Source organism: Chiloscyllium plagiosum, chromosome 4 (assembly GCF_004010195.1).
Source record: "Chiloscyllium plagiosum isolate BGI_BamShark_2017 chromosome 4, ASM401019v2, whole genome shotgun sequence".
NCBI lineage: Eukaryota > Metazoa > Chordata > Chondrichthyes > Orectolobiformes > Hemiscylliidae > Chiloscyllium > Chiloscyllium plagiosum.
The window spans coordinates 15,388,140-15,532,318 of NC_057713.1; the positions used below are offsets into that span (position 1 = coordinate 15,388,140).

The window sequence follows — 144,179 nt, forward strand, 5'->3', positions numbered from 1 at the left end:
GGTTTCTTACATAGGAGAGAATGGATTGACTAGGGCAATATTCACTGGCATTTAAAAGAATGAGAAGGGATCTCATTGAAACCAAGAATTCTGACAGGGTTGTACAGATGCCAGAAAGGAATGATATTTCCTCTGACCACTGGATGGGGAACCAGAACAGTGTAAACTTCTGGAATGCCCTTCCAGAATACTGTGGAGTTCTACTCATGAATATGTTTAAAGAAAACAATATAATTTCTAGAGGCCAAAAGTATCAGAGTGTATGGAGTGTATGGGCAGAGCATGGACATATGGTGTTGCAATAGAGGATCAGTTATGATTATGTTGAGCTAGGCAATTTCCTACAATTGCTCTTATTTGCTGTTTAATTATGAATGCAACGAGCAGTTCCAAATTATTACATGATGTAATTAACAGTAGAATTGGTTTGAAGTGCTGAATGGCTTTTTCCTGTTCCTATGTTATCACAAAAGAACTTTTAAGCCTGATAGGCTTTTCTTAATGAGTACAAAGATAACAGTGTCCCTTGAGAAAGGCTGTCCACAGAAAAAGGTAGCTTTATTTCTTGAAACCTGTTCTTACAGGAAACCAACAGGATCAAAACACACAACTGATGTAATATTTGACCAATTAGTTCCTTGGAAGAAATGAAAAACATAAGAGAATTTCTATGACCAGTTGGAGACTAACTCAAGTTGCTCTGGAAATTAACACAAATATTAACACAGTAACACCAACGATAAAGAATAACTGATATGCAGTTCCTCCCTTTCGGCCTTGATGTATGCAAATTGGCTACTGTGTTTCCAACATCACAAATACTTACTACGCTTTAATTAAAACAGTGTCTATAAAGTGCTTTAGGTCACATCGACATTATGTGACAGCTCAAATAAATAAGCCATATTTACTTTTCAACCTGTTTGAACATGTTCCATGGTTGGACAAATCCCTGAAGCAGGCTGACTTGAACCTGGACTTTCTGGAGGGCACTGCCAGTGTTCTACCAGAATCCAAATTCTGACAACAGTGGAACCGGAATCCATTGCAGCAGACTGACACCTAAAGCTGCACCTCTGAGCACACAAATGACACTGCAAGCCAACCATCATACAAATTCTGTACTAGATCTTATTTGGCATTGTTTTGGCAAAGGTGTAATGTTTCAAAGCAAAGATACAGCACGCTTTATGTAGTGTATCAGGTCTCTCATATTATGTGATCAAGTCAAATTTCATTTGTTAGATGGCACTTTGTGATTAAACTGTTTTTCTCTGAAAATTCAACTCATTTTATATTGTCATTTCACTGAAGCATTCCTCAATTCCTTCTCACAAAAAAGAGCGAAGGATGCTCGCATAGCAAGGTGAAATCAACACACAATTCCCTGCAGCTGACAAAAAACACTTGAACCTGAACTTTAAAAGCATATTAAGCTCTCCTATTGAGAAATGAACAAAACTTTCAAAACATAAGTCAATTTTAAAAGCAAAGTTATAAGCATTTTATCTGAAACACAATCCTTCATGCTTTTAACCTGAAGTCAGCAGCCACAAGGAGAAAAGAATTGGAAATCTGATTGATGTATCATACACAGAAGTGTACCTGACAGTCACGCCAAGAGTATAGAGCTATACATATTTATTAACAAGGATCACAAAGCATCTGCTCTACGTATTTATGACCTGCTCATGTCTAACATATGTTTGCAAGATTCTGGTTTTGATTTTTATGTTCCAGTGTTTAGCGATAGTTTCAGATTATTTGACAGCGAAGATTAAACCAAGTCAGGGTCTAAATCTGTCCAAAGTTTATTTTCTTTCTTCATGTCCAAGAACAGAGATAGCTTTAAAAAAAAGTTAAGTAAAGATGCAATAATCAAATTATTACCATGTAAGCTGGATTTAAAAATTACAATCAGGGGGTGAAGACTAATTTCAGAACAAAAGAGGCTGTCCAACCAGTCTATTTCAGTATGTGTCCTCCACTCAAAATTCTACCCAATCATATTATATCAAAACATCTACCATTCCATTCCATTGCTATCTCCTTCACATGCTTTTCAAATTTCTCTTTTTTAAAATTCATTCACAGGATGTGACGTTGCTGGCTAGGCCAACATTCATTGCCCATCCATAATTACCCAGAGGACGGATGAGTTAACCACATTGCTGTGGGTCTGGAATCAGATGTAGGCCAATCAGGTAAGCATGTCAGGTTTCCTTCCCTTTGGCGAGCCAGGTGGATTTTTAATCAATCAATAATGCCTTCAAGGTCACAGTAGGTTCTTAATTCCAGATTTTTTTATTGAATTCAAATTCCAACATCTGCCAAAGCAGAATTTGAACCCAGGTCCGCAAAATATTAGTTCAGTGTCTGGATTAATACTCTACCAATAATACCACAAGGCCACTATTTCCCCAAGGAATCTATAAATCTGTAGTATTTTCTTCAACCAATCCTGCAGCAGAGAGTTAGCAGAGTTTACGATGAGTTTAAATAAACACTGATCTTTATAATCAATTTTTGAATTTTTAAGTTATATTTCATGCAAAAACTACTTCCATAACCAAGTTTCTGGCACTTCCAGAGTATCATAATACCTCTTAATAAAAGGAACAAGTTACATTCTGTGTGACTATGACCAATCATCATATTTTACCATCTGTCTGAAGCCCTTTGATACAATTTACGACATTAAAATCCTGCAATGCTGTTCAGCTAGTTGGGTTTGCCATTCTGGCTTAAATAATTATAGTGTATTATTTATAATAGCTTCTCGTCCACATTCCATGCTATTATCTCTGGGATACCCCAAGAATCTAACCTTGGTCCTCTGCTATTCGTCATCTCTGTAAGTAACTCTTGGTAACATCATTCAAAAGTGAATGGTTTTCACATGTATACAGACAATATCCAGCTCCTCTCAACTCTCACACTGTCACTAAATTGGACAGTTTATCAAACATTCATTATTGTCTGAATTTTCTTCAATTAATATTAAGATTGAAGCGATTATTTTCAATCCCACTCTAAACTCTGCTCCCCATTCCTGACGAAGGGCTCATGCCCGAAACATTGATTCTTCTGTTCTTCGGATGCTGCCTGACCTGCTGTGGTTTTCCAGCACCACACCTTTGACCTTGATCTCCAGTCCTCACTTTCTCCTCAGCAATCAACTCAGTTGGCTGGATTTCTGGTTTAAAATGCAGAGTGATGTCATCAGAATGGAGTTCAATCTCCATACCAGGTCAAGTTAACATGAAGGATTTTTCTTCTCAACTTCTCCCCTCACCTGAAGTGTGGTGGCCCTTCTGGTTAAACGAGCACTAGTCATATCTCTCTCTCTCTAATGAGAGAGCAATTCTATGTTTGGTGGGAAGCTATTTGAATTTGGATTGAATTATACTTTGAATTCTAACACACTCCTGGCTAGTTTCCTACTTTCTAGCCTTCCACCCAGTCCACAATCCAAGATATTTGCGTTGATCTAATTCCAGCAATTCTGAAGCATCCCCACCTCGAATAGTTCTCCTCACTGCTTGTTGTGCTTTTAATTGCCTAGTACCCAAACGATGACATTTCCATGGCCCCACTTCTGAACTTATGGTAGAAAATCATTTTTTACAAGATTTAATTCATAGGATGTGGACACTGCTGGCTAGGCCAGCATTTATTGCCCATCTCTAATTGCTAAGAGGGCAGTTGAGGGCCAACCACTTCAAGTGCCCATAGTCTGATAAAGATGGCAGCTTTTCTTCCCAAAAGGATATGGTCAATCAGATGGGTCTTTACATTTTTGGATAGATGGTCACAATTAGGCTACAAAGTTAAAAATCACAACACCAGACTACAGGTTTAATTGGAAGCACTAGCTTACGGAGCACTGCCTTCAACCACCTGATGAAGGAGCAGCACTCCGAAAGCTAGCGCTTCCAAATAAACCTGTTGGACTACAACCTGGTGTTGTGTGATTTTTAACTTTGTACACCCCAGTCCAACACCGGCACCGCCAAATCACGACGATTCGGCTAGCCATTAAAATCTAGGTTTTTTTTACTGAATGTAAATGTCACCATTAGGTTGAAACCCAGCGTAACTAATATCCCAAAACATGAGCCTGAGGTTATGGATTATTCTCCAGAAGCATTTGAAAATGGTTGGACCTGGACAACACCATGTAATGTCTTTAACAATGAAGTGTCTTGAGGACTTCACCAGAGTTACAAAACAAAATGTACAACGTCACCTACATCCTTCACTATGAACATCCGGGGGGGGGGGGGGGGAGTATTTAATGACTAGAAACTGTGCTGGGAATGCAGCAATAACTGACCTCCTGACTCCCCAAAGCCTGTATACTATCTACAATAAACTAGTCAGCAGTGTGACGGAACACTCCCGACTTGCCAGATCTAACAAAACAAGCTGCTTAACACCACCCAGACAAAGTAGCCCACTTGATCATCACTACATCCACAAATATTCATTTCTTCACACAAATGCACAGTAGCATCCCTGTGTTCCAACAAAAGATGCACTGTAGAATTCAGAGATCATTCAGACAGCATCTTTGAAATCCATGATCATTATCATCTAAAAGCACAAGGTCAGCAGATACAAGGGAACACCACTTCAAAATTCCTCTCGAAGCTACTATCATCCTGAGTTGGAAATATATTGCCTTTCTTTTGTTGTCATTGGGTGAAAGTTGTTCAACTCACTCCATAATGGCATCATGGGTATATTTATATTGATTAAATCAATTACAACAGTTCAAGGCACAACTCACTGACAGCTTCTCAAGGGCAACAATGGATGGGAAATAAATCCTGGCCCTGCCAAAGTCCACATCATCTCAATGAATGTTATTAGAAATCAGCTACTTTCTGTTTGGACCATGACTACAAGGAATTTTGAAGTTGAAACACATTTGGAACAACTTAAAACTAAACACAGACAATTATATTATTGCTGGAAGTGCTTCCTGATAGGACTGTTAACAGCATCTACCATTACTTAGTTGGCAATTGAGCTAGGAAGTTATTGGCTGAGTTGAATGAGTGTGGACAGGGAATCTCAGTGCAATGAAACATTGTCAGATAAACACCAGTGCTTTAGCTGCATGGGAAAATAGTTTGGCTGGAGGACATGTCTAGCTTTGGAATGCAGGCCATCGGCACAATACTGCTAGGGTACTATATTGCCATTTCTTTATACCACTGGTTAATAACTGGAATTTTATCTTCAACAGCACCATGAGTTAACCTACATCACGGACTGCGAACATTCAAGAAAGTGGCTAATCAACATGTTCTCAAAGGTAATTAGGAAGGGGCAACAAATGCTGACCATGCCAGAAGTATTCACATCCTATGGACAAATAAAAAACAATCCATAACCTTTGTTGCACTTCATTAGTTCAACTGGTATTATAAGGAACAAATGGAATTCAACAGAAGACTAAACATGTTAAAATGGGAACGCAGGAGGACACGAAGATGGATCACCCGTTCAGCACTTCCGACTGATAATCCTTGCAAATTCTACATTCTGGTCTACTGCAACTGACATCCTAGGTTCTACCATCGATGAGGATGGGGATATTTGTGGAGCCTCTCGTATCATGTTTAACATGGTCAGAGTGCCACACAGATGATGGAAAAGATATTCAAAAACCAGAGGACTTCATTTCCACACAATGTCTGTCATTTCTCTCTGCGCTGTCAGAGACAAATGCATCGTGACAGAAACTTGTGAGGATGAGGTCTTTCTAGTCACTTGTTGGTTCCCACAGTTTGCCTATCAGAGTCTTAGCACAGCATTCATGTCCTTAAGAGCTCAGACAGTAGCAGAGCTACCAAGCTCAAATGGTCACTGAATTTGCCCACCAAGAGAACACTTGGTGCCCTTCATATCCTCAACATTACTTCCAGATAGTATTCAACATGAAGTACAGATTTTTCAGTGGAAGAAGAACAGGAGGTGGAAATTCAAAGATGCCCTTGCCTGAGCTGAACCTGATATCATCAGACTTCGCTGAGGCTACAGTCAATAGAGGACTTCCTCAAGTAGATTTTTTACTTACGAAAATTGAATTTGGTGGGAGTTGAAGTCATATCTCTAACTCATCCATTCAGTAGCATTATCACCACATTAATGTCCCTTTAGACAGACTATGATCAAAGACAGCAAGGTTTAAAATCGAAGGAATTGCCAAACTCCAATAAGAAGCTCCAATGTTAATGGTGACAAGGAGAGTTGTGAAAAAGTACCCAGTGGCTTATCATGTTCCAGAACCTAAGGTCAAATAAAAGTTAAAAATCCACACTTTTGATAGAGAGGTGCAATTCTTTTGATTTCACTCAGTGTAATAAGATATAATTGCAATTAAATTCCTTTGTTTAAAACTATTTTCTCCTCAATTTATTTAAAATCAGAAATAAAAATCCCAAACCATGGCAAGCTGAATACAACTTCAACATGATCACACAAACTCCAAAACAAATGCAATAATCCCACCAATGAAGAGGATAAAACATTTCAAAATCATTCCAGCTCTTATCAGAACATTTGGAAAGACAAATGTAAGCTTGTCACATCCCTTTTAGCCTTTACCCATCATCTTTATTGATACTGACCTTTTCTCCTTATTTAAAATTTGACACATTCAGCAATTTATTTATGACAAAATATTATCTTGCTTTCCAGCAACAGTATATTGGTCTGAAAATTAGTAATAATTTTAAAAGTTCAAACTTAAATGTCATCTGGAATCAGCAATAAGATAAAGAGCATAAATTACTTATTCGATCTGTTCTTTGGAATGAAGCCGAGCCAAAGAAAGTGCGAGATCATGTCATACTAGCGATCTTAAGAAACATAATCTACTTAGTGTCAAAGGGCAGAGATTGCAGCTCAGTCATGTCTCCAACAGCCTCGTTGGCACTTTGGGTGGAGCTAGTTAGTTCTATAAGAGACTAGTAAGGCAATATCACATTAAGTTAAACAAACAGGTCACGGCATACTGAGGTTCTTCTTAATCAGCTGTGGCACAACTTTGGCACCAGGACTTGAAACTAAATTTGAGTGAAAGTATTTTTATCTCAGCATCACAAAATCTTCAGAATCTAACACACAAGTATCTGGCTATCCTTAACTTAATTACAGTACTTAAACCTTAAGTTTTCTTTTTGTCTGAACACATTTCTTAAAACGTAAAAAAATGAGAAATAGAAATATTTAAAACTAGTATCTCAAATGTCTTGTACTTCCGCCATAATTCAGCTAACTATATCTATAAAAACACACACGAAGCAAAGCTATTCCAATGCATAGGGAAAGGATTTAATGTATCAATGTAGCAATTTAGAAGGCTAGCTCTTAGTAAAAAAATATGTATTTACTAAACCATTCGGCAATTTTTAAAGTATTACCTAATCCTTGTCAAATGTTTGTATAAGACATTTCAATAAACTGTTTTCCACTATTACAAACGGCAATTTTATGTACGTTTTTGAAATAAGGGTGGATGTCTGTGCACATAGAAATGTTGCTGAAAATAGATCACGGCTACTACACGCTTGAAGGATGCAACTTGGATGAAAAAAATAATCTTGAGTCTCTGAATCCCATGTGCTGTGGGGTGAACACAGCGTTCGTGCGGCACCTTTTCCCTACTCTAAAGAACCGGTTCCCGATTCCAGTGTGTCCCAAAGGGCCAGCAAACAAAAAGCTCTGAAAAAGACCGGGGAACGTAGGGCTCACTCTGCATAAACTGATTGATTTCCGCCCCCGCCCTCTAACAGGCCTCGGAGCAAAGCTTCGAGAAGAGTGAACCGAACCGAGCCGATCCTCCCCCGGGAATCCCGGCGCACTCAGTCACACCGAGCCCGGTAGCAGCCGCCGCCGCCACCACCACGAAGAAGCCGAGGCTTCAGGCGCGGCCTAGTCCGCGTTACCAAAATGGCGGCTGCGGCTAGCGACCTGCCGGGGGGGGGGGGGGGGATTGGAGTGGAGCCGGCCGGGGATCCCCGACACCCCCGGAGTGGGGAATCGGTGGGTGGGAGAGGAGACAGAGATGCTGAGGGGTCAGCCCACACCACCTCTAACCCCAAACCACGCAAAGCGGGGAGAGGCAAATAACGGCGGCGGGGCCACAGCCGCACACCGGTGAAGGATGTGAAGAAAACGGAAGAAGAGTGTGAACGTGTAACAGGAGCTCACCCGGTCCGTGTAATGCAGAGTAATATTAATTAATAAATAAATAAATAACATGTCGGTGCGAGCGTCAGTCACCTTTGAATTTGAGCTCGACGGGCGGATCAAGGATCAGTACTTGCTCCAGTCTGGCCATTGTCGTGGGGGAGGGGGGGAAAAGGGCTGACACTCAGAGACTTTACTGCCTGATGGCGCTTATCCGATCCTCTCCTGGAGGAGCGGGGGGGGGGAGGGGTAAAAGGGGGCTGATTTTTTTTCTCTCGCTCCCTCCGCCTCACTCGGGCTCTGCAGGACGTCGACGTGCTCGCGCCGGGTGCGTACGCGCGCTCTCTCTCTCTCTCTCTCTCAAGCAGCGACGCCGTGAGTCCGCCTGAGCCGCTCATCGGCCGCGCGCGCGTGTGCGGCGTGCCGTTGACCGCGTGGCTGCTGGAAGGTGAAAGTTCATCGACCGCTGGTGTGGCGCAGCGGTAGCGATCCTCTCCTCTGAGCCAGGAGGTTCAAGACTCATCCGCTTCAGCGCCCTCTCGTAACAATTGTGAGCAAGGCGAAGGAGGGAGCATTTCCTGCACGGTTTGCAGTCTCCGCCAGGGCTCATATACCAGCATAATCAAAACCGAGGGTTAGGCCTTGAGTTAGACAATACCCATCAGGTCAACACGGACAAACTCACCTCTGTGCTAATCCCACTTTCCACCACTTGGCCCATTGTTTTAAATGTTGTTGTATTTGACATTTCAAGTGCTCACCAACATGATCATGAGTTTACTCATTCCAGATTCCCACGACGTTTTGAGTGGAAAAAGACTATCAAATCCCCTCCGACTCTCCTGCCCTTCACCTTAAAGTTATACTTCCTCATTATTGAGCCTTTGTGAATGGGCTTTTCTCAGCTAGGAGAGTTTGGTGCTGGAAAAGCACAGCAGGCCAGGCGGCCTCCGAGGAATCATGATGACGGGCTAATCCCCAAAACGTCGATTCTCCTGCTCCTTAAATGCTGCCTGACCTGCTGTGGATTTTCAGCGTCAGACCTTTGACTCTGATCTCCAGCACCTGCAGTCCCACTTTCTCCTTTTCTCAGGTAGGCAAGATGTAACAAATATAATGCCCCCATCCTCTCCCTCAGATCAACGCTGGAGGGCCTGACTTCTATTTTTGGTCCCTATCAATGACTTGGTTGAAGGGGCCAAATGCCTTGTAGCTAAATTTGCTTAATACATAGACAGGTAGGGAAGTACGTTATGCCAAAGTCTGCAAAGGAATTTAGGTAGGTTAGCTGAATAGGCAAATGTAGTATAATGTGGGAAAGTGGACTTGTTCACTTTGGCAGGAAAAGCAGTGTATTCGTTAATGGAGAGAGAGTGCAAAGGGATCCAGGTGTCCTGGCATATAATATATTTTTGCAAAGAGACGTTTTATTTGAAAAAGATATGGTGAAACCACATCTACGGTATAGTTTTGGGCTCCTTATTTAGGAATGGACACAATTGCATCAAAAACTAGAAGGCATAGATGTGCAAAAGAGTGAGGAAAAGCTTCTCACACATTGAGTAGTTGAGATAAAGAATGCAATGCCTGGAAATGTAATGGAAGCAGGTTCCATTCAGGCATTCAAGGATATTGGATAATTATTTACATAGAAATAGTAGGCAAGGGCATGAGAAAAAAAGCAAGAGGTTGCCACTAAGTAATCAAGATTTTTGAACTTAAAGAGCATGCACATGTATGATGGGTCAAATGACCGCCTTATGATCCATAACAATTCTGTGATGAGAATAGCTGAAGGATGGGATGAGAGTATTACAAGAAAAATTCAGTCTTTAAGCATTACAGTTTAGAAGAATGAGAGGTGATCTTGCTGAAGCATCGAAGGTCCTCAGAGGACTTGATAGTGCAGACGCAGAAAGGATGTTTCCCCTTGTGGATGAGACTAAAGCTAGGGGATACAGTTTAAAAATAAAGGATTTACCATTTAAGATGAAGATTAAGAGAACTTATTTCCGTCAGAGGGTTGTGTGTCTGTCAAACTCTCCTTCCCTGATAGCTGTTGTGACAGGATCATTGAATATTTTTAAAGCAGAGGTGGATCAATCTTGACAAACAAGGGGTAGACAGGAGAATAGGGTTGAGATTACAATCAGATCTGCTTTGCTTCTTATTGAATGATAACAGAGACTCACATAGCCAAAGGCTTACTCCTGCTCTTAGTCTATAAGTTTAGTTAGTATAAGGAAGTGTCAGCTGCTTACATTAAATTAATTCCTAAATTGGTTTGACAGAGGCTAACAATAAAGATCAAAGTTAAAAATCATCCAACACCAGGTTATAGTCCAACAGGTTTAATTGGAATAAAGATCAAGTTATGCATTTTTAATCTGTTCAAATTTATCAAATGATGGAGCAGGCTCAAAAGACAAAATGGCATAATTCTAATTCAGATATTTGTATTAACCAACTGCAAGTTCTTGTATCACATCAACCTGTCATTTATTAATAGTTCCCTCTGTAAATAACTAGGGAGTACAGACTGACAATTAGGGCCAGACCATTTAAGAGAGGAATGAGGAAGCATTTGCTCACACAAAGGGTGCTAGATGTTTGGAATTCTCTTCCACAAATAGCGGTGGATGCTGGATCATTTGTTAATTTTAAATATGAGATAAATAAATTTTGTTAAGCAAAGGTATTAAGGGGAAATGGGCCAAAGGCAGGTGTATGGGGTTAGGCCAAAGATCAACCATGACCTCATTGAATGGTGGAACAGACGCAAGGGGATGAATGGCTTACTCTAGTTCCAATGTTCCTATATCAATAAAAATGAAATACAGCTAGTTTGCTGCACATTTACTTTACAATGTAGAGTGATGCTAACAGCATGGATTCAACTCCTGTGCTGGCTGAAGTTCCCATGAAAGTTCTGCTTTCCCACCTTCACTTGAGGTGTGGTGACACTCAGGTTAAACTCACTACCAGTTAACTTTCCCTAATGAGAGAGCAGACCAATACTTTGACACTCTCTGATACTTTGACAACTTTACCTATTGTGGTATAACAAATTTGGAAATGAGTAGCTCAGTAACTGGATGGTTAGTTTCCAGTACAGAGTGACACCAGCATTGTGAGTTCATTTTCTGGATCAGTTCAGGTTACTTTACCTTCTGAATCTCTCCCCTTGCCTGAGATGTGAAGAATCTCACGCAAAACCGCCATCAGTTGTCGCCTTCTTTTAAGAGAGCAGCTTATGGTCCTCTAAAACTACGGTGCTTCTACTTATTTTAATTATAAATGCTAAAGATATATAATCATGAGATTTCAGTAAATTAGATTCCTAATATCCAATAAACTCAGGAGAATTAGTTGTCATGTTTAGTTTATGGATACTGAGTGTGTGCATCTTTTATGACAATGAATGGTACCAAGAAATGAAAAAGGCTGAGTTAGGTCATCATCTCTTTCTTACCAAAGTGCTGTATATCATCATAAAAAAAATTTGGTTTTGTGTAGGACCTTTCATGAGATTCCAAAGCACTTTAATCAATTATGTACTTTTTGAAAAACTGCTGGATATAGCCAACTGGAGAGGTGACATCTGTGGAGAAGAACAGAGATAATATTTCAAGTCAGTGATAATTGGAACATATTGTATATTCATCTGCCATATATGGCTTTAGTATGTGTACTTTTTGAAATGTCAGTGTTGAAATTTTGGATACATGGCAGCCAATTTGCACACAGCTAACTCCCATAAGCAACATTGTGCTAATGACCAGGTAATCAATTTTAATGATGTTGATTGAGTATTAAATGTTTGCCAAGTTAGGACATGAGTGATGTGTTGGCTCAGCAGTTAGCATTGCTGCCTCACAGCGCCAGGGACCTCGGCTTGATTCCAGCCTCGGGTGACTGTCTGTGTGGAGTTTGCACATTCTCCCTGTGTCTGCATGGGTTTCCTCTGGGTGCTCCAGTTTCCTCCCACAATCCAAACATGTGTCGATTAGGTGAATTGGCCATGCTAAATTGCCCATAGTGTTCAGGGATGTGCAGTTTAGGTGCATTAGTCAGGGGTAAATATAGGGGAAGTAGTCTGGGTGGGTTACTCTGCGGAGGGTCGGTGTGGACTTGTTGGGCTGAAGGGCCTGTTTCCACTCTGGAAGGATTCTAATTCTGCGTCAGGGAGTCCCTCGAAATGGAAGCATGTAGTTTGTGCTTGGGGCTTTCTGTAATCAGCAGTCGCTAATGAATCTTCAATGTATTCTTGGTGAGGGGAATAAAAATGATAATTTCATAAGTTCTTTCTGTTAGTTTATTATAATGTGAAATGTTTTGTTTGCGCTTATTTAAAAGGGGACACTTGTGATTTAAACTGATGTTTAGGTAACAGAGTTTTAGCTATCACTTGGAGAACTTGAGGTGACCAGCGTTGAAGGAGTAACAAAATAATTGTCTGAGTGAGGAAGGAGAAGAAGGATGTGTGATAGAGTTAGATAAAGATATGAAACTACTTTCCATGACAACAGTGGCACAGTGATAACACCACTGAATTAATCATCCAGAAGCCTAAGATCATACTGTAGGAATCCACAGAAGCTGATGGAACTTAAATGCCACCAATAAAATCTAAAATTAAAAGCTGAGTGTAAAAACTCATTGATTCATTATTTCTTTACGGAAGTAACTCTTGTGTCCTTAATTGGTTTGGCCTAGGTGTGACTCCAGATCCGCAGGAATGCGGTTAACTCTTCACTGCCATCTGAGGTGGCTGAGGAAGTTCAATCAGCATTGATCAACAAATGCTGACCTTTCTGGAATTTTTGCCCATGTTCCATGAAAGAATATAAGATAGGGTGCTTTTTTTGCAGAGTCACTGATTCTCACCTACTCCTAAATAAAAATCAAAAGAACTGTGGATGTTGTAAATCAGAAACAAAAACAGGAAATCCTGGAAAAGTTCAGCAGATCTGGCAGCGTCTGTGGAGAGAAATCAGAGTCAACATTTTGGGTTGAGTGACCCTTCCTCAGAGCTGAGTATTTCCACAATTTTTATTTTTATTTCTCACCTACTCCTTGGCCTATTATCACATTATATGGAGTGTTTTCAGTATAGCTGACCATTCTCTCCTACTCGTAGCTCTTATTATCACTTATTCAGCCATTCTTCTGTCCAACCTGCTATCCATAATCTCCTTGTTTACCTACCCTTTTCATATCTCTCTCTCTCTGGGCTCCATCATCCAATCACATCTCGATCCATCGCTCCCACCCTAAACCCAACATTGTTTTCAGCATAACTACCAGTTTTGCCAAGCTTCTAACAATTCTGATAAAGAGTTACTGATCTCAAAACATTAACTCAGCTTTCTTCCCACAAGTCATGCCAGACAACTTCCGTTATTTTTGCTGGAATACTGTGAACAGTTTCAGGCTCCTTATCTATAAGCTAGCACTGGAGAAATTCTGGAGAAAGTTCACTAGCAAGTTTTGAGAAGATTTGTAGCTCAGGATGGGGTTCTGGATGTAGGTTTGCTCGCTGAGCTGGAAGGTTCATTTTCAGATGTTTCGTCACCATACTAGATAACATCATCACTGAGCCTCTGGATGAAGCACTGGTGGCATGGCCCAGTTTCTATTTATGTGTTTAGGTCTCCCTCGAGTTGGAGATGTCATTTCCTGTTCTTTTTCTCAGGGGATGGTAAATGGGAATCCCAGTCAGTGTGCTTGTTGATAGAATTCTGGTTGGAATGCCATGCTTCTAGGAATTCTCGTGCGTGTCTCTATTTGGCTTGTCCGAGGATGGATGTGTTGAACCAGCTGAAGTGGTATCCTTCCTCATCTGTACTAGTGAGAGTGGGTCATGTCTTTTTGTGGCTAGCTGATGTTCATGTACCTGGTGGTTAGTTTTCTGCCTATTTGTCCAATGTGGTGTTTGCTATAGTTCTTGTAAGGTACTTTGTGAATGACATTAGTTTTGTTTGTTGTCTGTGTAGGTCTTTCAAATTCATTAGCTGCTGTTTTAGTGTGTTGGTGGGTTTGTGGACTACCATGATGCCAAGAGGTCTGAGTAGTCTGGCAGTCATTTCTGAGATGTCTTTGATATAGGGAAGAGTGGCTAGGGTTTCTCGATGTGTTTTATCTGCTTGTTTGGGTTTGTTGCTGAGAAATTGGTGGACTGTGTTCATTGGGTACACGTTCCTTTTGAATACACTATATGGGTGATTTTCCTCCACTCTGTGGAGTTCCTCGGTGCTGCAGTGTGTGGTGGTTCATTGAAATAATGTTCTAATGCAGCTTAGTTTGTAGGTGTTGGGATGATTGCTTCTGTAGTTCAGTATTTGGTCAATATGTGTTGTTTTCCTGTAAACGCTGGTTTGAAGTTCCCCATTGGCTGTTCGCTCTACTGCGACATCTAGGAATGGCTTTTGTTGTTGTTTTCCTCCTCTAGTGAATTTTATGCTAGTAAGGGTATTATTGATGATCTTGAAAGTTTCCTCTAATTTATTTCACTTAGTGATCACCAAGATGTCATCTACGTAGCGGACTCAAACTTTGGTTGAGTCTCTGCATTACTGCCTCTACTAAGAACCCTGATATCAGAGATCTCATGGGTGTTCCATTGGTTTGTCTGTAGGTTTTGTTGTTGAAGGTGAAGTGGGTGGTAAGGCATAGGTCCACTAGCTTGACGATATTGTCCTTGCTGATGAAGTTGGTGGTATTTGGTGTATGTGTCTTTGGTTCTTCTAATAGTGTAGTCAGTGTTTCCTTGGCCAGGTTGACGTTGATGGATATGTACGGGGCTGTTACGTCCATTATTTCATCCTCTTCTATCTTGCTGTCTTTGATGGTCTTCAGGAGTTATTAGGTGGAGTGGATGGAGTGGTGTGAGTCTTTTACTCGGTGTTTTAGTCTTTGATGGAGCTCCTTGGCCAATCTGTAAGTTGGTGTTCCAGGTAGCGAGACTATGGGTCTGAGGGGGGCTCTTGGTTTGTGAATTTTGGGTAATCCGTAGAAGTGTGGTGCGTTGGATCAATTTGATTTCTTTTTTTGGAGTTCAGTCTTATTCAGTTCTCCAGATGTCTGAAGTTTTTTGAGTAAGGTTGTGATTCAGTTCTCCAGTTATGGGGTCCAGTCTATCGCCACTTGTTGCTAAGGTTCACTTGGCTGATATCAGGTATAGAGGAACTGTGTAATGGGGAGCGGTTGAGTAGGTTGGGTCTGAACTCACTCACTTGAATTCAGAAGAATGAGAGGAGACCTTATTGAAACATACACGATTCTTGGGGATTTAATGAACCTGCATGAGGAAAGGCTTTTCCTTTCAGTAGTGTTTAGGATCAGAGGGTATTATCTCGTAAAGAGAAGTCACCCTTTTAAGAAGGGGATGAGGAGGAATTTCTTTTCTCAGAAGGTAGTGGATCCATGGAATTCTTTACAAAAGAGGGCTGTCAAGATTAAGTTATTATGTATATCAAAGACTGAGATAGACAGGTATTTTAATCATTGAGGGAACCAAGGATTACAGTGAATGAGTAAAGGTAAGAGAATGAGTGGCAGAACATCTGATCAGCCTTGGTCTCATTAAGTTGCAGGGCAAACTCGATGGGCTGAAGAGCCTACTTCTGCTCCTCCATCTTATGATCTGATTAGATTACATTACTTACAGTGTGGAAACAGGCCCTTCAGCCACAACAAGTCCACACCGACCCTCCGAAGAGCAACCCACCCAGACCCATTTCCCTATATTTACCCCTTCACCTAACACTAGGACAATTTAGCACGGCCAATTCACCTAACCTGCACATTTTTGGACTGTGGGAGGAAACCAGAGCACCCGGAGGAAACCCACGCAGACACGGGGAGAATGTGCAAACTCCACATAGACAGTTGCATGAGGCAGGAATTGAACCTAGGTCTCTGGCGCTGTGAGGCAGCAGTGCTAATCACTCTGCTACCGTGCCTTGCCAGAGATGCTACATAACCTGCTAATTATTTGCAAACATCGTCTGTTTATGTTTGGTCCTTTTTCAACTTTATGCTGTTGTCAGATTTTACAAATTGACTCGAATAGCAATAATTTGCATTCATGTAGTGACTTTAACGTGATTAAAATGTCCCAGATTGTTCCACAGAAAATGTAATGAGGTAAAACATCAGCACAAGGAGCAAGAAGGGAGAAAGTTAACCAAAAGCTTGAAAACAGTTGGGTTTGAGGAGTGTTATAAAGGAGGAGAGACATGTCAAGAAGTAGAGAGATTCGGGAAGATTTTTCTAAAGCCAGCTGATAGTACAGTAACCAATAGTGTGGCAAATGAAATGGAAGTATAAACACCAGAATTGCAAGAACCCTGAACTCTTGGAAGATTGCTGGGCTGGAAGAGAATACAGAGATGGGGAGGTGCAAGGCCATGGAGAGATTTTAAAAAATAACATTGAGGCATTTTGAGAAATAAAGACATTTTTTAATCTGTCCTGAAATAAGACTTTAGATTGCTGTAAAGAAATTGTTATTTAAAAGGAAAATAGAAATGATGCATGAATGTAGAGATTATAAAGTGATTTGCCTTACATCCATTCTGAGGAAAATTTTCAAAACCATCATATTTTTATCTGTCTTCATCTCCCAAGATATTTATACGGATTTGCAGTCAATATCACTTTGTTTCTAATATCCCCTGATGTTGACAGCTCCGTATTTTATATATCATTAAACACTTCCTTAAATTTTCTGCAATTTCCCTTCAGAAGATCTGTTTAGGATCAGGAAGCAGGGTGTTTTGCAGATGTTGACATAGATCTATGAAATGATGTTAACTTTTTGGTTGAAAAAATATCACCAGTTGCTTTGATGTGTTTCAGTCTTGATGGTAATTTCAAATCTGTAGTTTGCCTTTTCCAGTGGTTCAAAGGAAAATTACATCACTTCAAAAATAAACTTGAACTTATATATCCCCTTATCATGCCCAAAGGATGTCCCAAAGCACACTATATCAATATATGCAATGCTGATCATGTAATTGTTCAGAGAGTACTCAATGCATTGTACCCTGATCACTCACCAACCAACATCTCTATTGACCACAGCTCTTACTGAGCATTCAAAAGATACTTGCTTCACTCCTAAGTCACACAGCCTGCCTGCACAGCCAGCTACCCAGCTATAACTGCTACATCAGGCAAATACATTACACCACCCTCACGGACACAGTTCCCCCTCTCTTGGAGCACAAGACAGCTCATAACCACAGGCAGCAGGACCTAACTTGTGGAGGTTAGGCCTGGATCCAAGTCTTTCTGTGAATAGTTTTGAGAGGAGTTCCTGCTGAAAAAGAATCAACTGCGAGGCTCTCAATTAAATGGCAAGAACTTAGGGTGATAACCACAGGATTATTTCTCAAATCGTGTCAAATTGGTGTAGGAGCAGACAATTCTCAAGAATTAACAGGGGGCAAGGAAGCTGTAGTAGGAAAGAGAGTTTCTTTTTCATGGGACACTGGCATCAGTTCTGAAATACAAAGGAAATAAAATGATGGGATGATCCACCTGAACTGGTTTAGGACTCATGACTTGGCGAGAAAGGGAAGTATACAATTGGCAAAGTTTTTTAACTTGTAAGATGAAGGAGGGAAGCAAGAAAGACAAGTAGCCAGAATGTAAACAGAGCATCCAGGCGTTTGTTCATAAGTGGCAAGTAATATTCCTATCACACAAGTGCCAGGCAATGACCATTTCCAAAAAGAGATAATCCAACCATCAACCCTTGACATTAAATGGTATTAACATCCCAGAATGCCAAAAGGATTTATCATTGACCAGAAACAGAAATGGAACCAGACATGTCAATGCTGTGGCTAAATGAGCTGGTCAGAGACTGGGAATTTTTATGACATATGACTCACCTCCTGACTCCCCAATGTCTGTCCCATATCTACAAGACACCAGCCAGGAGCATGAATATTCCTTATTTTCCTGGATAAGTGCACCTTCAAAAACACTCAGGAACTCAGCAGATCCAGTTCAAAACAGCCCACTTCATTGGCACCCCATCCCCAACCTTCAATATTGACTCCCTTCACCACCAAAATACAATGGGAGCATTGTGTACCCTCTACAAGATATACTGTAATAGCTCAGTAAGACAGCTGCAACTGCATCTTCCAAACCCATAGACACATGGGAACACCACCACCTGCAAGTTCCCCTTAATAATAATAATAATTAATATACCATCCTGACTTGAAACTGCATCACTGTTCTTCACTGTCGCTGGGTCAAAATCCTGGAACTGGCTTCCTAACAGCTACCAATACACAGGAGACTCTTAGATATCCTTCCAAAAACCAGAGAGGCACTGTTTGTCACCACCTATAGACTGTGTCTGAAATCAGTTGGATGAATGTAGTCAACATAACATAATCATTAACTCTTTCAGAACCATGACCATACACAGCAACTACTGTAGGAATTGAAGCATATAGATACATTTAAGGGGAAACTAGGCAAGCAAATGACAGCAAAGCAAATAAACTTTTAGTGATGGTATATTTCGATGGGAAAAAGTAGAAGTAGGCTCAAGTGAGGTTTAACTATTAAAATGAAGCTGAATGGCCTGTTGCTGTGTTGTACATTCTGCATTTGTAATCCTATGTATGTAATCCAATAATTGTACTTTCATCAAAAGTCTTCCACAAAGAAGAAAATGTTCATCTCTCACCATCCCAAAGCACTGAAACAGTGTCCTTTGATGTCTCATTGTTAAAGATTGCATTGTGCACAGGTGCCAGTCCTAAATAGCAAACAAAATTGAATAATGTACCTTGGCATTAGCAGATAATGAGGTTTTGTTCAATAGGTCAGAGAAACTTCTAACAGCCTTATGTTATTGAAAATTTTGGTTTTGTTCATTTATCTTTCAGAAATTCAATGAATTGTGAAGAGTCCAAGAACAGGATTAGATCTGTTGCAGAATTGAGTACAAGAAGTGTGAGATATTTAGAGTTTGAATAGCTCCCAATAAGGATTGTATTGTGGGCCATTAAATAAGTAGCTCTGCTTTGCTCCATCCATTTAATGCTCTCGCTCTCATTATATATTGCCTATCTGCCATTTGAGCACACAATTTGATATAATCAACAAACATTATTTAACAAGCAATACCATTTATGTAATATCTGAAAAAACAAGTATAAAGGAAACATTACCGCAGAACATAATCACTGACACCTAACCAGAACTTTATCCATTCAGCAAGAAACAATTTTAATGCAATTGTCATGAATGCAGCAATTTCCTTTGTAAATCACATGTGCAGATTTATCAAAATGCCCAGTTACATTGCTTTTAAATGTATAGTTACATTGAGAATTTTTTTTTATGAAAGCATATACTGAATGAAACATGCACTGTTTGACCAGTCTCCGTGTGGTATCTTTCTGGATATTAAATCTGTGTACAATTTTAAATTATTTCATTAGTTATTTTAGGAACCTTTTGACCTACCTAGGAATACAAGGGTCTTTGAGAGGATGCAGAAAATTACCAGAATGATTCTAGCAATAGGGATTTTAGGCATACATTTTGATTGAATAAGCCAGACTTTTGTCTTTGGAGGGAAGGAGACTGAACAGAGATTTAACTGTACAAAACTTTGGTGCAACATACAAGTTAGGAGCAGGAGTTGGCTATTTGGGCTTTTAATCCTCCTATGTCACTTAACAAGATCATGGCTGATCTTATTGTAAACTCACCTCCACCTTCCTACTGACACATTTACCTTTCACCCACTAATTTGCCAGGAATCTATTCACATTGATTCCTGATGAAGGGCTCCAGCCCGAAATGTCAATTTTCCTGCACCTCGGGTGCTGCCTGACCTGCTGTACTTTTCCAGCAACACACTGTCAACTCTGATCTCCAGCATTTGCCTCCTTAGAATCTATCCACCTCTAAAAAATATTCAAGGACTCTGCTTCCAGGATCTCTTCAGAAAGAGAATTCCAAACACTCGTAACTTTTCATGAGGAAACAGAATTACCTCAACTCCGTCTTAAATGAGTGATGCTCCACATTTTAAAAAGTGACCCCTATTTCTAATTCTCCCACAAGAAGGAACATCCTTTCCACAACCACCCTAACAAGTACACTCAGGGTCTTATGTTTCAATCTTATGCCTCTTAATTTCCTATTCTCCGTTAGACAGCCAGTCTTCTGTCCATGCAAATATATTACCATGAGCCTTTGTTTTCCACAATAAACTTTGATGTGGCACTTTATCAAATTCCATCTGGACTTCTAATTACAATATATTAATCAGTTCTCCTTTATTGTCAACATGTTATTTCTTTATAGAGCTTCAATAATTTGGTTAAACAAATGAAGATTAAGGTTTTTGGTTGCAATTGTCACTGAACATGTGAGGAAGAATCTTTTTCATTAACAACTGCTAATGACCTAGAACTCACTGCTTAAAAGGGTGGATATTGTCTGAAGTAAACCTGTAAGGTTACAGGGATAGAGCAGGTGCGTGAGACTGACTGGAGAGCTGGACTGCATGAGCTGAATGGTCCCTTACATGTTGTAAGTAACTCTTATGACTTCTACAAACTATATTTTCTTCCCCAGTTGTGCCATGTAAAATGTATGCATTTCTGTACATTACAGATTTTATTTTCATCCAGAATGCAATCAGAAATGATTTAATACAGATTCTTTTGTTTTAAATTTCACTACAGGATGTGCGCCATAGGATTACTACCTGCACCAGTATTCACTGCCCAATCCCAGTTGCTGTTAAGGTGGTGGTAAGCTGCCTTCTTCAACCACTGCAGTCCACTTAGTAGATAGGTAAATAGATATACCCGCATCCTCTTCGGAGGGAGTGTCAAGATTATGACCTCGTGACACTGAAGGAATGGTGATATATTTCCAAGTCAGGATGGTGAAAACATAAATTTCTGCAGTGCGTCTTGTCCATGGTACACACTGCTGATACTGTGCATCGGTAGAAGAGAAAGTGGATGTTTGTAGATGCGTTGTCAGTCAAGTGACTGTTTTAACTTGGATGGTGCGTCTTGCGTATTGTTGGAGCTTCACTCATCCAGGCAAATGGGGAGCATTCCATAAGATTCTGATGGAATACTCTCCACTTAGTTGGATGAGTGTTGCTCCAAAAGCACCAAAGATGCTTGACATGATTCATTTAACTTCCTAACATATTACTGTTATGTTTGAATTCTTTCTTTTGAGGTTGGTTGGGATTTTAGAAAGTCTCTTCCTTTCTCTCTATTCTTGAGGACAGCGAGTCTGATAATCAATTCTGAAGCTAACTGCAGCCGCATGGCCCTCTCAATGCAAACAGTTCTCTTGCCTGAATAAAACTATCACTGTCAGTGGATATTTTAACTAACAAGAGAGTGTGGCCAGAGCAAGCATAATATGATCAATCCCTCACAGTCCTTACATATTTTTTTTCAAACACAGGTCACACATCAGTCAGAGCATTGAGTACAGGAATTGAGTCATCACGTTACAGCTGTACCAAGACATTGGTAAGGCCACGTTTGGACTACTGTCTGCAATTCTGGTTGCCCTGCTATAGGATTTCCAAGGATGTTACCGAGACTGGGGGATTTTAATTATTGGGAGAGGCCGGATAGGTTGGGACGTTTTTTCACAGGAACGTAGGAGGCTGAGGGGTGACATATAGAGGTTCATAAAATCATGAGGGGCATGGATAAAGTGAACAGCCAAGATCTTTTCTCCAGGATGGGGGTGACCAAAATTAGAGGGCATAGATTTAAGATCAGAAGGGAACAATTTAAAAAAGACCTGACAGGCAATTGTTTCATGCAGAGGGTGGTGCCTATAAGGAACAAGCATATGCGGAAGTAGTAGAGGGAAGTACAATTACAACATTTGAAAGACATTTGGACAGATACATAGATAGGAAAGGTTTAGAGGGATATGGGCTAAATTCAGGCAAATGGGACCAGTTCAGTTTCGGAAACCTGGTTGGCATGGACGTTGGGCCAAAGGGTCTGTTTCAGTGTTATATGACTCCCTGACTCGAGGTCACAGGGCTAGGCACACTGAAACTTGTAGCAATCCTACTTAGGCTGCCCTAGCTTGAATCAGAAAACTTAATTACAGTCCAAGCACTGAACCTAGAATTTCCATAGGCTTAGCTTTCACATTCACACTGAGGTCACAGTTACGCACTGATATACTGACTGATTTGAGAATGTACTTCTAAACTCCTCATCTATAATGGAAACTGCGTAATGGAAATGAGAAACAAAAGATGCTTCACAGACATTATTGGACCTTTAATTTACTGTTTAAAAAGATCTGTTGCTCATTTAATCAATAGAGTTTTTAATTGGATTCTGGCAAACATGAATCCTAGAATAACTTTAGCCATTTGTAATTGATCTTGACTTGAGACATGTTTAATGGCTATATTAAGATTTTAGTAAATGTCAACGTGTGCCAACTTCCCTGGTTGAGGAAGTTTTAAAAATTTCTCGAATATTTATCAAGATCTGTATTTCATCTCTCCTAGATCATCATTAAACTTGTCCTCAGGACACTTTGCAGATATTTAACATTCAAAATATTGGAAAGAGAAGACATGGGGGGAGTTTATTGTCTCACAAGATCAAGTTTTGTGAAATGTGTTATAACACGTCCGGGTGCTCCGGCTTCCTCCCACCGACTTCCTTCCACCATGCAGGTTAGGTGAATTGGCTATGCTAAATTACCCATGCACTCAGGGTACTCAGGGGAAATATAGAGTCATAGGGTATAGGGGAATAGGTTTGGGTGAGTTGCTCTTCGGAGGGTCGGTGTGTACCTGTTGGGCCAAATGGCTTGTTTCCACACTGTAGGGATTCTATGATATTCTATAATATAAACACACCTTCAGCATAAGTGAGACTTGAACCGAAGCTTTATGGCCCAAAAGGTGTTTGGGGGGTGGGCGGGCGCGGTGGAGGGAGTTATGGGAGGTATGTGGTGCTCCCCCACTGTGCCTCAAGAGCTCCAGATGTTAAGCTGATAAGTACAGGTACTACACTTGATTTTAGCCAAATAGATGAATCATGGGAAAATGTGAATATATGTTTGGAGAGCATTTAAACTATGTTGTGAAGAATGCAAGTATTCTATATCCTCCAAAAGCTGCTCTGTGCAAAATGAAGGTTTGATTTTCTTTTAAAAATGAAATGCAAGAAAATGCTATTTGCTTTCTCAAAAAATACTTGGCCTTGGTGTTGTAGTGTAGGTTTATGGTGTTCTAATAGTGCAAAAATACTGTAAAGTCTCCATGAATACAGGAAGCATATTTATATTATTATGCCATAGTATGACTTCTAAGGTAATCCACTAACCCCATCAGGAAAGATTAGTTGTCAGAAAGCTGGAAGCACTGGTTTTCCATTCAGTTTAATGACTAAAATTTGTCATGAGCTCTGAGTACGGAAGCAGGAGAACTCAATTATCTTCACAAGAGTGATGCTAATTAGTTTGTGTTTTCTGATTTTATAGCAACACAAAGAGAAAGTATGATCACACCATCATCTTTATTTTTTGCAATTTGTTCTTGGGATATTGGTAACACTGGAAACGCAGTGTGATTGTTTATCTCTAGTTGGTCCAGGGCCTTCAGTTTCAGAATATTGTCTGGTACAGGAGCCACATGTGGACTGCTCTAGAGTACAGGAGGAAGTTTTCTTTCTGAAAGACATTATTGAACTCAGTGAATTTTGATGTCATTGTCATTTTCTGGTTACACCACGGATGTTAATTGATTGATTAAATTTAATTTCCCAGACAACCAGGCTGAGATTTAGTCTCACATAATTTAAAAATCCCAGGCTGAGACTCCAGGCCTACAGTTGTTTTGGACAAGTTGTGGAGTTTAAAAATTCCTCAACGTGTGGAGAAATCCTGAAATGTAGATTCCCCACAGTTTCTTGACATACTTCTCTGTGTGAGGTAACATGCAGGAGCAGAAGTAGGCTATTCAGCCCATCACAAATTCTACCTCATCCAGTGAGATCATGACTGATTTGACAACCAACTCGTCTGCTTTTTCCCCCACACACTTGATTTCCTCACTGCATAAAAATCTGTCTATCGCAGCCTTGAATATACTTTGCGACCTAGCCTTTGACTTGGTTGGTGAGAGATTGCAGAATGCTATGATAGAAAGAAATTTGGATGATCTCGTGCATGGATCTTAAACATCAGCTTGTAGGTTCAGCAAGTGATTAGCAAGGCACATGGAATATTGGTCTTTATTGCAAGTGGGATGGAGTATGAAAATAGGGACATCTAGCTACAACTGTACAGGTCATTGGTGAGACCACCCTTAGTGTACTGTGTATTATTTTAGTCACCTTAAATGAGGAAGCTTTTTTTAACTCAAACATGGGATGTGGGTGTCACTGGCTGGATAGGTTGGACCAATCTGTATCGCCTGTCCTTTATGGAGAAATTTATAATGAGAAACAACTTTTACCAATTTATGTTACAATTTACAGAGATGAATTGGAGTTGGAGGACCAAGTGTAGTGTGTCAAAGTCCACAGATGACACTAAGATGAATGGTAGAGTGAAGTATGCAGAAGACATTGAAAGTCTGCACAGGGATATAGATAGGTTAAGTGAGTGGGCAGGGTTTGGCAAATGGAGTACAATGTTGGTAAATATGACATCCATTTTGAGAAGAAAAACAGCAAATGGACTATTATTTAATTGATGAAAATTGCAATGTGCTGCTGTACAGAGGGACCTGCACAGTGTCCTTGTATATGAATCACAAAAAGTTGGTTTGCAGGTGCAGCAGGTAATTAAGAAGGCAAGTGGAATATTGTCCTTCGTTGTTCAAGGATTGGAGCTGCAGCTGTGTAGGGTTCTGGTGAGACCTTTGTCTCCTTACTTGAGAAAGGATGTACTGGCACTGGGGGTGGGAGGGCTGCAGTGGAGGTTCACAAGGTTGATTCCAGAATTGAGAATCTTTGCTTTTGAGGAGAGATTGAGTTGACTGGGACTATATTCATTGGAATTTTGAAGAATGAGGGGGGGAATCTTATAGAAACATATAAGGTTATAACAGGAATAGATTAGGTAGAAGCAGGGAAGTTATTTCATAGAACTAGGAATCATAGCCTCAATATAAGGGGGAGCAGATTTAGGACTGAATTGAGGAAGAACATCTTCACACAAAGAGTTATGAATCTGTGGAATTCCCTGCCCAGTGAAGCATTTGAAACTACCTCATTGGATGTTTTTAAGGCAAAGATAGATAGATTTTTGAAATTTGTTCAAAGATAGATAGTTCAAAAGCATCTAAGGGTTATGGTGAGCAGGCGAGTAATGGGAGTTGAGTCCACAAAAAGATCAATCATGATCTTAACGAATGGCAGAGCAGACTGTACGGGCCAGATGGCCTAGTCCTGCTTCTATTTCTTATGTTCTTATGAATACAAGGAAGCAGTCAGCATGTAGCACCCTCGAGACCCTGCAGGAAAAAGAAGGTGGATCCTGTTGGGTTAGAACATAGAACATAGAACATAGAACAATACAGCACAGAACAGGCCCTTCGGCCCACGATGTTGTGCCGAACATTTGTCCTAGCTTAAGCACCTATCCATGTACCTATCCAATTACCGCTTAAAGGTCACCAAAGATTCTGACTCTACCACTCCCACAGGCAGTGCATTCCATGCCCCTGGTAAATCTTCTCTGCACCCTCTCCAAAGCTTCCACATCTTTCCTAAAGTGAGGCGACCAGAACTGCACACAGTACTTCAAATGTGGCCTAACCAAAGTCCTGTACAGTTGCAACATCACTTCACGACTCTTGAATTCAATCCCTCTGCTAATGAACGCTAATACACCATAGGCCTTCTTACAAGCTCTATCCACCTGAGTGGCAACTTTCAAAGATTAAAGTTGTTAAAGTTATTTGGCAGAAGGCCTCATCATCAGAATTTTCCAACAAGCAACCAGATATAGCTTGGCTGATGGTGAGAAGGGCACTATCAATGAGATCCTTCATTTGGAAAAGGCCTCAGTGTGCCACCGTACACTGCCCTCGACGTGGCTACTGGGGGTAGAGAAGATTCTGCCTTTGCAAAGGAAATCTGAGGAGAGAGATTCAGGGTTTTTGTTGAGATTTATCCCGAACAGCTCCGACACAGGACTCTGTGCTCTACCTCTCAGGATGACAATCACAACAAACATTGACTGTGCCTGGGGGACCATCAACTCAGTGAAAGACCTTCTTTCTCAAAACTAGTTGGTCTTCCAGGGCAAAGAGTTGATCTTATCTGAGTGTTGCAGACTGGCACATTCCAATGTCCAGGTCGATCTGCTGAGGGACGCAGTAAAGCCTGGAGAAGTTGTTGCCAAGACCACTATCTAAGGGAAAAGACCACTATCTGAGGTCTTTCTGCTGAAGTTAATTGGGGGTCTGTTCACTTATTGAACTCTTTCAATGCCTCAAATATTTGTAAGTATAATCTTGTAAAAGTAAGAAATGCCTTTCATTTGTTTTCTGGTTAGAGTGGAACTCCAATATTTGTTTGTTTCTCTATATGCTTCTGTACAGAACCAAACTGCTTTAGTGACTATAAAAAGATATTTTTATGAGCAAATTATATTTTTGAAATGAAAAATTGCCTCTCGTCACTTGCTCTTGAGAAAGTGGTGAGCTGCCTTCTTGGACTGCTATAACCCTTATCCCACAATGCAATTAGGGAGAGAATTGATTTGGAAGCAAGTCAGAGTAGATTCACAAAGCTGATTCCTGGGATGAGAGATTTGCTGCATAAGGACAGGCTGAGCAGGTGGAACTTAACCCATTGGAGTTTGAGAAAAATGAATTCATTTCTTTTTGTAATTTGTAAGATTCTGATAGCACTTAAGAAGGTAGATGCTGAGAGGATGTTTCACCTCACAGAGGGAGCTGGAACTATAAGGTTCAGTTTCAAAATAAAGGTTAAGTTCCACTTAAGGTAGAGCTGAGGAGATTATTGGGGGCACAGGGGGATGGATAGGGATTTGGAGATCCGGCCACAATCAGATCAGCTATGATGGTATTGAGTAGTGGAGCATACTTGGGAAGCCAAATGGCCTACTCTTCTTAATTATTATGTTATGATGATGACAAAGATGTTTAAGGCAGGTAAGAAAAACAATAACATTGCAGTTGATCTTTTTGATTTTGTTGTTTGGACTTTGTTCAGATTATATGATTAAATTCTTTGGTCTGTGAGTTGTCTCCACCTTAAAGAAAGTGCATTTTGGTAGTTCCAATGTCACTCTGAGTATATTAGTGCCACGGTAAAAAGCTGTTGATAATTTCACAGCAAACACATTAAATGAACAGAATAGTTTTCAGAAAAGTACCAAACTGATATGGAAAGTGGTATTGAATACTTAGTTTGCATAGAATGTACTCTTTGCCTGAGGGTTTAATTTTCTTTGTTGGAGTACAGGTTGTGTTATTTTAGAACCGTTGCAAATCTAGTTAAATTAAATTAGCTCATTCATTACAAATAGGAAAATATTAGTCAATGCACTTTAAAGTAAATTACATCTGATGAACACAAATTGCTTGGTAAAATTATGAAATCTAGTCATGGATCATTGATTTATTGAAATTCTAAGCCACTAAAATATAAAGGACTAAAAAATCTCTAACATCAGGATTGAGACCCACAATTTGCAGTCTGCTCACATCTAGTCCCACTGAGTTAGGCAGCATGTGATCTTTTTGTTGCTTTCTCATTTACATGATTTTAATGTATGGCAGCACATAATCCATGTTGCTGACTACCTAGACCCAAAAGAGTATGGCAATCTGTGTGCTTGGCATGTATTTCACCCTCTTGCAGCTCCTATATGTAGTTGTTTTTATTGGAAGGAAGGTGCTTCTAACTGCTATTTGCCATTTTCAAAATAAGCCTTCATTCCTTGTATTTGGGCATCTCTTGCTGGATCAGTATTTGCTACCGATCCCCAAATGCATCTTAATCTTAGTGGTTTGGAGTCGGGTTACTAGTGGTGTGCCACAAGGATCTGTTTTGGGACCACTGCTGTTTGTCATTTTTAGAAATGACTTAGATGCAGGCAAGGGTGGATGGGTTAGTAAGTTTGCAGATGACACGAAAGTTGATGGAATAGTAGACAGTGTGGAAGAATGTTGCAGGTTGCAGGAGAACTTGGATAAACTACAGAATGAGGCTGAGAGGTGGCAAGTGGAGTTCATAGAACAATACAGCGCAGAACAGGCTCTTCAGCCCTTGGTGTTGTGCCGACCTGTGAACTAATCTAAGCCCATCCTCCTACACTATCCCATCATGATCCACGTGCTTATCCAAGGATTGTTCAAATCTCCCTAATGTGGCTGAGTTAACTAAATTGGCAGGCAGGGCATTCCACGCCCTTACCACTCGCTGAGTAAAGAACCTGACTCTGACATCTGTCATAAATCTATCACCCCTCAATTTGTAGCTATGCCCCATCGTACAAGCTGACATCATCATCCTAGGAAAAAGACATTCACCGCCTACCCTATCTAATCCTCTGATCATCTTGTATGTCTCAATCAATTTCCCTCTTCGCCGCCTTCTCTCCAATGAGAACAAACCCAAGTCTCTCAGCCTTTCCTCATAACACCTTTCCTTCAGACCAGGCAACATCCTGGTAAATCTCCTCAGACTGGGGGCAAGCAAGATATTTTGACTCTGAGATATGAATAATTTCAGCCAAGATTAATTGATGCATAGGAACATAGTAATCGACCATTCAGCCCCTCGAATCTGTTCGGTAAGATCATGACTGACTTATGGTCTAACTCCAAATACCTGCCTTTGGCCCATATTCCTTAATACCTTTGCTAAACAAAAATGTATCTATCTCAGATTTAAAATTAACAATTGATCCAGTATCCACTACCATTTGTGGAAGAGTTCCAAATAGCTACTACCCTTTGTGTGTACATGTCCTTCCCAACATCTCTCCTGGATGGTCTGGCTCCAATCCTCAAAATATGTCCCCAAGTTCCAGAATCCCTAACCAGTGGAAATAGTTTATATTTATCTGCCCTGTATTTTTTCTGTCAATATCTTGAAGAATTTGATCAGATCAGCCCTTAACTTTCTAAATTCTAGAGAACAGGTCGAGATGCTAGTGCCGGCAAGTGCTCACTGGATGCTGTATCTGAAATTAGAAAAATTAATTGTTTTAAAATTATAAACTGGAATCAATTATGTTGAATTGCCGATTTGTGATGATGCCGATTTGACTGAATCTTGAGTTGAAGTTCTCTAACTCAGTTTTATCATCCTTAAAAATAAAATAAGAATTATACCGCAGAAAAACGCATTTCTGTGCCCGGAAATGTTTTCAAATGATAAACTGCATGTTCGAATTTCATCCAAGGTTTGAAAATGTTGGGGGCATTTTCTTGTTTTGATATACAAACCTCCATTTAATCTTCTTAAAGTTAGTTCTTTTAATGTGGATGTCAGGAACTTCAGGGGAGGCTCTGGCCAATTGGTATTAACGCAGAATAGTCATCAGCCAGCAGTCAGAGAACTGAGAGAGAAGCCCCGTTAATCATGTGGAGGAGTCCCAACATAACAAGGAGCCCACTCTATGATCTGAGTCCCCTGACTTCCACCAGCTGCTGACCAATCAGAGGCCAGCAGCTGCTTGCCACAGTGGTGTTGGTGCAGGCCTCAAGATGATGACAGAGCCCCGCCCAGAGGGGTGTGAAGGCAGGATGCGATCATGTGGCTGGGGGAAGTCACAGGGGACAGCAAACGTGCTTTCAGCAGCCCCCACACCACAGTCTGTGTTACAAAATGTTTACAAATTGACTGATGTATGACCATTTAGCCACCTCAACTGATCTCATCTGAATCTAAAAAGCTGTCCAGTTTATGTGGTGAGTAAAACAATTTGCAAATAAAAAGCATCATAGCAATATTGGCCTTTATGGAATTTAGAATATTATGCAGTGATTCAGTCTTCTGTTTACACAATAATAATCTGACACAACACTCAAAGCTCACCAGCTAATTGTTATGAAAGGTTGTTTATTGAATGTACATTGAAACACTTAACTTTAGGCAACTCTGCTATGTTAATAGTACTACTACACAGTATTAATGATGAGAATAATATAAACATTGTACCCATTTAATTGACATGGACTACATGGGACCAGCCCAATCTAAGAAAAAAATATTTTAATTGTGCTCAGCTTTTAAGGAGTTTTACTTGACCCACAGAATGCCAAATTTGTACCAAAAAGTCTGGTCATGAAAAGCCATGTGATTATGTTTGGTGTCAATTTATACAAATTCTTTAACTTATATATTGATCAATGCACATGGATAGATTTATTTAGAACTGCAGCCAAGTTTCCCTTTTAGCTGACACTGTCATACAAAAAAAGTGATTAATTTGCAGCATCACCGTAACAATGACTTAAATTGAAAATAAAATCTCAGTGGGATGTTTTTACACAATTTAAACCAAAGAGTCAAAACGTGATTATTCAGTAATGGACAATATGATCGGTGATCACAGAGCCTTTAACCTGAAGCAATGAAAGAAGACATTGAGAGCAGTGGTTTAATAATTCTGAAACAAAATGGTTCAATAATTATGAAAATTGTTGGTTGACATGGGTGATCCGCGTTGCACAATTCAGGTACATTTTTCACATGTTCGTGTCAAAAGGATTGTGGAATACAGAGGTATTGAAGCAATTGTTATTTTTGCTACACAGTGGAGTTACGGAATTCAGGTTTGTGTCAGTGTTTTCCTGCACAGCCAGTTCCCAAAAAAGCAGTCTTTACAAGAAGATGCTGAGCACAAGCCACTCCACAAAGAGTGAAAATACATGCGGAGTTACCCTATCCTATCTTCGTATTCTTCCTATGGCCCACAAGAGACATTGTCACAGAAATCTCGAAAGACGGTACTCACTTACCTCCTGTGCAGGAGGGTGAACAGCACATTGGATAAAAAGAAATGAGAGTGGGGACCACATGGTATAAACTTCATTCTTAATATGACAAAGCCTTTAATGTGGCTGGTTTGTCCATTTGAATCTGCACTGGAATAAAACCAACTTGTCTTACTGTGTATACAGGCACCAGGAAAGGAGCTAAGGAGCAAATTACTGAAGATGAGGGAATCTGTACTGAACAAAAAAATGCTGGAAGTCATAGCGGGTTAGGGAGCATCCTAGACTTGAAATGTCAGTTGCTCTCTCTCCACGGATGCTGCCTGACGGGCTGTGATTTCCAGCATTTTTTATACAGTTAAGAAAACAGCTGATTTTCTCAAGGGCAATTAGGGATGGCTAAGAAATGCTGAACCTGACAGTGATGAACAAATAACAAATTTGTTATTTGTTATTAAGCAACAAATAAAACAAATTAAATTGGGATGCATTCTGACCAGATTTTACAGTTGCAAAGAGGTGACCATTCATTTAAATTGACTATTGGCACATTTTTATGCAAATACTTCAGAGCTAAATCTGTGTATGAAGCATGTAATTTCATAAAACACTTTCAGTTCAAGATTGTCACTGTGTCCATGTTCATACAACGGAATTAAACTCCTAAAAGGTGGAAAATGTCAGTGCTATTGGCATCTTGCAACTGTTCTGCATGTTTTCATTTGAAAATATTTTAAAGAAATACTGATAGGTACACACACAGCTCCAGGGTAATGAACCTGCCACTTCCCAGGAACAGCTATAAACACAGTTAGTACGGTCAAAGGAGGAGGGCCACATATGAATAGGCAAATACCTGGTGACCTTTCCCTGTGCACTATTAGGTGTCAACTCATCCATGCTGACACCTCGTAGTGCAAAGCACTTCTCAAGGCAATCCTGATGCTTGAGGGTTCCAGAACCTTCTTCAACTTGGACAAATATTTGTGCACGTTATTTTGGTTATTTGCGTTGTAGGATCACGAGAAAAGCCAACATTAATTGAGCAGGAGAAAGCAGGTTTTAAAGGGTCTGTTGAGGGAAGAGGCAGACGGCCAGCAGGCAGTGTGGTTTAGGGTGAGAATTTAGACAGGGCATTTCCCCTTGGTAAGCATTCAAGAATGAAAGGTCATGGTTTTGGCATAAAGGGCGGCAGATTTAAAACAGAGATGAGGAGAAATTACTTCTCTCAAAGGATTGCAAACCTAGAATTTACTGGAGTCAGACAGCACGGAAACAGACCCTTCAGTCCAACTCATCCATGCTGACCTAGCTTCCCAAACTTAACTTGCCTGCATTTGGCCCATATCCCCGTAAACCTTTCCTGTTCATGTACCTATCTGGGACACTGAAAGAATTCAAGAAGGGGACGGACCAATTTTTAATTAGTCATGTGTTGAAAGATCATGGAAAGAGGGCAGGAAAGTGCAGTTGAGGCTGAAATGAGATCAGCCAAGGTCATATTGAATGGCAGCCAGGATTGTCTGATGCTGACCCTAGTTCTCATGTTCATGTTTATCTATGAGCATTAATGATGCTGAGAGCATTGAATGGTGAGCAATTAATTTTACAACAAGAACCTGAATTAAATTGCAATCCATAAAGCTAAAAGTGAAACATAGGAGCTTGAAATAGAAGAATATTTTCTCCAAGCCAAAGGAAAAAAGAAACTGAGGGACAATCCAATTACAGAACCCCTATCACTGACTTTATTTGACTCTTAGATATAAAATATTCTCTATATTGCTTCATTCAGAAAATGCAGTTGTTTGAGAAATATTGTCAACCATAAAAGCCCCTGGAATTACTCAATTAAAGGATTTTGTTACCATAACAAAGATGAGAATGGCCTGACAGAGCTGTACAATGTATTATCTAAACCAATGCCAACTGATGAAAAGCCCTTTCTAATCAAGGATGGAAAAAATACACTCACCCTTCAAATAACACAATGGATACATCACATTGTCTGAGTCTCAACAAGAGCAGTTGGTGCTGTTGTAAAACCCCTTACCAAAGGGGATGGATCAATATTAGAGGTAACATTGAGAGTTAAAGGGCTATATTAATATAGGACGGTGATTTGATGTAAAAAGAAATGTGAGGTTAACAATTCTCATTTCTGTCTAAGTTGACCATAACATTAGGCATGTGCAGGTGGACAATCGACAATTTTTATTTTGTGTAATAAAATATCAAAGATGCTTCATAGAAATGTTACTGAACTACCATTTCATACAGAACCAGATCAGAAGCTATTAGTCAGATAACCAAAAAGCATGGTCATCAAGGTAGGTTTTAGAAAGGAGGGTGGAGACAGAGAGGTCTAGGAGGGATTTCAAAACAGAATGCCTTCGCAGCTGAAAGCTCAAGAGGTCATAAGGCATAGAGAATGGATATCTCAGACAGTTTAAGAGTTGGAGGAACTTACAGATAAAGAAGAACAAAAATCCGAAAGTTATTGATTCAGTTGTTCACCTGTAAACTATGCGGACATGATAGATTACCATCTGGCTCCCCATTCATATATATTGAACGGCATGACCTGAGTCAGGGATACAAATCAAACTCACTACACAACGTTCAGGCTTGTTCTTTTCAGGCTGATTATCATTTTTATTGGCATGATCAATCTTAAATTCTGCCAAACTGCTTTTCCAACTCTGAAAATCAACTCCTTAAACTTAAACGTTATTCCTTCTCAGGTTTTAGTTGTTGTTGGAGATGAAAACAAAAACTAAATTACTCTTTTCATATTTTCTCTCTATCCTTCTCCCTGTCTAACACTTCATTCAATTTTTCTTTTCTTTCCTTCAATTTACTTTCTAAAATAGCATCAAATCTCAAACTTGTACTCCCTGATCAGATTCTGAGTTGTCCATTAACAATTCTTCAACATGATTTGTTAAGCAGAAACACAACTATTTGCCCTATTCCTACAGATCCCAGATCCTCTGTAAGAAGTTTCATGCTGTTTCAACCTTTCAATTCCTCCAATTTGTCATGCCCTGGTTTGGGGTAATTAAGCTGGGAAGTTTGCAACAAGCCTAACAAACATTGTTCCTGTAGCAGTTACAGTAAATTCTGCCCCTATAAAGCACATAATAAATTATGAGCGGCTGAGACCTTGGAAATGAAACAAAGACTGTGAACTATACAGAATGCGTACCCAGTTCGATATTGCAAAGTTTACCTGAATGATCTCTGAGACACAAATTGTTCATGATCAGTGAAAAGACCAAAAGGCTATAAGCATTTGTATTTAACTGTACAGGTCATTAAAAATGCACTGAGTATGAAGCAATTTCAATTCATTTCCAATTGCACATGTCCATTACATGTAACCAATGAATTCTTGGACTTGGTGATGAGTGTCAATGAAAAGTTGGCTGAAGACAACAATACACTGATTAAGGACCAAGACTTGCAGAAGTTTAAGTACATTGATTGAAGCATGCCTTAGTTTATTGCATCTCCTCTGCCTCAGATACTGAAGTTAACTCGTTTGTATTCTTAACTAAGCTCTAGTAGTTTTTGCCATATACAGAAGGACATTTTTTTATTCATTCATGGGATGTGGGCATCACTGGCTCGGTCACCATTTATTGCTCATCCCTAATTGCTCAGTGGGTTGCTAAGAGTCAACCACATTGCTGTGGTTCTGCAGCCAAATGAAGGCTGAACTAGGTAAAGATGGTCAGATTTCCTTCCCTTAAAAAAATGGGTTTTTATAATATTGGCGTGGTCACCATTAGCTGGCTTTTTACCTCAGATTTTTTTTTAAATTCAAATTTCATCATCTGCCATGGTAGGATTCGAATCTATGTTCCCCAGATCATAACCCGATGCCAGCACCCCCACGATCTTTTTGCTTTTTTTTCCTGAGGTCACCAATCCTTATTGGGCTGTCCAATCATCATTTTCATGAATAAACCTAGCCAATGAGTATTGATAAGCTATTCACCACTGGCAACATCACAGGTTTCTCTCACTCTTCCCTCAACCCACATCCACCTATTCGTACCACCACACTCCTTCCCCAGGAGCCACTGGCCAGCGAACAAAAGTGAGATTCTTAACTAACCTTTTCACCCTGACTCAATACTTGGTGATGTCAACTGTCATACCTGTCAAGACCAGGTAACAATGCAAGCCAAAGATCAATCTGGGATTTCCTGCTCTTTATCGCCGATTGGCACACAAAGGCAAGTCTTTTTCCCATCTAGCTCATGGACCTGGCAAAGGAACAGTTTTAACTTTTATATGACCACATGCCATAAATCTATTAAATGCACAGGTGTAAGGAACAGTGGAAAGTTTTCAACCTTTATAATGCTTCATCGCCATTTCATAAGGTTTAGTTGTGCTTTTTTTTCCCAATTAAATCAGCCAGGACTAAATAAACAGACAATTTATTAATTTATAATTGGGACTATCATTACAGTTAAAGTGCTCACTAGTGGGCTATAGACATAAACTGGGAACATATTGAAGAAATTTTATTTGCTCCTGGCTGCTGGTGATAAAGACTGGGAATGATAACGTGGATGGGAGTTCAGTCACTGTACTCAGAAGAGAATAAAGGGAATAAAGGGCAAAAAAAAAACCCAGAAAAAGGATGGAGAAAAAAATAACAAAAATGATAATTGGCGTTTCAATATTTTCATTCATAGTGCAGGAGGTCTCTCTGGGAATTCTAAAGTAACTTCCTGAAAGCAGGACATCATGTGCTAGAATGAAAGAATCAGCAGACCAACCACTGACCAATAACCTGGAGACTGCTAAATAATTCAAACAATAACACAAGAAAAAGGTTTTTGTTTTCTTTTTTGCCCTGCTTGCTATGACAATCTTGATTCAACGCTGCTTGAGTTTGTTCTCCCGATACAACTGGCTGCTCAGCAGCAGCGCCTGCCCGATTGTACCTTGTGCCTTCCAACTTTGAAAGCTCCATTGCTATTGTGCTGAGAGGGATCCAAAGGTGGAATTTGTTGACCTGAAAGGAAAAAAAAATACACAGCAGGAACATTAATGATCACTGGGCTCACTTGCAGAACAAACAAAAAACAATTCCCAGATTCTGGATTCACAGAATTGGCACATCAGTGATTCAAGTATTCTAATATATTACAATATCATTACATGTCTTTTGTATTCACAGAGCTTTCATATCCAACTAAGTTAGGCTTTAGTTTAATGTGGGAAAGGCAGACAAAAATTTCAGTGCACTGATGAAATGCTTTGTGGTCTTGAACTCAAAGCAAGCATTCTACCACTGAGCCAGACTGAGATATGAGTTAGCAGCTGGCCACATCTGGTTTACTGTGAGGGCACTAGAGCTAGCACACTCAGTGTACACAGCCATATTGTCCATCTTATCCCATGTCTCTGCTAAAGGAGATGACTTGCATGTTGATGTTGACAAAAGCATCATGGAGGCACTGGCTATCATTTTTCAGAATGTTTGGATTGATGGTGGTGCCACAGGATTGCAGAATTATGCCCCTGTTCAAAGCAAAAGTGTGTAAGGTTAAGCCCAGTAATTAAAAGACCTGTCAGCGTAACTTGAGTGGTGGAAAAACAATAATTTGGAACAAATTAATGAGCATGTGGGCAAATATGGTCTTAATTAAGGAAAGGCAACATGAGAAAATCATGGATAACTAACTTAATGGAGTTTTTTGATGAGGTAGTAGGGACGATTGATCAGGGCAACGTTGTTGACATGGAACATCACGGACATGGACTTGCAAGAGGCATCTACTCCAGTGCCACAGCTTATTGAGCAGAGTTAGTGTTCATGGAATAAAGGGAACAGCAACAAAACTGGCTGAGTGATAGGAAACAGAGGGGTGGTTACTGGATAATTTTCAGGCTGGAGAATGATTCATGATGGAATTCCCCAGGACTTGTTATCGGGATCTTTCTCTTTTCTATCTACACGCATATTAATAATCTGGATCTTGGTGTAGGGAATTCTCAGAAGCATTCCAAACTGTGAGGAGGACAGTGTACAACTTGCAAACGATTTGGTGAAGTGGTCAGAAATTCGGCAGATGAATTCAAATCGATAAGAAGTGTGAGGTGATACATGTTGGTAGAAAGAATATTCAGGGACAGTATGAAATAAAGAGTCTTCCTCTACAGGGTGTGCAGGAGCAAAGAGACAATTGGGTGTCTAAGTGCATTTGTCATTCGAAGTGGCGTAACAGGTAAAGAGAGTAGTTAATAAAGCATACAGTATCCTAGAAACAGGAAGTGCCGGAGAAACTCAGCAGGTCTCACAGAGTGAAACAGAGTTAACAATCCAGTCAAATATGACTTCTTCAGAATTGGAAGAGGTTGGAAAAATTGTGGGTTTTAAGCATTAGAAAAAGGGGAAGAGGAAGTGGAAGAAATGGTAAAGGTGCCTTCAATCAAAGGGCAAAGGTAGTGTTGATGGTCATAAGGAAGAGACACAGAGGAATAAATGTTATAAACAGCAGAAAATAAGTCAACTCTGCCGAGAGTAAACTCGTGCTAATAAGACACGGGGATGTCATCAGATCATGAACTCTGTCATCCATTTAATAATTATTCTCACCTAGGCCTCTCCCCCTCCCCCGGCAGTGCCTTGTTTGTATGATTTTATTCACAGCAGAATTGACCTATTTTCTGCTGAAAACAAAAACCGAAAGAACTGCGGATGTTGGAAATTTGAAACATAAACAGAAATTGCTAGAAAATCTCTGTAGGTTTGGCAGCATCTGTGGAGAGAAATCAATAAATGATAGGTGGAGATAGAACCCAAAGAGTGAGAAAAACAGTTGGACAGACAAAAAAGTGGATAAAGACCAGCCTAAGAGAATGAATAACTGCTAATGGAGACTATTAGCTGCTGACAATTGTTTGTACATAGTAGGAGCCTGTGTGATGACATGGGCTACTGTCTGCTGAGTTTCTTCAGCACATACTGTTTATATTTTGAAATTTTGCATCTGTCATTCTTTGCTTTTATACAGTAGCTTAAGCTTTATTAAGACAGGCATATAGTACAAAAGCAACGAGGTTCTGCTGAAACTGTTTAACATCAGTTAGACTTCAGCTGAAAGTAACTGCAGTTTTGAGAGGTATGCTTCAAGAAGGATGTCAACACTTTGAAGGGAGTGCAGAAGAGAATGAGAATGGTGTGAAATTTCAGTTATGAAGATAGATTGGAGATGTTAACACTGTTTTCCTTCGAGGAGAGACGGTCAAGAGATATAATAAGAATTTTCAAAATTGTGAGGGCTCTGGAAAGAGTAGGCAGGAGGAAATTAGTCCAACATGTAAAAGGATTGAGAACAAAAAGGAGACAGATTTGAAGTAATTCGCAAAAGATTCAAATACGATGAGTGAAAAACATTTTTCACACAGCAAGAAGTTACTGTCTGGAATGCACTGCCTGGGAGTGTGGTGAAAGCACTCAAGAGGGCATTCGGTAATTATTTGAATAAATCTAATGTACAGGTTTTTTTGGGAAATTACAGGAGATTGACATGATGTTATTTTAAGCAGGAATTGGATATAGCACGAGGGACTGAAGGGATCAATGGATATGGGGGAAAAGCAGAATACTGAGTTGGATGATTGGCCATGATCTTACTGAATGGTACAGTAGGCTTGAAGGGCCAAATGGCCTACTCCTGCTCCTATTTTCTATATATCTAATGCTTATTGGGAGAGCTGGTGCAAACAGGATGGGCTGAATAACCTCCTTCTACATCATTATAATTCTGTGATTCTATAACTTGGGATAAAATTAGTCTTGGCTCTGAATGCATGTCTGATCAAACAGCCAACGGAAACTTTACTGACTCTTCAAATGCTGTTCACTGAAGCACGATTTGGAGTAGAAGTTGGCTGAGAAAATCTCCTCAGAGCACAATGCAGTGCTGTGCTCTTTCAGAGCTTAATGGTCTCCTTACAGAAATTAATAATCAGCACAGCTCGCTCTTCAGTTCTCCCCTATGTGTAAGCTTGTACTCTATGGAGTGAAATTACGCATCTGGCCTGCATTGCAGTGAAGTCTGCAGTGTGTTTGACTGCCAGGTGATTCCCTTAGCCTGCATCCTTTTCTCTCCACAGTGCAGCTAACTGTTGTTGGAGAATCCAGTGGAAGAGAGAGTGTTTTCATCCACGGAGTTGAAAATTGAACCTGATAAAATCATCCCTGTATGTAAAGCAAATCTTTCACCTCTGAATGTTCAAGTGCATTTTAGAAGAAACATAAAGGGATTTAAAATCATTGCTGTGATAAGGGAAGCAATCATGAGATTCAAAAGGCTGTAAGCCATCTAAACAAAGTCCTATGTTATAATTCTGATGCTCTGTAAAATGAATGGTGCAGACTCATCCTGTTTCACCTCTACATCTTTTTTTTTACATACAAGCAAAAGCTTTAATTAATCTCCTCAATCATGAATAGTCAACAACCATAAGCCATATTCCCATTTTCCTTTGCAACAAAACCCCCAAACAAATGTTCATTACTTCCCTTAGGATGTCAGAATTAACATTCAGATATAAATATTGAGAACAAGCCAACCCAGTCAAATTTTGTCTCTGATTAAATGTACGACTGTACTGTGAATGAATGATGTTGAATTCTGTCCCTACCATATCCCTCAAATGCTGATAGCTGGTCAGATGGTGCCTATTCTATGTCATACATCATAGAAAATTGAAACAAGGCGCATCTATCCCACTGTCTCAAATAATAGGAATCTTGACAGACTGAATCTGTTCTCGACAGTAGTAAGGAAAATAATAAATTCATATTGACAGCACTTTCACCATGCTTTCTACAAGCAGCATGTTTTTTAAACCATATTACTGCCTCCATTCAGCCAATCTTTATGCACTCTTTCCACATTATACTATCAGCTCAAATGTCCACAATGATAAAAGTGCCTTAACCAAAATGACAGCAGAACCCCAGTCTCAGAAATTTCACCCCAGAGCCCAGCATCCACTATTTTACCAATAGGAGGTGAAACAGGGAAAAATCGTAGTTTTCAAATGTAAAAGTGCTCCGGAGCAAAAGCCTTCAAATAGATGCCACTTTATTGAGATGCATGTCTATAACTCGTGGACTTTAGGCACATGAGCAAAATAGCTAAAACTCCCATTTAGAGTGGTCCAGATACTCATCTGGGGAGAGGTTAAGCACCTCTTTGTGATTGTTAAAAGCAAACATGAAATGTAGGTAAAACATGTTTGAACTCAAAAGAACTGTCAGAGTTCCTAAGTTCAAAATCTCTTAAGTTTTTATTTAAAAAGAAAAATGAAGTTGAAAAAAATCCTTGCCATTTCACTCGCTGTTTGTTGATATAATGCACAAGGTTAACATGACATAGTTAGCTTGTGGAATCAGTCCTGCAGCACTGTCATTTTCACTGTGGTAGATCTAGACGTTCACAGTTTGATTGACAGCTTCAAGTGGTTAGCTCAGTTGGCTGGACAGCTGGTTTGCATTACAGAATGATGCCAACTGTGTGGGTTCAATTCTGAGGTTACCATGAAGACTCTCCTTCTCACCCTCCACCCTTGCTTAAAGTTAAACTACCACCAGTTGTCTTTCTCTAATAAGAAACCAGCTCTATGATCAGCTAAAGACTATGGCAACTTTACCTTATCCTTTTACATTAATTCAGGATAGTGTTCATTGCTATCAATACTGGAGTTATTTTTCAGCTATGGATTTACTAATTGAAATTTAAATTCCACAATCTGTCATGATGAGAATTGAACCCATTTCCTCAAAGCATTAGCCTTAGCCTCTGGATTACTAACCCAGTGCTTTACTGGTGTGCCACCATCTTTCACAAAACTGTGGAAATACAGAAGTTGCTGTCCTAGATATCCTCCCCCAGTAGAAGCTGCATGGAGACTTATATTTGAAAAGCATGAGTTGCACATAACTCACTCACTAAAGATCTACAAAGCCCATCAGAAAGAGTAACCATTTGTCAATACCTGTATGACTACATTTCTAAACACTATGCAAACTCTTCCTTACTGAGAAAGAAGCATTCTTAGAAAATGTAAATGCATAAAGCGTCATTCTGACAAATTGTTATTATTGTTGGAGATTTTTAAAAATTTAACATGTAATTTTTGAAAATCTTGATTCATCTTTTTTACCATCCTTGGTAATCAATGATTTCTTTCCCTATCCATCGTTCATTTTCTCTGCCAGATTGGAGATTGCATTCAGTATTTTACTTTACATTCACTGGTTCTGATATGCACTTCACTTCAGCAATTCTTCAATCCAGTTGGCTGTGAAGATACACAGTTGCTTTCCCAATTTAGAGAAAGGAATTTTGAGCTCAGGAATTTTGCTTCACCAATTTTCACCAGGTTCTACCAGTCTATGTCAAGCCTTTGGGCAAGTTCAAATGTCATTTTCAGTGCCAAGAGCACATTCCAGCACATCAGCCCCTTGCTAGCATACAAGTCTACTAATACAGGGCACTCCCTGCAGAATCTATATGTGATAGCATTATTCCTGTGTAAACTTTATTGTAAGTGAGGATGGACTAGTCACTGCAAAGGCATCACAGCAGAGCTTAATTCTGTTCTCACCTTATTTTCATAGACCTGAGCGGGATCCCGATCAGGACTGAGAAAATCAACTGAATTTTTTACCTCCTCAATCCCTAAAAAATACAGAGGGTCACTATAATGTTATTTTTCATTCTCTGGTGAAATTAGGAATGTCAGCTGACACAGTAGTGTATAACATTGAATTATACAAAGGCTTCTTAGTTTTTCTGTCAACGGTATTTAAAATATTTCATCCATGCCTTAATTACATACGTGATACAACGTAAAGGTGCATTCTTCACTGATATCAATTGAGAGACAGGAGGAAAGACTGCTCCCAGGAGGACCAGTTCCACCACAGAACACACCAGATGGCCTCCTTCTTTAAAGACTGCACCCCTGTCTGCTTTCCGTAAAGACCATTCCTTCTGTGACTCCCTCGTCAAGTCCACACCCCCCCCCCAAAACAACTCACCCCTCCCTCCAGGCACCTTCCCCTCTATCCGTAGGAATTGCAAAATCTGCACCCACACCTCTTCCTTCACATCCACCCAAGGCCCCAAAGGAGCCTTCCACATCCATTCACCTGCACTTTTACACATGTCATTTACTGTATCCATTGTTCCCGATGGGGTCTCCTTGACATTGAGGAGACAGGACACCTACTTGCAGAGCACTTCAGAGAACATCTCTGGGACATCTGCACCAACCAACCCCCACAGCATGTGGTCGAACACTTCAACTCCCCCTCACACTCCACCAAGGACATGCAGGTCCTGGGCCTCCTCCATTGCCACTCCCTAACCACCCGACACCTGGAGGAAGAGTGCCTCATCTTCTGCCTAGGGACCCTCCAAGCCCATGGCATCAATGTGGATTTCACCAATTTCCTCATTTCCCCTCTTCCCACCTTATCCCAGTTCTACCTTCCTACTCGGTACCGCCCTCATGACCTGTCCATCTTCCATCCCACCTATCCGCTCCATCCTCACCTCCAACCTGTCACCATTGCCCCCACCTCCATCTACCTATTGCACTCTTAGCTACCTTGCCCTAGCCTCACCCACCCATCGATTTTCCTGCTCCTCAGTGCTTTCCAGCACCACACTCTCAACTCTAATCTCCAGCATCTGCAGTCCTCACTTTCACCTCAATTGAGGGACAGTTGAAGGTTTTCTTTTCATCATTAATAGTAATCTGTTTTCATGTTTGCAATTAAACAAACTCAGGCAGCATGGAATGAAGTTCATGGGAGGGTCGGCAAACAATTTAATCCATCAACCAAGCCTGTTGGATTGTGCAAACTGCACAGCGGCCTTCCGATGTTCATTGCCTGGGGATGACTGCTTGCTATTAGCAAAGGTTGAACACAGGCCAACTGGTCAAACTGCAAAAAAATAACCTTCACCTGGCTGATAACAGAAAGGCAAATTCAACACAACTGATGAAATAATAATTTCACTGCACAGCAACTGCCATGACGACTAAAATCATACTAGAAATTACTATTCAAAACTATTTAAAGTTTACAGACAAGTAACAGGGTTGTGATAAAAAGGAGTTTTCAATTCCATCCATCAGTATGTTGAATGTAGTTCAGCCACGGTTTGCCTGACTAAAATCTAGAAAGGGCAGGCTGTCCGATGAGCAGAGGTTGTATCGCTTAGGCCTCAATCTGCTGGAGCTTAGCAGAGTAAGAGAGACATATTGGTTGGAACATATAATATCCTGAGAGTTAGATATACAGAGGTTGTTCCCTCTTACAGGAGAATCTGGAAGTAAAAGTCACTATTTCAAAGTCAGAAGTCACCTACTGAAAACAGAGATGAGGTGAATTCTCTTCTCTCAGAGGGTCATGAGTCATAGAGTCATAGATGTACAGCATGGGAACAGATCTTTCGGTCCAACCCGTCCATGCCGACCAGTTACCCCAACCCAATCTAATCCCACCTGCCAGTACCTGGCCCATATCCCTCCAAACCCTTCCTATTCATATACCCATCCAAATGCCTCTTAAATGTTGCAATTGTACCAGACTCCACCACTTCATTTGGCAGCTCATTCCATACACATACCACCCTCTACCTGAAAAAGTTGCCCCTTAGATCTCTTTTATAACTTTCCCTCTCACCCTAAACTTCTGCCCTTTAGTTCTGGACTCCCCCACCCCAGGAAAAAGACTGTCTATTTTCCCGATCCATGCCCCTCATAATTTTATAAACCTCTCACCTCTCAGCCTCCAACGCTCCAGGGAAAACAGCCCCAGGCTGTTCAGCCTCTCCCTATAGCTGAAATCCTCCAACCTTGGCAACATCCTTGTAAATCTTTTCTGAACCCTTTCAAGTTTCACAACATCTTTCCGAAAGAAAGGAGACCAGAATTGCATGCGATATTCCAACAGTGGCCTAACCAATGTCCTATACAGCCACAACATGACCTCCCAACTCCTGTACTCAATATTCTGACCGATAAAAGAAAGCATACCAAACACCTTCTTCACTATCCTATCAACCTGCGACTCCACTTTCAAGGAGCTATGAACCTACACTCCAAGGTCTCTTTGTTGAGCAACACTCACTTGGACCTTACCATTAAGTGTGCAAGTTTTGGAACTCTCTTCCTGAAAAGGCAATGGAATTAGAGTCCTTTTTATAAGGCAAAGACAGATAGATTCAGGAGAAAGCTGCTCAAATGATTGGCATTCTATCCATCACCATCATTCCTTTCACCAATGATATCCAGTAGCAGTACACACCACCTACAAGATATACTGAAGGAACTCACCCAGGATCCTTCAACAGCACCTTCTAAACCTGTGACCTTTAGAATGGTGCGGGCAGTGGATACGTGGAAGCACCATCCCCAGGGAGTTACCCTCCAGGCCACACACCATCCTGACTTGGAATCTTATCACTGTTCCTTCACTGTTGCTGGGTCCAAATTCTGGGAAATGGCTCATGACCACCCAAGGCAATTAGGGATGGATAATAAAGCCTGGCCTCACCAGCAATATGCCCCATCCCAAGAGCAAATGAAAAAAAGCTGACTCCCAGGAATTCAGCCAACAACTTGAGACACCAATTTATCCTCACCAACATGCACACGCACCGCAGGCAACCAGTGGCTGAAGATATTCTGGTATTTCAAGATTTTTTAAAGAAAATTCAGTCATTCCTTGTACGGTCTTAAGCAAGTCAACATTTACCTTGCCCTTGAGAAGGTGAAACACTGCAGTCTGTACAGTCTCAGTGCTCCTGCACCTGTGGTTCACTTGGTGGTGCCATTGTGTTTGAGTCAGAAGGTCATGGGCTCTATGTGGAAGGATTTTAAGCCCCCGGAGCAAATGTATGATGATGTCAGAGAGCTAGCTCCACTGTGTACAAATAGCACAGTGATGGGAATAGTTAATTGGAAGCAAAGGGTGAAGCACACATAGATAATGACCTTTTAATAATGTATTACTGAATTCATTTTTAATCTGTAATAAACTGAGTTCTAAAGAACCCAATAAATAAAGACAGTTCTTGAATTTGCCCTTCCCTCCACCAGTCTGTCTTGAACCCAAACTCTTAGGTACTCACATAAAACACAGGACAAAGGAGGTCCAAGTGCCACTTTCAGAATGGGACACAACAATCTAGTGTGGTGCAAAGACAACATTAGACACCTGAAGGTGCTGCCTATCAAATGACGTATTAAGCCAAAGCCATTCCTGTTCTCTGAGTGGTTGTAAACAGACAAATCATGATGTATAAGTCATTCTGGTAAACAAGATGTCTTAATTTTTCGAACTAAAGGATCAGGCTTTTGCATTTAGTCAATATAAATGTTCAGCCCCATGACAATGGCATACTTCCTTTAGCAATCAGCCTGTTCACATCACAAATGCTTGTTTTACTGACCAGATGTTTAGAACTGGATGCAGGAAACCAAGCAGACACCATAGGCCATGTTGTGAAGATAAAGCAGCGTTTAGGACACACCTACTCTTTGCATTCGATACTGATGATATTTCAAAATGGCGACCACTTACATCTGAACCCCAGTTAAGTTTAATTATTGGTATATAAGTCGATCATGTTTATGGAGAGATTTTAGCTTTCAGTGGTTGACTTACAGAACAAGATCTGTACAATTTCAAAAGAAAAACAGGGAAATTATCCCTGGTCTTCTGACCAACATGTATCCCTCAAGCAATATCACAGAAACAGATTTTCTGATGTTTGTCACTTCACTGCACATCAATTAATATTTTAAAATTCATTCACGGAAAATAGGCACCACTGGCTGGGCCAGGACTTTTGCACATCCCTTATTGTCCTTGTGTAGGTGATGGTGAGCTGCCTTTTCAAAGTACTGCAATCTGTGAACTGTAGTTAGACCCACAATGCCATCAGTGAGGAGGAGTTTTAGGATTTTGACCCAGTGACACTGGAGGAACAGTGATCTGTTTCCAAGTCAGGATGGTGAGTGGCTTGGAGGGGAACTTGCAAGTGGTGGTGTTCCCCATGTATTTGCTGCCCTTGTTCTTCTGGATGGAAATGATCATGGGTTTGGAAAGTGCAGTCTGAAAAGCATTTGTGAATTTCTACAATGCGTCTTATTGATAGTACACACTGCTGATACAGGGTAGGTGGTGGAGGGAGTGGATATTTGTCGATATGTTGCCAATCAAGTGAGCTGCTTTGTCCTGGTCAAGTGTCAAGTTTCTTGAGGAAGGAGTATTCCATCACACTCCTGACTTGTGTCTTGTAGATGGTGGACAGACTTTGGAGAGTTCGGAAGTGTTACTCGCTGCAGGAGTCCTAGCATCTGACTTGCTTTTGTAGCCACAGTACTTACATGGCAAGTTCAGTTTCGTTTCTATCACCAGGATGCTGATCGTGGAGTTTTCATTGAACGTTAAGAGGTGGTTGTGTTGTGTCTGACTTGTTGGAGGGGGTACAAATGTTTCCTGACACTTGTCAGACCAAGCCTGGATATTGTTCAGTTGTTATTGCATTTGAATTACATAGAATTATAGAATCCCTGCAGTGTGATTCGGCTTGAAAAGACTGCACCAACCCTTGGGAGATGCATCGGACTCAGACTTACCCTATCCCTGTTACTCCATATTTCCCATGGATAATCCTCCTAGCCTGCACATCCCTGAGCACTACAGGGCAATTTAGCATAGCCAATCCACCCAACTTGCACATCTTTGGACTGTGGGAGGAAACCAGAGCACCTGGAGGAAACCCACATGGGGAGAACGTGCAAACTCTTCACAGTCAGTCACTAGAAGCTGGAATTAAATCTGGGTTCCTGGCACTGTGAGGCAGCAGTGCTAACCATTGTGCTGCTCATGGACTACTGCAGGAGCCACAAATGGGTCAGAATATTGTGCAATCATCAGTGAGCATCCCCACTTCTGACCTTATGATGGAGGGAAGATCATTGGTGAAGCAGTTGAAGATGGTTGGACCTGGGACATTACACTAAGGAGCTCCTGCAGAGGTGGCTTGGAGCTGAGATGACCGACCTCCAACAATCACATCATCTTATGTGCCAGATATGACAGCTACATTTACAAGAGACTGCATTTCAAAAGTCATCGTCTGTAAACCCTTGTGTTGATACTGATTCTCTCTTGCAGATGGTTGGATGGAAATGAGATGCTGGTGTTGGTTGGAGGTTGGTAGTAGATGGCTTGTGAGCCTTATCTTAGTCTTCCACGCTTTCTCACATGAGGACATCAGGCAGAGGTGGCAGCAGAGACTCCTCTCTGTAGTTACGATATGTTTTCTCTCTATGAGCAGGCTCCCTGGCCTAACACTGAGTTTAAACTGGACATTATGGTGCCACTTGCTGCTGTGAGATGGCCACCGTCTCTGTGTGAGGCAGGTCTAACTTGGATGATGGTTAAAGTACCTTATTGATAGTAATGCACTTTGGAAGAAGAAATCTGAGTGCAACTGCAAAAACATTTCTGATGAGACCACATCTGGAGTACCATGAGCAATTGTGGTCCTCTTATTTAAGGAAATATTTCATTGGAGGCAGTTCAGCAAAGGTTCACTAGGATGATCCTCAATATGCAGGGATTGTCTTATGAGCAAAGGCTAAACAGGTTGGGACTCACTGGGATTTAAAAGAGTGGATTCTTAAGAGGCTTGACAGGGTAAATGTTGAGAAGAGGTTTCCCCTCACTGGAGAGTCTGAAACCAAAGGCATCGTCTCAAAATTAAGGTGTGCCAATTTAAGACTAAGGTGAGAAGGAATTTCTTCTCTCAGAGGGTTGGGAGTCTTTGGAGAATCCTTGCTACAGAGAGCTGTGGGGACAGAGTGTTTGTTTTTATTTAAGGCTGAGAAAGCTACATTTCTTCATCAGTAGAGGAAAAGTGCAGGAAGGTGAATATGAGGACTATTGCTTCGGTCATGATCATATTGAATGGTGAAGTAGGCTCCTTATGAAATGGGTCCTGGTCAGTGGCAAGCTTCTTGACTGTTGTTGGAGCTGCAGTCTTCCTACTCCTGTTCCTGTTCCTGACGGTCTGATGGGACGTCCTGAGGTCATGAAAGGTGCCAAATCAGTGCAAACCTTTCTCTCACAGAATTATTCAGACTCTTCTGTTCTGAAGAAGTCACTGGACCCAAAACCTTAACTCTGCTTTCTCTTCACATATACTGCCAGGCCTGCTGAGTTTTTCCAAAAATCTCTATTTTGGTCTTGAATTTCCAACGTCCGCAGTTCTTTGTTTTGTTTTGAGTGAATAGGTATTTGGTCCAAATAAAAATTGCTGGATAAGCTCAGCAAGTCTGAAGGAACTGTGGAAAGAAATCAGAGTTAACATTTCGGATCAAGTGACCATCCCTCAGAACTGTTCGTCAGCTGAGCTTTTCCAGCAATTGCTGTTTTTGTCAGGAATTTGGACTAAGTAATAGTGAAGGAACAGCATTATATTTCCCAGTCAGGATGACTTAAACGCAACTGTTCGAAACTGCTGAGTTATGTTTAATTCTTTTTGACATCAGCTTCCTTCAGATAATTTCTAGGATTTTTTTTTGCCTGCGAAGGATCCTAATTTGTATTTACTTGTGGCTGATTATTTTGGATTTCAGCAATTCATCATCATTCACAATTTATTTGGCCCATCTTTCTAGTAGAAAATAAACAATGAAAGACTGGCTATCTTATAGCATACTTGATTTTTCTTCCAAAAGCATTCAGAGAGCTTTCTGTGACTTGGCGCACTTCCCAGGATCAGCGTGCAGCTGTGATTGGACTGAACATTATTCCTTTGCTATATTCCATCCTGACCTTTTGTTCGTAAAGCCATCCATCTTTCCAATAGCTCACCACCTCCACTCTGAATAGAATTATTTTCAGGCACTTTGACCTTTTGAAACGAATCCAGTCTTTCTCTCATTTTGTAGTTCCAGTAAAAAATACCACCTGCTGCGGATACATTCTTCAGTCAGAAATAGATAGTTGCTCAATTTAATCGAATAACACCTAGACCTGCTGCCCCAAACACACATGCTGATGGATATCGCACACAATAGATCTGCATGTAGGCAAGGACCAAATGAGTGGACATGGCACTCTCATGAAACTCAAATCCCCCATTCCCAAACTTCATCCAAATTAATAAAAGTACAGTTTTGGACTTGATGCCCCTAAAACTTCCAAAAGAAAGCTGACATTAGATTCCGAGAAGAGATAGCTGTTAAACTGACTCGGATTGAAAGAAGGCAGTCCTGAACCTGTCAGAAAATGTGACACTGGAAAAGCACAGCAGGTCAGGCAGCATCCGAGGAGCAGGAGTCGACATTTCAGGCATAAGCCCTTCATCACGAATGAAGGGTACATTCCTGATGAAGGGCTTATGCCTGAAACATCAACTCTCCTGATCTCAGATGCTACCTGACCTGCTGTGCTTTCCAGCGCCACACTTTTTGATTCTGAGTTCCAGCATCTGCAGTCCTCACTTTCTCCTAGACCAGATGCTGTAGCTATCACAGGGTGCTTTAGGTTTAATGGAGCATCAGATGCTTTCCTGCCCATCAACCATGTCCATGTTCATAGCCTAGCAACTTATGAAAGGGGTGCTGTTACTTTTTGGCATTTTTAAAATGTTAAATAAGTTTTTTTTAATATTTCCAAATTGTTGGGCAACGTCAGACCTCCCATCGTCACTTCATGTGGAAAATCAATGGAAACTTCAGAGAACTAAGGCCAATTCCTCCAGTTTTCCTCACAATCCTTCACCCAAGCTACAATAGGAGATCTGAACAAGCGTTTCAATGGAAAGTACAGGCAGGTACACAAAACCTTCATTTAAGACCAGCTGAGTTAATGTTGATTCACTTCACTTGCAGAGCGATGGTGGTATAGAGCTACCTTCCCAGCAGTTGAGTTGGGTTCAATTCCTGGCCATCAAACTGTTGCACTTTTAGGCAGCACAGTGGCTCAGTGGTTAACACTGCTGCCTCAAGCACCAGGGACCGGGGCTTGATTCCAGCCTCGGGCGACTCTGTGTGGAGTTCGTACATTCTCCCTGTGTCTATGTGGCCTTCCTCTGGGTCTCCGGTTTGCTCCCACAATCCAAAGATGTGTAGGTCAGGTGAATTGGCCATGCTAAATTGCCCATAATGTTAGGTGCATTACTCAGGGGTAAATGTAGGGGAATGGTCCTGGGTGGGTTACTCTTCGGAGGGTCAGTGTGGACTTGTAAGGCCAGATGGCCTGTTTCCACACAGTAGTTAATCTAACCTATTCTAATATCATTAATAAAATAGTAACTATATATTTGTTTAATGTGAGAGTTTCAGCTTAACATTGTTTACTATATATTTCTTGCCATAGCTCAAGTCTGAAGTGATATGTTACCATGCTGTGTTGTGGTGTGGTATATTTATGATCTGTCACTATTGATTCCATTGTTAGCTCCCGTAACATAAGAATGTGGGTCACATGGTAGTGAAGAATACAAAAAAACCTTTATAACAGTACTGGAAATCTACATATGTACATTACAATCACAGACATGTGCCTGTCTGGGCTCAAGTTAACCTATCAGTACACTTCCTCAGCATGTCATACTGCAAGAGGATAGAGTTCAGTGAGATGGAGACCGAGGGCTTTATATCATTCAGTCACAGGCATGATAATGGTGGTGATGTCATGACCATTTCTCTTAAAGGTATGTCGCACATCTGCTGTGAGACATCACACAACGAAACCATTTCCTCCAGCACTCAGCACCCTCCATTGCCATTTCTCTGGTTCCTGTCCCAGTCCTCAGTCGCTCCACCAAACCCCTAACACCTTTGCCACCCCATCCCTGTTACTATCCACTGTTCTTACCTCTAAAGTATCTGATGTCAGCTTCCTTGATGGTTGCCATGCTTAACTTGAACTGAAACCCTGGTCTCCACTGAGTGGCTGATGTTAGTTGGTGCAGGCAGTTTTTCCCGCACTAACCAATCTCCGCCATCAGATGGAGCATGATCAGTTAAAGGTAAAATTATATGATGCTATTTTCACATTTATTTATAATAGTTTCATTTATTTTCTAATTCTATGCATTCACATTTATTTTGGATGTTACTTTATATATGCTTGTAGGCATTTAGGAATGTACACTATTTCAACTTCATGATGATTGAATGTGAGAAAGATCCTACAATACCTAACTGCGTAATGTTTTTTCTTTCTTTTATAATTTTTTTCTATTTTATTTTGCAAGTTATTACAACTAGAAGTATAGGTACTGCACACATATGGTGCAGTAATTTAACCTGTGAACTTCCCTCCACCCCGAGCAAGAAATGTTCGCAGGAACCTAACTTGGCTTTAACATTGGTTTCTATGGGAAACCATGCTTCACTTAAAGTTGTTACACTTCGAAGTCACAAATTTAGCAACACAACCTCAACTTTAAGTGAGAAGTAACTATATGATAACAATGATATATTATTGAAATATATATTTATCCATACATTGCTGTGGTTCTGTTCGCCGAGCTGGAAGTTTTTGTTGCTGGAAGTTTTCGTCCCCTGTCTAGGTGACATCCTCAGTGCTTGGGAGCCTCCTGTGAAGCGCTTCTGTGGTGTTTCCTCCGGCATTTATAGTGGCCTGTCCCTGCCGCTTCCGGTTGTCAGTTTCAGCTGTCCGCTGTAGTGGCCGGTATATACCAGCTATCCCTAGTAGCCACACACGCAGATGACAAGCAACATGAATTCGACTGGGACAACACTACCATTATAGGGCAAGCCAAACAAAGAACAGCCAGGGAATTCCTAGAAGCATGGCACTCATCCACAAACTCCATCAACAAACACATCGACCTGGACCCAATATACCGGACACAACAGCGGACAGCTGAAACTGACAACCGGAAGCGGCAGGGACAGGCCACTATAAATGCCGGAGGAAACACCACAAAAGCGCTTCACAGGAGGCTCCCAAGCACTGAGGATGTCACCTGGACAGGGGACGAAACGTTTGCAACAAAAACTTCCAGCTCGGCGAACAGAACCACAGCAACAAGCACCGGAGCTACAAATCTTTTCACAAACTTTATCCATACATTATTAAACGTCTCCACAGAGAACACAATTTTATGTCTATAAAAATAACTTCCCATTTTCATAATTTTTGGGTGCATTTTTACAGTTATAATTGCCATTACAAATTGCTACATTAACATCTCCCATTCACTTTTACTTTGACGTCACATGTAATTGCATATTTTGTCACTAAATGTCTCTGTAGATTTTTTGAAGTCTATAAACAATACTGCCATCTTATAAATGATAAAACATTCATTTATGAATGGATACTAACTAAGGATAATGCCATAGACAGCTTAGCGATGAATAGAACCTTCTATTATCAGAATAGCCATTTAACAAAATGGCTGCATGGTTCAGTTTTTCCAAGCCAACGGCTGCTCTTTGCTTTCGTAAACATGAAAATGTTTAATGTAAATCAGAGAAAAAAAAATCAAAATCTGTGTGATCGCCATTGTAGGGATCATTTGTCAATGAATCATTTGTCAGCACTCCCCTCTCAGACAATACAAATTTGTTTTCCCTTTACATTGGTGATGGGTGCAAAATGAATAGCTTTGGTGAATTTTTTTTCAGTAAAACTAAAGATCTGGAAAAACCTTTAAAATGAAACAAAAATCAACAAGAGACATTTCCTCCCCTTTAAAGGTGAGGGCAAGCTTGTTTGTTCTGAAAAGCTCAGAAATTCCTTGCACTACAGCAGTACCAAGATTGTCAGGCAATGATTGAACAGTTTGTCATGAAATGACAATTAGTACCCTACTTTAAAGAGTTGGATTTCAAACTAATGGCATATGGAATAAAAATTGAAAATACTGGAGGAACTCAGGAAGTCTGGCAGCATCTGTGGGGACAGAAACAAAGTTAACATTTCAAGTAAATTTTTCTTCAGAATTAAACAGGTCATATTAGATTCAAAATATTTACTCTTTCTCTCCCCTCAGATGCTGCCAGACCTGTTGAGATTCTCCAGCAATTTTTAAAAAAGTTTTAATTCAGATTTCAAGCATCTGTAGTATTTTGCTTTTATTGTAGTGGCACGTGGGTGTTGGTCTATTGCGTGAAGGTCTTTAAAAATTAATTAGGTGGTTTCTTTAGAACAATGATTTTAAACCAGTATGTGTCAGAGACCAAATGACGAGAAGAAACCAAACTGGGGTGTTAGTGGAAGTTGTTTGTAATGTGAATTCTCAACAGGAGAAGGAAAAAGCATTAATCTGTTAATTTAGCAGAAGCTAGGAGGACTAAGTTTATTTTCTTTTCTAAATTAATGCAAGCTTCTGAATTCAGTTTGAAGGAGTCCTGACTGATATCAGATGTGAAAATAGTTTATCCCAGGAAAAGGCATTTGTTTCGAGCAGTTAAGAGAGTAAGTTACCTTAGTGCAAGGGTTTCAATTTGTGAAAACTTCCAGACCAGGAGTGTTTGGTTAGAAAGCTGCATTGATTATTCAAAGCTAAGAAAGTCCAAGATCTCAGTGGTATGAAGATTCAAGGAGGAGACTTAACAGCTCACAGGACAGGAATTGAAGGGAGAAGAGTTACATTTAACCTAGGGACTGGGCAAGGAGGAACATTTCACTGATCTATATAAGTAACTGTAAAGTGATAGTGTTGGAGATTAGATGGGACTTTATTTTACAGTGTTGTGAAATCTTTCAAACTACATTCAATTTAGACCCTTCGTTTGTTTTATTTTATTTTATTCTTGTTTCTGTTATGTAATAAACTTCTTTATTGTTGAAACTAAATTGACAGCTCGGTGTGTTTAATTTTTAGTGAAAGATTGATGTTTTCGATGAAAGTAAAACCAAATTATGATCAATCAAGCCAGATTTCATTTCAGAATCTGACCCATCTGGTAGGAATAACAGCAGGGCTCATATGATGGCTAAACCCATCTGGTGCACACAAAGCTCAATGCTAAAGTGGATGTGGTAATTGGAGGCAAATCATCTTTAACCACAGGACATTATGACAGGAGTTCCCTGAAGTAGTGATTTATGCCTATCATCAACTGTTTTATCAATTGGCTTTCCTCCATTGTGCTGTCTGACATGGGACTGTTCTCTGATGACTGTACATTCTTCAGCTCTCTGTAATTATTCAGATAATTAAGCAGTCCAATCACACACATATGAAAACTTGAAGAGCAACTGCTGATAAATGATTAGCAACTGCATCATGCTAGTGAAGGGTCAGTGAATGACCATTTTCAGCAAAAAAGAAAATAACCATCTCTTCTTGACATTCAAGAGCTTTGCTATTGTTAATTAGTAGTAGAAGGGGCGTGGCATGCATTGCCTGCAACAGTAGTAGATTCACCTACTTTCAGGGCATTTAAATGGTCATTGGATAGGCAGATGAACAAGAATGGAATAGTGTAGGTTAGATGGGCTTCAGATTGGTTTCACAGGTCAGCGCAACATTGAGGGCCAAAGGGTCTGTACTGCGCTGTCATGTTCTATGTTCTACTTCTCCAAACTGCACCATCCTGGGGGTGGGGGTTTAAACCAGGAACTAGAGACAGCCTTATTTAAAGCATTGGCTACGGAAGCAGGTCTTGATATGCAAATAGCTCACCTCCTGACTTCCCAAAACCTCTCCATCAGCTTCAAGGCACAAGCAAGGAGTGTCATGGAACAGTAAACCAAAATACTATGGATGCTGGACGTCTGAAATAAACACAAAGTGCTGGAGAAACTCAGCAGGTTTGATAGCATCTGTGGTCACAGAAACAGAGTGATGTGGAGGTGCCGGGGTTGGACTGGGGTGGACAAAGTTAAAAGTCACACAACATCAGGTTATAGTCCAACAGGTTTATTTGGAAGCACTGGCTTTCACAGAGTGCTGTTCCTTCATCAAGTGGTTGCCTGAAGTCTGGAAACACCAAGTCATTTTTCTTCGATTCTCTCCCTCTCATTTGAACAGACCCAGGGAAACAGCAAAAACTTGAAGGGAGGAAGAGTTTGACCTTTTTCCAGTCTTGACTGAGAAATGGAAGAATTCAATGAGATTGCTGTCTATGTATCACTGGAGGCCAGTTTATAAATAACACAGGCAGTGGGATCTGATCCAAAAATCCAGCAACACTTCATGTGACAAGAGTTAACAAAGCTAATGACAAGGTAAATGTATTTCATAAGAGATTGAAGATTGACTTTAATATTCTTCTGGGTTTCAGGGCAAAAATATTCTGAATTGTCCATTGTGTCCATGGCAAAGTCACGCTGCATTTCATGGATGTTGGCAGGGTTGGAGGATTTGAGGTATAGGGAGGGGCTGAACAGGCTGGGGCTGTTTTCCCTGGAGCGTCGGAGGCTGAGGAGTGACCTTATAGAGATTTATAAAATCATGAGGAGCGTGAATAAGATAACTAGACAAAGTCTTTTTCCTGGGGTGGAGGAGTCCAGAACTGGAGGACATAGGTTTAGGGTGAGGGGGGAACTTTTTCACTTAGAGGATGGGTATATGAATAGGAAGGGTTTGGAGGGATATGGGCCAGGTGCTAGCAGGTGGGACTAGATTGGGTTGGAATATCTGGTCGGCATGGATGAGTTGGACCGAAGGATCTGTTTCCATGCTGTACATCTCTATGACTCTGTGTGGTTTGGAAAGGAGTGTTTACTTGACAGATTCAAAACAAAGTGCAGGAATGCACATAACTAACAGGTGGCAGTGTAGCACACTCGTACAAACAGCAGAAATGACTCAGTTTTATAGAAAAATGAGCAGACTTGAAGTAAATTTGAAACAAAAATGTTTTTATAATCAGTCTTTAGGATATACTAGCACGCCTTGAGCTCAGCTGATTTTCCATCTGACTTTCAGCTCAAGATTCCTTCCTCTTGGATTCTGGTACCACACAAACCCCCTCCCAATGGCAGCAAGCAGCAGCTCATTCTGTAGCCCACCTGAATTTATTTCCTATCAATTTCAATTTAATATAAAACAATGCCAGTGCATAGAAATAAAACTACCAGCATCCCATCCATCCCACACTCTCAATCATCTCTCTTCCACCTTGACCCCCCAATCCACAACCACAGACCCACATCCCATACATACAGACACTCTCTCACACATGGAACCCCTCCCCATACACACACACTGACATCCGCTTGCACACATGCACACACACATCTTACACATACATACAGAACTTCCCACAACCACATACACACACACACACACATACACACACACTCCTCCATACATACAGACACTCTCTCACACATGGAACCCCTCCCCATACACACACACTGACATCCGCTTGCACACATGCACACACACATCTTACACATACATACAGAACTTCCCACAACCACATACACACACACACACACACACACACAAAGACAGACAGACACAAAGACAGACACACACAGATACACACGCAAAGACAGATGTGCGTATACAGTGACTTTTTTCTTGACTTTGTTGTTGGATCATTACCAAGAAAGAATTAAGGAATACATTCAGTCAGTACTTTATTGTGCAGATCCTGATGGCAGATCAGGATCTTTCACGCAAGACTGATTAGTGAGCCAAATTCAGGCACCATTAACTTGGAAGAATGGATAGCATGTAAATCCCAGCCAATTTTTAATGAGGAATTCATCTGAAGAGGTCAGGAGTTTTATTTTCTGCTGCCCTTGATAAATATTCTCATCGGGATGTTAATCCCAGTGCTTTTACAATACTGCCATCATGTGCAAATATATCCACATCGGAGTGTTCACATTCAAACACACTGGTGTTCCAAAATATAGAGAGAGCTCAGTAGCCCACATTCAGTGTAAACCAGTCGGTGCAATGGACCATAGTAAAGAAATGTAATCTTCACGAGTAGAAACAGAAGCATACTCAAGTTCAAGAATTTGATGAAAACATTTCCTTATCTAAACTAATTTTTATCCCTTTTCACGTCTGAATTAAGTGGAGAATGGGTCACATTCCACTTTGAATGTCAAGTATTTACGCTAAACACTCCCAGTTTAGGGAAAGGGGAATAGTATTATAGCTCTCTCCATTCTACTCCAGTCATATCTCTCAGTTCCAACCTCAGCAAAACAAAAGTAACCCATTGCTAAAATAATTTAATATTGATTAAAGGCTGGGGGGAGCTTTTCTGTTTCAACTGTGTGGTCTAAAAAAAATGTTGTCATAAAATCCAGTTGTGTTTTTCTTGCCCTGAAACATTAAGATTGTGTGTTCTCCTTCAAAACACTTCTGATGTTTGTGCAGGATGGTTGCCAATATAAAAAGCACTGCTGACTAAGAAGTAATTTGTCCGTTGTATGAAACACTTGGAGACAGCTGAATGAAAGAAAAGTAGCAATTACAAATGTAAGCATTCAGCATTCAAAGCCAGTGACAGAGCAAGATAACAGTCTGCTCCTTAAATGTCATACGTGTGGAAGCTGCAACAGAACAGTCAAGGAAAACTGGGATAAGTTCTCACTTAAACTTGTGGTTGCGTTTCTGAAAATGACAACTTTAAGTGACAAATTGTTTCCCCTTGAAAAATTATGTCAAAATGGTGCACATTCCTAAATGCTTGCATTCTTATACAAAATAACCTTCAAACTAAAACAAATGTAAAATATAGCAGAAATACGATATAAATGTAATTAAGAAAAAGAAACTTTAAGAGCAAACTCTGTTCTGAAGAAGCCATATCATACTCCATATATTAAGTCTGTTCTTGCTCCAGAAATGCTGCCAAACGTGCTGACACCTTTTGCTCTTATCTCAGATTTCCAACATCTACAGTATTATATTTTTACGATGGCTAAACTCACCTGATGTTTTAATTTGGAGAAAGTGAGGACTGCAGATGCTGGAGATCTGATGTTCGACTCTGATGTTTTAATTTGAACTGCTTGCACCAACCAACATCTACCACCAGGCGGACACCAGGACCTCAGCACAAGTTCAGAAAGGTAGCCTGCTCAGAAGCTGACATCAGACACTTGAACGGCAAGAACAGGAGAAGGAGCTCGGAGTGTAGGGGCTAAGAGGGATGTTGCCTGGGATGGAGCACTTTACCTACAAACAGGGACTTGATAGGCTCATTAAAAACAAAAAGAACGATGGCTGCCGTCCTGAGGAAGGGTTACTGGACCCGAAACGTTAACTCTGAGTTCTCTTTGCAGATGCTGACAGACCTGCTGAGATTCTTCAGTAACTTCTGTTTTTGTTTCTGGATAGGCTCATGTTGTTTCCTTTAGAGCAGAGAAGGTTGAGGGGGTTCCGATTAAGGTGTAGAGGATTATGAGGGTGTGACCAGGGTGGATAGGAAGCAGCTATTCCTCTTCGAAGGGTCAATAACAAGGGAACATAAATTTAAGGTGAAAGACAGAAGGTTTGGAGGGGATTTGAGGGTGGTGGGGATCTGCAAGGGTAGTTGAAGCAAGAAACCTCACAACATTTACTTGGATGAGCACTTTAAATGTCATAACATTCAAGGCTATGGGCCAAGTGCTGGAAAGTAGGACGAGTGTAGATTTAGAGTAGCTTTAGTGGTACAGGCTTGATGTGCCAAAAGGCCACCTGTGAACAATATGATTGCATGATTCTAGGAACTGAGGACAGGTTGTAGCAACAGAAGGGAGCCCGGAGGAGAAGAGTGTGGGAGTTGCAATGGTCCCGATAGCAGGCAGGCCACATAGAAAAGGACAGAAAATGTTAAACTGGAACTCACATCATTAAATGACATGATTTTGTTAATGACATTAACCAGAAACTTGCTGTATGTATCTTGTGATAGTTCTTGTATCACAAGGACTATCAGCTGAAATGCTAAGTCAATACATTCCAGTTAGAGTCATAATGTAATACAGCATGGAAACAGGCCCTTCAGCCCAACTGGTCCATGTTGACCATGGTGCCCACTCAGATAGTTCTAATTGCCTGCATTGGTTTATATCCCTCTAAACCATTCCCATCCATGTACCTATCCACTCCCACACTCCATGTACCCATCCAAATGTTTTTTTTAATGTTGCTATTGTACCTGCCTCAACTACTTTCTGTGGCAGCCCATTCCATATTCACACTGCTCTCTGTGTGAAGACTTTGCTCCCCATGTCTTTCTTAAATTTTTCCCCTCTCACCTAACCCCTTAAGTTTTCAATTCCCTATCCCTGGGAAAAAGACGATATGTGTTCGTCCTATCTATGCCCCTTGTGATTTTATATACTTCAATATCTCATTCACTTCTCATTCTCCTATGTTCCAAGGAATAAAGTCCTATCCCGGCCAACCTCTCCCTATAACTCAGGCCAACTAGTCCCGGCAACATCCTGGAAAATCTTTCCAGTTTAATTATGTCTTTCCTATAATTGGGTGACCAAAAATGTACATGATACTCCAAGTGGGGCCTCACCATCAACTTATACACCTGTAACATAGCATCCCAACTCCTTTGCTCAGTGCCTTGATTGATGAAGGCCAGCATGCTAAATGCCTTCGTCACCACTCTGTTTACCTCTGATGCTGCTTTTAACCAATGAGGTACTTATTCTCCTAGGTTCCTCTGTTTCAGTCTGATTGTAATTTAGAACGGAATGAAACATTCATGTGGATCCACTTTGGTTTCTGTCTCTGTAGAGAGCACATTAAGAATCCTTCACAATGTCACACCTGCACTGGGGTGGGAGACCTTTTCAACTTTTGGATAAGGAAATTCTCTGAAGGGCTGACTATAAAAGCTCAAGAAGGCACAATTATAATAACATTACATTTTGGTACAATTAAGCATACATTGCATTCATGTGAGCAATACAGAACACAGAACACAAAACATTACAGCGCAGTACAGGCCCTTCGGCCCTCGATGCTGCGCCAACCTAACCTACACTATTCCATTCTCATCCATATGCCTATCTGATGACCATTTAAATGCTCTGAAAGTTGGCAAGTCTACTACTGTTCGAGGCAGTGCGTTCCACACCCCTACTACTCTCTCAGTAAATAAACTACCTCTGACATCTGTTCTATATCTATCACCCTTCAATTTAAAGCTATGTCCCCTCATGCTAGCCATTGCCATCCAACAAAAAAAGTTATCACTGTCCAACCTATCTAACCGTCTGATTATCTTACATGGCCCAATTAAGTCGTCTCTCAACTTTCTTCTCTCTAATGAAGACAGCCTCAAGTCCCTCAGCCTTTCTTCATAAGACCTTCCCTCCAGACCAGGCAACATCCTAATAAATCTCCTCTGAACCCTTTCCAAAGCTTCCACATCCTTCTGATAATGCGGTGACTAGAATTGTACGCACTAAGGTTTTGTACAGCTTCAGTATGATCTCATGGTTCCAAAACTCAATCCCTCTGCCAATAAAAGCTAAAACACTGTATGCCTTCTTAACAACCCTTGAGGAGAAAGTGAGGTCTGCAGATGCTGGAGATCAGAGATGGAAATGTGTTGCTGGAAAAGCGCAGCAGGTCAGGCAGCATCTAGGGAACAGGAGAATCGACGTTTCGGGCATAAGCCCTTCTTTGATTCTCCTGCTCCTCGGATGCTGCCTGGCCTGTTGAGCTTTTTTGGCACCACACTTTTCAACTCTGGACTCCAGCATCTGCAGTCCTCACTTTCTCCTAGTTAATCCTAGGATAAACCCCATCTGGCCCAGGGGACTTATCTATTTTTACACTTTCCAGAATTGCTAACACCTCCTTATGCACCTCAATCCCATCTAGTCTAGTAGCCTGTATATCAGTATTCTCCTCAACCACATTGCCTTTTTCTTGTGTGAATACTGATGAAAAGTATTAATTTAGTGCTTCCCCTATCTCCTCTGGCTCCAGGCACAGCTTCCCACTACTATGCTTGATTGGCCCTAATCTTACTGTAGTTGTCACTCCTTTTTACCAAGGCATCAATGTCTGGGTTACTCTTTTTATCCCTTCCCACAGATGCTACCTGACCGACACAGTGCATCCAGCATCTTTTATTTTTATTTCTGATTCCAAACATCTGCATTTTGCTTTTGTCTTGCCAATACTGTAAATGCTCATTCACTGTTATCTACAGAGACACCAAGGGGAAGAACAGTAAAGAGGAAGAAAATATTAAGAGAACAATAGCCATCTCAGAGACAGTCACCACATTGTAAGTGGAGTGGTCAGACTCTCATTCCCGGAGTGGGGTTTTAATGAGCTCACAAAGCATTGAATTCCATGTGTTCTACACCCGAGGAGGAGCTCATTCCTCATTGTCAATTCTCTTAATAGACAAAAACCCAAGCTGAAACCACACACTCATCACTATTCACTCATTACATTCCTTTATTTAAAAATACCTAAACCGCAGCTACAGCTCTGACAGGAACAGAGGGTACTGTTCTTTCAGAAAATAACTTACATCTCTGAAACACCCATCTCAAAATGATAAACTGCTACTGTTTTGGAGATCTTTGATCATACACACCTGGTGCTCATAACAGCTTTTACGTTTCAGCTTGTCCACCAGTAGAATCAAAGGTCTTTTGTTTTCACTGCATCGACAAAGCTTCTACCCTCTGATTCTAATAATCCCAAGTGGATGACTCATGACCATTAGGGAGGGAAATCTGCCATCCTTACCAAGTGTGGCCTATCTGTGACTCCAGACCAACGGCAACATGGTTCACTTGCAACTGTCCTCTGGGTAATTAGGGATGTATAATAAATACTAGGTGCCCACATCCAGTGAAACAACATATTAAAAAAATTCTGCCAATTTTCTTACGTCTGTGTCCTTCATTTATGGAAGCCATGATGTGGAGGTGCCAGTGTTGGACTGGGGTGGACAAAGTTTAAAAAAATCACAACACTAGGTTATAGTCCAACAGATTTATTTGGAAGCACTAGCTTTCAGAGTACTGCTCCTTCATTAGGTGATTCATTACAACCTCCTGATGAAGGAGCAGTGCTCCAAAAGCTAGTGCTTCCAAATAAACCTGTTGGATTATAATCTGGTGTTGTATGATTTTTTAACTTCATTTATGGAATATGCTGCTACGATAGAGCTATTTCACCTTAATAACTTAATCAACACCTCTTAATTTGAATACATCTAGTAAATCTAACAGATGTTAACACATTTTGCCTTAACATAACAGCCATAGCTTCTCTCATCTCTCCCACTTGACTGAGGTGCCACTCCTTTGGCACCATTATAAATGTGACTACAGAAATTTATCATTCACAAAAATGGATTCTAGAGGACAAGGGCACTCTGCGGCATATTTCCGTGTCAACGCAGACCTGAAAGTTCACAGTTTCAAATCTCAGTTCGCTTGCACCTATTGCACCAGACTTCACCTTCAGTGAGAGAGTGAGGAACAAAATGAGTCAAAAAGTATCCAAGAATTAGTTTTGACTTCTCAGAGTGTAAACTATGACGTTTTGAAATTATAGTGACTATGCTTGCAGCTTCAGAAGTGCAGTAATCTGATAAGTAGTCTTGAAGGATGGGCGACCATGTACTACTTTCACTTTGGCTACATGGTAGCTACAGCCCTCTAACGAAAGACCCTTTGTTTTACCCCTAATGGTCAGCCAACACTAAACTTACCCGGAAGTATTTCAGTTGACCTCGAATTATTTCCTGTGAAGCTCTCTGGGATTTGCATTTTATTCCTTCAAGTTTCAACCAGGGACCAATTGTCCAGTATTAACACCAATGAGGAACAGAACCAGAAGAAATATCACTGCTTTAAAGTATGTGTCAGAGACATGGAATCGATTAATCAAATTTCTCACCTCTCAGAATCTGGGAGCCTGAGGAGACGTGTTCAGAGAGTCAGCTGTTATGTATTGTTTGAAATTTTTGAGGATGTGTTGGATACTCATTAGGTTGAGAGATTTCAGTATTGCAAAGTTAATTGATCGATTCTCATTTCCTCTGGGCTCAGTGACCATACTCAGCGTTAGCAGCTCTGTAAGCAGGTCAGTACAGCCATCTACCTACAATCCAAACTTTAGAACACTCACAGACTGATCACATGTGGCCTTTCCACTTCCCGTACCATCATGTGCATAGTGAGAGTGAATCACTTTCAGCCCCACTGGACTTCTGCAGGAAGAAAGCACTGAATTCTAAATGGATTGGTACTGCATTCCATAGCATGCCACAATTTGTCAGGAAAATCTGCTGAAAACAGTGATTTATTTAACAGTATGCACTGCCACTGTTGGAAGTGGAGGACCATCCTCTGTTTCAGTGGAGCTTTCTGCCAAATTCCTCCAAATTTCTGCCAAATTGAGAGTGAACTTTTGGAAAGCGAGTGGTCCAGATAGAATCCCTGGCCACACACTCAGATCCTGTGCGGACCAGCTGGTGGGAGTATTCGCCGACGTCTTTAACCTCTCCGTATTCCGATGTGAGGTTCCCACCTACTTCAAGATAACCACCATCATCCCAGTGCCAAAGAAAAATCATGCAATATGACTCAATGACTCCACAATTAGGAAGTGCTTCGAGAAGTTACTCACATCTACTCCAGCGTCCCAAATTGCCTTGATCCTTTGCAATTCACCTATTGGTTAAACAGGTCCACAGCAGACACCACCTCCCTAGCCCTACGTGCATCCATGGAACATCTGGATATCAAGGACACCTATGTCAGGCTCCTACTTATGGATTTTAGTTCTGCCTTCAACACCATAGTTCCAAACAAACTCATCTCTAAAATCCAAAACCTAGGTCTCAGCTCATCCCTCTGTAACTAGATCTTCAACTTCCTGACCCATAGACCACACTCAGTAAGAATAGGCAACAGTACCTCCTCCACCATAATTCCCAACATCGGTGCCCCACAAGGCTGTATGCTCATCCTCCTATTAAACACTCACAACCGCGTTGCCAAATTCCACATCAACTCCATTTCAGGTTTGCGGATGACACTACCATTGTAGGGGGGATCTCAAACATTGACGAGACAGAATACAGGAAAGAGATTGAGTGCCTGGCAGCATGGTATAAAGACAACAATCTCTCCCTCAACATCAGCAAAATGTGTGAGCTGGTCACTGACTTCAGGAAGTAGACTGGAAAGCATGCCCCTGTCTGCATCAATGAGGCTAAGCTGGATATGGTTGACAGTGTCAGATTTCTGACAGTGATGATCACCAACAATCTACCCTGGTCCACATATGAGGATGTGACAGTCAAGAAAGCACAACAATATGTCTACTTCCTCAAGAGGCTAAGGAAGTTCAGCATGTCCACAAGGACTCTTACCAATTTTTATAGATGCACCATAGAAAGCATCTTACCTTGATGCATCATAGCTTGGAATGGCAACTCCACTGCCCAAGACCGCAAGAAACTACAGAGAGTCATGAACACAGCCCAGTCCATAATGCAAACCAGCCTCCCATCCATTGACTCTGTCTATACTTCCCACTGCCTCAGGAAAGCAACCAACAAAAACAAAATTTGGAGATACTGGTGTTGGACTGGGGTGTACAAAGTTAAAAGTCACACAAGACCAGGTTATAGTCCAACAGGCTTAATTGGAAGCACACTAGCTTTCGGAGCGCCATTCCTTCATCAGGTGATAGTGGAGGACTCAATTGTAAGGCACAGAATCAGCTTGCTATAAATTCTGTGCCTTACAATTGTGTCCTCCACTATCACCTGATGAAGGAGCAGTGCTTCGAAAGCTAGTGCTTCCAATTAAACCTGTTGGACTACAACCTGGTGTTGTGTATTTTTTAACAAAATCAAAGACCCTTCCCACCCTGGTTATACTCTCTTCCACCATCTTCCATCGGGCAGAAGATATAAAAGTTTGAATACACATAGAAGAGATTCAAGAACAGCTTCTTCCTCACAGTTATCAGACTTTTAAACAGACCTTTCAATGTTAACTCTGATCTCTCGCCATCTGCACCTTCTCTGTGGTTGTAATACTGTATTCGGCACTCTGTTCTGCTATCCTGATATACTTTGTATGGTGCAATCTGCCTATATAGCATACAAAACAATACTTTTCACTGTTCCTCGGTATGTGGGACAACAATAAATCAAACCCAAACCATGTGACTACAATGAACTGAATGTGACCAGCAATGTGAGAAAGCACAGAACAGGAAATCCCTCTTCTGCATTTGCAATTGATTTCTTTTATAATTCTGCTGGTGAACTTCTGGGTCCAAAGTGAAGAACATGTTCCCAAATCTTACACCTTCATCGCAACATCAAGTCATTTCAGTCAGCAGGAAAAGGCAGAAAAAGACCTCAGCAGAAAAATGCCTGTTTTGTATTTCCCCTTAGCCTGTGCTGTTTTGCCTTTCCAACATTTCTCACAGGTATTTGTATTGTTTCCAGTTTCTTTGTTAAACCTCCAGTCCCTCCTGGCATTGAATAAAGGAGGGAAGCTGCCAGACAAATGCTGTTTCCTAACACCACAGTACCGCTCTCAGACGAATAGTGACTATGTTTCACTGAAACAGATAAAACTCAAAAGGAGGCATTGGGAAGTTACTGAAAACTTCCTCTCCACCTGAATACTGGTTTTGTGACTGTTTTCTTTCAATACAAGTAGCTCCAGGTCATTAATTCTGAAAGAAATTCATGCGCAGTTGACAAATTAAGAGTTTACTGATGACCATGAAACCATCACCAGTTGTCAGAGAAAAAAAACTGATGTCCTTTAGGAAAGGAAATCTACCATCCTTACCCAATCTGTTCTATATGTGACTCTAGACCCACAACAATGTGGTTGACTCTTAACTGCCCTCTGGGCAAATTAGATTTGGGCAATAAATGCTGGCCGAGCCAGCAATGCCTTCATCCCATGAATAAATAGAAAAAAAAGTATACAATCCAAAATGAATGAATGTTTCAAAGGAACTCCCTTGGCAGTACTCATTGTGATAACTTCATCCATTGGCGATATCATTTTCAATGAATAACTGTTACTTACTGATTCTTTCAAAGAGCTCTCCAACATTAATGGCATTCTTTGCACTTGTTTCAACAAAGATGGCATTGATGAACTTAACATACTCCTGGGCATCCTTAACTGTAACCTCCCTAGAACAGTAAACAACAATTGATTAGTCAAATCTGTATTAATCAAGTTGAGATGGTTAAAATCTTCAGCTGTTTGTGTACATACAAGTAGTTTGTCCAACTATTTGAATGCGTAATGAAATTAGAATATTTTCTGATCAGTTATTATTCATTTATATAGACTCTCAATGTTTTAAACCTGTGAACAACTGATGATACACACCTTTAAGGGGATATTTCAGAATACACAAATTGTTACATTTCCAAAAGTAAGCAACATTCCAAGATATAGATTGTGACTAATTAGAAAGATTAAAGATTGCAAGGAAGTTAAAGAAAAAATTATAATTATCGAAGGACATATATCAGGTCAGAAGGTTGGACAGACTATGTAAAATAGCAAAGAATGTCTAAATAATAAATGAGGAGAAAATTAGAGTATGAGAGAAAGCTAGCTAGATATATAAAAACAGGAAGTAAGAGTTCCTTTTTTTAAAAAAAAGTTAACTGAATATTGCTCCTTTTTAAAAGGTGTCTAAAAATTGCTAATAGAATCTAAAAAGATGGCACATAAAGTGAACAGGTATTTTATGTCAGACTTCACTGTGGACTATAGATGTAACATCCAGGAGCAGAAATAAGTCAGGGAGGGAGGAACTCAAAAAAAATTACAATTTTAGAGAACAATACAGAGTAAATTTTTGAAGCTGCAGGTGAGTTAGTTCTTGGGTCCTCATGGACTTCATCATTGGGTCCAGTGGCTAGTGATCTTAGGGTCTAGTGGAGAGTGATCTTAGGGTCTAGTGGCTAGTGAAATAATGTATTAGTTTTAATTTTCAAAATTCCCTCTATTCAGGGGAGGTCTCATTAAATTGAAATATAACAAATGTAACTGTCTCTTGAAAGAGGGAAAATGACAGAAAGCAGAAAACTACAAGTTACTTGCTTAATATCTGTTTGAGGGAAAATGTTAAAAGCTATTACTAAATAAGTTATAGCAGGGTATTGAGATAATTTTGATGTAATAAGGCAGAGTCAACATGTTTTTGTGAAAGGGAAATCTTGTTTAAACAATTAGTGTGCTTTGAGGAAGTAACATGTGCTGTGGATAAAGGGGAGCCAGTAAATGCACTACACTTCACTTTCTGGAGGGCACCTGATCAGGTGCCACATCAGAAGTTATTGAGGAAAACTAAAAGCTGGTGATGTACAGGGTAACATATTGGCATGAAAAAAAGTTTGACTGGCTAACAGGAAGCAGAGAGTAGGAATAAATGGGTCTTTCCCATAAGTTGTATATCACAGGGAACAGTGTTAGGATCCCAATTTTTATAACTTATAGAAATTACTTAGGAGAAAGGGCTGAAGATATGGTATTTAAATTGCCTGATGACAGAAAGATAGGTAGGAACGAGGTAAGTTCTGACGAGGCCACAAAGAGGTTAAATCAGATATATTGGTCATCCGAGTGACAAACGTCTCGTGCTGTGGGCAAATGTAATTGTCCATTTTGACAGGAAGAACAAAAAGAAGCATATTATTTAAATGATGAGAGAGTGCAGACCTTGGAGATTTAGGGGATACATCCTTGTACATGAATCATAAAAGGTCAGTGTGCAGGTATAGGAAGTAATTAAGAAAGCTAATATCATTTATCACGAAAGGAATTAAATAAAAAGGTACAAAGATTATGCTTCAGTTACACAGAGCACAGGTGACACCATGTCTGAAATACTGTGTGCAGTATTGGTCTCTTTCTTTCACCAAGGATGTGTTGAAAATATGGTGGAATAATTTCAGAGAAGATTTAACTAATATCTGGGTTATCTTATGATAGACAGGCTTGGCCTGTAACTGCTAGCAGAGTATCAGGCAACTCAATTGAAAAATATAGATCCGGAAGGGTTTTAATAGGTTGGATCCTCTGAAAGAAAGACCAAGAACTAGGGGTCACCTATTGCAATCAGAGATGATGGGAAATTTTGTCTCCAAGGGTGGTGAGCCTTTGGAGCTGTTTTTCTGAAAGGTATGGAAGCAGAGTCTTCGAACGTTTTTAAGACAGTGGAAGATAGGTTCTTGTCAAGCAAGGAGCTGGAAAATTATCGGGGTGGGGCAGCAGGTGGAGTTGAGGTTGCAATCAGATCAGCCATCATCTTATTCAAAGATGGAGCAGATTCAAGGAGCTGAATGGTCTGCACATTGTTTGTATGTTCATATTTGTTATTAAACTGAACCAGTGAAAAGTGCTTCTGAAATAACTCCACAGAGGTCAGTATCCCGTCACCAAGTCACCCTTTATTTCCACATGGGGAGTCCTTGACACTGATCCAACTCCCTCAGAGCCAGCTCTCAGAGTGAACAGGATGTGTGACACTCCTGTTTTTATCTCTCATCCAGGGCTCCCTGATTGGGGCTGTTAGTCTGGTCCAATCAGGGAACTCATATTGTATGACTTCCACCTAGCTGATCTCACCACAATCACAACAGTTTCCATCAGCCAAACTCAGTTCTTCATGTCATTGATCACATCAATAACCCTGGCATTAATTTGCAAACAAGAGAACAACCCTTTACAGTGTAACAAAAACATAAATTGCCAGAGAAACTCAGCAGATCTGAGAAGATCTGTGGAGAGAAAGCAGAGTTAATGTTTCGGATCCAGTGACCTTTCTTCAGAACTTTGCAGCATTACATATGTTTTGGTGGGAAGAGTCACATCCCTTTCATACAGATTGAAGACATAATCATATACAAACACCAACCTCATATCAGAAAGGTCACATTTGTTTCCAGCAATTGCCACCACAATATTTTCAGGCCCATGCTCCTTCAATTCCTTTACCCACTTCTTCAAAGTGTAGAAGGATTCCTGAGGGGAAAAACACAGTGAACAGGGTCATAGCTCCAAATAAAACAGGCATCCTTTTCTTGCAGCCCAAAGATTTGGCTTCATGAATGTTGTTTACTCTCTATCACCATGTACTGCTTCCTAGTGAGACAATGCTACTGATAATCCCAGCAACGAATGCTCACTCTGTGACCGCTCTTTCTTCAGATTCAGGTAAACAACAAGACCTGCGTCTGGATTTTCTAAAAGTGATGTTTATCTCTCTCTCACTCTCTCTCTCCCCCTCCCAACCCCAGCCCCCACACTCAGACTTCCCTTGACATTTGTATTGATTCTTTCAGTCAGGAAAACTCTGTCCCTGGTGGTACTTTACAGTTAGCTAACAAAGGTTTCCATGCATCAGAGTGAATCAGCTCTTTCACAAGTGGCTTTTACTCTGAGCCAGAGCGAGCTTCTGATCTGCAGCGGACACATTCCAAGACAGCGACAGATAGACAGACTGCTTCGTGGTGGCCCAGGCACTGGATGAGATCTGACGATATGTTTGGGTGCCTGGAGCTGTGCTTCATGACCATCTCAACCTCAGGAATGTCGCATGTGAACATTTCAGCAAAAAATATTTTCCCTGACCCGTGGTAAGTGCAGATAGAAATGGAAACTGAAAAGCCTGCTGTTAGACATTTTTCATTCAGTTTGTTCCTGTAAACGCTGTCACATGGTGCTGAGTAATAGATTTGCATCAAAATTGTGTTTTACTACCAGTTTACTTGAACCAAACTCATACAACTTCTTTTATTCTTTGTTCATGGGATGGGAGTGATGCTGGTTTGACAAGTATTGATGACCTATCCGTAATTGCAAGAAATACATAGAAACATAGAAAATGAGAACAGGAGTAGGCCATTCAGCCCTTCAAAGTTTGCTCTGCCATTCAATATGATCATGCCTGATCATTCAACTCAATGCCCTGTTCCTGCTTTCTCCCCACACCTTTTGATCCTTTCAGCCCTAAGAACTATAATTGAGTAACTCCTTCTTCAATGTTTACATTTCAGAACACAAGGAGAAAGTGAGGACTGCAGATGTTGGAGATCAGAGTTGACAAGTGTGGTGCTGGAAAAGTGCAGCAGGTCAGGCAGCTTTTCATTTCAGATCAGAAACCCTCTTTTCAGTCTCAAAATCTCTACATTTTCCCTTTTCACCTTGTGCTCAATGCCAATTGTTACTCTTCCTCACTGTATGTGAGAACTGCTCATAGAAATAGATTTCCTACAACTCAGAAACAGAGCAGAGGATATGCAGCTCGCAGTGTTTCTCACAATGTTCTGAAAGAGCCTCAAGCCGTTTCGTCAGGAGATCTACAGCAATGGAAGATGTTGTCGAGGTAATCACATCAGTCGACTGCCTATCATCTGCAAAGGGCCATAGGACCATTCGAGACAGGTAACTGGTCATGTATAGCTGGAGGAATACTTCACTGACTCGGCATGTGGGCAAGGTAAAGATGTAGGCCACCAGGAACTGGTTGAAGCCACACTGTTGTCATTTGCTCCACGCTTGAGCCATTTCCTTTCAGTGATGCAACTATATTTTTCCTGTAATTCCATCCCTTTCAGACCTATGTTATCCAATTCACAATGGAAAACGCAACAAATAATTGACCAGTATAGAAAATATAACCAAACAGCAGATAATCAGCCTCAACAGCACCTTCCAAATCTAGTGAGCTCTACTACCAAGGGTAGCAGATGTGTGCAAACAGCACGGAAACAGACCTTTCATGGCCACACTGACCAGGTTTCCCAAAATAAACTAGAACCATTTGCCTGTATCCGCCCATCGCTCTCTAAACCTTTCAAATCATCCAGATGCTTCTTAAATGTTGTAACTGTACTAGCCTCTACCACTTCCTCTGGCAGCTCATTCCATACACACACCACCCTCTGTGTGAAAAAGTTGTCCCTCAGGTCCCTTTTAAATCTTTCTCCTCTCACCTTACAAATATGTCCCTGAGTTTTGAACACCTCCATCGTACGGAAAAGATCTTTGCTCTTCACCTTACATCTATGCCCTTCACAATTTTATAAACCTCTACATGGTTGCCCACCCCGTAACCTCCTATGCTCCAATGAAAAAAGTCCCAGCCTCCCCTCATAACTAAAACCCTCCAGTCCCAGTAACATCCTTCTGAGACATGTCCGGGAGAAACAGAGTTAGCCTTCCAGGCCTGGGTTCTGTGGACTGCTCTTGACCTGAAATGTTTAATTTTTTTTTCTGTTTAGACAGATGCTGCTCGACCTGCTGAAAATTTATGGTATTTTCTGTTTTTTTCATTTCTTTTTTGTTAAGGAAACCTTACAGGGGGATTTGAAAGCCAATTTTATTTTTCTGACAAGCTGCTAATTTCACAAACATGGCTAATGACATTTAGCATTTCATGCAATAATTAATTAAATATAAACTCTGCAGGTGCTATGGTGGGATTTGAACTCTTGTCTCTGGAAGCTTGTTTTAAGAGCAGCAATGTGGAACAGTGATTCGCACGGCTGTCTCTCAGCGCAAGGGAACCAGGTTCAATTCCAGCCTTGAGTGACTGTCTGTGTGGGTTGCTTCTAGGTGCTCTGGTTTCCTCCCACAATCAGATTAGATGGATTGGCCAGTAAAGAAGCACTGCATCAATGAATGTAGATCACGCTGTTGTAGACACAGTACAAGATAGCACTGACTGACATCTCCTGAACTTAGGCAACTGCAGCCTGTATAAACTAGATCCAGCAAAACCAAATCTCCTCAGGCTTTTCTGGTCTGACTAACTAAGCTGTATAGTCAGACCCCAGTGCATAATGGGCAGCACTGCACATCGTTACTACCATCTGCTTCACTCTGAAAACCAACTTTTAAAAATTCAATTCATCCACGCCACCTAGTACAATGGGAATATAGGTGGTTCTGCTATAACATATATTTTGTTAACGCAAATTCGCTGTAACACAATTGATGAATTGGAGACACTAATTCTAAAGTGTGAACTTTTAAAACATATGTTGGCTGTAATGCGATTACATCACCAACGGTTTAAGTGCTGTTCCTGTAGCGTGGTTTTTCTATAATGCAAAGTTACACAAGAATGCAACCATCACATTGTAGAATAACTACCTGAACTTAAAGCTATTCTCCCCACTTATAGAGCTGCACCAAGACTATTATTGGCACAAACTGCACGCAAGAGTTTGATGAGAAAATGCAGGCTACAGAAACTAACACCAGAATGTGTAAGATGTACAACGCAGCCCTAACAGAAAAACACTAACCAAAATGCACAGGGCAATACTCCAACCAATTCCTACAATGACAGTGGTTTAAATTTTCACTCCAACATTGGCAGTCAGGGTTGACAGTTGGAGAAAAATCAAGTGGGGAGCCATTCCAATGAAATACTCAGCCCAACAGTATTTGCTGCATTAAATGTGATCAGATACATGAAGTGTGTTTCATGATGTTTAATTCCACTTTACTATTTCAATTCAGTGGAAATTCAGAGAATACAAGTCATATTGCAAGGCATTAGGAACCTGGACGATGCTGATAACTTCAACATTCATAGAATCCCTACAGTGTGGAAACAGGTCCTTCAGCCCAAAAATTCCACGCTGACTCTCTGAAGACTGCCCCACCCAAACCCATTCCCTATCCTATTACTCTACATTTATCCCTGACCAATGCACCTAATCTGCACATGCCTGAACACTATGGGCAATTTAGTATGGCTAATTCACCTAACCTGCACATCTTTGGACTGTGGGAGGAAACCAGCACAGACACAGAGAGAATGTGGAAACTCCACACAGACAGTCATCCAAGGCTGGAATTGAACCAAGGTCCTCACAGCACTGCAAGGCAGCAGTGCTAACTGCTGAGCCACCATACCACCCATTATGATTGGTTGCAACAGTGTATGGTTACACTTTAAAGAGATCAACCTATAACTGCATAGAATCACTATCAGTTTCAATATACTTCAAGTTTTCCAAATAATGTTAAAAAATATTATGCTCTTACATATACCTATTTGCCTACTGCAGAAGATGCACATCTCAGTAAGATCTCACAATGTTTCTGGTCATGAATCCATTTAAACCCTCCCTTTTGTATAAAGTTGTTTACTTCAAAGGTATTCCCGGCAACTAACTTTGGGGATACTTCTTTTCTTAGGTCTTTTGAAGAACTTATCTCCTTCAATATTCACTCTATATCATGTTTATCACACTCCGCCCATGTTTAATACACTCACCACTGAAGAGATATGTTAATCATTCACAGTCAATGCTATCCCACTCATTTGTTTTCCTGTTGTTTTCCTGGTGTTTTCCTGTTTATCTCAGAAAGGCATTTGCTCCCTGACCAGTCGTAGTTATTCGGATCAGTTAAATTATTAACCCTTCCAACTCTCCAACATGTAAAACAGAAAACAACTCTGTTGGACAGAAGCTCTATCTGTAACGGTACATTTTCATTGGATTAAATAAAAACAATGTTAATAAGCTAATGGGGAACTTCACAGAAGTCTGCTGGTGCACAATGGATGCCAGCAAATGACCAGTGAAGAATAAGTCCCATGATATATTCACAACCTCAAACAGCACAAGTGTCTTTTAAAGAATCACTGCTTTTATTTCAAATCATGTGATGTTTCTGTTAGTTTGAAAGATAGCAACCCTATTACTTTTCCAATACTAATCAAGTCATTATAATGTTAATGGACTGCTCCGTTAATAGGAAAAGATAACTGATAGTGATTTACCCTGAAAATCACCATGCCTTTGGAGAGGGGAAAGGTTGACAAGGAGAATTACTTGTTTTCTTCATATGCAGAAACCAAACTGCATTTGTGACTATATATATATATACACGTACATATATATTAGATTTTTTAGTGAATAGAGTATATTTTTGAAATAAAAAAGGGGAGAGTCCTTCATAATGAAGTTAAATGAGGGTCTATTCAATTATCAGACACTCCCAATTCCTCAAATATATGTAAATATAATTCTGCACAAGTAAGAAATGCCTTTGGTTTGTTTGTTGGACAGAGTCAAACTCCAATGTTTGTTTGTTCCTCTGTCTGCTATTCTATAGAACTGAACTGATCTAGTGACTGTAGAGAAGCTTATAAAGGAACAAACAAACATTGGAGTTTGACTCTGTCCAACAAACAAACCAAAGGCATTTCTTACTTGTGCAGAATTATATTTACATATATTTGAGGGATTGGGAGTGGCTGATAACTGAATAGACTCTCATTTAACTTCAGCAGAAAGACTTCAGACAGTGGTTCATTATGAAGGACTCTCCCCTTTTTTATTTCAAAAATATACTTTATTCATAAAATATCTTCCTATACATACATAGTCACTAAAGCAGTTCAGTTCTCTGTGTATATAAAGATATTTTTATGCGTAAAGTATTCCTGGTGACCATAGTCAGTGTAGGAATTAAACCCAATCTATTGGCATCACTCTGTATGACAAACCAGCTATCCATCCAACTGAACTAACCAATCTCCTCTTCCTGATGCTCACATACAGGATTGATGCAATATGAATTACCTCAGTACAGACTAGGGATCAAACTCACAAACCTCTGCTCTCTCTCTCTCTGGTTTATCTCTGCACTGAATTGTGCACTTCGTGTTCTGGGAGCTTTGGGATTACTCAACACATCTTAGTAGACACATCAGCATTCTATGAAAACTTCTGTCTCTTCTATTCCATTAAGCAGGTACCAGAGACAGCAGTTAGCCTGAAATACCATACAAGTAGCCACAGAACAATCAATGCAAATGGATTAATATTGACTGCACTTCACTGGAAGTACACAACATTACAAGAGAATCCCATTCCACTTGCTTACATTTGCTAATGACTCATATTCAGTAACGTGATAATTTTAAGAATGTCCCTTATGATTTTTTTTTTAAATTATCTGCTGTGAATTGATTTGGCATCAATCATAGTTCCAAACCAACAGGAGCATCTGACTGGTATCTGGGACTGCCAGAGATCAAAACATGCTGTAACAAAGTAAAACTTATTGAAAAAAATTCCTATTGGAGTTCTTCATTATCCTGACACCATTCTAAAACCAAAGCCAAAATATTATGAGAAAATTTGCCCCTTCACACAGCAGCATTAATGTCAAGACACATTTTCACAACCTTCCATGGGGATTAAAGAAGTTATGTGTCAGACAACTTGTTTTATTTTGGTTTCATTTATCAGTTTTATTAATACTGTTTTTGTTCAATGCATTTGAGACAGATAGGTTGATGATTAGAATTCAAGTTTGTTTTCCCTCACACTGGTTCTCTCACCAGCTGCCCCAAGGCAGATATGTCCTTCAGACCTCATCTCAATCACACTTGCTGCCTCACACTAAAGTTTCCTGTTCTCCCCTCATTCAGTTCTTCTTGCAGTAGCATTTACTACAAGTTCTTCAGTTGAGTGGGCATTGGTGTTAGTCAGCCTGCATTTGACCTGATACCATAAAACATCATTGGGCCTGGGATCAATGCCAAGCATCTCCAGTGCTCTGATGGATCTTTCCTGTTGGTGGGACAGGACATTCACAGGCATGATGATGGAGGATCATGGGCATGGTCTCTAATTGTCTGAATTTGATAGGTACATCCAGGAAGGTCTTTGAAACAATGTGCAGATAGTCCAACTGGGGAAGGGGCCATACTGTTACTTGTGTTGGGGAAAGACCTGGCTAGATGATCAAAGTGCAGTGGAGAATTGAGGGAGTTAATGAGTACATTACATGTGTATTTACTAAAGTGAAGGACATGGATGATGGTAAGATTAGGAAGGGATATATTGATATTTTGGGGCATGTCGACATTAGGGAGGAAGAGGTATTGGGTGTCTTGAAAAGATTAGGGTAGATGGGTTCCCAGGGATCTATCCATGATACTGAGGGAGACAAGGGTGGAGGTTGTTGCGACCTTTATAGAGATCTTAGTATCCTCTTTAGCCACAGTTGAGGTCCCAGAAGATTGGAGAATAGCCAATGTTGTTCCTTTGTTTAAGGAGGGGCAGATGAATAATTCAGGAAATCATAAGTAGGGAAATTATTGGAGAAAATTCTTAGAAACAGGATTTACTCACACTTGGAGAAAAATGCCTTATTAAGGACAGTCAATATGGCTTTATGTGGGGGAGGTCTTGTCTCGCAAATTTCATAGAATCCACACAGTGTGGAAACGGGCCATTCTGCCCAACAGGTCCACACCCGACTCGCCGAAGAGCATCCCACTCAAACTCATCCCCCTACCCTATTCCTGTAATCCTGCATGTCCCATTGCTAATCCACGTAACCTACACATTCCTGAACATTATGGGCAATTTAGCATGGCCAGTCCACTTAACCTGCACATCTTTGGACTGTGGGAAGAAGCCCACACAGACATGGGGAGAATGTGCAAACTCCACACAGGCAGTCGCCTGAGGGTGGAATTGAACCCGGGTCCCTGGCCCTGTGAGCCACCGTGATTGAGTTTTTTGAGGAAGTAATGAAGATTATTGATGACGGTAGGGCAACGGATGTTATCCATATGGGTTGTACTAAAGCATTCAACAAGATCCCTCATGGTAGGCTGGTCCAGAAGATTAAGTCACAGGAATCTACTTTGAGTTGGCAAGATGGATACAACCTTGGCTTGGTCATAGAAGACAGAGTTATGGAGGGGTGTTTTTCAACCTGAGGTCTGTGATCAGCAGTGCTCTGCAAAGATCAGTGCTGGGGACCCCTGTGGTTTGTAATATATAAAATTTATTTGGATAATGATGTAAGTCATTGGATTTGTAAGCTTGCAAACAAAATGCAGATTGGTAGAGCTGTGAATAGTGAGCACGGTTATCAAAAGATACAGCAGGATACAGGTCAGCTGGCAGACGGAGTTTAATCTGGACAACTGTGAGGTGATGCATTTTGGGAAGTCAAATGAAGAGCAAAGTATAGAGTAAATGGCAGGACCCTTAAGAATATTAATATACAGAATGATCTTGGGAGTCCAAGTCAATAGATCTCTGAAAGTGGCAACACAAGTGGAGAAGGTTGTAAAGAAGGTGTACAGATGATTGCCTTCAGCATTTGGGGCACTGAGTATGGAAGTTGGCAAGTCATGCTATATCAGACTTTGTCCAGGCCGGAGTTAGAACAGAGGTGCAGTTCTGGTCCCAACACTACAGGAAAGACTTGGAGACTTTTGAGAGGGCACAGGACCAGGAAGTTGTCTAGATTGAAGTGTATTAGCTAGAGAGAGAGGTTGGACAAACTTCGATTGTTTTCATATGGGTGTCAGAGGCTGAGGAGTAATTTGTAAATAAAGTTATGCGATGCATGGATAGCATGTAGAGTCAGAGTCTTTCTCCCAGAGTGGAAATGTCAAATACTAGGGGGCACAAGTTTAGGATGAGAGGGGGAAGGCTTAAAGGAAAATTGTTCTACGCAGAGGGTGGTCAGTAACTGGAACACGCTGCCAGGAGAGGTGGTAGAGGCAAGTACAATAGCAATGTTAATGAGGCATTCAGACAGGCATGCGAACAAGTAGAGAGAGGGAGAGAGAGATAGAGACAGAGAGAGACCATGTGCAGGCAGATGAGATTAGTTTAGAATGGGCTCATGGTCAGCACAGACATGATGGGCCGAAGAGCCTGATCCTGTGCTGCGCTGTTCTACATTCTCTGAAAACCCACAGAACTCAGAAAGAGCTGAATTGCTCCTCACTAAACCTTCAGGCGTTGATGCCTGCTAATGCTGTACCTAGTAATAAGCCTTGTCAAATAGGCAGCAAACGGGGTTGTAAAAAGGTCTGCAATTGTTCTCTTGCAAAAATGCCAAAATGTGATCCTTAAGCAACTGAATGAATGCAAGGCCTGAGCAGCTCAGAGTTGACATTCTTCCAGCACAAGCAATCAGCATGAAGGAAAGACCAGCCAGGTTTAGCCAGTTGACCAACACATGGCCTGGGATAACCTGCAGGTATTTTCCAATTTATCCTTTAGAATCATGGAATCCCTACAGTGCAGATAGAGGCCTTTCAGCCTATCGAGTCTGCATTGACCCTCTGAAGAGCATCCACCCAGACTCTGCATTTCCCAAGGCTAATCTCCCTAATCTGTACATCCCTGTACACTAAGAACAATTTAGCATGGCCAATCCACCTAACCTACACATTTTTGGACTGAGAGAGAAAACCCACACAGACACGAGGAGAACATGCAAACTCCACACAAACTCCAGCCAAGGCTGGAATCAAAGCCAGGTCCCTGGACTGTGAGGGCAGCAGTGCTAATCACTGAGCCACCATGCTACCCATTTAGTTGAGCACAAGTTATGCTAAACCTAATTGTGCAGATGCTTTTCTATGCATCTGCAAGAAAATGAGTGAAAATTTAAACTCCAGCTGAACACTGTCTCCCACAGTAATTCTGACGAGTAACTCAGTTAGATTTAATTCTCTCATGAAAACACAGTGAAATGTGCTCTGCTGTTCCAGATGAAATTCCAATCATTTCTTATCCCAAAACTGGTTGACAAGGATTTTGAACTAAAGAACTGGACATTATAGCAGTTTACCTCATTTGTGATATCGTAAACTATAACAGCTGCAGCAGACCCACGATAATACATTGGAGCCAGTGAGTGAAACTGTGAGGAACAAAAGACAAAACAAATTAGACAAGCTGTGGGACGTCTACATTTTCAAAATGAATATATGGTTACATTATAATGGATAGTCCCAGCTTGATTCTATCCCGAAAATTTAGTACATTAAAAATTATATTCTGAAGTTTGAAAATCAGAATCCAGAGAAAATAGGAGCAAGAGTAGGCCATTTAGCCCATTGAGCCTACCCTGGCATTCAAAACCATTGTGGTTGATCCATTATATCAACACAAGACTCGTACTCTTTTTGTACACCCCTTGATGCCTTTACGCTCTGTTTCTTTCTTAAATATATCCCATGATTTGGCCTCCATTGTGTTTGGTATTAGAGAATTCCACTGGACCCCTCACCCTCCAAGTTAAGAAATTTCTCCTCGCACCTCAGACAGAAATGGTTACCCTATATTTTTATGGCATCCTCCCCTGGGTTAGACTCCTTAGCCATGTGAAACATTATTCTGCATTTACTCTGTCGAGCCCTGACAGAATTTCAATGAGATCTCCTCGCGTTCTTCCAAACACTAGTGAATACAGGCCCAGTCAACCTAACCTAACCACTCTTGAAACCCACCCCTCCCAAAGCAACAAGGACGGAACCCCCCTAGTCCTCACCTTCCACCCCACCAAACTCCACATACATTGTGTCATCCTCTACGACCTCCAAATGGACCCCACCACCAAAGATATATTTCCCTCCCCGCTCCTATCAACGTTCCAGAAAGACCATTCCCTCCGCGGCTCCCTCGTCAGGTCCACATCCCCCACCAGCCCACACTCCATTCCTGGCACCTTTCCCTGCCACCACAGGAAGTGCAAAACCTGAGCCCACACCTCACCCTTCAGCTCTGTCCAAGGCCCCTAGGCATCCTTCCATATCCATCAGAAATTTATCTGTACTTCTACCAATGTCATCTACTGCATCCGCTGCACCCGGTGTGGTCACCTCTACATTGGGGAGACAGGACACCTTCTTGCAGATCTCTGGAACATCCGCACCCACCAACCCCACTGCCCCATGGCTGAACACTCCAACTCTCCCTCCCACTCCATCAAAGGCATACAGGTCCTGGGCCTCCTCCACCACCTAAACCGTTACCACCTGACGCCTGGAGGAAGAACACCTCATATTCCGCCTTGGGACCCTGCAATCTCAAAGGGATAAATGTGGATTTCAACAGCTTCCTCTTTTCCCCTCTATGCCTGAAACGTCGATTCTCCTGCTCCTCGGATGTTGCCTGACCTGCTGTGCTTTCCCAGCAACACAGTCTACAGCATCTACAGTCCTCACTTTCTCCCTGTCAACCTAACCTGTCCGCCTACAACCAAACCTGTCATCCCAGGAATAAATCTGCTGCATTCCCTCCAGGGCATTCCTTCTTTTCCGAGGTAAGGAGACCGAAACTGCACACAATATTCCAGGTGTGGTCTCACCAAGGCCCTGTGCTGCAGTAAAACATACTTGCTCCTATAATCAAATCCTTTTGCAAGGAAGGGCAACATACCATTTGGTTCTTAAGTGCTTGCCGCACCGGGGCACTGGTTTTTAGTAAACAGATCTTTAAATCGTTTAGTTCTTTACTAATTTCAAGTAAGACTTGCAATTATCTCATGGCACCCATGACCACCAAACAGTGCTTTGTGACCAATGAAGTGCTTTTTGACACAGAGTCACTAGTGTGATGGAGGAAACACAGCAGCCAATTTGTAGACAGCAAACAGTCGCCAACAATACTGTGATAATCCTGTTAATTAAGGTCAAACATTGACAGAATGCTAGGGATAATGTCCCTGCTTGGAGTACAGCAGGATCTTCCTCATTCACCTGAGAGGTCAGACATGCTTCTGTTTACTCATCTCAAGTGTGCTCCAAGTCCAGGAGCGTGACTTGAAGCCTGTCACTTGAAGGCAAGCAAACTACCAATAGCTTCCAAAAGTGGACCACCTCTGCCAATGTCGGTTGTTATTCCCCTCAGCCCACAGCATTGAGACTCTGATGTCCAGGATATAGCATGTTCACTCCATTTAGATTTATTGGACGTCGTTAACTACAGAGTTATCCGACAGATTGAGGGAAGTCCCCGGGCCTGGCCATGGTGTGAAAAGCCCGCAGAATAAGGGAATCAGAATCCAGCCCTCTGAATCCAGCATGGGAAATGGTATTATAAAATCACCAGTTAAAAGCAATCACTGTTACCAGCTTTGCTATTCGAGGGGCCTTCTAGGTTCCTGGTTGAAAAACTGCTGAACTGACAATAAGACAGCATTGCATGTCTTAACTTGCCACATCATTCAGCAAGTCATTTCACGAGGTAAAACTCTTCCAAATGGCCGAAATCTTAGAACTGCAGCTCCAGCCATATGGCATCCCAGACAGTCAATGACAGCACAAAAAAATAGCAATTTATCTGTGATGCATATTGCACAGTTGAGACAGACCTTTCCATTTGTGCATTGAACATTTCAATCCAGTTTTTAGCCTTTGTGCCTTCAGCCCTATGGCTCTCTCATTTAGAAGTCAGTCCACAGTTAAAACTGCTCTAGGGGCTCGTTTTGGCAGAGATCCAAGTGGTTTCTAACATCTGAAACATCTACCATGTCATAAAGCCCTTCAATTCTGACAGACATGACTTTCTATTAATTCTAATAAAAAAAGAACTCATAGAAAACATAATGCCCACCAGATGCATATGTATGCTTTGCTGTCACACAGAACAGAACTTAAAAGTGAATGTACAGCAAAACTATTCTAATTAATAGTAGTTTATTAGCAGATGCATGAGCTCTGGTTTCCATTACATGAACTCTCAACCTGATACCTCAGAGGCTGACATTACTCTAAGATTGTACATGTGTCTTCAATCCCACATCGTATGATTCCAATCACAAGCATAAGCTTGCAGTTTTAAGTATCATGATTAATCAAAATAAGATATTCAGAGGTAAAAAAAATGACATAAATCTAGAGATTAATGGTACATATTATCCCTTCTGTTATTTTCTCTTTAAGTGTTGTGTTGATTAAATATTGATCATTATCATTTATCTTGTGTTTTAATGAACCTGGATGGAAATTTAACCACATCATTCATACCTACCTGTACCCACTTTGGCTTGTTTTCCTGTTTTCCATCTCTGGGAAGGATAGAAGACATGGTGGACATTTTTCATGTCACTCAGTGAAAACTGTAGTTATTGTAATCAGGCTGATAGTGAGGTCAGCTAGATGGACCTCATAGAATGTAAGTTCCCTGATTGGGGCTGTTAGTCTGGTCCAATCAGGGAGCCCTGGCTGACAGATAAGGGCAGGAGTGTCAGAGGTTCTATTCGCTCTAGAAACCAGCGCTGACCTAGCTGGAGCAGTGTCAAGGGTGGATTTGATGGCAAGATAGTGGGCTCTGTGGAGTTATTTCAAATAATAGTTCCTGATTAAATAATTCCCGACATTGCAGAAGTAAAGGTAAATGGTATAACAATAGGAGACAATGCATTTGGAATCTTCTTTTTGCCATAACCATAATACAAAAAAGTTTGAATAACAATCTGGACTGCTCAGGCATGTAATGTAATCTTTAGGAGAGGTAGGACTTGAACCCAGAACTATTAGCCAAGAGGTAGGGACAACTCTGACTTTGAACCCCACCACTATAACTAAATTTTCAGGCAGTCAGACTCTTATGGAGTCAACATAGGTCTGAGCTCATTTGCCAAACAGACCCCTATGTCCTTTTGTATCTAGTTCCATTCAGGCACTTGACATTGGGCATTTCACTAGGATCGAGCTCCCTTGAGGGAGGAAGTTTTTCCTCCTCCACCCACCTCCACTGAGACTGTCACCAATCAGAGGCCAGCAGCTCTTCTGTCCTCACCGGGAGGCCAGTGACTGATGCTGATCTCTTGAGATCTCAGATCAAATGAAGGCTTGGGGAAGGATGTGTGATCCCCCAGAGAACTCAAGTGCATCTGGACAGTTTCAAAAATGTTGACCAACTTACCTTTCTGAGCAAATTCCCACTATTAATCACTGTAAAGTCTTATTTAACTTTAACATATTATTACGCTATACCATATGAAATTATTACCACCTTTTGATCTGATCTTTATAGAAAAAGTGATAAGCTTCCCTGTGTTTCATGACTTCTGAGATACCAGGAACCATGTCTCCTCGTAAAATAGACCCAACTTCATGGAAATAGTGAGATTTCTAAAATGCCCACCTTACAACAGTGTAGGCAGGAAATCGAGTCTTAGAGATGTACAGCACGGAAACAAACCTTTCTATCCAATTCAGCCATGTTAACGAGACACCCCAAATTAATCTAACCCCATTTGCCAGCATTTGTCTCATATCCCTCAAAACACTTCCTATTCATATACCCATCCAGATGCCTTTTAAATGTTGTACCAGGCTCCCTCACTTCCTCTGGCAGCTCATTCCATACACACACCACACTATGAAAAAGTTGCCTCTTAGGTCGCCTTAAAACTTTTCCCTCTCATCTTAATCCTTTGCTCTCTAGTTTTGGACTTGCCTATCCTGGGAAAAAAGACCTTGGCTATTCACTCTATCCATGCCCCTCATGCTTTTATAAACCTCTATAAGATCACCCCTCAGCCTCTGATGCTCCAGGAAAAATGGCTCCAGCCTGTTCAGCCTCTCCCTGTAGCTCAAATCCTCCAATTCTGGCAACATCCTTGTAAATCTTTTCTGAACCCTTTCAAGTTTCACAACACCTTTCTTCTAGAAGGGAGACCAGAATTGCACACAGTATTCCAAAAGTGGCCTAATCAATGTTCTATATAGCCGCCACCCTGGGGGACATTAAAAATCCCCTCAATGGGAAAAGGTGTGTGGGACTCCTAGAATCATACAGTCCCCTTTTTAACTCCCACCCGCCTCTGATCCGAATCAGGCAGAGGCAGGAATACGCAGTCCTATGTCTATAGAGCCCAGTATGTAATGAACTGCTGTATTAATCTGTGCTGCTGCCTACAAAAATTTGTGCAGAAAGCATCCCTAGACTGTTCACTTCTCGCAAGATGTTGTTGTTGGCAGCAGCAGGAGCAGTTGGTGTAGATTAAAAGGGAAGGCGCAGGACATAAAGGATCTGGACAAAGAATTCTTCACCTTCTAAACAACCACAAGCACCATGACCCCACAAACAAGACAGCCAAAGGTTAACAGTTTACTGAAACTGGATTCTACACTGTTCTGTAAGGGACTTTTGTTTTTAAACATGGGAAATTAAACATACAGCCTGTTCTTGGTTTAAGCACAGATGGTGAAAATTCCAGAATGTTAAATATTTTCATTCCTTCCTTCCCATATCCTGGGCCTGCAAATGTGCACAGTCACACAGATGGAAAAATAGCAAGATGGCTCATGGAGTGGTTTTGAAGGTTGTGGGTTGTCCAATCTTTTAAACTCTTTTAACCCTTTGCTTTTATAGATTTCTTCTTCATTCCACAGCAAGCGTTAGTGAGGAGCGTAAACCAGTTAAACTTAGAAATGACTGGTACTGTCTGGAGTAATCCTAGTTCAGAGCAGGAGTCACTTACAGGTCTTACATTGATTCTTCCTTTTATGGGAAACGGAAAATCACTCCCTGTAGCTTTTAGCTCCTCAGGCAGCAAGCACTGAGCAATGACTCACTTCCCTTTTGAGAAATCCACATTTATTTTTGTTACTGGTTGTGAAACCGGGAGGCCAGAGTATTTTATCAAGGTTGATGACTCGGCCTCTTTTCCTGCTTTTTTTCTGATGCTCGGCCAAATTTGGAAGATTCCTAAACTCAAAAAGCAAAAATATTGGTGAACACTGGGGTTCTGAGCAAGCAGAAAACAACAGAAAATGCTGAAAATACTCAATGGGTCGAGCAGCATCTGTCAAGACAGAAGTATAGCTCATGGGTTGAACTTTCTTCAGATGCAGTTACTCCTACTGCACCAGGAATGTGAGTGAGAGATGAACCCACTCTGACTCTGTCGTTTTGACCGGATGTAAACAATCATCGGTCCATTAAAGGCCTCTAGGGTTTCCGGTTCAACCAGAACATCGACTCAGCAGCGCCACCACTCATGGTGACCATTGCTGAGGCTACACCTTGTGTGACAGTCAGAGTGATCCAGCACTGAAGAGGCCCTTCGGCCCACCATTTCTGCACCAACCTACCTTCACTAGTCCCACTGTCCGGTACTTGGCCCGTGGCCTTGAATTATCCAAGTAATTTTTGAGAGCTCGTGAGGTTTCCTGCCTCATCTACCCATTCAGTCAGACCCCACCACCATCTGGGTGAAATTTTGTTTCCTCAAAGCCCTTCGAAATCTCCTGCCCCTCACTTTAAAAATTATGCCTCATTGGCCTAGATTCCTTTGAAGAGCTAGTGCATTCATTTTGAGCAGTTGAGGCCAGGCGAAACCTGGCATCGAGATGGAGGGAGGGGATTTGATGTGGGATGTGATATGTCAGTGATGGGTAAGGCATGGAGGGAGCCATCGTGATTTTGGTGAAGGGCCCTTCCACTGAGAGATCACGAGGGGTTTTTTGAATAATCACATCAAGAGAGGCTGTGTCGTTCTGATCTTGGTAAAATGCTTGGATGAATTAGCCTCCCGATGGACAGCTGCCACAGCAGCTGGGAGACAACGGGCAGTCTTCCTGGTACCTTCCATTGCTATGGTCCAGCCATGCTGCCATTCTGCCCATCACCAACGGGCTGAGGAAACACAGCCCAGCATTTCCAATCGACCTAGAAGTTCTGATTAAGCGTGATTGACCTGTAATGTTAAATCTGCAAATTTCAGTTTCCATTTACAAAGCAATTTACTAAGGACAAACTTGGAGACTTGACAGTGTAGATGCAGATGACTCCCCTTGTGGGAAAGTTCAAGACGAGAGGGCATAATCTCAGAATAAGGGGTCACATATTTAACATGGAGGTAAGCAGCAATTTCTTCTCTCAGAGAGTACTGAATCCATGGAATTCTTTGCTGCAAGAGTCTGTGGAGGTTGGGTCACTAAAACCGAGATAGGTAGATTTTTAATCAGTAATGGGAATCAATAGCTATGGGGAAAGTGAGTTTTGATTGTCGAGTCAGCAATGATCTCATTGAATGCCACAGCAGACTTGATGGGCACAATGGCCTACTTCTGTTCCGGGGATTTATGGTCTTATGGTCAAAATGCCATGGTCATATCCAACAGGTGCAATGCTTCATTGGGGATTATTGAAATGCTCTCCTGTCCAGCTTTTCAAGTTTCACTCTCCATAAACTTCATCCAAAATAGTGCTGCTGGCTTGCACAAAGTCTCATTTATCTTTTACCCAATGCTGACTCACATTGGTTCCTAGCATTGCCTCAATCTTCAAATTCTTATCCTTGCATTGAAATCCCTCTACAACCATGATCCATCCTATTTTTATACCTTTCTCCATCCCTAAAACCCACCCCCACCCTCACCCCCAAAATCTCAGCACTCCTTTGATTCTAGCTTCTTTGACCCTCAATGACTGGTTGTGCCTTAGTTAACTATCCCCAAGCTGGACACCTTTTATATACTCATAAAAAATGTTTCTTAGGTCAAGCTATTGGATGACTGCTCTAATATCTCCAGTGCAGCCTGGTCCCTTTGCCCTTTCATCGTTAAGGGGTTTGTAATTTTGCAAAAATGTGCGAAAAGACAATTTGAGAAATGCAGCACATAGGGCATGTGTGCTGTCAATGTTGTTTAGCAATTTGCCACTTGTTTATCCTGACTCCTGTCTGGCTGAGTCATTGTAGATCACAAAGGCACTGATTGGCACAGTGAGTTAGCACTGAGTTGGCTGCGCTTTTTCTGTTCAGGAGCTTTGGACATCAAGGGCTGGGCAAGGCTTTATTGCCTGCCCGTAATTGCCCTTTGACAAGAGGATGGTCAACTGTCTTCTTGAACATCTGCAGCCCTGGGGGTGTTGGGATAGCTACAGTGCCTTTAGGAAGGGAATTCCAGGATCTGATCTAGTGAAGGGTTCGTGATATATTGCCAAGTCAGGATGGTGAGTGGCTTGGCGGGAACTTTGAGATGTGCTGTTCCGATGTATCTGAAGCACTTGTCTTTCCAAATGGTGGAGGCTGCCTTTTGGAAGATTTGAAATTTTATCTTAATACTAAATCAAAATTTCCTTTCGCCTCGTGGAAAGGTAATGAAATTAGTTTCAAACAAAGCCAAAACTGATTTTAGGGAGTATAAACTATAACATGAAACAGATCATACTTTGGGGGAATTAGCTATTTGTCCTAACCAGTATGACCTTTTCTGTCACAATTGGAGATATTTCTTTCTGAGTGTTTGTTTCAGTTCTACTGCCATGGCAAAATTGATTTACCGCTTCCTCAATCTATACATTGCCATCAGCGTTGAAGCTTTTGGTCCTTAGCAAAACAAAACAAGTGCACAGCATAGAGTTGAGCACACCAGATTAAAAAGTTAAATCCGTGAATTTCAGTCTGTCTTGAGCACTCTAGTCAGGCTACCTGATTTAGGATTTCAAATCAAGCTGCCAGTGTCTCTCAGAAGAGCCCTAACTTCAAACTGAGGTTTACTTAAAAATGATAAGTATAAGCAAGTTAATCCAAGACAATGGACTGCCTAGACAAGGTTTGCAGATGTGTTACAGGATAAAGTTCAGAGTTTCAGATATTCCTGATCTCGATGACAATAGTGGAAAACAAAGTTGGAAGAGTGGTCAGTTCACTCACAGCATAGAGAATGTGAACTTCTAAAATGGAAATGGAATCATTGCATTCCCTTATGTTCCTTTCTCCAATGTTTTTAAAGACAGATATTCAAAAGCTGTTGATGAATTGAATCACACAACAATGGAATGTGGATATTTATCTTTATATTTTTCCACACAATGAACTTCCCATCTGAAAGTGGGCCATTCAAAGAAATATTCACAAAGGGGGTTTTCTGTTCTTCCCTTCTATCTGACTGTACTACCTCCCACCATTGCCGCATCGTCAAATCCCACAGCTCCATCCCAACTTCAGGATAAGTCAAGATGGACGTTACCTCAGCAAACTATTGGATGTCAGTTAACAAGTGGCTTCTGTCTGAGTCACACTAACAGAACTGTGACTGCAGGTCAGTGACCTGCCCTTGCAATTAGGAAATGGTGGATGAAAACCTCTTGTAAAAGGAAGTGAAAACTGAAATAAATCATCTTTCAGATGTTTTTGCATGAAACAGTGCTGTTATGGACCAACCATAGGCCCCTCAAAATATTTGAAGAAGGTAGCTTAGGCAAAACAGAATTGATTTAAACACTACAGTTGAAACACAAACAAAAGAAAGCAGAACTTAGAGTAACTTAATTAGAAAATTTAACCGATCTGATAGAGTACCTATTACTAATTAACCATACCAATGTAGTAACATCCCATAAAGACACTCTTTGGTAAATTCAGGCACAGATTCTTACAGGCAGGAGGGAACAACATCCAGAGAGGGATTTCAGAAGAAATCAGAGGAATTCTTTACTGAAGCTTGCAACTCTTCTGAACTCACACATTTTTTGACTGCTACAGCTCAAAAAAAACTATAAAGCCTAAACTTGAAGAACTGGCCATTCCCCTTCATTTGTTAAATTGTTTTATAAAAAAACCTAAAGGTCTTTTAAACCTAGAGTCTTCAGCATCTCTGCCTTTACAACCCCTCTTCAAAAAAAAACAAATCATAAGGGGCATAGATAGGGTAAATAGACAAGGTCTTTTCCCTGGGTCCTGCTGGACACACTTTCCTCATTCCTGAAGAAGGGTTCATGCCCGAAACATCGATTCTCCTGCTCCTTGGATGCTGCCTGACCTGCTGCGCTTTTCCAGCAACACATTTTCAGCTCTGATCTCCAGCATCTGCAGTCCTCACTTTCTCCTTAGAGGGGTATGGGCCAAGTGTTGGCAAATGGGACTAGATTAATTTGGGATATCTGGTCAGCATGGACAAGTTGGACGGAAGGGTCTGTTTCTGTGCTGTATATCTCTATGACTCTAAAGTCACCTTTTCAAAGTGACAGCATCTTCACAATGCTCACATCATTACCATATAAAGAACTATCATTTATTTTGTGTCCCTTCAAAATACACTATCAAGCATTTGACACCTGCCATTTTTTCCACTATTATCAGTAATTTGTACTTCCATTTCTTGCTTGACGGTTTGCTCTGGTTGCAATAACTTCACCCCCAAGTCTGGAAAGGTCAGCTCTAAGCACCATAAATCCTAAATCAGAGCATCAAACAAGACCACATTTCCATTCCTTACCCCATTCCTTTGGGCATAATTCAGCCAAAAGGAGTGAAAAATGTTAAACACAAATTGAACTCAGCACAAATCAAGATTCTACTGAGTATGCTAGGTTTTAAATAAAAATCAGTATAGAAGCGGGCCCTGCCAGGGATTAATTCACCACCATTAGAAATTTCTGCTAATTATACCCATTTGAAGGTCTTTGAGAAGATGTTAAAATTTAAAATAGTTATTTTGAGCTCAGAGATACAACTATCCAAATTTCAAAATTCTGTGAACTTTTCTTTAAATGAACAAACTGGCTGTTGTATACCAATACAACTATCACATTGCTCTTAAGATTTTTTTTCCAAAAATCAGCTGGAGTTGTTTCTGGCATAACCTTTTTGAGGCATCAGGGATCTTGTCATCTGGCTTGAGAACTGGTAAGGGAGCTGCATTGATTCTGCCAAGGAAGGGCTACCATACCTCATGCCAATCAGCCAGTAGTGGGCCTACATCTGGATGTTTTGACCAGTGAAAGAAAATTCTCCCCTAGTGTCACAGGAGACCCAGGGCTAAATATTCTGTCATTTTTGGTGGTGGGGAGGGGAGCATTTCTCCGTTAGGGGTCATGGAGAGACAAGATGCAGGGATTCAGAAGTATGAGCAGTAGGTAGGCTCCCCTGTGCCCCATACCCAATCCCTTCAGGCACCAAGTCCAGTTTTGCATGTCGCATGGCAGCAAGTCCGCCTGCAGCTGGGTTAATCCCAACAGGAGACTGATGCCCTCAAGTGGTCTTTAATTGACCACTCACAAGGGCCTCAAATAGCAGCATGGCTGGAAGGCTGACCATGTTCTTCCCAAACCGAACTTAATCCAGGTGGAGCCAAGAAGGTAGCAGGGCTCTGGGTGTCCCCTTCCTGCCTCCCAACCCAGTATCTCCAAGTGCAGTAGATTCCACATTCAAATTGGGTTACTCACAGCTCATGGTTTCACACAGTTTGTTCCTTGTTACGATTAAAGCCTATTTTCAGCCACATGAATCAATCAGCAGCAAGTTCCCCTTCTTAATAATATCAAGGATTTTAAAAAAATCTCTGCTACATCATTACATTTTTAAAATAGTGCCACATCACACTGGTTTATGACATTTTTAGTCTTCAGCTCAAGTCTCTAGAAAGGGGCTTAAAGCCACAAGTTGCTGACTGAAAAGCAAGATTGCTGGCAGAAAGCTAAGTCTCAATGGGTACCTTCATTTGAACACTATACCGTTTCTATATGCTGCACAGTTTGAGTTTAAGAGGAATTTAAAATCAGAACTTTAGACATACTGTTGGATAAATAGGTTGACATTCTGTCTAACGAATTATAAAAGCACATCTCCTTGAAACATGTTTTATTATTGAACTAGGAACAAGATTAAAGTTTTTCAAAGGACCATTTGGCAACTTGTTTGTTTGGAATATTCTTCATGTGATAACATCACATTCGATGAATACTTTGGCCAAGAAATGAAAACGACGATTGCCAAAGATGACATCATGAAAACAGGGCCCAGAGTCTACAGAGAAACATCAAAACATTGGCAAATCGGCTAAGGGAAGACATGAATCTCTGTCAGTGATCAAAAGGGAGCTTGTACAATGATTTGTTTTGGCAGATCCCCACAGACACAATGCTGTGAGGTAGAGAAAACCACAACATGACATTGTTTCAGAACACCAATCGATTACCTGGATTGGTCTGAATATGTCACCAACCTTTTAAGGGAACACTATGTGCACACTTGGTTCACAAGTTTACTAAACAACCAGCTGAGTGGAGGGAAGGAAAGAAAAGGAGTAAACCCTCCATAGGACACATCCTATTACCTCATGGGACGTCCTGCTCCATGTGTTCAAAGATCTGTGGCCGGAGAATTAGCCTGTTCAGTCACTTGGAGACCCATGGCAGAAACCCCTGACCCTGAGTAGACACCATCGCAATGAGGATAGGGAATAAACAGTCTGGAGAATGGAGCAGACGAGCTCAGCTGACAGGTTCCTGCTGTTGTTATTAAATTAATGAGATTATGAGCTCTGGACTTGTTCTCTTTCCCATTTTAAATGGAAGAATCACATTAGTATATGTATCAGACATTCTGCTCCATCTTGCCAATTTTTTTTTAAGAACATGGATAGACCAGGACTTTCAGCCTCCCTAATTTGATTTGTTTGTTTAACTCTTTGTTTCCACCTTAAATGAGCCCCTCAGATTGTTTTCTTCTTCGAAAGTCACTTGAGATTCCCTAACAAAACCCGCACGTTCCCTTGCAGGTCGTACACTGTGCTGACTCGGAACAATATTGATGTTCTTAGTATTTGATATTGGGTCAAAATCCTGGATCCTCCTTCCTAGCAGCATATCGCTGAACGATGTTGACTGCAGTGATTTGAGGAAGTGGCTCATTATCACCTTCTTTAGGGTAATTAAGAATGAGCAATAAATTCTGTCCTACCTAGTGATGGAACCTGATGGAGAAGCGAAACTTTACTCAGGCGAAGTAATTCCGCAGTTCTGACAAAGTGTCATGTCAGTCTTGAAACGTCAGCATCTCTCTCTCCCTCTCTCTGTACAGATGCTGCCAGACCAGCTGAATTTCTCCAGCACTTTCTATTTTCGATTCAGATTTGTAGTATTCCTGTTATCTTTTCACTGACATTATCTATGAGTTTCTTTTCTGCATCTTTTGTGGTCCTATCCAAATCCTGATTTTGCTTTGGTTAATACTATTTGTTTTCATTTTCCTTGATTTCATTGCTCCTTTTCTCTTTATCATTTTTTTGTCAAACCTATTTTCTAACCTCTTCATATTCTCTTCTGATATGCTTTCTTTGATTGCTTGTGTACTTCTCATCAATTTCCATTTTATCTTTACATCTTTGTTCATCTTGGTGTTTTATTACTGAATCATATCAGAATCCCCACAGTATAGAAGCAGGCAATTCAGTCCAACGAATCCACACTCCCCTCCAAACAGCATCCCACCCTGACCCACTCCCCTACCCGATTTCTGTAACCCTGCTTTTCCCATGGTTAATCCATCCAACCTGTACATCCCTGGGAAATTCAGCATGGCCAATCCACCTAACTTGCACATCTTTGCACTGTGGGAGGAAACGGGAGAACCCAGAGGAAACCCAGGCAGACATGGGGAGAATGTGCAAACTTCACACAGACAGTCGCCAGAGGGTGGAATTGAACTCAGATCCCTGGCACTGTGGGGAAATAGTACTAACCACTGAGCCACTGTGCCACCCTACTACTGTTATTGTATAGTTTTTAAACAAATATCTTTAAGTAAATTTTTTCTTGATCATCACTCTAAGTATTATTTGCCATTACTGTTTGATCTCTCTGTTTACCAATCGTTTCTCCCAGTCTAACCTCCCAAGTTCCATGCTCAACTCAAGACGATTATTTTTCCAGTCTACTTCTTTGACCCTTCTATTACAGATATCATTGTGAATATTTTAGACTAGACAGAAATTACATCACAATGCAACTGGAAAATGAGCCATCATTAATCCTTCACTAAAAGTGGTTTACCTTGTCTTGAAACTCATTGCAATTTCTGGGATGTAGCTGTGTGCAATTTGGTTGGCACTATTCCCTCCATCACAACAGTGATTGCATTTCAAGAATATTTTAATATTTGTAAAGCTCTTTAGGACAGCCCCTGAGGTCATAAAAGGAAACACATTGTGATACCCCTGTGTGTTTTACTTAATTAAGAGTCAAGTTTGCATTTCATGCTTTCAAGTGGAACCAGGGGATTTTTTTTTCAGTACTATATATAATTGATCTTATTTGGTACAAGAATAGCAAACTAACTATTTATTTTTGTTTGGTGATCAGAGTCAGCGGTCTACCCGGCCTCAAAAACTTGTAATCTAGCTTTCTTCCCTCAACACTAGGCTGTTTCCTTCTGAAGAGATTAAAAAGCTCTAAGGTACAGTCTCATCATTTGTTGTCCATTCCTAATTGCCCTTCAAAAGATAATGGTGAGCTGCCTAGTTGAACTACTGCAATCCATTTGAGCAGGTACATTCACAATGTTGCTGTCAAGGAAGGTCTAGGATTTTGGTTCTGTAATATGGAAGGAATGGTAAAATAGGGTCAAGTTAGGATTAAGTTTGTGGATTGGAGAGGAACCTGAAAGTGGTGATGCTCCCATGTGTCTGTTCTCCTTGTCTTTCTAAGTAGTTGGATCACATGGTTGAGGGGGGGGCTTTTCAATGCAATTAGATGCAATATATAACCACAGCCAGCTATGGGGGAATGTTTTTGGACATTCCTGGAATTATCAATCCTGTCAGTAATTCCTTATGTTCTGGCATTTTGTCCCCTTAGAAAGGACTGAGGGGACAAAGCTACTCTGTTTCATTTGCAGATTTAAGATGCTAAGGGACAGGTCTTGACATTTTCAGCCTATAACATTCATTCCCATAAGGCTTCAGTTCAGACTCAGAGATGTTACATCTACATTCCAGCTACCCTTGAGATACCAAAAGTGATTCTTCTGGACAAGTTGAAGGCAGACAAGTTGATTAAAGTTACACGTCAGTGGAATGATATGAGGTCACGGTAAAGTGGTGGTTATGTTAGAATAATCGAGTCAATATGAGTTGAAATCCTAGAACATGCGAATTAGGAGCTGATATAGGCCATTCGGCCCCACAAACCTGTGCAGCCATTAAATAAACTCACCGTTAGCCTGATAGGAAGTAGGTGGGAATGTGAGGTATGAGCTTTCACCCTCTTCCTCATTAAGAATCTATCCAACACGATCTTAAAAATATTTAAAGACTCTTCTTCCTTCGCCTTTCAGGAAGAGAGTTCCAAAGTTTCACCAGCATCTGTTAAAGGTAATTTCTCCTCATCTCTGTCTTAAATGAGGGAACACTTACTTTTAAAAGTGACCTCTAGTTCCAGTCTCTCCCATAAAAAATACTTTCCACATCCGCCTTGTCGTGACCCCTCAGGATCAGTAAATGTCAGTCCCAAACTGGGATTTACTCTTGCTCTTCTTGGCTGTCGAGGATCTGATCTTCCTCTTAGAAATTTAGAACCACATTGGAATGCCCAAAAATTTGTGCATTCTGCCCACATTCAGGGGCCACAAGTGAAAACTGACTGCGAAATGATTCTTGGAAAAATATTTCAAAAACAAAAATCAGGTATAAACAAGTATGCAACATAATGCACCAACAAAAACACAAATAAAGTAAATGTAACAAGAGGCAACCATTGCTACAAAGTGGAACAAATGTTTTAAGAAGCTGACTCAAAGGTTTGCAAATGGAGAATCGTTTTATTTGATCATGCAACATAAGCAACAAAATAGGCCTCTCCCAAATTGTGCAATCAATTGAAATGCCATAGCAAGCCCACATTAAAAAGATTGTGATATTTCCAGTTGCAAAACCTGTACCATGATAAGGCAGGAACATGATGTTCTGAGCTTGACTGTAGGATCTACATGTATTGTTTAGTGAACTTGCACAAGAGGACAGAAGTCACTCTCCCCTTACTGTCCATGGAAAAGACCAAGCCACTCATTTATAGAAGTCCCCAGTGCCCCAGGAATAAGTGAAACAAAATAAAGTTATCTTTCAGTGAAACAAAACTTTGGCTTCAACTCCAAGTGTTATCGAAACATACAGACTTAGCCCTCATCTAATGCATAATTATATGTGATTCCAACCTACTTACTCACAGTCAGATTTCCCTGGACCTCTGCGAAAACAACAATATACAGTATAGATTTTTTTAAACCACAAAATGAAAACATGCGAAGTTACGTACCCGTTCTTGGCCAGCTGTGTCCCAAATCAGAAACTTATGGAGCTCATTTCCACAGCTCACAGTCTTAGTCATGAATGAGGCACTGGAAATCAGTCCAGAATAGGCAAGATGTTAGTCTCAAAACAATGGAGGGCTAAAACTTTCAGAACAGGAGAAATATTGGAAATCTGCCAGAACTCACCCAATAGTGGGCAGAGTATTGAGATCGAAGGTGTCTTGAACAAATCGGCATACAATGCTCGACTTCCCAACACCAGTATCCTAAAACCATTAAACAAGCAAAGAATTAGATCACAGCATTATTTGGTAAGTCAAAATATTTTTTTTAAAACCTGTTTTACAAAGTTTGCTTCTAGATGAAGCAATCAAACTAGACAGGTCAAACTCCAAACCTCGTTTATATTAAGTGAGTTGCTCTCAGTCTGGTAGAAATGATTATGGAATAATCAAACATTTTTCTTGCTTGCGCTCCTCATTCTTTATTCCCCTCCCCTCTACTGAAGCTAAATGTGACACATCAGCTGAGATGAGCTAACACTGTATGTCTTTTCTTGGTGACATGAGACTGTTCGGTGTCTACAAGGCACAATTCAGGTGCTTATTGGAATTCTCTCGACTTGCCTGGATGGGTTCAGCTCCTACACTGAAAAAGCTTGACACTATAAGCCCACTTAACCAGCACCCCATCCCCCTCTTATTCATCAATGCACAGTGGCAGGAGTGTTTTCAAACCTCACTGGGATGACGCACTGGAAATCAAGCCCTATTATTCTTGGAGTCGTCATAATCATAAAAGAGTTGAAAAAGTACACAGAGCTCCTCAAATTACCATCCTTTCAGACTCAGAGTGACTGAAAGCACAGACCAGGTTCCTGTACTTTATGCGAATTATTAGTACTATAACAAGCGTATAAATTGTAACTACAGATAAATAATTATGATTAATTAATAAATAAAGAATCCTGTGAATATATAAGTTTAGGCTGTATATACTCCACTTCCTGCACATATACAGATGGAAAAAAAATGGTCTGATGGATGGAGGGAAAGACTGGGAATACAGCTCCCTGTTCACAGGGTTTACTTGCACTTGCTTCCAGAAAGCACAGAATAGCTGGTCCATAGTTATACACGGTCTTTGACTTTAATCAGTTAAAGTTCACAGCTTACAGCAACTAGAAAGGAGAAATGATTTGGCTCTCTTCAGGCTGCATTTTACTGCAGAGCACAAGCAGCTCCTTTTGCTTCTGATGGTTTTTCCGAAAATATTCCCACCCCAAGTTGATCAGCTACCTAGGAGCCAATACTTATTGGCAGACAGAAGGCCTTTGTCATTGACAACTGGTCACTCGTCCACAAACCAAATAGCTACTTGTTGTCAGTCAAACCTTCATTCTTATAAACCCTTTAATTCCAGCTCATCTACAAACTAGTCTCCCCCACTGCTTGGAGAAAGTGAGGTCTGCAGATGCTGGAGATCAAAGTTGAAACTTTATGTTGTCAGTCAAACCTTCATTCTTATAAACCCTTTAATTCCAGCTCATCTACAAACTAGTCTCCCCCACTGCTTGTACAAGTAACTGTGTAAACAACACTTCCAAAGTATGTTAGATTGCTTGTTTTTAAAAAGCACAGTAGTTCTTCAATAATTCTCAGTTTCTTAAATCAGTTCTTTTCCCATTTCATCCCACAATCAAAAATATAAAGAAATAAGTCTGTCCAGTGCACACAATGTACAAGGTGCACTGCAGCAACTCACTATGGCTCCTCTAACAGCACCTTCTAAACCTGGGACCGAGAAGGCTAAGGACAGCAGACATGTGGGTACACTACTATCTGCAAGTCAAGCACCATCCTGACTTGGACCGAAGTACTTCAAGAAGGCAGCTCAGCACCACCTTCTCCAGGTCAGTTAGAGATAGATAATAAAGGCTAGCCTAGCCAGTGACACACATATCCTGTGAACAAATAAAGAAAAGAACTTGGATGCTCATTGAAAGTAGCCATATTGGGTCAAGTTGGATGTAGCCTCTCTTTCTTTGTGAGCAGAACATAACTGGGCAATTTTTCACATTGTTGGGTAGATGCCAGGGTTGTAGCTATTCTGGAACAGCTTGTCTAGGGACATACTATGTTCTGGAGTGAAAGTCTTCAGTGCTATGACCAGACATTGTCAGGGCTCACAGCCTGTGCAGTGTCCAGTGCCTCATTCTTTGACAGCACACGGAGTGAAAAATATTGCCTGAAGACTGTCATCTGTGATGGTGGGGACCACTTGAGGAGGCCAAGATTGATCATCGATTCGGCACTTCTGGCTGAAGATGGATGCAAATGCTTCAGGCTTATCTTTTGCACTGATGTGATGGACTCCCCAATCATTGAGGAATGGGAAATTTGTGAGGCCTCCTCTTCCAGTGAGTTATTGAACCGCCCACCACCATTCACGACTGGACATAGCAAGACCGATTTGCTGGTTATGGAATTTCTAAACTCGTCCAGCACTTGCTGCTGATGCTGTTTGGCGTACAAGTCACCAGTTTTGTAGCTTCATCAGATTGGCACTTTATTTTCAGGAATTCCCAGTGCTGCTCCTGGCATGCCCTCCTTATTGAAGTGCAGGTGGATTTTCAAAATGAAATTACAACTTCAATAACTCCACAAAGACATGAAGATTTTTATGAACTATTTCTGTAAGATGAACAGTCTCAAGACATTGTATTAATTATTAGAATATATTACATGTATTTCCAAACACGGCTGAATCATAGGTCAGGGCTACAGTCAGTAGCACTCAGCAGAAGTGCCCTCGACACCTATATAGACAACCATCAGATCCGAACGTAAAGATCACACTGCAGAGAATGGCAAGAGTGATTCTAAAACTAGACAACAGCATAAAAGTGGTGACAATGTTTCAGCCACCTGTTCATTTTGCATCCGAATGATTGTCAGTTTTCTTTCAGATGTCCGGCCTCTTCAACTGTACTTCAGAATGAACCATATACGGACTCTATCATCTGTGGGGCAAATGATGCTCCACAGGATGGCTAGATGGGTCATTTGGAGGTCCACCTCGATGTTCCCGTTCAATTCTCTCAATGTGATCAGTGCTTTCCTGAATGACACTTCTCTATTTTGTTTCTTCGCATGCTAGGGACTCCCATACATAGCTGGATATGTTTGACCTCTTCAGGAATGCACTGAGGATATCTGTCAAATGTTTCTGCTGTCATCCTGGACATCTCAATGAATTCTGAATGAAGCAATTGATTCAGGAGTCTAGAGTCATATGGTTGACTGTCCTGCTCTATTGAACAGGTTTTGAGTGATTCGTAGCTCAAGGCAGCATAGGTTGGCTTTGGAGATGATGGTTATGTTGAGTACATCTGAGCTTGAAGATCACTGTTGCTTCAGAAACCATCCTTAAGTTTGAGATTCTGGTCTTTCCCTCAGTCAGTCAAAAGACTGAACTGGCACATCAGAGAGATACATTGACAATGAAATTCACCATTGCCTCCATCAAGAGGAGATTCCCAAATATGGAAAAAGTCCATATTTCTAAGGCTTTTGTTGTTGATCCATATCTTTGTCCTTGTCTAAGCCACGTTGAACTCAGGTACTTCCAAAGGGACAATACGATTTGAACCAAGAACAGCTGAGCAATGCCATTCCATTTCAATTTCAGTCTGTTCCTTAAAAGTAAGCACTTGGCTTTCTTTCAGAATGACCAGGACTGAAATTGCAATGACTGGTTTTGAAAATGACATTCTGCGAATATAATGTATACCTTTTTTCCTCAACATGACTGATTTACTACAAAGCTTTGCAAAGTGCCGAAAGTGTTTTGTGTCTGTCAATTCTTTTAAGGATGAAAAGTAGCATGGAGGTAGCAACAGCTCTCTCTCAAAATAGAACTCGGGCACAGCAACCCATTACAATTTTTAAAAATGCACTGTCACAGACTGACCATCGTAGACAGAAAGAGCAAAACTGAGAATCCAGCTGAAAAAATAATAAATGTAAGTGAACAGGAAATATCCTGAATTTGGCTTACTACCAATTTCGGCATCTCATCGTCATTTCGAAATTTGTGGCTGCTTTCTGCACAGTTTGCATTTAAAAGAAATGTATATATTTTCGGGAACTTGCCAATGAGTGGCTTCTTTGAAGCAGAATTACAGCCTTCATGTTTTACTAGTATTCATAGAATAGTAGTATTTGGTGAAGTGAAAGACACACACACACACACACACACACTAAGGTAGCCAGGCTGAATGGCATGAGGCTAATGATGGGATGGCAACATTGTCAATTGCGATGTTTATAGTATATCATTTATAAGCCAACTCTCAGCAACCCAACTCATTTCACTCATTTTCCTGACTTCTCTTCGGAAACATTATCTAATTCTCTTTTGAAGGGCTAGATTGAACTTGTCTCCACCATGTTCTCAGACAATATATTCCATATCCTAACCACTCCAAGTCTAGAAGCGTTTCCCTCATGTCATCATGGCTTCTTCTGGTCATCACCTTAAATCTGTGCCTTCTGGTTCTCAATCCTTCTGCCTGCCAATAGCAATTGTTTTCTCACCTACTTTGTCCAGACCCTGTATGGTTTTCCACACTTCGAACAAAGGTCCTCTTCATCTTCCCTATCCAAGAAGCTTCCACCCACAGAGCTGAAGTTCCTCAACCGTGGGCCCTATCCTGTCAGTCTTTTCTGTACCCTCTCCAAATCTTCCTTAAAAAAATGATCAAAGATGCTCGAAGGCCTCATTTATAAAAGCCAAGAGTCTGTATGTTTTATTTGGTACATTCTTAACCCTATCTGCCACCTTTATATAGACTGTAAAACCATAAGATACAGGAGCAGAATTAGTCATTCGGCCCATCAGTTCTGCTCCACCATTCAATCATGGCTGATATGCTTCTTCAGGAGAAAGTGAGGACTGCAGATGCTGGAAATCAGAGTCAAGAGTGTGGTGCTGGAAAAGCACAGCAGGTCAGGCAGCATCCGGGGAGCAGGGGGAATAGATGTTTCGGGCAAAAGCCCTTTATCAAGGATGAGATTGTGGGTCGGGGAACTGAGAGATAAATGGGAGGGGCGTAGGGTTGGGGGAAAGGTAACTGAGAATGCAATAGGTAGGTGAAGGTGAGGGAGAAGGTGATAGGTCAGAGAGGAAGGTGGAGCGGATAGATGGGAAAGGTGATGGACAGGTCAAGAGGGCAGTGCCGAGTTGGAAGCTTGGGACTGGGATAATGTTGGGGGCGCGGGGGGAAGGGAAATGAGGAAACTAGTGAAATCCACATTGATCCCATGTGGTTGCAGGGTCCCAAGGCAGAATATGTGGTGTTCTTTCTCCAGGCACCAGGTGCTAAGGGTTTGGCAATGGAGGAGGCCCAGAATCTGCATGTCTTTAGTAGAGAGGGAGGGGAAGTTGAAGTGTTCAGCCATGGGACGGCGGGGTTGGTAGGTGCGGGTGTCCCAGAGATGTTCTCTGAAACAATCAGCAAGTTGGTGCCTTGTCTCCCTGATGAAGAGGAGACCACATCGGGTGCAACAGATATAGGAGATGACATTGGCGGTGGTTTGAGTAAATTGCTGTCAGATGTGGAAGGATCCTTTAGGGCCTTTGATGGAGATGAGAGGGGAGATGTGGGCATAGGTTTTGCACTTCCTGCGGTGGCAAGGGAAGTTACTGGGAATGGGATGTGGGCTGGATAGGTTGTGTGGATCGAACGATAGAGAGACTTATAGGGGTGGGGAGGGAAATATATCACGGACCCCCAGAGATATATTTCCCTCCCCACCCACATCAGCATTCAAGAGACCATTCCCTCTGCGTCTCCCTCATCAGATCCACGCGCCCCCATCAGCCCACACACTACTCCCAGCATCTTCCCCGACACAGCAGCAAGTGAAAAACCTGCACTCATACCTCCCCCCCTCATCTCCATCCAAGGCGCCAAAGGATCCTTCCATATCCGACAAAAATTTACCTGTACCTCCGCCAATGTCATCTACAGTATCCATTGCACCCGATGTGGTCTCCTCTACACTGGGAACTTGCGGATCGTTTCAGAGAACATCTCTGGGACACCTGCACCAACCAACCCCATCACCCCTGGCTGAACACACACTCCGCCAAGGACATGCAGATCCTGCGCCTCCTCCATTGCCAAACCCTTACCACCCGACGCCTAGAGGAAGAACACCTCATATTCCGCCTTGGGACCTGCAACTACACGAGATTTAATCAGTTTCCTCATTTCCCCTCCCCCACATTATCCCAGTTCCAAGCCTCCAACTCAGTACTACCCTCTTGACCTGTCCATCACCTTTCTCATCTATCCCTATCATCTTCTCCCCCACCTTCATCTACCTATCGCATTCTCAGCTATCTTCCCCCCAACCCTACATCCCTCCCATTTATCTCTCAGTGCCCCCGGCCCTCAAGCCTCATTCCTGATGAAAGGCTTATGCCTGAAACGTCGATTCTCATACTCCTCAGATGCTGCATGACCTACTGTTCTTTTCCAGCACCACATTCTCGACTCTGATGTACTTCTTAATCCAATTATCCTGCCTCCTCCTCCTCCCCCTGCTACTGTTGATCCCCTTACCAATGAATGTCTTAAAGCCATTCATTCAATTATTCCCTCACATAATGCCAGGTCCTAAGTTGCTGTTTCCCTTTTAGAACTTGACCATTAGCCTCCCGCATTGGCCTTCCTGCTGCCTTTCAATGGAGATTGCTTTCTCAGCATTGGTAATAGGAGATCAATTACAAACTGGGCACTATGTGACATCTCTACTATTCAACACAAACAATTCAGGAAAGACTAAGAGGAGCAAAGGATTGCACATGCTGGGAAAAGAATAAATTTCAACAGTAAACAATGTAATGAGTCCTCATACAACACAGTAGAGGAGCAGGAAGCCAGGAAGAGAAGCAGGAGAAACAAGCTGACATAATATTTATCCTAACTTTCAATTCACATGTCTCAGAGTACATAGAGCAGTGCTGATGGAAGCAATACTTGCTTTACAGTCTACTAAAATCAAACTTGCTGAGTTGTAACTAAACAAATGCTATTGGAAAGAAACAACAAGAGGGGAAAAAAGAAAATATTGGTATTCTGCTCGTCCTTGGAAATTGTCCAAATTAGATAAGATGGAGCCTCATTTCTAAATGTTTTGTGTCCATTTATAGGATCAAGTCAGCATGTACTGCCCATCCCTAGCTGCCCTTCAGAAGATGCTAATGACCTGCCTTCTTGAACCACTCTAGCCTATGGGATGTAGCTCGACCCACAATGCCTTCAGGGAGGGAATTCCAGGATGTTAATATAGTGACAGTGAAGGATAGATAACATACTCCTTGAGACCACACTCGGTCAAATGCGGATTTGATGTCAAGGGCTGTCACTCTCACCTCACCTCACCTCTAGAATTCAGCTCATTTGTTCATATTTAAACTAAGACTGTAATAAGGTCAGGAACTGAGTGGTCCAGCTAGAATCCAAACGGAGTATCAGTGTGTAAAGTAGCCATATGAATATATAAATTAGGAGCAGGAGGAACATCAGTCAGTCCTTTAAGCCTGCTCTGCCATTCAATAAGATCCTGACTAATCTGATTTTAACCCAAATCCACAAGCCAGAGTATTCCCAAAAGCCTTTCACCCCTTTGTTTATAAAGAATCTATCTACCGGTGCCTTAAAAATATTCTGCATCTATTGCTTTTTGAGGAAGAGAGCTCAAATTTGAGAGAGAAAACATTTCTCCTCATTTCTGTTTTAAATGGGTGACCCCTAATTTTTAAACAGGATCTTTTGTTGGTTCTGTAAACGACCCCTTTCATCACTTTACTGTTTGACCCAGCTGGCTTCATCCTTCTTTTCATATGCAGGACATACCTGGGCAATCTTCACATTGTTAGGTAGATGCCAGTGTTGTAGCTGCACTGGAATAGCTTGGTTAAGGGGTGCAGCAAGTTCTGGGGAACAAGACTTCAATACTATTGCTGGAATGTTGTCAGGGCCCATAGCTTTTGCAGTATTCAGCATTTCCAACTGTTTCTTGATACCACGTGGAGTGACTTAAATTAGTTAAGGCTAGACAACTGCTGCATAATGTAGTGAAAGGAAAAGATGGTTCATCCACTCAGCACTTCTGGCTGAAAGTAGACACAAATGCATCAGCCGTGTCTTTTGCACTGATGTGCTGTGATCACTTTGGGTATGGATGCCTGTAAAACATTTATCTTGTTTTAGTTGTTCACTTGTCCACCAGTCACAACCAGATGTGGCAGACTCCAGGGCTCAGATCTGATCTAGTGTTGTGGAATTGCTTAGTTTTCTCTATACTGCATCTGCTGTCTGGCCTCACCAAGTTGTCTCTTCATTTTAAAGTATGCCTCATTTTTCTCTGGCCTGCCCACCTGCACCCTTCATTGAGCCCGCACTGATCTCCTGGCTTGATGGTAATAGTAGAGTGGGGTATATGCCAGACCATGAGGTTGCAAGTTGAGTACAATCCTGCTGCTGCTGATGGCCAGACACCGATGGATGCCAGTTTTGAATTGCTATTTCCATTTCAATTAGCATGGTAATACCACACAACCTGGTGGAAGGTATCCACAATTTGAAGACAGGATTTTGCTTCCACAAGGAATCCATAAAGGTAGTGGTCACTCCTACCAAAACTGTTGTGGAAAAATGCATATGTGACTGGTAGATTGGTGAGGGTGTGGTCAAATAAATAGTCGAGCAATGATATCCTTTGGGGTTCATCCAGTTTAGCCGGTACTAATGGCATTGAGCCACTATTGGTGATGGGCATTGAGGTCTTCCATCCAGAGTATATTCTGTACACCTGCCTCTTCAAAGTGGCACCCAACAACTGTCTTATTAACTTTGAACATCTTTGCCTCCAAGTTTGGCTATAAGGGGCTTCACATACTGGAAACTTAAAGAAAGCTAAGCAAAGATGGAGACTTTCAGTGCAGGGTCAAACTCTGTGGTTTCAGCAAAATGGCCTGTTAATCCCAGGTTTAACCCCTGAAAAAAGGGTGCATAAACTCACTGAAGACATTTTATTGCTGTTCCCTCAGAGAAGATCATGAATAAGTATTGAAAGGAGAATCCAGAATTAACAGGAGCTAGTCTATCCAGATCACTGCAAGACGAAGCTTCCTGGATATACATTTGTACATTCTCATGTCAGATAATACTGAAGCATTGATTGACATGCTATACCATAACAAAGCAGTTTGTTTCTCTTTACTATTTATTTTTAGCATTTGCTTTCTCAACATATTAGCTCTGTAATGATTTTAATTCTGTGCATGCTTTAAATCCACAACTGAGAGTATAGATAAACCATAAACCCACGGTGGGATAACCTTTACAGTGAGTCATCAATTTGTTTTCTTATGATTCATGAGTCAAAATGAGTATCATGTCTGAGTGTGAGTATGTGCGTAAACAAAGGGCAACAAGTATCTAAGCCCCTTTAATCATTCTTCTTTGTATTAGAATATCTTTGAACATAAAGGACTCAGAACTCCACACACAGTAACAGAGAGTCTCGGAGCAGGAGCAGGCTATTCAGCCCTTCAGGCCTGCTCCAACATTCAACATGACAATGGCTGATCCTCTTTCTCAATGTAATATTCTCACTTTCCCCTCATACCCTCTAAAGCCTTTAAAATTGAAAACATTGATCTATTTATTTCTTGTATATATTCACAGCATCGACAGCATGCTGTGGTAAAGAATTCACTGGTTCAGTACATTTGAGTGAAGAAAGTTTTTCTCATGTCAGTCATAAATGGTCTTAAATGGCCAGTTAGGCTGAGATTGTGTCTTGGTGCCATACTGACCAACCAGGGAAAGTATCCTCCTTATATCTAGTCTGTCCAATGCTGTTAGACTTCTTTACCTTTCAATTGGATAACTTCTCATCCTTCTAAACTCTAGCCCAGTTGAACCAATCTCTCCCATGAAGATGGTCCTGCCATCCCCAATATTAACCTAGTGAACCTCCACTGCATTCCTTGCATGGCAAGTACATCCTAGGAATGGAGACCACAGCAGGTCAGGCAGCATCCGAGGAGCAGAATAATCGACGTGCTTATTCCTGATGAAGGGCTTTTGCCCGAAAGTTGAATTTTCCTGCTCCTCGGATGCTGCCTGATCTGCTGTGCTTTTCCAGCACCACTCTAACCTAGACTCACATATAGGATGGACCACTAAGGATTTCTCTCCTGGAACATTAAAGAGGAAAATTTGATTTTATTTACTGGCTTTAAGTTCCACCAACTGCTATGGTGGAATTTGAACATATGTCTCCAGAGCATTTGGTCAGAGTTTTCTGAACGAATGGGCCATTGATATTACCCTTATGCCATTGCCACTCTCCAGCCTGGTGTCTGCAGCATCTGTTGTTTCTACAGTGTCTTAGTCTGAAACATCTCCTTTGCTACAGCAGGTTCTATACTTCAGGTAGACAATGGGCTTGTCAAGGGCCATCACTCACATTCCCTGGATCTCACAATTAGTGTCACATTCTTGCAGCAGGAAAGTTAGGGATGGTTAGATTTCCCGGACAAAGGTTCCACATATTCAACATCTACTTCTTAAAAAGGCATCTACATTTGGCACTGGCAACACATTGGTTTCTGTTTGGAAATATTTTGGTGAGATGAGCCCAACCAGTACATGCCAAGAGGTGGAAGGCAGTTCCCTTTGCGGAGAAGACCCTGGAAGCGATTTTCACAGAAGTGATAATCTTTGGTCTTGTGTCACTCTTCCAAGAGAAAGAATGTTGCAAAAACCGGTCTTCCTCCAATGTAAGGGAGAAATTCACTTACTTTGAACAAGTAAGTTCAACCGTTGTTGCATCATAACAGTGGTTACTAAAGGCTTGCCACTATCACTTACACATGCAAGCATATGCACATACACACAGACACACCCACACACAGATAGCTTCGCAGGTTTTTATTTCTCATGAACACTAACTGAAGACACCTAGATTCTTGAATGACATATCTTCTAGATTCATGATAAAGGTAGGACTGTAACTCGTACTGATTTGCATGCGAGCACATTTTTGTAGAACACAGCTGTTCCAAAGTTGACAAAAACACCAGTTCATCAATTATATGACTTCCTCAAGCTGAGGAAACCACAAGTGTAGGGAAAGGCTGAAAGTTGAAGGTGGGCACTGTAAAGCTCAAATCCATGCTATGCTGGAGTGATGTACACAGATGAGAAATCTTCATCTGCGGACTTGGATCCACTCTTCCATCTTCAGCACCCCTCCCAACCCCACCTCAAAGAATCATTCCTTTATATCAAAACAGAAACTTGAAAATTGTCACTTCATGTCATAATGTGTAGTCTAAGGAGTGTATTGCACATTTAATGAAATGACAGCTGAAGTACTTTTTATGTACATTTGCTGAGGATCTATTGCTCACTGGTTCAGAGAAAAGGGCCCAGCCACTTCAGATCATTTATCAACATCGCCATTGGAAGGGATAGAGTCCAACATTTGTGTTTAACACTGAAGTGACATCATGCACAATGATATCACCCACATGATTGGTGCCAAGGAGAAAGAGGAGTCATGTAGCCATTTAAACATTAAAGCTCACTGGCTCACTGTTATATCTCCTTCATACAAAATACCACCTTGTGATTCAATGGCATGCCCACAACTGAATCCCCTACGATCAACATCCTATGGATTTCCACTAACCAGAAATTGAACTGGACCAACCATCTAAATACCATGGCTTCAAGAGCTGGTCAGCGACTAGGAATTCTATAGGGCTCAGTCACTTCTAATTCCCAGTCCCTGCCCACTACCTACAAGAAGTGATGGAATACATTCTCCACTTAGGTGGATGCATGCACCTTCAACAAGAAGCTCAGCATCATCCAGGATAAAGCAGCATGCTTGGTTGGCACCCTGTCAACTGACTTCCTTTCCTTGAATATGATCACAGTAGCAGCAGTGTTTACCATCTACAAGATGCACGGCAGAGATTCACCAAGGCTCCTTAGACAGCACCCTGCAAACCCATAACCACCACCATCAGGAAGGACAAGGGCAGTTGATACAATGACAACACTGCCACCTGCAAGTTTGTCTCCAAGTCATTTGCCATTTTGATTTGGAAATATATCATCATTCCTTAAGTGTTGCTAGGTCAATATCTAGGAGCTTTCTCTCTAATAACATTGGAGTTCTATCTGCGGCAAATGGACGGCAGCAGGTCAAGAAGGCCATCTTCTCAAGAGAGCTAGGACTCAACAATAATGCTGGCCCAGCCAGCAGCCCCCACATCCTGTGAATGAATAAAAATAACTCACCAATGCTTTCAATAGCACCTTCTAAAACCCACGAACCCTACCACCTAGAAAAACAGAGTCAGCAGGTGTTTGTGAATTCTTCTCCAGTCACAGGCTCCCTCACTTGGAAATGTAACACCTTTTCTTCTATGTCTCTTGGTCAAATCCTTCCTCCCTCCAGGCAATCCCTCCCTAACAGCACTATGGGTGTACCTGCACCACCGCGGGACTGCAATGATTTAATAACAGTAGCCATATACATACAGAACAGAACAGGAGCCTTCCCAAAAGAAGGACTGAAAGCAACTGAGAGAATCACCACCCTCAGCCATCTTAACAATGATTTGAAAGTGGAACTGTTGAAGTCCAAGGGAATGTCACCTCACAGCCAAAGTGGCTCATTAGCAACAATAACATGAGAGTGTGATGGAGCGCATTTCCATGCCTTTGCCAAGGGGAAAGCATGGTTTGTTCCTCTCTTAAAACTGCTATTTACCATGCCCGCATTACATAGAAACATAGGACCTAAACATTTAAAAATTCAGCCCTTCAAACATATTCCACCATTCAACTCAATGGATCACAGTTGATCTGCATTGATAGCAGCTGAAGACATTTCTGTTTAAATTTGTAAGAAAATAGGAATTACTGATGATATCAAATGTTCTTTGACAGTGTATGGTCGTTCAATTCAGCTGGGGAACCGGTAAGTGCAGCTGGATACTATATGCTCATGTTGATTTTTCCAGCCAGCTCCAAGCAGGGAAAGGAGGGCTAACATTTCAAGTCCAGTGACCCTTCTTCAGAAATGGGAGAGTATCCAGCTCTGAAGCAGTTAACTCTGCTTTCTCTCCACAAATGTTGCTGAGTTTCTCCAACAATTCTGTTTTTGCTACTTCTTCATAGTTACCCAGTGAGTAGAAATGACCTGAAACGTAGTACAACCAGTGCAGTGGAAGCAAAGATCAAACATTTCAAAAAGAATTTGGATAGCTGCCTGGGAATATACATTTGTAGGAATATTGAGACAAGGATGGGGGAACTGGACAAGGGTCTCTTTACACAGTGAATGTCACATTGGCAAAACGCAACATAAAGCAAAGTCAAACGGAATAACTACACAGAGGCAATTAAAACAGTTCGTCTTCTTCGCAAAGAGACATTTTGCAGTGACTTCACAACGTAATCTCATTGGAAATACAGGGACCTGTCAGAAACCCTCTCACGGCTCATGTTGTACCCTGAACTCCCTCAGTGCGGATTAGTTCCCTGCGCTCTCAGCAAAGTAGCCCGAATGATTTTAATTTTTCCTGAGTTTGCAGGATCGAGATCTGCAGAGTTCCACTTTTAGCAGCTCAACTGCCATTTCGGACTGGCAGCAAGTTTCTGAGCTGGGTAACGGAGCAAAAGGGGAAGTCTGTGTTAAAAATACAGAGTGTCCCCTGCGCTCCGGGAATTGTATTAAATTGTCTTAAAAGTGATGGGTTTTTTTTGAAATCATGAAGGGGGTAAGGCGAGCTGCTGTCATGCTGCAGGAACAGTGGATGTGGAATTCCTCCTTGGAGACAGCATTCCAACAAATCGCCCGAGAGCAGACGCTGCAATTGTAGGACGGGGGCCAACGGAGAGAGAGAGAAACTTCAGTGTCTGGAAGAATTCAGTCTCCAACAAAACAAAAGCGGCCGTGGATAGACTCGAAACAGCGAGGAATGGCAGAGATGTCGATACCGCCAAACAGCAACACGCACAGACAGAAATCCCGTCTGTAGCCCAGCAGCAAGACACCACCAAGGGAAGTAACGGGCATCTTTTTAAAAACTTCTTTTGTTTTAAAAGAGTACACAGAACTCAAACGGGAAATAAATTCGGTGCATCTTACTCACCCCAAGGAGACAGACTTTCAATTCTCGAATAGCCATCATCAGTTGAAGGGTTGTGTCATGCTATTTGCAGGCTGGGTTGACCCAGTTCGCTGTTCACACGTTACCTCCTATAACCCTACAGGCAGCCAGCTCCCCTCAGAGTGAACGGAAACTTCTGCAATTACTCTCAGCTCTGGATCATCACGTGACACTGAGGCTTCTTCCACAGCCCTGCTCAGAATCCTCTCCCAAATTCACTTAAAATCCCTCATTCCACTTGCAGCACAGCGTCCTTGCTCCACTTCACAGAGCAGAATATCATAACTTCACATCGAGTATCTTCCCTGTACTGCACTTAAAGAGCATTCTTATTAACGTATTAGTAGGTTAACCATTTCCAGTTTTCTTTCTAGCTATTGAAATAAATTATTTTATCGAAATCCTTTACATAAGAAAATAATTCAAAATTCCAAACATGGTAAGAATATAACTAAAGTTTACACTCACGTTATTCATAGGGAACATTACCCAATCATCAGGAATTACAGGTATACCACTCCAGCAACAACAACTTATATTTAGATCAGATCGACATAAAATTGATTCCTGGGCATTTCACAAGACTGCTATCAAATAAAACTTAACACCAAGCCCACGTGGGGAAATCTTGGAATAAATGGGGAAAAGTTCAGTCAAATGGAAAGGAGTTATTTAACAGAAGAGACAAAGAATTTCACGGACGGAATTCCAAAACTTTTGGATTGAAGCTGCTAATTGGATGCTCACCAGTGTTGGAAATTAAAAATCACACGACACCAAGTTATGGTCCAACAGATTCAATTGGAAGCACTAGCCTTTGGAGCGCTGCTCCCGCAGCCACCTGATAAAGGAACGGCGCTCCAAAAGCTGCTGCTTCTGATTAAACCTGTTGGACTATAACCTGGTGCTTGTGTGATTTTTAATTTTATCCACCCCAGTCCAACACTAGCATCTCCACATCATGACTACCAGTGTTGGAGTAATGGAAGTATGCATCGGAGGCTGATTTGGAGGAGCTCATAAATCTGGGAAGTAAATAGTCCTGAAGGAAGTTATCAAGATCAGAAGTGATGAGACAAGGAAGGGATTAGAAAAAATAGAAAAGGGAATTTTAAAGTCAGGCTGTTATGGAGCAGGAGTCCACATAGGTAAATGAACCCAAAGGTATGGATAAAAGTGACTCATTGTGAATTTAGATGAGGGCATCAGAATTTTAGACATGGTCAAGTTTATGGTGTTTTGGGTGTGGAAGACCAACTGGGAGAAAGTGAGGACTGCAGATGCTGGAGATCAGAGCTGAAAAATGTGTTGCTGGAAAAGTGCAGCAGGTCAGGCAGCATCCAAGGAGCAGGAGAATCGATTTTTCGGGCATAAGCCCTGAAGAAGGGCTTATGCCCGAAACATCGATTCTCCTGCTCCTTGGATGCTGCCTGACCTGCTATGCAAGACCAACTGGGATCCTGTTGGAATAGTCAAAACTGAAGGTAACAATGAAAGAAAGTTTCAGCAGCAGGTGGACAATCTGTCGGTAGATGTTAGTGGTTTTGATGATCGGGAGGAACTGGGATCAGAAGATTAGCACAGAATACAGTGGGTCACCAAGGTAGCAAAGGGTTTGATTCTTTCTCTGTCAGTGGTTCAGGAATGACAGAGTTGTCAGAGTCTGTAGTCAGTGGCTTTGGTCTTTACAGTGTTCGATTAAATCAGGGCTGATTTGTACTTCAACTTTATTATTCACTCGTGTGCTATCACTAAAAAAGCCAATTTCAACTTCAGTAACACCAATCAACTCTACATCTGTCTGTTTTGTCTGCAGCTAAAGCCCTTGTTCATATTGGTACATTTAAACATAACAATTTCAACATACTCCCAGCAGACCTCCCAAACTCTGCCCTCCGTAGGTGTGTGTGATTCATTTTGGTAGAAGGGAACAAGGAGCAATGAGGTGCACAATTGTAAAGGAGATGCAGAGGGAGCTGGGAGTTTCTGTGCACAAATCAATGAAGGGGGCAGGGAAATTAGGAAGAGTCTAAGGTATATCCTTAGAAAAGGAGGGTGTTGATTTAAGACTGAGATGAGGAGGAATTTATTCTCTCAGTGGGTTGTGAGATTTTGGAACTCCTTGCCACAGAGAGTTGTGGGGTAAGATTGCTTGTGTATATTTATTTTAAAGATTATCAGAGTCTTAATCAGTTGGGGAATCAAGAATTATGGGGAAAATGCAGGGAAGTGGACATGAGGAATCATGAGGAGAAAGTGAAGTCTGCAGATGCTGGAGATCAGAGATGGAAATGTGTTACTGGAAAAGCGCAGCAGGTCAGGCAGCATCTAGGGAACAGGAGAATCGACGTTTCGGGCATTAGCCCTTCTTCAGGAATCATGATCCTATTGAATGACATAATAGACTTGAGGGGCCAAAAGGCCTGCTCCTGTTCCTATTGCTTTTTCTGAAAATCATATACTTTGTTCAATTCTGACAATTTGTGGCTAATCAAAAGAAACTTATCTTTTAACTTTAAAGTGTGCTTCCAGCAAATAAATAAATAAACCGTTTCTATCTGAATTGGGTAGCTTGGCTTTTCTCATTCTTTCCCAATTCTTGTCCAATTTGAACAAGAATTATTTCTTCTGGTACTCTAAATCCCTTTGCAATAAAGGCCAGCATGCCATCTGCTTTCCTAATTGTTGGCAGTAGAACTTTGTGCATTTTTTGTGTAAGCATTCCTAAGTCTCTTTGTTAAAAATCACACAACACCAGGTTATAGTCCAACAAGTTTAATGGGAAGCACTAGCTTTCGGAGCGCTGCTCCACAACCACCTGAAGATGGAGCAGCGCTTAGTGTTGTGTGATTTTTAACTTTGTACACCCAGTCCAACACCGGCAGCTCCAAATCATAAGTCTCTCTGAACATCAACATTTCTAACTTACATATCCTTTAGAAATATTCTGCTCTTCAATACTTATAATGAAGGTGAATCATCTCACACTATACTGCATCCACCACCTGGCAACCTAACCTGTATTGACCTTTTTGCAACTTTTTTGGGCAGACTCTTCCCAGCCATTGAACAGCATGGGCATTGGTGAGAAAGTTGGGAAAATCAGGTGCAATTGGCAGGACAGAGATTCTGGTATTGACAGCAATAATTCCTATTCTCCAACCAAACAAGCAGATTACTGTTCTGAACAGCGAGATAAGTATTTTGCTAGTGAGTGGTGAGAAGCATATTTACATACATTACCATATTACTATTATCTACTCTTGCCTTATTAAAAGCAATTTCCTATTTATCTAGCTGCTGGATAGAAACAAGATAGCAACAATTCCCAACATGAAAATCAGGTACCAGTCTCCATCTTTCACACTGAGAACCAACATCTCAGGCCATGCTGATAGGCAGCAACCCCATTCATGTTCATTGGCACCCGACCATTATTCACACACAGCTGTTGGGAGATCCAAAACATGTTGATCACTTTGGCTTCCAATTCCATAATCAGTTGTCATGTATGGACTTCGGAGATCTAGATAGCAGAAACATTCATGAGAGGGAATGAAGTATTGGGCATATACCAGCCTCACCGCAGTCCCATAGCACATCTCTGGTCCACATACAACGTGGTTATACACTTCACTTTAGAACAGCCTAGCAGCTTTGTAATGCATCACTGGGATAGTGCTCTGGGAATCAAACCCTACTATTCCCAGAGGTATCATAAAAGTTAAAGATTTTAACAAGTATGCAGAATCCTCCAATTTATCTGACTTTCATACCCAGGTTGATTGAAATCATGGACTAATTTGTTATATTTAGCAGAAATTGATATTTATGACAAGTAAATAGAATTTATCTCCAAGCACACAAAACATTAGAATTCAGAGCTGGAGTAGGCAATTCATTTCCTTGATTCTGGATCAGTGGTGCTGGAAGAGCACAGCAATTCAGGCAGCATCCGATCCGATTTTGCTGCTCGTCGGATGCTGCCTGAATTGCTGTGCTCTTCCAGCACCACTGATCCAGAATCTGGTTTCCAGCATCTGCAGTCAGTGTTTTTGCCTAATTCATTTCCTTGAGCCCACTCCACCACTGAATACCATTATGACTGATCTCATCTCGGTTTCAACTCCACTTTCCTGCCCACTCCCCTTAACCCTTTAACCTGTTACTAAGTAAAAAGCTGCCTCCTTAAATTTGCTCAGTGGCCCATCATCCACCATACTCTGGGGTAATGAATTTCACAGATTCATGACCCCTTGAGAAAACTATTTCCTCTTCATCTGTTTTAAATCTGCCACCCCTTAGCCTAAAATTATGATATCTTGTTCCAGATTGCCCCACAAGGAGAACCATCTGCTCCACATCAATTCCCCTTAGCATCTTATATTCCTCAATTGGATTTCCTCTCATTCTCCTAAATTCTAACAGGTATTGGCCTAAACTCTTCAATCTTTCTCTCTCATAAGACAAGTCTTCCATTTCTGGAACTAATCTAGTGAACCTTCTCTGAGCTGCCTTGAATGCAATTACATCCTTCCTCAAGTAAGAGGACTAAAACTATACACAGTACTCCAGGTGTGGTCTCACTAATGTCTTGTACAGTCGCAGAAACACATCCGTACTTTTATACTCCATTTCTTTAGCAATAAATGCTAAAATTCCAAGTGCTTTCCTTATTAATTGCTGGACCTGCATAAAAGCTTTCTAGAATTTATGCATGACGATCCCCTTTGCACTAAAGCATTTTGAAGTTTCAATACTTTTAGATAATCAGTTGCCTTTTTATTCTTTCAATCAAAACAGATAACCTCACACTTAGTCACTTTAAATTCAATCTGTGAAATTTTGGCCCCTTCACCTATCTATCCATATCCATTTGTCAACTTCTTAATGCTTCTTTGCAAATTACTTTACCACCTATTTTAATATCATCAGCCACAAGTTATTAGCTATTAGTATATAATTCTACTAGTTAGAATTCTAATCCCTTTAAAAACTTCCCATCGACACACACATACTGACAGACACAGACAGAGAGAAAAATAGGTGTTATGGGTTGTGGGAAAGATTGGGAGGGCAGTTCAATGGACTTTGTTCACAAGGTTTGATGAGATGGTTCTTCAGCTGATCAGAATGCTGTATCTTGTCCTCCTCCTCTTGCAGGAGATACAGAGTGACTGCTTCACACTTATAAACGTCTCTGATTTAGTAATTAAAAGTCATAGTTACAGCAACTGCTGAAAGAAATAAAAACTGATTTTCTTCTAATAGGGAGCTATTAGCTTCTCACTATTCTGTTCACAGTCCCAAGCTTTTCAGCTACTTGGGAATCAATTGTTGATGACAAACAAGAAGACTTTTGGCAATGATAATTGATCCACAGACCAATCAGTTACTTGTTACCATCTGCATCTACATTTGTACAAAGCCTTTGGTTCCAGTTTGTTTGCAAAACATCCACTGCTGCTTGAATCAGTAACTGTACAAAAAGTACTTACAATGAGTGACATGTTACTTGCTTTCAAAAAGTGCAGTAATCCCTGAACAATCCTTGCTTTTTTTCCCCATCAGTTACAAACAAAAATACATTGACCTTGACCTTCTGCTTGTATTACAGGCTGTTCCTCCAGACTATGGAAACAGCACTTCCCTGGATAACAATATTGGATCAGTGAAGCAGTATCTGGTGGTATGGTTTCCTCTGCCAGTCCTGAGGGAAGATGGCTGTTCTCCTCTGCATCCCTGTCCACCAGTATCTATTGCCCATTTCCTTTTGTTTCATATCTGTATGGCAGTTCAGATAAACTGTGCAGAGCAACTCCACACTAACAGTGCTTCACCTGCTGTGTGGCTTTGCTTTAAAGATGATATGAGCAGCAGGAATGCTGAGAGATATTTAAGGTTATTAGAAAGACCAATAGCATTTGGGATTGACAACATGAATTAGATTATATGAAGCACAATTTGTACATTATCACCCTCAATCATCATAAAATACCTACAGTGTGTAAGCAAGCCATTCAGTCCACACTGACCCTCTGAAGAGCTTCCCACTCCCTACCTTAGCCATGTAACCCTGTGTTTCTCATGGTTGATCTACCTAGCCTGCCCATCTCTGGGCACTATGGGAAATTGAGCATGGCCAATCCATCTAAGCTGCAAATCTTTGGACCATTGGAAGAAACTGGTGCACCCAGACAAAACCCATGTAGACACATGGAGATCGTGCAAACCTCACACAGTCATCTAAGGCTGGAATTGAACCCAGGTCTCTCGCATTGTAAGGCAGCAGTACTAATCACTGAGCCACCGTGTCAGTCAACAACAGGCAAGAATTAGTAGCAGGAATAAGTCATTCACACTAAATGGGGTATCAAATGCAACAGTCCAAAGATGTGCAGGTCAGGTGGATTGGCCATACTAAATTGCCCATAGTGTTAGGTGCATTAGTCAGAGGGAAATAGGTCTGGGTGGGTTACTCTTCGGAGGGTTGGTGTGGACTTGTTGGGCTGAAGGGCCTGTTTCCACACTGTAGGGGAATCTAAAAAAAAAGCTGCCACCTGCAAACTGGCTAGATAAAACTTTATTCCTTCAAACTGAAATGAACGGTCCCTCCATACTGCCCCCACCAAAAACTCCCAGGATGGATAGCATGGGTTAGATACAGAGTAAAGCTTCCTCTACTCTTTTGAACCAAAAGTAAAGCTCCCTCTCTTTCTTTCTAAACAGCCCCTGATGGGACACTGTAACAAAACTAAAATTATCAGGACCGACATGGTGGCTCAGTGGTTAGCAATGCTGCCTCACAGTGCCAGGGACCTGGGTTTGATTGCACCGTCAGATGACTGTCTGTGTGGAGTTTGCACATCCTCCCCATGTCTGGGTGGGTTTCCTCCGGGTGTCCTGGTTTCCTCCCACAATCCAAAGATGTGCAGGTTAGGTGAATTGGCCATGGGAAATTGCCACAGTGTTCAGAGATGTGTAGGTTAGGTGCATTAGTCGGGGTAAATTTAGAGTAATGGGGTAAGGAAATGAGTCTAGGTGGGTTACTCTTCAGAGGGTCTCTATGGACTTATTGGGCCGAAGGGCCTGTTTTTACATTGTAGGGATTCTATGAAGTTAGCAGAAATTCTATTCTTTCCAATTGATCAAACAGCAAAACGTATTCCAGCTCATTGCTAACATGGAATTGAGGATGCCATGAGTGGGATAATGGTGAAAAGGGACATGCAATTCAGGATGGTTCAAAGTACTACCACCTTTCACTCATTTCCTACCTCCTCCTCCACCACCACCACTTCTGGCAGCACTGCTTGTGATTGCTAGCACAGGATCAGGTGGATTGGCTTTTCATGGATATCTACCAGCTTCAAAACCCATCAGACATTGGTTAAGAGCACCTCAGCTGTCAAAGCATTCCAGATAACATGCAAAAGCAACTTGCCTCAACTTTTGCTGAGAGGGTTGCAACTTATAGAATTGTGAGGGAGAGAAAGAACAAAAATATGCAGTTGCATCAGACAACATATTTACATGGGTGTGTTACATTACAAAATGTAATATCAGTAGGTTTCTACAGTTTTCTGAACTACCAATTATTTCTTTCCACTACATTCCAACCTTATCACATGAGTTCACAGACAGAAGGAGGTGTCGAGGTCAAAATGCTGAGCTTGTGGACAGTCCAAACACTGGAAGAGAAGGGGCTGAACAAGCAGCAAAGAAAGCAATGGAGCTACCAGAGGCAGGATGAAGAAGAAAGAATGAAACCAAACATCCATTCTCCAGAAGATGGCAATGGGTTTGAGGATGTTATCGGCATAGGAATCATAAAATTTCATGAAATGTCTGGATATGATAAATCACAGAGACAAGAAATTCATACACACATTCGGATCAGGAATGGGTGAGCAGTAAGCACATACTCACCAGTCTGAACCCAAAGCTTGGTATCAGCGCTTAGAGAGATGAAAGACTTAACAGCAATATAGGTTTGTTCAATATATTGCATCAGTGTATGACACTATGATCTTTTGCTCTAAATTCTGTGTCCTATGATCCTACTCCACTAGCTACCTGACGAAGGAACAACACTCCAAAAGCTTGTACTTCCAAAAAAACCTGTTGTACTATAACCTGGTGTTGTGTGGTATTTAACTTTGTCCACCCCAGTCCAACACCAGCTTCCCCATATCAAGCATATTGAAGAGAGACTATGTGCTGTACAAAGGTGACATCCAAGAGGGAGATTCTGAGCATCAAACCTTTAGCAGCATGTGTTTCAAATAGAACTTGATATAGAAAAGTGTGATGATGCTGAATTAAGATGGCAAAGCAGTGGACTGCAGCTGCAAACTTAACATTATATCCCAGTCAGAAAATCATTTATTGGAGATGAATCACAAACTGAAAGAAATGCTGAAGCATTTACCAGAGGAAATGCAAAATGTGAAAAAGACAAGTGGAGCAAGCCATGCAGAAGTTGAATTTCTGGTGGATGAAAGTTACATAGGAGGTTTGTAAGAGAAAGGTAAGCTGCAAAATCATAATACAGAGCCTGAGGAGAAGTGCTGTCAGGGCGAGTACTGACTGTACATGACTGCTTCAGTTCAGAAGAAGAGGCACCACTTTGTACCATTGACGCAACACCAATTTTGCAGGGAAAAGTGAGGATCTGAATGTTATTTAAATCAAGAAAAGACTACAGAAAGCTACTGCACAGATTTCAAAGTCTTTGTGTATAAATCATAGAAAGCTAGCATACAAATTCACCAGGTTATTTCAAAGAGAATGCAGTATAAAAATAGGAAAGTCTGGCTAAAACTGTACAAGACCACAGCTGGTTTATTATGAATAATGTGAACAATTTTAGATCGTTTATCCAAGAAAAGATATTGGAGATTGTCCAGTGGAGATTCACTAGGCTGATAGCAGATTTGGAAAGACTGTTTTATGAGGAGAGGTTGAGTAGGTTGTGCCTGAACTCTTTGGAGATGAGAGACAATCTTATTGAAGCATACAAAAGTCTTGGGAGCTTGATTGGATAAGTGGACAAAGTTTGTTTACCTTTGTGGGAGAGTCTTGGTACAGAAGGAATAATCTCATAATAAGAGAATGCCCATTGAGAACAAAATTGAAGAGGATTTTGTTTTTCAGGGGATATTGAATCTTTACCAAATAAACTTTTAGAATGTGGGTTACTGAGCATAACAAGACTGAGATTTTCAATCATAAAGGAATCAAGGGTTGGGGGTAATGGCAGGAAAATGGAGTTGAGGATTATAAAATCAGCCATGATCTCGCTGAATGGCAGAGAAGTCTCAATGAGCCAATTGGTCTACAGATTACAGATTTACAGATTACATTACAGTGTGGAAACAGGCCCTTCGGCCCAACAAGTCCACACCGACCCGCCGAAGCGAACCCACCCATACCCCTACATTTACCCCTTACCTAACACTACGGGCAATTTAGTATTGCCAATTCACCTGACCCTGCACATCTTTGGACTGTGGGAGGAAACCGGAGCACCCGGAGGAAACCCACGCAGACACGGGGAGAACGTGCAAACTCCACACAGTCAGTCGCCTGAGGCGGGAATTGAACCCGGGTCTCTGGCGCTGTGAGGCAACAGTGCTAACCACTGTGCCACCGTGCCATCTATTCTGTTCATACCTCTGTTCCTGCTCTCTATGGATATGCACCCAATGTGTGGATTCAACCAACCGCATCTCCAGGCTGTTTATTTTCTCTTTTAGTGCTCACTCACTTTGAGTCTTTCTGGATAAGTTCCAAAGGCTATAGCAATATCTCTGTAATTAAGTAACCAATGCATTGAAATTGATTACCTGCCTTCTCCACAAAATGCACTGTCAATTAACTACAGAAGATAGCTGGTAGCAACACTGTGATTTTTAAAAATTCACTCTTGGGTCATAATCATCATTTGCTGGCCAACATTTATTGCCCATCACTAGTTGCCCTTGAGAAAGTGGTGTTGAGCTGTCTTCTGAACTGCAACATTGTAGGCAGACCCACAATGCCCTTAAGGAAGAAATTCCATGATTTTGACCCAGTGACACTAAAAGTAAGGTGATATATTTCCAAGTCAGGATGGCGAGTGGCTTGGAGAGGAACTTGCATTTGATGGTGCTCCTTTGTATCTGCTGCCCTTGTCCTTCCAGATGGAAATAGTTATGGTTTTGGAAGGTGGTGAGTAAGGATCTTTGGTGAATTTCTGCAGTGCATCTTCTGCTGCTACTGAGCATCGGTAATGGAGGGTAGTGAATGCTTGTTGGTGTGGTTCCAATCAAGTGGGCTGCCTGGTTCTGGATGGTGTCAAACTACTTGGAGTGTTGTTGGAGCTGTACCCATCCAGGCAAGTGGACAGAATTTGGGGACTCAGGAGGTGAGTTACTCACCGCAGTATCCCTAGCCTCTAACCTGCTCTTGTATCATGAGTCCAGTTGAATTTCTTGTCAATGGTAACCCCATGGATGTTGATCATGGGGGAATTCAGTATCAACATCATGGGTAGGCTATCACTGACCAGAAATTCTACTGAACTGGAATACCTGTGATTTTAACATCCTAAACTGCTCCCATATCATACACTCCTCCAAGTTAAGATTCATGCCATTATTTCCATTAGAGCAAAGGAAGCTGTTAGGTGATTCAATGACAAATTTATGAGAATCAGGAAGGACTTTGGAAATGGCTAAAAATAAAAAGACTGTTCCCTTTGACTGTGAGCTGAAAATGTGTTGCTGGAAAAGCACAAAAGGTCAGGCAGCATCCAAGGAGCAGGAGAATCGATGTTTCGGGCATGAGCCGTTCTTCAGGAATGCCCGAAACGTCGATTCTCCTGCTCCTTGGATGCTGCCTGACCTGCTGTGCTTTTCCAGCAACACATTTTCAGCTCTGATCTCCAGCATCTGCAGTCCTCACTTTCTCCCTTTTGACTGTGAGTCAACAATGAGGGATCAGCATTTTAAAAATGACAGTAATTGTCAGTAAGATACGTTACATAATACAGAAAGTTATTTGAGCATTGGATGTTCAAAAGCACTTGGTGCAGGAATATATTTTAAGGCAAATTGGATGACCGTTCAAAGCCAAGGGAGGTATAGATTACAGCAAGAGTACAGCGGCGAGATTAATTTTGATTTACTCTAGTAAATCACTCGGACAGATATGTTGACTTGGTAATGGCTTCCTAAGTGCTATCATTATCTTACTTATCACCCCATTTCACATCCTCCGAAGGCCCAGAGTAGGCATCACAAACAATTAACTGCTCTTTCAGTTGCTGTTGTAGTGGTGGCATGGCAGCTCAGTGGTTAGTACTGCTGCCTGACAGTGCCAGGGACCAAGGTTCGATTCCAGCCTTAGGTGACTGTGTGGAGTTTGCACACTTTCCCTATGTTTGCGTGGGTTTCCTCCCACAATTCAAACATGTGCATGCTAAATTGTCCATAGTGTTCAGGGATGTGTAGGTTAGGTGCATTAGTCAGGGGTAAATGTAGAGTAATAGGGTGGTGGAATGGGTTTGGCTGGGATACTCTTCGGAGGGCTGGTATGGACTTGTTGGGCTGAAGGGCCACTGTAGGGATTCTATGATAGTGGTCTGGTCTATTGAGCATGGCAAGATCAGATTGCAGACAGGGCAAATGATCAGCTAATCTGCATATGTTTGTTGTGCTGTTGTTTTATTGTTTTTCTTGTTTTTAGAAGAGAAGCTAAAAGAAATTTGATAATATTACCATATGACCATAAGATCATAAGATGTAGGAGCAGAAGTAGGCCATTCAGCCCATTGAGACTGCTCCACATTTCAGTGAGATAATGGCTGATCTGATAATCCTCGACTCCACTTTCCTGCCTTTTACCCAGAATCCTTGATTCACTTAACAACTAAAAATCTGTCTATACCAGCCTTGAATATGATTAATCTCTTTTTAGTTTAACAAATATTTATTAGGCAATTTAAGTTAAAGTTCATAATCTTCAGCAAATGTAAACATTTGCCACTAATCCTCAGTTTTGTATTAAACAACTTATACAAAGTGTTGAAACATGTTTCAAAATTTATGGTATCAAAAATATGCTGTTGTATTAATTGCATCGATGTGTCATCAATACACTGGAGAGTTGCCTTTAATGATAAATTGTTGCTCAGATTTCTTTAAATCCTCAATGGCACTTCATTCTCCATGCTGTTAATCAAGTCCAGATTCTTGCACTTTGCACCAATTTCAGTCAAGGTCTGCAAAACATTGTGGTCTCTAAACCTCAATCTGCAATTGTTTCACTTGATTCATCTGACCACAGTTATCTGCATTGCCTCTCTGCATACCAATATCCATTACAGTGTCTAGTCTGAAATATCCTGCATACAAGGTATGGCAATGGTGGTCGCAACATCTGTCCAAGTAAACTCACAATGTGCTTGATGACCCAATTTAAACAGCCCTCTATAGTAATGAATTCCACAGATACACTCTGAAAGAAGAAATTCCTCCCCATCGCAATCCGAAATCTCTGTCTCATTTCTAGGATTATGCCCTCTGGTTGGAGATTCTCACTCAAGAGGAAATAAGCTAGCTGTTTCTATCCTTCTAATCACCCTAAGAATCTTACATGTTTCAACAAGGTCACTCATCGTTCTTCTAAACTCCAATGAATATAGGAGCAACCTACTCAACCTCTGCTCATAAAACAATCCCTCCGCACCTGATATTAGCCCACGATCTGGAGATGCCGACGATGGACTGGGGTGTACCAAGTTAAAAGTCACACAACACCAGGTTATAGTCCAACAGGTTTATATGGAAACACTAGCTTTCGGAGCGCTGCTCTTTCATCAGGTGGTTGGTGGAGTGTATGTGGAGCTAGTGAACCTTCTCTGAACTACTTCCAATGCTAGTATATCTTAGTTTCAATAGCATCTATTTTATAAGAAATGTGAAATAATTGTTTAAAACAGTCCAGTGTTAGGGCAAAGGCAGACTGACAGTTTTAGTGACTTTTTTGCATCTGTTTGAACAATAAGTTGAGAACTTTGCACTTTTTGTTTAGTAATATCACATATGAAAATGCTTCATACTAAGTTATTTTGTAAATTATATATTTCAAATGCATTTAAGTAAGTGTGGCTATATTTCAGTGTATACACATGCTTGTTCTTTGCCAGTGGCATTTCACTGATCATATGTTTCTTCAATCTTGTGGCTTTATCATTCAACAACAATTTCCTTACTGCAAGCTAAAATTTTCAGTTCGATAAAAAGTGATTAACATTGCATGGCAAGTGAAATTGTAGCAGATTCTCTGCATATTATAATTACTCAAAGTAGCAAATGAAGAAATCACTTCTGGTAAAGTCAGCCATGTCATTACCAGGATAAATTAAGCATGAGGTTTCCCGCCATAAAGAAGAAGCCTCACTTAAAACTAAACCAGTGGTTGACAGGGAATATTTTGACTATTGACTATGTTCAGGGCAGAAACAGAAAAACAGAGCAGTGGATAAAACAAGGAACTGTTCATGTAACGGTCAGCCTAAAATATTGGTTAGACGCAAAAAAAACTGGAGGTGCTGGAATCCAAAGTAGACGAAACGTTGACTTCTCCAGCTCTTGATGCTGCCTGGCTTGCGATGTTCATCCAGCCTCCTGCTTGTCTAGCCTAAAATATTGGTCAGCATGTAATTTAACTGTCAAAGCTGTGTTCTTACCTGACATTTGTGCCCATTCACTTTTCAGTGAGTCCTAGTTAACAACAGTATCAGTTAGCAACATCCATTTATTGCATTTATCCATTACACCCTTTGTGTGTGGTCTAAACCAATGATTCCCAAACCTTTCAGGATCAAGACACAGTATCAAGGAGACAAACAATTCTAAGGCACACCCACTTTTTTGAGTGGAATTCATTGCTCATAAATGTCACATTTACTTGCATTTACTATGATATAATGGGAATGAAGACACCAGGTGATTAGTGAACTTGTAGAAGACACGTCTTAGACCTACAGTGAAATATTGTGTACATTGTGAGCACCACATTATAGGAAAGCTGTGAATGTAGAAGTGATTTACAAGAATGGTTCCAGGGTGACAGACTTCAGTTACGATAACAGATTGAAGAGGTTGGGACTCTTGTCCTTGGAGAGACGAAGACTGAGAGGAAATTTGGTAGAGGTTTTCGAAATCACAAGCAGACTAGACAGATAGGGAGAAGTTGTTCCAACTGATAAATCAACAAGAGTGTGGCAGCGTAGATTAAAAGTGACTAACAAAAGAAGCAAGAGTGATGTTAGAAATAATGATTTTCACTCAGCAAGAAAAGTGAACGCACTGGCAGCACATTGGCTCAGTGGTTAGCACAGCTGCCTCACAGTGCTAGGGACGGGGGTTCAATTCCACCCTCGGAAAACTGTCTGTGTGGGTTTCTTCTTAAGTGCTCCATTTCCTCCCAGAGTCGAAAGATGTGCAAGTTAGGTGAATTGCCAGGGATGTGCATGCTATGTGAGTTAGTCATGGGAAATACAGGGTTACAGGGATAGGGTCTGGGTGGGCTCTTCGGAGCGTCTGAGTGGACTCGATGGGCCAAATAGCCTGCTTCCACACTTTGGGGATTCTATGAATCTACTACCTGGATGTGTGGTGGAGGCAGGTTCAATTAAGTCTTCAAGAGATCATTGGATGTTTATTTTAATAGAAATTGAGTGCAGGGACAAAAAGGAAGAGATCGACACTCGGTAATGATGCTCATTTGAAGAGCTGGTGCAAGCTGAATGACCTTCTTCTCCTCCGGAACAATTCTGTCACTCTGTGATCTTTGAGCCGGCTTTTATCACTTTCAAATGACATCAGCTTCCTCTTTATGCATGCACTCTCTTTGTGGGACCTGGAGGTAGTATTTGAACTATTTGCAGCCCTGTAACAATGCTCACAATATTAATGTGAGCTGTAACTAGCTGCTAAAATGCAATGAACTTGCCAACTGTAAGAGTCTTCTAGTTAGAACAGGAAGTAATTCTTCTCTACCAACCTAGACTAAGCAAACCCCGGAGTTTCCTAGACTGAAAGAAGCTCGTTCCAGCCACCTTCACCATGAGAAGTATTCCGACAGTGAGGTGAGCTACCTTGTCCATACAACACAGCAGCACTGTGGAGTTGATTCGACTGCTTGCGCAGGACATGATGAGCAGAGGCATGACACCTTTGAGAGGTTGAAATCTGCCATTTCTCATCATCTTGCTCTCACAGAGCTAGCTCAGCAGTTAAGTCTGCTGCCTCACAGCACCTGGCATCCAAGTTCAATTCCAGACTTGGGTGACTGTCTGTGTGAAGTTTGCTCATTCTCCTCGTGTCTGCCTGTGTTTCTAACAGGTGCTCCGGTTTCCTCTCACAGTCCAAAGATATGCAGGTTAGGTGGAATGGACATGCTAAATGCGGGTTATGGGGATGAGGTGAGTCTGGATAGGATGCTCTTTGGATGGGCTGAATGGCCTCTTTCTGTACTATAGGGATTCTATGACACTTAGGATGTACAGACGTGTATTGCAGGACGCACCAGCAAATAGCACTGAAGCTGCTGCAAGAGCACTATGTTCAGGGACAGGTACCTCTGAGGAAATAAAGCCTGGGACAGATCAGCCATGATCTATGATTATAAATATGGAAAAAGCTCTGAAATTGAAGTTCTAAACTGGAATAAGGCCGATTTTAATGAGATAGGGTTTGATATGGGCAGAGTGGACTGGAATCAGATACTTTTGGTGAAATCTGTGTCAGAGTGTGGAACACATTCAAGAAGGAAGTAGGAAGAGAATGGAGCCAATATGTACCAACAAAGACAAAGACTGAGAAAAAGTCTGTGGTAAGTACTGAGGGGTCAAAGCAGCAGAAGCCTCAGAAGAGGGAAACTTAAAAAGGAAATTAGGAGCGCAAAAAGGGGGCATGAAAAAATAATGGCAGGTAATGCAAGGGAAAGTCCCAAGTTATTTTACAAGGGTATTAAAGATTAAAGAATAACTAGGAAAGGACATTTGGTAATTTATGTGTGGAGCCAGTGAACATAGGTTAAGTTCCAAATGAATATCTCGTGTCAGTGTTTATAAGTAAAATGGCAGATGGCATTTAATCAGACAAATGTAAGGTGCTACATTTTGGAAGATCAAATGCAGGAGGGAAGTATTCAGTAAATGTCAGAACTTTTAGAAGCGTGAGCATACAGAGGGATCTAAGCACACAGTCCACAGTTCCCTGAAACTGGCAACACAAATAGATAAGATGGTCAAGAAGGCATATGGCATGCTTGCCTTTATTGATCAGAGCTCAGAGTACAGTATAAAAACATGTCATTTTACAGTTGTATAGAACTTTAGTTAGACTACATTAGGAGTACTGCATGTAGTTCTGGTTGCCATATGACCAGAAGGACGTGGAGGGTTTGGACAGGGGACAGAAAGAGTTTACCAGGATGTTGTCTGCATTGGAGGGTTTTAGTTATGAGAAGAGATTGAACAAACTTGGTTTGTTTCCACTTGAATGTCAAAGTAAGGGCAACCTGACAGAAGTTTAGAAAATTATGAGAGACATGAATAGTTGAAGTCTTTGTGTCAATTACTAGTGGATATAGGTTTAAGGTAAAAGGGGGTAAGTTTAAAGGATATCTGAGAGGCAAGCGTTTTACAAAGAGGGTAGTAAGTGCCTGGAAATTGCTCTCAGATAGAATCACAATTTTTAAGAGGCATCTTGACATATCCGGAATGTTTAGATTCCCTACAGTGTGGAAACAGGCCATTTGCCCCATCAAGTCCACACCGGCCCTCTAAAGAGTAACCAGCCCTGACCCATTTCCCTCTGACTAATGTACCTAACGCTATGGGTAATTCACCTGAACTGCACATCTTTGGATTGTGGGAGGAAATCCACACGACTCAGGGAGAATGTGCAAACTCCACACAGACAGGCCCCTGAGGCTGGAATCAAACTCTGTTGCCTGGCATTGTGAGGCAACAGTGCTAACCACTGAGCCACCATACCACCTGAAAAGGTAGGGAATAAAGGGATATGGACCGCATAGATGCAAAAGGTTTCTAATGCCAAAAAGGCATTATGTGTTGGTGCAGTCTTGATGGGCAAAGGGCCTGTTCTTGTGCTGTACAGTTTAAGTGAGCAGTATAATGTAGCTATAAAAATCAGGGAGACAGACTGTGATACAAATAAATAAATTAATTTAGACAGTGGGGAGATTCTGAGTGGTCTGGCAGGCTTGAAAGGGAATAAGACTCCACGGTTAGATAAAATATATCCTAGGCTGTGGAGTGAGGCAAGGGAAGAATTATCGGGAAAACTGGCAATGATTTTCAATTCCTCTCTAGCCACAGAGAGGTGCTGCAGAGCTGGAGAACAACTGTTGAGGAACCATTATTCAAGAAGGGAGTGAGGGATAAACCAGGAGAATATAGGCCATTCAATCTAACCTCAGTACTGGGGAAACTATTGAGTTTTTCAAAGAGACAACCACATATGTGGATGAGGGCAATGCTTTTGATGTCATCTAATGTGGACATCAGCAAGTCTTTTAATAAGAACACACATGAGATGATAAGACTCCATGGGATTCAAGGAAATTTGGCCAATTGGAATCAGAATTGGCTGAGCGGCAGGAAGCAGAGGGTAATGGTCAAAGGGACTGGAAGCAGGCATCAATATTTGGGGCTCTTGTTGTTTGTAGTGTATATAAATGATTTAGATTTGAATATAGGAGGGTTGATCAGTATGTTTGCAAATGATACGAAAATTGGTGGAGTGGTAAATAGTGAGGAGGATAGCCTTAGATTACAGAAGGATATAGATGAGCTGGGGCCAAATGGAATTCAATGTGGATAACTGTGAAGTCATGCTCTTGGGCAGGATAAATAAGGGAAGCCATGACGAATGGTGGACCCTGAGAAGCACCAAGCATCAAAGTGGCCTTGGTATGCATGTCCTTTCAAGTATCAGGATGGATGGATAAAGTGGTTAAAAATAAAAATGTGATACTTGTGTTTATTTGCTGAGGCATAGAGTTAAAGAGCATGGAGGTTATGCTGGAACTTTATAAAGCATTGGTTAAGCTGCAGTTGGAGAATTGTGTGCAGTTCTGGAACCGACATTAAAAGAAGGAGGTGATAGCACTGGAGAGAGTACAGAGAAGATTTAGTAGGATGTTGCCTGGAATAGAGAGTTTTAGTTCCAAAGGGAGATAAGATACTGGAGTTGTTTTCCTTAGAGCAGAGAAAATTGAGGAGGCACATAATTGAGATGTGTAAAATTATGAGGAGCATAGACAGGGTAGGCGGAAATGAAACATTTTCCTTCATGGAGGGTTCGATGAACAGGGAGCATATGTGTGGGGTAGGATTTTTAGAGGGGATGTGAGGAAATGTTTTTCTTTCACTGAGAGGATGGTGGGAATCTGGAGCTCACTTCCTGTAAGTGAGATAAAGGCAGAAAGCTTCATAACATTGAAAAGATTTTTAGATGTACAAGATATACAATGCTATGAGCTCAGTGCTAGAAAATGGAATTAGGATAGTTAAATAGTTGTTTTTGAACAGTGCATACTTGATGGGCTGAAGGGCCTTTTTCTATGCTGTGGATCTCTATATATATCTTACTGAATGGTGGGACAGGAATAAGGGGCTGAATAGCCTATTCCTTCTCCTATTTCTTATGTTCCTCTATAGTTTGGATTTGTCCTGGTACAGGGCAATTTTCATATTGCTGGATGATACCAGGATTATAGGTGGCATGGTGGCTCAGTGGTTAGCACTGCTGCCTCACAGTGCCAGAGACTTGGGTTCAATTTCCACCTTGGGCGACTGTCTGTGTGGAGTTTGCACATTCCTTTTGTGTATGCATTTCCTCTGGGTGCTCCCGTTTCCTTCCACATTCCAAAAGATGTGCAGGCCAGGTGGATTGGCCATGCTAAATTGCCCATAGTCAGGGGAAGTGTGGACTTGTTGGGCCGAAGGGCCTGTTTCCACACTGTAGGGACTCTAACCTAATCTAATTATAAGTGTCCAGGAACAGCTCAGCTGGAGGCATAGCAAGTATGGAACATATGTCTTCAGTAATATTGTCAGAATGTCGTCAGGGTCCAGAACCTTCCCAGTATTCTGTGTTTCTTGATTACATGTTGAGTGAATTAAATCAGTAGTAGACCGGTATCTGTGATGCTAGGACCTATGGAGGGGGTCATCAACTCAGACACTCGAAGCTGAAGATTGCAGTCATCAAGATAATTAGCTGGAATACCATTTCAAAAGGCAAAAAACCAACATTTGTCCTGCATGAGAGGTCGATGCTGAAGAGAGGAGAGTGGTCTACAAAACTGAAGACAACCATTCACTGGGTCATTAAGCATGGCAATGCTGTAACCAATCACAGTCATAGAATCATAGAGAATCATAGAGATGTACAGCAAGGAAACAGACCCTGCAGTCCAACTCGTCCATGCCGATCAGGTATCCTAAATTAATCTAGTCCCATTTGCCAGCACTTGGCCCATATCCCTCTAAACCCTTCATATTTATATACCCATCCAGACACCTTTTAAATGTTGTAATTGTATCAGCCTCTGCCACTTTCTCCTGCAGCTCATTCCATAGACGCACCACCTTCTGTGTGAAAATATTGCCCCTTAGGTCCCTTTTAAATCTTTCTTGTCTCACCTAAACCTGTTCCCTCTAGTTCTGGATTCCCCCACCCCAGGGAAAAGACTTTATCTATTTATCGTATCCATGCTCCTCATGATTTTATAAACCACTATAAGGTCACCCCTCAGTCTCCAACGCTCCAGGGAGAACAGCCCTAGTTTATTCAGCTTCTTCCTGTAGCTGAAACCTTCCAATTCTGGCAACATCCTTTTAAATCTTTTCTGAACTTTTTCAAGTTTCACAACATCCTTCCCATAGGAGGGAGACCAGAATTGCACGCAATATTCCAAAAGTGGCTTAACCAACATTCTGTACAGCTGCAACATGACGTCCCAACTCCTATACTCAATGCTCTGACCAATAAAGGCAAGCATACCTTCTTCACTATCCTATCTACCTGAGACTCCATTTTCAAGCCTACCTGCTTGGTTTAAAATAACTGTCAATCATTACTAGTTAGTGCAATTGGCATTGCAATGCCTCTGCCAATCAAAATCTACTTGCCAACTAATCAAAACTCTCCTGGTTATGCAGTATAAATGTTGGTTTATCTTGCAATTGCCCTGTTAAATGCAAGACTAAAAGCTTTGACAAAGTACATCTTCTTTCAGAAATATGATTAGATTTTTAAACATTGAATTCCTGCACAGATAGTTTTTTTTAAAAAGTCTTGATTGACTTTAATAAGCAAAAGCTGGAAATAATCGCTCAATGTTAGATAGTGCGTGTTTCCTTAGCAAACATTTTTGGACAGTGTCAAAATGCAGCCGAGCACTTCATTACTGAAATCTGATATATAATGCTGCAATGCTCGAATTGACAAGTTGCCAATCTTGGCAATAGGACAAGGGAGGAGTTAAACCAAGAACACAAACTTCCTTCGAGGTTTGGAAAATTGGCTGATTCAGAGTTTGTTTTGGCAGAAATGCTTTGTGCTTACAATTAGAATGTGGCTCATTCAGATCTAAACAGAAGGAGGAAAAACAGCAAAATAAAAGTGTCTACGTATACATTCCAGCTGGTTTTCAACTCATTGTCCCTCTCACTTCATTTTCCTCTTTTTTCCTGAAGGCAGTGACTCACAGCAGGGTTTAGTTCAATCGGCATCTCCAGTCCTTGTCATGCCACACTCAAAATTGATTCACAAGTTTTTCAGCATTTGTTACCCTTCCTGATGAAGTAACTGTGCAAAGGTCAGTATTCCATCACCAAGTCATCCTTGATTTACATATGCACAGTACACTGGCTGTCGCCAGTCAGCTCAGAGTCAGCCCAGGAAGTGAGAAGATTCTGAATTCCCTGTTTATATCTGTTAGCCAAGGCTCCCTGATCGGACTAGATAACAGCCCCAATCAAGGGTCTCATAGGCAATAAGATCCACCTGATCCCAAATCACTACACTTGAGCTACCCTTGAAAAAGTAGTGGTGAGCCACCTTCTTGAACTATCTGACATGTGAATTAGATTGAATGTGAGGAAGTGTTGTATACTGTCAGCCTCGGTATTTTTTCCATGTCCTCACTTCAATGAGTCTCGACGGCTGCAGATAGAGCTGAATGCAGTGGATGACCTGGTCCTCTGTGTCTCAGTTCCACAGTGCAGTACTAACCACCTTCAAAACTGTTAGATTGGTTTCAGCCATGCAATCTGCTGGAATCAGTCTTCCCATGTCAGGTGCCGACGGTTAGACTCATTGGCTATGCTTGACTGGTTTGGCCAGACCATTGGAGCTGTTGTCCTATGCTGGCACTGTCATAAGATATCAACTACTTGGAGCCAGATGTGGGTGAAGGCAAGGACCAACACAAGATAACAAGTGCTGTCTGCATGCCTCTTACACTCACCCACAATTAGGAAGGGACTTCCAGGATTGAGACCAAGCAACAGTGAAGGAGCAGTGGTATCGTTCCAAGTCAGGATGATGAGTGGATTGGAGGGGACCTGAGGGGTAGTGCTCCTGTCTATCTGCTGCACTTGTCATTTAAGATGTCATTTGTTTGCTTAATAATGTTGGAGCTGGCTTGGTGAGTTGCTGCAGTACCTCTTTTGGATGGTACACACTGCTACAATTGGGCCCAGTAGTGCAGACGGTGAGACTGACCACATCTTAATTCAATATCAAACTTATGCATCTTAGTCAACTGGCTATACAGAGGGACTACCAGGAATGAAGGGCTAACGTACAAACACCAACAATATCAACATCAATAGCGTGGGCTCAATTCCTTGACTGGCGAGGCCACCATGAAGTTCTCACCTTCTCGACCTCAGGCATGGTGACCCTCAGGTTAATCTCGCCACTCATCAGTTCCAAGATGGTGGTGGCGGGACCAGCAACATTCAACTCTTCAGAATGGGGTTCAGCCACTCATGGCCTCATGCAGCATGTCTGGCTGCATCTACACGGCTTCATCGTTGTCTTTCCAGCTCGGTAGTTTGGTTACTTTTTATTGATGTGGCCTCCTTCTGCAGGCACCATGTAACTCCATCCCCATTCTATCTCGGGTGGTGGCATCAGAAGATAAGCCAAGATCCGTTGGTCAACTTGAAGCCAGGACCCGTTGATCAATGTCCAGTGTTGGACGGGCCTAAACAGTGTGATCGTCTCCAGCTCAGAGGTGGCAAATACAGAAGCAATGGTGGCGGCAGTAAAGAGCCACCTAGCCAGGACCCTGGGAACGATGTCGGACTGCGAGGATTGGAGAAGCAGAGAGAGTGAAGTCTACCAAGAGGGAAAGATGAATATGTGAAACAGTTTCAGTTTTAGTAATATCAATTTAATATTAAGTTATTTACTACATGTACAATTTATTCAGTAATTTACTCTGTAATCCAAGATATCACTGGAACATGGCAACATTATACACTTTTCACTGTACCTCGATACAAGTGACAATTTTAAATAAATCTAAATCTAAACATTGGACAGTACCTCGAGCAACAGCTAATTATAATGACACTACTAAGTTATTGAAGATCCCAGACTTAGGAAGAACTTCCGACAGCAGCAGTCACATTGAAGAGCAAATAATGAAGTGTGGTTATTAAAGTTGGAAATCTCATTGATGGCAGGCCTATATAATATGAAATTGTCTAATATCTACACCTGCATCAAGGGTGTGAAATGTTACACTTTTGGTTATGAACCAATCTGTGAGTTGACTTAAGAAGAAAACATTGGACTATACAGTGGGTCAGGTACAGGTGGTCTCACACTTGTGATGGGGTGGAGTGGAAAAGCAAAGGAAGAGTAATTCTAATTGGAATGGCACTAAGAATTCGAATCACTTGACACCTCATCACATATCTAATTATTTCAGGCACATTAAGTGTACTGTAAAATGTTGATACTTAACACCTAGTTCACTCAGCCAAATCCATTTATAAAGGTTATAAAACTGTTTAATCCTTTGAGAGATTAGCATTCTGAATCATTGCATTTGTTTTACTATTTGTAACAAGTAATTCTGTTTGAATTTCTGCTTTGAGAAAGGTTTGCATTGCAGGTTGGATTCCAGAATAACAGCAGCCTTTAAAAAACCCCACAACTGCCATTTCTGTCATAACATTTAAAGAAAGGGTGAGGCTATTAGAATAAATCAATAGGTATGAATTCTGTGGTTACCTCCTGACTCCCAAACGTCTGTCCACCATCTAAAAGGCACAAGTTAGGTGTGTGATGGAATACTCCAAACGTGACTGAGAGGGTGCAGCTCCAACAGCACTCACAAAGCTCAATGCCATCAGGACAAAGCAGACTGCTTGACTGGCATCCAATCCACCACCTTCAACATTCACATCCTCCACCACAGTGGCAACAATATATCACATTCCATTCACTTCCTCTGCTGTAATCAATAGAATGATGATAATGGAAAGTGGATAAAGTATGCTAATGACCTATGACAAGCAGGACAATCCCAGGTTTTATGTTTCTTTTTAGTGCAGAAAGAAGCCATTTAGCCCATCAAGACTTCACTGACCCTCTGAAGAGCATCCCATCCAGACCCAGATGTCCACTCTGTCCATGTAACTCAACATTCACCATGGTTAATCTACCTAGCCTGCACATCTCTGGACACTATAGGTAATTTAGCATGGCCAATCTACCTAATCTGCACACCTTTGGACTGTGGGAGGAAGCTGGAGGACCCAGTGGACACCCACGCAGACTCTGGGAGAATGTGCAAACTCCACACAGTCACCCAAGGCTAGAATCAAACTCCGCTCCCTGGTTCTGTAAGGCAGCAGTGCTTACTATAGACATATTTACATTGACTGAGTTAGATGATTTTATATTAGATGTCTGCTTAACATCAGGCCCTAGAATTGGACATTGTCTGGGGAGATGAGCAGGTCTTCTAAAATTTGTTTGAAATCATTCACAGATAGCACTGGCAAGGTGTCACTTCTTAAGAAGACAATTGCAATCCGGTGACAGTGAAGGGTTATGCAGTTGTAAAATCAGAATGGCGTGGGCCTTGGATAGGAACCTCAAGGTGGCAGTGATCCCATGTATCAGCTGCCCTTGTCCTTCTCGGTGGTAGAGATTGTGGGTTTCAGAGTTGCTATTGAAAGAACCACGATGACCTGCTACAGGGCATTTTAGGTGTGATAGAATCTATGCATTGTGCTAGAGGGAGTGGATAATGAAGGTTGTACATGGGGTAACAATCCACCGGGCTGCTTTGTCCTGCATGGCATCAAGCATCTTGAATGTTGTGAGCAGAAATCATCAAGGCAAATGGAGAGTATTCAATCACACATTTAACTTGTGCCATGGAGATAGTGGACAAGCATGAAACAGAGGGTAAGTTATTCACCAGAGAATACTCCGCCTGTATAAATCTCACATGTATCTACGCTATTTGCATGTTTGTAAATAGGACCTGACTCATTTGTTGACTGTCTCACCTTGATGTTCAAATAGAGGGCATCAAAGCTATCATGCAGGATAGTGGCTATCCTAATCAAACATTTCTTGCTGTATATTACATAAACTCATAAAAGGACTTAAGGCTGTCATACATTATACTGAAAAGTGCCCTATCAACTCAGAATCCTCTGGAATGGTTAGGTAACCTAAATGTTTGAGCACCATGTCCAGTTTGCTGTCTGATATTGCTACTATTCAGTTGCAACATGAATGGTGTTCAACACCAATAGATGCTGAAATGAAGCAAAAAAAAATTTCTACCTATTGCAAAAATAAGTCGAGTGATATATAAATTTTAGTGTTGATGTGATGCCAGGTATGCAGGCCGTACATGCCAAAGACTGGCGGATTACATTAAATATCATTGCCCTTTGGTAGTTTATAACAAGCAAGATATCCGACTAGTCCGTAATTGTAAGGTTCAAAACACAATATCCAATATTAGATGTGATTCTATGATTGGGCATGTTGCTAAATAATCCTGAATGTGCAAAGACTTAACTGACAATCAATTGAAGATTATTAGTTCGCTTCACGGTATGACACACTTTAAGTATGCTGGAGGCTACATATATAAATATACAGATGGAAAGAACATGTACACACACTGTGGCTTATTTCAGTTCAATGAAGTAGGTTTTGCTTCATTTCTCAGGAAAATGCCTTGACCAATCCAAGTCAACGTGCCTGCTTTAAAATTTAAGCAAAGTTTGATCACTAACTGTCAGACATCATCTAACTGGTGGATTCTCCATGGCAACACATTTATCACTCACCATCTACTTGCCAACCAATTAGCCCTCTTCTCTCATACAGAATTCCTCGTGCAAATTGATCTGATGATTGAGACAAAATGCTTTGAGCAAATGTATCTTTTATCAGCAATACATAAGTTCTGTATTGCCAAAAACTACTTTTCAATAATATTGATATCCATGTAGGATATTGATGGTCGGGCATTTGAGTAGTGCTAATTTAATTGAATGTAAAAAGGGAATTTACATTAACTCATTATCAGGAGGTTGTATGAGCCAAATATCACACACCATTTATCAGTCTGAAATTCATGTCATCAAACTTACGTCTTTTTTGCACTGTAGGCACAAACTGTTTCAATATTTAAGGAGCTGCAAATGAACACTGTGTTCATTCCCACTTTTGATCTTATGAAGGAGGGAAGGTCTTTGATGAAGTGGCCACAGACAATTCCTGGACACTCCAATACAAACAGAAATTGCTGGAAAATCTCCACAGGTCTCTCCACAGATCCCGCACAGAGAAAGCAGAGTTAATGTTTCGGGTCCAGTGACCCTGCTTCAGAAGGGTTTTTGTTTTTGTTTCAGATTTCCAGCATCTGCAGTTTTTTCAACAATATGAATCCAGCTCGTGGAGAGTTTTTTCTTGCTTCTCATTGATTTCAACACTCATTTTGCTGCTGACATTTTTTTTGTTTATTTATTTATTCATGATAGGTGGGCATTGCTGGCTGAGCCTGCATTTATTACCCTTAGTTGTTCTGACAGTGGTAGTGAGCTGCCTTCTTGAACTGCCACAATCCAGTTGGTGCATATACAATCACAATGTTGTTAGGGAGTGAATTTGAGGATATTAGTTTGCTTGCAGTAAAGTTAATCTGAAGCAGTTTCCAAAATAAATTAATTCTTATAACACTAATTTGCAGCAAAAGCTTCTTTTGGCGTAGGACAAAAAGTGAGCTCACATGGGTGTGATGCAATTTGTAAGAATAAATACATGTTTTGAGTGAGACAATATCTCGTTCACTAACACTGCATTAGAATGGAGGACTTTTCCACTCTTTTTATGAGATTGACAGTGGTATCATCAATAAAATGGAATTCACAAAAGCTCACAACAAAAACAACCCATAAAAAAGTAAAGTTGCCATTGTCTCACTTTCCAATTGGAGAGAGAGGATTAGTGGTGGTTCAACCTGAGGGACAACATACCGAAGGTGAGGGGAGAGGTTGAGAAAGGGAAACTTCATGGTAGCCTCAGCCAGTGCAGCAATTGAACCCAAGCTATTGACATCCCTGTCTATTGTGCTAGAGTCATATAGTCGTACAGCATGGAAACAGACCCTACAGTCCAGCTCGTCCATGCCAACCAGATATCCCAACTTAATCACATCCCACTTACCAACACCTGGCCCATATCCCTCCAAATCCTTCCTATTCATATACCTATTCAGATACCTTTTGAATGTTGTAATTGTACCAGCCTCCACCACTTCCTGTGGCAGCTCATTCCATACACACACCACTCTCTGTGAAAATGTTGCCCCTTAGGTCTCTTTTATATCTTTCCGCTCTCACCCTAAACCTATGCCCTCTAGTTCTGGACTCCCCCACCCCAGGGAAAAGACTTTGTCTGTTTATCCTATCCATGCCCCTCATGATTTTATAAACCTCTACAAAGTCACCGCTCAGCCTCCGACATTTCAGGGAAAACAGCCCCAGCCTATTCAACCTCTCTCTATAGTTCAAATCCTCCAACCCTGGCAACATCCTTGTAAATCTTTTCTGAACCATTTCACGTTTCACAACATCTTTCCAATAGGAAAGAGACCAGAAACGCATGCAATATTTAAAAAGTGGCCTAACCATTGTCCTGTGCTGCCGCAACATGACTTACCAACTCCTGTACTCAGTACTCTGACTGATAAAGGAAAGCATACCAAACGCCTTCTTCACTATCCATCTACCTGTGACTCCACTTTCAAGGAGCTATGAACCTGCACTCCAAGGTATCTTTGTTCAGCAAAGGACCTTACCATTAAGTGTATGAGTCCAGCTAAGATTTGCTTTCCCAAAATGCAGCACCTCACATTTATTTAAATTAAACTCCATCTGCCACTCCTCAGTCCATTGGCTCATCTGATCAAGATCCCATTGTAATCTAAGGTAACGTTCTTCACTGTCCACTACACCTCCAATTTTGGTGTCATCTGCAAACTTACTAACTGTACCCCTTATGCTCACATCCAAATCATTTATATAAATGATGAAAAGTAGAGGACCCAGCACCGATCCACATGGCACTCCACTGGTTACAGGCCTCCAGTCTGAAAAATAACCTTCCACCATAACCTTCTGTATTCTACCTTCAAGACAGTTCTGGCTAGTTTTCCCTGTATTCCGTGAGATCTAACCTTACGAACCAGTCTGCCGAGGGGAACCTTGTCGAATGCCTTACTGAAATCCACATAGATCACATCTACTGCTCTGCCCTCATCAATTCTCCTTTGTTACTTATTCAAAAAACTCAATCAAGTTCATGAGGCATGATTTCCCATGCACAAAGCCATGTTGACTATCTCTAATCAGTCATTGCCTTTCCAAATACATCCTGTCCCTCAGGATTCTCTACAACAACTTGCCCACCACTGACATCAGGCTCACTGGTCTATAGTTCCCAGGCTTGTCCTTACCACCTTTCTTAAGTAGTACTACCATGTTAGCCAAACTCTAGCCAACCTCCAGTAATAGCATCATTAATTAACATAGAATTATAGAATTGTACAGCACAGAAACAGACCCTTCAGTCCAACTTGTCTATGCTGACCAGATATCCTAAATTAATCTCGGCCCATTTGCCAGCATTCGGCCCATACTCCTCTAAATCCTTCCTAATTATGTACCTATCCGGGTGCCTTTTGAATGTTGTAATTGTACCAGCCTTCACCACCTCCTCTGGCAGTTCATTCCATACATGCACCACTCTCTGCATGAAAAAGATGCCCGTTTGGTCCCTTTTAAATCTTTCCCCTCTCACCTGAAACCTGATGCCCTCTAGTTTTGGACTTCCCTACCCTGGTACAAAAGACCTTGGCTATTCACCCTATCCATGCCCCTCATGCTTTCATAGACCTCTGTAAGGTCACCCCTCAGCCTCTGATTATCCAGGGAAAATAGCACCAGCCCTATTTAGCCTCTCCCTACAGCTCAAACCCTCAGACAACAGCCTTGCAAAACAAACCAGTGCCTCCACCTTTTCTTTCTTTCCTAAGACTATTGTGCACCAGACCATAGAGCTGCACTCTCAGTAGAGAGAAAGAACTGGTGCTGGTTTAACCTGAGGGCCACCATACATCAGCCAAGAATGATGTTTAAGGAAAATCGTTCATGGCAAACTCAGCTGTTGCAGGAATTGAACCTGTGCCCTTGGCATCACTCTGCAGCACACTCCAGCCAACTGAGCTAATCGGTCCCAACGAGCAATGTCAGCCACCAAATTAAAATTTCTGAGCAAGGAGGTGGCACCAAATCGGAGCATGACACTTTCAGGGTTGGTGGTGCACGACATTGCCTCCAGGGGGCGGAGGCCTTTTCCTTCAGCGCTCCGGCTGCTGCCCGGTCAGTTCCGGTGGAGACTCACGTTCCTGTAAAACAGGCAGGGGCTCGGTCCGGGGCGGGGGGAAGCATTTTAAATGTAGGACCAGGAGGGTGCAAGATGGCGGGTAGGGCAGAGTTGGTTCTTAGTTAATTAATTAATGTATTTCTCTGTTTAACTGTACTTCAACCAATTGGTTTTAGTTTCTGTTTTAACTATTCGAAGAGGGCGATCTGTAAATGTTATCGAAAAACCTGAGTTGTGTTTTTTTTTGTGTGGCGGAGGGTTGAAGGAAAGGTTTATTCCTAAACCCTGACGTTTTCTGGAGCTGGTGTGTGTTTTTTTGCCGATTGTTGGAAGAGTTTTAATTGTTTATTTTCTCTCTCTCTCTCTCTCTTTTTCCACCCGCTTTGTTTTTTTTTCTCCCTAAAACGATTGCTGCAGATTTGTCGTTGGTGCAGGAGGAGCTGCAGGAAGATCTGGACGGATGTGAGTGATGTGTGAGTGGGCCCGGGGGGGGGGAGGTGTCGGTGGTCAAGGTCCTGGAGACTCTTTCAGTCCTTCCCCCCCCCCCCCCTTCTGTCGGATTTAGGTTTTATCGGGCGGATTTATCTTCGCCCCCTCCCCAAAAAAAATAAACAAAATCATCTCTGCCTCAGATTGAGGGGGCCGGGTGAGTTGGGTTGGTGGTGGGGAAGCAGCGATAAAATTCCTTTCTCCAATAGCTTGCCAGTGTTTGACAGAAGAGGACAGTCCGACTTGGACATTGTTCTGGAAGCGGAAACACTGAAGACGAGCATTTGGAAGGACAATAGAACAGTTTCTCCTTTAAATAAACGGAAACGTATAGAATGATTTTTCTTTCTCTTTTGAAGCGGGGCGGGATTGGGACGAAGGGAAGTTGAGGTTTTATTAAGATGAAACTGGGACTTTTTCTTGTGCTCCGATCGGGAACACGTTTCCTGGTATTGCGTGCTGTCAGTTTATTTGTAAAGCGCCAGTTGAAAATGTTTGACTGGTATTATCGTTCTATCAGCTTTATTCAGCAGTACGTTGGAGTTGACTGTTGTTATGTACATGCGAAAATATAGAAGTACTTACCAAATTAAGGCAGTCCACTTGATTTTTTTTTTGCTCTATGTTGGTAATGGTGCATGAGGGCGACCTCCCAGTCCCTAATCCAGGTGGCCATTTTTCATAACGTATCCCTTAGATGGCGAGTGGCAGTAGGCAGTTTATTTGCACTATAGTTAAGCTTGCTATTTATCCTCATCTGATGTTCAAAACATAGTTCCAATCAGACAGAAATGCTGTCTGTTTTAGGTGAAAAGAACAAGTCTGACAGTTTTGGCAGTGTTGCTGCTGCTGACCACAACTTGTGAACATAATGAAAATCTGGGAATGTTGCTGTCTATATGATTTGGATTTTAATAGCCTTTAACAGAAAAATAGAGAAAAGCCACTGTCATTTTGTTCTGATTTATCTTTTAAGATTTTTGACAGTTGCAGCAACACAGTTTGTGACGTTGAAAATGCAAACAATGCTTTGAATGCCTACTTTTGGAATATTTTACAATAAATTGAATGTTAATATTTTAAGTTGAATTGTTAATGTTGAAATTGTCAAACGTTGTACCAGTGTATGCATAAGCCAGTTCTGAATTCCTTTCAAATTACATATTTGAGCAGCTGGCATCTATTTAGAATGTCCTTTTGACTTTTTATATGTAGACACAATGTCTGAGTCAGTGACGTGTGTATATACATGTTATGTTTTAAGTGCATGTGTTGTCAATGCACAAGTAGATGTACATTTGTATTTTGACAAAATATGCATTTATTCAGATTTGTTATAATCTCTGCTTGGAATGACTGACGCAGTATATATACAAGGCTTTGCAGGCGGACATGCACAATGAACAAGCAGCTTTTAATTGGCTTTAATCCATATGGACAAGCATTGAATTTCCTGGTTTCATCCAAGCTGGCAAAGCTGCTAAGTGTAAATTGACAGTTTCTTCACCATGAAAGGCCAGAGATTTGAGTTTATCTGCATCTTGTTTTGCACCCCAGACCTTCAAGTTGCATCGCCAGAATCCTAAAGTAGTTGTTAATCCATATTTGAGAAACTTGGCAAAAGGAGAAAAAAGCAAAATAGATGAGTGCCTGTAGGAAAGTTGTTTGTAGATCTCTCTTTCTTTGTTTTTGCAAACATTAAAATTTTTGCTACATGCTTTCCAAGTTGTTAACTTTGGAAGTTGGCAATAACTTAAGATTCAATAATGTTGGCGAAGTCTTCACCTTCTTAGGATAATTAAGGGAAGGCAAGGAGGTATCATACTGATTTATGGTGCATATGCATTTCAGAAATGGACCTGTCATCCTAAATTGCACCAGTGTGGTAGCAACTGAGCCCCATGCATTCTGGGAGTAGCTCCTACATCGACATCAGGGACAAGCAAACTTTCACAGATGCATTTGAATTTCAGTATTTGTAGATTTTGACAGATTATTCAAGAGGGTAACATAGCAGTCAGAGTTAAAAGTATTTAGTTTCATGTAATTAGTTTAATCAGCCTGTTCAGTTTGCTTACAATAAGCCTCTGGAACTGGTGGATCTTGAACTGAAAATGTGTTGCTGGAAAAGCGCAGCAGGTCAGACAGCATCCAGGGAACAGGAGAATCGACGTTTCGGGCATAAGCCCTTCTTCAGGAAGGGCTTATGCCCGGTGGATCTTGAAACCAGGCTTTCTGGCTCAGAGGTAGGGGCATCACCCCTGTGCCACAAGAATCCATTTTGGTTTTGTTTATGGTTGTAATCTGACAACAGATGTTTGACATTTTCAAATGTCGATTGTACAGTTCTGTTGATTTCTGGCTACCAAATGATGAAATAAATAAATTTCATAAAGTGACATGAGCAGCTTGGACTTGGGAGTATTGGAGGTCTTTTATCACAAGAAGCAACACTCTGGTTTTCTGTTACCAATTCAAATATCCTTGCTATGAGAGTTATTTATACTCAGTTCAAATTGAGTTAAGTGAAGGATAAAATTGCAGACTGTATTTTTCAATATTTGTGAGGAGAGAAGAAATAATCCTGACCATTAAATAGCATTTCTAACTCAGCTGCAGTATCACTGGAAATCACCACTCCAAACAAAATGGTCCGAGAAAAGCAACTTTAAATATTTTAGCTTGATTTAGTAAGTAACTCTATTATATATGGTATGTGACCAAAATCGTTTGAATCTTTGAATTATGTTGACTTTTTGATATTCAGTTTTGGCTGGGACTTCTTAGCAATGCAATCTTGCAGACAGCTGGGTGGAAATGGGGTTAGGTTTCAAGGAATGAATGACAATTGAAAAAGATGCATTACCTATTACATGAATATCTGTAGATTTGCTTTCTTTGCAAACTGGGATATAATGATCCTGTTATAGTACTTTAATGTCTATTCGAGTCGAAAAGCCCAATCAATTGCAACTGGACTGTGAACAAAGCAGCATGTGGCAAAGATTAATACTGATAGGGGGGATCGCAAACAAGTGAAAAAGAAAGGCATGGGAAGGCTGCGGCTGACTTGGAGCCAGAAAGGAAATAGTCTTGTGGCAGAGAGCATGACTACAATATTAAATGTTTCTTGATCCACTTAGCAATGTGTCCCGTTTCTCAAGCCCCACTCCTGGGGTTGCCACAAAAGTTGATGATTTAATCATTGTACATATGTTTGTCAGTTTACTTGTTGGAAACAGAAAACATTGACTGACTTCCTGTATTTAACAAGAACTACTGTTTATTGTAAATTTCTAATCATAAGTAAACAGCTATGAACTATTAACAGATGGCTTTACTCGTCAAATGCCTAACTACCTTCAAAAACCTGTATACAGACGCACACAAACAGTAAAATGTAATCCCAGTGAACTGGGAGCTGTAGTTAAATAGCATCCATTCACAGGGTTCATTGAGATGACCCTTTTGATTTGCCAAGGCTTTATGTTGTTCAATCTACTTCAGGCTCTTTCACTTTGTACAAGGCACTCACCTAATAAGTCTCTTAGCTGTTGTCTTTAATCAAATAACCTGCTGTAGTTGGTAGGAGAAAAACTGACTTCCTTCAAGCTTGAGATAATTTTACGGCAGAGAAATGAACACATGACCTGTCCTTCCAAATTCTGAAGGCTTTTTTCTGTATTGTTCATATCCATGAGCTGTTCAACTTCTCAGGAACCAGAGTTGTCATCTCCTTTGGCATTTGTGGCTGGTCACAATTGCATAAAACAATCAGGTACTTGTTGCTGATCAGAGCTCATTCTATGTGCACATCCTGTGGTTTGTCTTCCACAAGTGGCTTCTGTCATGGCATGAACAAAGTGGTAGTGTGAGCACCACACAGTTTCAGTAACTTGCTTTTAAAAGCCCAGCAAGTTCTTCCACAAACCTTGGTATAAAATTGAATATGAGCATGATATAGAGTAGGTCATTTAAAATGTTGCTCACATTTCAAACAGAACTACTTCAGTTTTTTTTGTAATGATGTGGAAATGAGTATTCATAATGTTTCAGGTTTGGTGATTATAAAGCATGCTTCTATATGAATACAATAGCAGAGTTCAGAATGATAAACTGGTGAAATTGACAGAAACATGGCAGACATCAATGGTGTGAAATTCATGCATTCAGATACAAAGAATTAGGCGTGGCAATGGGAAATAAATGGTGCAGTTTGAAGGAGTTGCAAGAGCAGTCAGCTCGAGATTGACAAGCCTTCATTTCCCTATAGTTACAAATAGCAAGTGATGCCGAGAGCTGCATATTTAAATTTGCTGACCATGTCAATTTACATAAATTGTGTTATTAGGGTCCAAAAGTTGCATGGGGCATAGATTGTAAGTGGACAGATCATCTAGATCTGAGAAAGTCAGATCAGAGTTGTTTCAAAATAATGAGACAGCAAGAACTGTATGCGATAAGGGAGTGGCAGGTCGAAGTACTGGAATGGTGTTGTTGAGACAATAACTTAGGCCATAGAATTCTGGCTTTTAGCTCAATTGTCTGGATTAATAATGATGTGGGGTAAGTTATGTTTCAGCTATATGGAAGTCTAGAGTACTGTATTCATTTCTTGACTTTAGGAGAGGTTGAATGTTGAGAAAATTTAAAGCTCATGAGGGTTTGAGACAGAAACTGGTCCCATTTGTGGGTGGACCAAAAACCAGAGGTCACCAATTAAAGGTGATTAACAAAGGAAGCACCCACAGCATGAAGTACCCTACCCCCCCGCCGCATGCGATTGTGAATGCATATTCTGAGTGGTGAGTGAATGTAGAGGAAGTAGATTCAAGCATGGTTTTCAAAAAACATTGGATAATTATTTGAAGAGAAAGGAATTGGTGGCCTACCAGAGTAAGGTGCAGGTGAGATTTGGTGAATTCTTGCAGAAAGCTAATGTCAAAACATCAGGTGTGCTGCCTCTATTGAATCCATGTCATACAGATTTATTTGAATGATATTGGCCCTAAAAGGGCTACATTATGAAGGTAGGTTACAAAGATCAGGCTTGTATTGACTTGAGTGCAAAGATTAATGTTGATTTAATTGTGTTTCAGATAGTTCAAGGATCAGATGATGAGAAACTATTTATTCTGGGGTGGAAGTACTGAAGAAAATGGGGCATGATTTTAAAATTTATGCTGTTCAAGGGTAATGTTGGAAAAGATGCCTTGGCCCATGTAGTAGTGAACTCGGGGAATTCTGTCCCATCAAAAAAGGGTTGAAAATTTCAGAACAGATGTTGATAGATTCTTGTGAGGCAAAGTGATTGGATGGAATTAACATG

General features: G+C 41.2%; 3 protein-coding genes across 8 annotated transcripts in view; 1 reads left to right on the plus strand and 2 right to left on the minus strand.

The window, feature by feature from the left end:
* Window positions 1–8,519, minus strand: part of vapal (VAMP (vesicle-associated membrane protein)-associated protein A, like) — an 81,428-nt gene extending 72,909 nt beyond the window's left edge. Inside the window, exon 1 of one of the 2 annotated variants that reach the window (XM_043687756.1) lies at window positions 8,299–8,516. In XM_043687756.1, the coding sequence (XP_043543691.1) occupies window positions 8,299–8,356 (58 nt within the window). In that variant the 5' untranslated portion in view covers window positions 8,357–8,516. Of the gene's footprint in view, window positions 1–8,298 lie in introns of both variants that reach the window. The other variant, XM_043687757.1, reaches the window with a different exon arrangement.
* Window positions 8,520–30,297: 21,778 nt separating this feature from the next.
* On the minus strand, window positions 30,298–109,586 carry rab31 (RAB31, member RAS oncogene family). 2 transcript variants are annotated; one of them, XM_043687758.1, is made up of 7 exons: window positions 109,317–109,582; window positions 95,247–95,326; window positions 95,066–95,147; window positions 78,861–78,932; window positions 69,136–69,242; window positions 66,285–66,394; window positions 30,298–36,230 (listed from the first exon to the last, which is right to left on the minus strand). In XM_043687758.1, the coding sequence occupies exons 1-7, from the start codon at window positions 109,353–109,355 to the stop codon at window positions 36,133–36,135; spliced, it is 588 nt and encodes a 195-aa protein (XP_043543693.1). In that variant the 5' UTR covers window positions 109,356–109,582; the 3' UTR covers window positions 30,298–36,132. The 2 variants fall into 2 exon arrangements, with proteins under 2 accessions (XP_043543693.1, XP_043543694.1); XM_043687759.1 differs by lacking the exon at window positions 78,861–78,932 and having other exon boundaries at window positions 109,317–109,586.
* A 28,658-nt stretch (window positions 109,587–138,244) lies between these two features.
* Window positions 138,245–144,179, plus strand: part of LOC122548870 (serine/threonine-protein phosphatase 4 regulatory subunit 1-like) — an 86,733-nt gene continuing 80,798 nt past the window's right edge. For 2 of the 4 annotated variants that reach the window (XM_043687760.1, XM_043687762.1), the window contains exons 1-2: window positions 138,245–138,357; window positions 138,779–138,823. In XM_043687760.1, the coding sequence (XP_043543695.1) occupies window positions 138,276–138,357; window positions 138,779–138,823 (127 nt within the window). In that variant the 5' untranslated portion in view covers window positions 138,245–138,275. Of the gene's footprint in view, window positions 138,358–138,439; window positions 138,462–138,778; window positions 138,824–144,179 lie in introns of those variants that run through there. The other 2 variants (XM_043687763.1, XM_043687764.1) reach the window with 1 other exon arrangement.

Excerpts from the sequence above, each read along its gene's own strand:
- rab31 (XM_043687758.1), bottom strand. The coding sequence starts at position 109,355 with ATGATGGCTATTCGAGAATTGAAAGTCTGTCTCCTTGGG. Across the intron at positions 95,327-109,316 it reads TGAAAGTCTGTCTCCTTGGG|GATACTGGTGTTGGGAAGTC; the intron begins GTGAGTAAGATG and ends TAATGGTTTTAG. Across the intron at positions 36,231-66,284 it reads AGAGCTCTTTGAAAGAATCA|GTCAACAAATTCCACCTTTG; the intron begins GTAAGTAACAGT and ends TTTTCCTTTCAG.